This window comes from Budorcas taxicolor, chromosome 22 (genome assembly GCF_023091745.1).
Source record: "Budorcas taxicolor isolate Tak-1 chromosome 22, Takin1.1, whole genome shotgun sequence".
Taxonomy (NCBI): Eukaryota; Metazoa; Chordata; class Mammalia; order Artiodactyla; family Bovidae; genus Budorcas; species Budorcas taxicolor.
The window spans coordinates 42,226,249-42,342,638 of record NC_068931.1 but is presented as its reverse complement, the minus strand read 5'-3'; the positions used below and the strand labels follow the sequence as shown (position 1 = coordinate 42,342,638).

Sequence of the window (116,390 nt, the reverse complement as noted above, 5' to 3'; positions counted from 1 at the left end):
GGACACCGGCCCCCAGGGGCAGTGAAACCCAGCGGACTCAGACACTGACGCCTCCGTGCTTCTTCCAGGTCCCCCAGAGGCTAAAAGAGACCACAATCTGGTAAGTACCTAAAATGAACAGGATTTGTGCTGGTGGCATTTAGTGTTGGGCGGCTCCTCGCGGGAGTAATTCTGTGCTGCTGCGGGACTCTGAGTGACCTGAGTGAACAGGAAACTTTTTCCAGATTGGAGCCTCCTGCTTGGCCAGTGTCCTTGAATGTCGCCTCTCCTGCAGCCCCTTTGTCGCCTGCCTCCCTCCAGCCGGGCCTGCTCCCAGGTCCCCCTTGTCCCCAGTGGGGAGTCCCCCTTGAGCCTCTCCCAAGTACCTGAGTGTCCCTCCCTAACAAAACCCACCACCCAAGGCCACCAGCCCTCTGACTCCTAGAGGCTTGGGGGTTGCCTTTGTGCCTGTGAGCTTGAAGCCCCCGAGGCCCTTGTGGTGCCAGAACCCTGCAGTCTTTCTGGAACTCTCTGGAACCGTGAATTGGTGAGGGCTGAGTCCACAGCCTGCCTGATGACGCAGCCCACAGGGTCCCTCCCACCTCTGTGCGGCACTGGGTGGGCCTGCTCCTGGCAGCCTGTCCCCAGCAGGTGGGCGCCAGGACCCTGGGGGGTGGCGAGGGGCAGTGTGTTGGAGATAGGGAGCAGCCGATATGAAACTGACCCCAACAGGGAAAGCGCTCTGTCTCAGGCACCGGCTGCCAGCACTGCCCTCTCTGAGGTTCCAGGAGATGGAAGCAGTGGGCAGCGGGAGGAAAAAGCAGAGGCGCCCAGGAGCCAGAGTTGAGGCCCTGCCTCTGGAATGGTGGGAGTCCTCCAGCCCAGAGCAGGTGAGCCTGGGAGCAGACGTGGGGGAGCAGGCCTTTGAGGCTCCCCACCTTCGCCTTTGTGAACGCGTCGAGCCCCACGGGGCGATGACCTGCCAGGGTCGGAGCTGGACGTGGGGTAGATGACTGTGGGGAGGGCAGTCCAGCTCTCGCCCTCCACCAGCAACTCCAAACGGGGTTTTGTGACCGCTTGAAAGTGAGGGTTTTGAGCTGGTGGAGATTTGACTTTGAGGACATTTTGACTTAGTTCCTACTGTGACCCATTTTTGTTGAAGGCCTCTTCTGCCGTGAACCCTACTAAGTCAGTACTCTGCAGTGTTTACGTAGGGGACTAACCGACTAGTTTTAGTCCGATCTTACGAAAGTTATTTTCCTTTTAAATTTTTTTCCTAGAAAACCTAAGTGATCAGATTTTAGTCCCTGGAATGTTTTACAGCACTATTATAGCTTGATTTCTGCTGAATCTTTTTGAGGACACATTTTGCTGGTTTAAATTTGACAATATCAGACACAGTTTTAGCCTAACCACGTGACTCTTTCACCTTCGTCAGCTGTGTTTCAGGAGTCAGCGGTGGTGGTTGATTGGCTGCAGACGTCTCCTGGGGGGACTGGTGTCTTCAGATGCTCCATGGCGCAGGCTATCAGCCACTCCTGCACTGGGCGACCGCTCATCCCAGGGTGTTCCAGCAAGAGCGGGTGGGCAAAGGGTGATATGAGGATGGCCTCACAGCGAGCAGTGCCAGGCCTGGAGGGCATTCCCTGTGGCTCAGACAGAACAGACAGTGGAGAGTACGTGCCTGTGCATGTGCAGGTTTGTGTGTGTATAAGTGTGTGGGTGTGTACATGCTCGTGGTGAGGCTGCCACCTGTCTTTGATGGTCCTTCATTTGGAGATTTTTCTGGACTCTTAGTGTGTTTTGGCTTTCAAGTATCTTGAGTAGGTGATTTAGGACAGTGCTGCTCAAACATCGCTGTGCATTCAGTCACCCTGGAGCCCATGAAAATACAGCCAGTGACCCAGCAGGTCTAGGTGAGGCCTGAGGCCAGTGCTCCTACCAGAGCAGGGGGACCCCGTGGCTGTGGGGTCCTGCCTTGCCCAGATTAACACTGTTTCCATAACTTTATCTTAAGCCTCATCAAAAACGACTGTTCCACACTCAGTATTTGCATTTTATTTCCTGAGTTGCAAGTCAGTGCTTTGAGACGCTCTGGGTGTCACGCCCACAGGTGACAGGTGGTCACAGCCTCAGCAGCTGCGATGGCAGTGCAGAGCTGAGCTGCACGTGGGTGAGCCCAGAGCCTGGGGTTCCCAGGGCTGCCCTCCTGCAGGCCCGGTGGGCACAGTGGGTGAGAGCAGAGGGGAAGGATGTCTCCTATTAAAGCAGCTTCTCTGGTGCCTGAATATAGCCCCCAGGTGGCAGCGTCAGCCCTGGTGCGCCTGCTCAGTGGGTGTCCCCACGCTTTTACACGCAAGGCCAAGAGCCAAACCCGGTCAGTTGTAATCCGTTCTGCTCCTCCTGGCTCACCTGCTCGAGCCGTCAGCAGGCCGTGCGTGTTCTCCTGCACTCACCACACTGGGTCCCCTCACCTCCCCCCACCCGTCTCCCCCAAGTGTCACCAGCTCTGACCTGCACACCGCTAGGGACCTATTTACCCTTTTATATCAGGGTCATCAGCCCAGTTGCTACTTGAGATGCTAAGGCAGCGCTAAGTTGCTTTCGTCTTGTCCGACTCTTTGCGACCATCCCCTACCAGGCTCCCCTGTGCGTGGAATTCTCTAGGCAAGGATGCTGGGGTGGGCTGCCATTCCCTCCTCTAGAGCATCCTCCCAGCCCAGGGATCAAACCCGTCTCTTAATGTCTCCTGCATTGGCAGGCGGGCTCTTCACCATCAGTGCCATCTGGGCCCTTAAGGCAGGGCACACCAGACTGAAAATAAACAGAAAAGGAGAGGAAAGCCAGTAAAGACAGCTTTTGAGGTCACTGCTTTAGGCAAAAAGTCTCAGGGAAAAAAAAAAAAATAGATACCCAATGAAGTGTGGAACAATCTTACATTCAAATACTAATCACGGCTGACCTGAAATTCCACTGTAACAGGGCGTCTGTGTACATGGCTGCCTCCTGGTAACGCCAACTGATGTCAACAGACAACTGGGAGCCACACCTCTGCTTGGGGCCTCTGTCCCCAGGGGGGTGGACCGTGTGTGCTGTTGGCGCCGCGCCACCGGCCGAGCTAAGGTTTCATCCAGAGAACGCGCAGGCCCTTCCACACTGCCGCCCCTGGTGTGAAGCCCCCAGCATCGAGTTAACCTTGCAGCAGTAGAGGACACACTTTTTTATCCCCACGTGAGAAGCAATGGAGTTTGGGGTGGGCCCTCCTTTGGAATGCTGCCAATACCCCCTCCACCCTGCAACCCCCAGAGGGCAGCCCTTGCTTTCTCCAGTTGCAGCCGGGATGTGCAGCGCTGCCTGCAGCTGTGAGGCCTGGGACACTCGGCTCAGAAGAGCACCACGCTTGTCCGTTCCCCCCGCGCCCAGCTGTTCCGATCTTGTCAGAGGTTGGGGCCCAGGTTGTCGGTTGGTGCCAGCTCATCCCCTCTCAGACTAAGGGGATTGCAGTGTCGGCAGCTACACCTTAGGGCTTTGAGCCTCGGTCTTGACTCGGGCCCCAGATGGAGAGAGGTTTGTGCACAGCCCTGGCCTGAATTAACTACAGCTTCAGCTCTCCCAGAAATGAATCTTAAACCAGTCAATCAGGAAGCGCCTGACAACGCCCGACATCTAAAGGCAGGTACACACCTCATTTCATTGTGCTCAGCAAAATTTTTTTTTTTCTTTAACAAATTGAAGGTTTGTAGCAACCTTGAGTCAAGCAAGTCTATCCAATAGCAACTTTTAAAAATTAAGGCATGTACGTTTTTATGCAAAATGCTATTGCACACTTAACAGACTACAGTGTAATGTAAACCTAACTTTTATAAGCACTGGGAAACCAAAGCCTTCCTGTGACATGTTTCATTGCAATATTCTCCTTACTGGGGTGGCCTGGAACCAAACCTACCACGTCTCCAGGTCTGCTGGGATGACCTCACAATAACCCACCCAGCTTTAGCCCAAGGTGACTTCCTGTTCCTGCTCCTTGGAACTCCTTTTAGCTGCGAGAGTACGTGCTGCCTGATTCAAGTCACTTTTATTCAAATCAACTTTTAATGTTTTTCTAGGCCCCAATTCTTGATGAACAGTTGTAGCATCAGACGGGCCCAGAGGAGCCCCCGATGATCCAGTGAGCAGCACACTGCCAGGCGCAGGTACTCACTGGGCCCCACAGCTTTGTTATCCTGAGCCATCAGACTCTATCTGAACATCTCTTCTTCCGGTCTGGGTCCTGTAAATCGGCTGTGTCAGACTAGGTCGAACTGAGAAACAGGACTGGGTCCAGATTCGACTGGGTCTGAGTTGTGAGCCAGCCACATCTGTGGTTAAACCAGGTCTGACTTCCGCTCAGCTGGGTCCTTGAGGCCTCACGTGAGTAAAGGTCTGAGGATGAACAAGCAGGTAATGGTACCAAAGGTGATCCCGAATCAGCGTCTGTAGAAGAAAGCTTTTAACCTAGAGGAGTTTCTGTCTCCTCCTCCACAGCGTCCATTGACCAGGAAGACACCCCCGGACACAACTTGTCCCAGGGCCTGCAGAGGGAAGCCGGGGGAAACTGGAGAAGCCGGTAGAGGGCGAGAATCCTGCCAAAGCCAGCTCTGCTAGCGTCCGCCATGGTGCCCGGTGGCGAGGGAGGGTAAATGTTCTGTTGTCACCTGCTTTCCAGATCCAGACCAGCAGGCAGAGTCCTTGTGAGAACTGAGTGGTAACTGTGATATGTGTGCTTTCAGGCACCCACTGGTTGTTGACCTTTTCTCTCTTGGGGACAGATGTTACCTTCTTACTGGTCTCATTTTGTGTCCTGAGAACTAGGCTTAGTTGCCATCAGGTTGGAGATGAGGCAAAACTGAGGGCCGCACCCCATTTGCTGCTAGCGTCCTACTGACTCACCAGCTCTCAGGGGAATCATCTAAAGAGCTCCTCCTTTGGGCCCTTTAGGGGTGGCTCTGGATTTTGGGGGCATCTGTTGCACCCTCTTTGGGGACACCCCTTGCATTCATGGGGTTGTTCACTGTCAGGAATACTGACCAAACCTGGACAAGATATGTGAAAGTTTTTTTTTTCTAGGTAGCTCTATGGTCACAAGTTGGCCAAATTAGAAGCTGATATTCAGAGCCTAATATGAACTTTCTTTAAGCCTTCTCTCCGAAGCTGGAATGAAACTGTATACCCACAGAGAAAGAAAAGCATTCTGAAGCCTTTAGAATGTTTTAGGAAGTCCTTCTGCAAAGACACACAGCTCTAAACCTAGGACATGGGACCTTTTGACTTTCATCTTGACTGACCTCGCTGATATGAAGAAGCAAAAGGAAGATGATGAGGTCGGGAGGGTGGGCAGCACGTTGGTACCATGACTCATCTCTTGGAAGAATTTAACAACAGCACTTGTCTCACAAACCGTCTTTCCAAGAACAGTAATGCGGCTCTAGAAACAAAACAAACCTCCACCTGTGCTTTTTCTCCAGTCCAGAAACCTCCCTGTTCACCCCAGAAGGCTTCAGTTCAGTTCAGTTACTCAGTCGTGTCCGACTCTTTGAGACCCCATGAATCGCAGCACACCAGGCTTCCCTGTCCATCACCAACTCCCAGAGTTCACTCAGACTCACATCCATTGAGTCCGTGATGCCATCCAGCCATCTCATCCTCTGTCATCCCCTTCTCCTCCTGCCCCCAATCCCTCCCAGCATCAGAGTCTTTTCCAATGAGTCAACTCTTCGCATGAGGTGGCCAAAGTACTGGAGTTCCAGCTTTAGCATCATTCCTTCCAAAGAACACCCAGGACTGATCTCCTTTAGAATGGACTGGTTGGATCTCTTTGCAGTCCAAGGGACTCTCAAGAGTCTGCTCCAACACCACAGTTCAAAAGCATCAATTTTTCGGCACTCAGCTTTCTTCACAGTCCAACTCTTGCATCCATACAAGACCACACTGGAAAAACCATAGCCTTGACTAGGCGGACCTTTGTTGGCAAAGTAATGTCTCTGCCTTTCAATATGCTATCTAGGTTGGTCATAACTTTTCTTCTAAGAAGTAAGCGTCTTTTAATTTCATGGCTGCAGTTGCCATCTGCAGTGATTTTGGAGCCCAAAAAAATAAAGTCTGACACTGTTTCCACTGTTTCCCCATCTATTTCCCATGAAGTGATGGGACCAGATGCCATGATCTTAGTTTTCTGAATGTTGAGCTTTAAGCCAACTTTTTCGCTCTCCTCTTTCACTTTCATCAAGAGGCTTTTTAGTTCCTCTTCACTTTCTGCCATAAAGGTGGTGTCATCTGAATATCTGAGGTTATTGATATTTCTCCTGGCAATCTTGATTCCAGCTTGTGCTTCTCCCAGCCCAGCGTTTCTCATGATGTACTCTGCATAGAAGTTAAATAAGCAGGGTGACAATATACAGCCTTGATGTACTCCTTTTCCTATTTGGAACCAGTCTGTTGTTCCATGTCCAGTTCTAACTGTTGTTTCCTGACCTGCATACAGATTTCTCAAGAGGCAGGTCAGGTGGTCTGGTATTCCCATCTCTTTGAGAATTTTCCACAGTTTATTGTGACCCACACAGTCAAAGGCTTTGGCATAGTCAATAAAGCAGAAATAGATGTTTTTCTGGAACTCTCTTGCTTTTTTGATGATCCAGCAGATGTTGGCAATTTGATCTCTGGTTCCTCTGCCTTTTCTAAATCCAGCTTGAACATCAGGGAGTTCACGGTTCATGTATTGCTGAAGCCTGGCTTGGAGAATTTTAAGCATTACCTTACTAGCGTGTGAGATGAGTGCAATTGTATGGCAGTTTGAGCATTCTTTGGCATTGCCTTTCTTTGGGATTGGAATGAAAACTGACCTTTTCCAGTCCTGTGGCCACTACTGAGTTTTCCAAATTTGCTGGCATATTGAGTGCAGCACTTTCACAGCATCATCTTTCAGGATTTGAAATAGCTCAACTGGAATTCCATCACCTCCACTAGCTTTGTTCGTAGTGATGCTTTCTAAGGCCCACTTGACTTCACATTCCAGGATGTCTGGCTCTAGGTGAGTGATCATACCATCGTGATTATCTTGGTTGTGAAGATCTTTTTTGTACAGTTCTTCTGTGTATTCTTGCCACCTCTTCTTAATATCTTCTGCTTCTGTTAGGTCCATACCATTTCTGTCCTTTATTGAGCCCATCTTTGCATGAAATGTTCCCTTGGTATCTCTAATTTTCTTGAAGAGATCTTTAGTCTTTCCCATTCTGTTGTTTTCCTCGATTTCTTTGGATTGATCGCTGAGGAAGGCTTTCTTATCTCTCCTTGCTATTCTTTGGAACTCTGCATTCAGATGCTTATATCTTTCCTTTTCTCCTTTGCTTTTCGCTTCTCTTCTTTTCACAGCTATTTGTAAGGCCTCCCCAGACAGCCATTTTGCTTTTTTGCATTTCTTTTCCATGGGGATGGTCTTGATCCCTGTCTCCTGTACAATGTCATGAACCTAGTCCATAGTTCATCAGGCACTCTATCTATCAGATCTAGGCCCTTAAATCTATTTCTCACTTCCACTGTATAATCATAAGGGATTTGTTTAGGTCATACCTGAATGGTCTAGTGGTTTTCCCTGCTTTCTTCAATTTAAGTCTAAATTTGGTAATAAGGAGCTCATGATCTGAGCCACAGTCAGCTCCCGGTCTTGTTTTTGTTGATTGTATAGAGTGTCTCCATCTTTGGCTGCAAAGAATATAATCAATCTGATTTCGGTGTTGACCATCTGGTGATGTCCATGTGTAGAGTCTTCTCCTGTGTTGTTGGAAGAGAGTTTTTGCTATGACCAGTGCGTTCTCTTGGCAAAATTCTATTAGCCTTTGCCCTGCTTCATTCCATATCCCTAGGCCAAATTTGCCTGTTACTCCAGGTGTTTCTTGACTTCCTACTTTGCATTCCAGTCCCCTATAATGAAAAGGACATCTTTTGGGGGTGTTAGTTCTAAAAGGCCTTGTAGGTCTTCATAGAACCGTTCAATATCAGCTGCTTCAGTGTTACTGGTTGGGGCATAGACTTGGATTACTGTGATATTGAATAGTTTGCCTTGGAAATGAACAGAGATCATTCTGTTGTTTTTGAGATTGCATCCAAGTACTGCATTTCAGACTCTTGTTGACCATGATGGCTACTCCATTTCTTCTAAGGGATTCCTGTCCGCAGTAGTAGATATAATGGTCCTCTGAGTTAAATTCACCCATTCCAGTCCATTTTAGTTTGCTGATTCCTAGAATGTCGACGTTCACTCTTGCCATCTCCTGTTTGACCACTTCCGATTTGCCTTGATTCATGGACCTGACATTCCAGGTTCCTATGCAGTATTACTCTTTACAGCATCAGACCTTGCTTCTATCACCAATCACATCCACAACTGGGTATTGTTTTTGCTTTGGCTCCATCCCTTTATTCTTTCTGGAGTTATTTCTCCACTGATCTCCAGTAGCATATTGGGCACCTACTGACCTGGGGAGTTCCTCTTTCAGTATCCTATCATTTTGCCTTTTCATACTGTTCAGAAGGCTTGCAGACATCAAAAAGACAGGGATTTGGGGAGCGGAAGTCCTTGCCCGGTGGGACTTGCATTCTTTCTCTGTGCCTCTGGGCTGTAAGTGCTCTCCCTGCTTTCTCTAAGCAGTTCTCATCAGAGGAGAGGATTCTGAAGACTAGGGCTGTGTTACATTCTACTGTATAGCAGTGATTCAGTTATATATTCATCTTTTAAATATTCTTTTCCACTGTGGTTTACCACATTGAATACAGGTCCCTGTGTTGTACACAGGACCTTGTTTATCCATCCTGTATGTAATATTTGCACCTGCTAATCCCAGCCTCCCAGTTGCTCCCTCCCCCTTGGAAACCACGTCTGTTCTCTGTTTCATAGATAAATTCATTTGTGTCATATTTTAGATTATAAGCGGTAACATATTTGTCTTTTTCTTACTATAATAATCTCTAATTGCATCCACGTTGCTGCAAATGGCATTATTTTGTGTTTTAATGGGCTTCTCTCATAGCTCGGTAAAGAATCTGCCTCCAACGCGGGAGACCCCGGTTCGAGATCTGCTGGAGAAGGGATTGGTCTACCCACTCCAGTATTCTTGAGCTTTCCTTGTGGCTCAGGTGGTAAAGAATCCACCTGCAATGCGGGAGACCTGGGTTTGATCCCTGAGTTGGGAAGATCCCCTGAAGAAGGGAAAGGTTACCCACTCCAGTATTCTGGCCTGGAGAATTCCATGGACTCTATAGTCCATGGGGTGAGTCCATGGGGTTGCAAAGAGTTGGACACGACTGAGCGACTTCCACTTTTCATGGCTGAATAATCTTCTATTGTATATGTGTACCACATCTTTATCCATTCTTCTTGATGGGCATTTGGCTTGTCACCATGTCTTGGCTATTGTAAATAGTGCTGCTATGAACATAGAGGTGTATGTATCTTTTTGAATCATAGTTTTGTCTGGATATATGCCAAGAGTGGACTGCTAGATCGTATGGTAATTATATTTTTAGTTTTTTAAGGAACCACCATACTGTTTTCCACCGTGCCTGGACCAGTTTATATTCCTACCAACAGTGTAGGAGGGTTCCCTTCTCTCCACACCTTCTCCAGCATTTTTAGACTTGTTAATGATGGCCATTCTGACTGCTGTGAGGTCGTACCTCATTGTAGTTTTGATTTCCGTTTCTCTAATAGTTAGCAATGATGAGCTATCTCCTCATGTGCCTAGGGGCCATCTGTGTTTCTTCTTTGGAGGTGTTTTTTAGATCTCCTACCCATTGTTGGATAGGATTGTGTTTTTTTGTTGAGTTGTATGAGCTGATTATACACTTTTGGAAGTTGTGTTGACAATATCATTTGCAAATATTTTCTCCCATTTTGCAGGTTGTGTTTTCATTTTGTTTATTGGTTTCCTTTGCTGTGCAGAAGCTTATAAATTTGGTTAAGTCCCATTTGTCTATTTTTGTTTTTATTTCTATTCCCTTGGAAGACTGACCTAAGAAAACATTGGTATGATTTATGTCACAGAATGTTTTCTCTCTGTTCTCTTCTAGAAATGCTACAGTGTGTTTAAAATCATGGCTAAAATTTTAAAACAGACACTACAAGGTATCTCCTTATGTCTATCTTTATGTATGTCTACCTCCAAATGGTATTGCCAGAGTTAATTTGTAAAGAGCTCTATTTAATTAGGTTATACAGACAGGTGTGACATAAATCATATATTCTCAGAAATATGGAAACTAACCTTAATGTTTTTCAGGTTCATATGATCTAGGATAATATTCAGTAAATAAAAGCTAGTTTAAGTCTGTTGGTTTAAGTAAAACAGGCATGTCATTGAAGTTATTGACATAAAATATAATATTTTTATTCTACCTAGGTTTACTAAAAAATAAGCTGTTATCTGTTACAGAATTTGTCAGCAAGAAAGATAACTTAAGATGATTAGCTGTTTAACATCTTGTGAGATTTTCATGACTGAACATAGTTGTTGAGAAAAGTGAATTAAATAGAGGTAAGATAAACGTTTATAAATCAACTTTCCAAACAACAGCTTTATACTTTACCAGTATGTCTACTTAAAAATAGTTTTCAAAATCTTTTTGGTAACTTGAAACCTTAAACTTATACTGAGAGAAGTTAAGTGATGGACATTCATTAGATATCACTGAATATCTAGATCATTTCCAAATAAAATAAAAATTCTGACACATTAATTACTGAACAAATTTTTATCCACTTTTGGTTTTAAAGATATTTGGGTCTCTCTGTAAACAAGTTTTGTGCCCCATTGGAAAATTTAACAAGGATAAATGTGCTTCTAGAAATTATAAAATTATTATTTGCCAGTCCACAGAATGCTAGTGCTAAGGTAGTGTTCACCAAGAATTAAGGATTCTAAGGGTTAAGAACTCTAATCACTAAGTAGTGATAGTAACTACTCAGTATGAAAAGTAGATAAGGAAAGTAAAATGACAGTCCCAGGATAAGAAAGAGGAGGAAATCTGGGACAGAGCCTGGATGGACAGCACAAGATGCAGAATGTCTGTCGAAAAGGAAGTGTGTATGCGGTCAAGCAGGCTAAGATTGAAATGGATTAAAGCTTTTCTAAAAAATTAGTTTTATCATTAAAATACACTGGTGCAAAATTAAGAATTTGATTTTTCCCTCAGTTAAAAGGATAAAAAGTTCTCTTCGATTATTGTTCTGCTCTTTATATTATAAAGAAAGAGTTTGTGTTTACCTTTCAAGTAATCTGTGTGGACAGCAAAAATTTTCTGTTACAAGAACTGACTCTGTTTCACGTTATTTTTATCAGGTCTTCACTTAACAAAACCCAGTCTTCTAAACATTAAGAGCACTGACTTTTAAGGTAAACTTCTGTATTTCCCTTTAATATCTGCTACTGTCACCTTGCTTAAATAGATAATTAAGTATCACTGTATCAATGATCTGTGATCCTACTGAATTAAATGTTCAATCCTTTTGACATTTTCTCATCAAATTACTAAATAGAGGGACTTCCCTGGTGATCCAGTGGTTAAGACTTCATGCTTCCACTCCAAGGGGCGCAGGTTCCATCCCTGGTTGGGGAACTAAGATCCCTCATGCTGCAGCCAAGAAATTTAAAAACAAAGAAAAAAAACTACTGAGTCTTTTTACCTCAAAGTAAACTTGGGCTGGATGGCATCACTGACTCAATGGACGTGAATCTGAGTGAACTCCTGGAGTTGGTGATGGACAGGGAGGCCTGGCATGCTGCGATTCATGGGGTCGCAAAGAGTCGGACACGACTGAGCGACTGAACTGAACTGAAACTCACGTTTTCCAGGAGCCCTCTAGGAAATCAAAAGATTTGCCTCTCATCTTGTAAATGAGATGTTAAATACTTGGGAAGAATTGTCAAATAAGAAATGATAATGATAAACCTTAGATTATATTTGTAGGGACATATATTCCTAATATGTATTCCAGAAATTGTCTGAAGTTTCTAGAAATGTATCAATACTTTAGGATAATCACTGGACAGTGAGAGTATTGCATGCCACAGAAATAACTGCATTTCCTTATCAAATGAAACCTCATCTGCTCTTTAATCACGGGCATTTTTAAGTCTTTTGTCCTTTACAGACAGTTACTGTTTTACACATATGCTTTTGGAAAGAGCAGATTTATGGAAAGCATCCTACAAAACGCTCTTGACCACTAACACCACTGCCAAGTTACAAGGTGTGGAACCTCAGCTGTGTATTTCACAACTGAAGAAGGCCCCACCAGACATCTGGTCCTGTGCAAATGCTGGAGATCACAAATCAAACCAACCAGGAAGAGAAGTGGCTGACATCATGGTAAGATGCCCCCTCCCAAGAGGACTGAGAACATTTCTCTCCACTCCTCCTTCCCTCTCTGATGCTCCTTTTCTCAACTGCTACCCCAGGAAGGCCTCTCTGGGTCTTCTACTCACCTTCTGTGAACCTTCCTCCAGCCTGGAAAGGGAATGCTATTGTCTCAGGCTATCATACAACAGGGTCTGACATGCATCTGAAGATCCTGTAGTTCTGTCCATCACAAACTCTGCCCTGATGCCCAGAGCGACAGTTGCTCTGGAGCAAACTCAGCTTTCTCTCGATCATATCAAGACCCTGGGTCTATTTCTCCACCTCTGGTTGGCAACTCCCAAGCTGAGGGAATACTGCATCTAGGTGCTGGGTGGAGAAAGGGGCACCAGCACAAAACCACCCATGCAGCCTGCAGATCCTGGCATTTCCCCTCCTGAGCCTCAGACTAAGCCCCAGTTAGCAGAAGGCATTCGTGATTCAAAAATCCCTTCCCTTGGCAGCTCTCCACTGCCCTGGCTAGAAGGTGCAAGAGGCTGTGGTCAGGGACCGCTCCTAAACTCTTCCAGACACTGCAGATGCTGCTGATAAAGCAAGAGCTGCCCAACAAAACCCCGACTGGCCAGAGTTGTTCTTGACTCCAGAAAACTGTGCGATTACCTTTAGCTGAGCACTGAGGTGTCCGCTCTGGCCAACACTGCTTGCTGCGTCTGGATAACAGCCCTGGGGAAGCGGAAACTCGGCTCCCTGAAGTCACTGAACAAGCTGCTGGGCTGCAGAAAGCAGTGTCTTCAGCAGGCTCTTTCCTGACTTACATGACTTTGGTGTAGGTCTCAGGGCCCCAGACATTCACTGGTGATGATCCTGCTGGGGAAGCCTTAATGTGTGTTTGTAGCACTCACCAGCAAGCAGACCAAGATCTCCCTAAGACTGGAGCAACAACAGAAAAGGAGCGGAAAGAACCACCAACTTAAAGACTGTGAACCAAGGTCAGGACCTGTGAATGCCACAAATTTAGCAAAATCTGTGCGAGTTCCAGTGTGGCAGCTGAGAGGAGCTCCAGTGCCTTAAATCTCAATCAGGATTCTCAGGCTGAGAGTCTGATTAAAAGGTAAGTTAGCAGGCCCAAAACTGAGTCACCTAAAGGAAGCCCGGCTCTCACCAAACTTGAGACCATCAGTGTCGGCTCCCCCAGAACCCGAGCCTGAAACCATCAGCCTGGAATCACGTGACCTGCACCAAAGAGGTGACCCACTGGACAGACAGACCCCTGCCATCACCTACAAGACAGTAACCTGGCCAAACCCACCTTCCTGCCCAATTGGGCCAGCTGACCAGGCATCACTCACACAAGCCACTGCAGATCCAGTCCAGACAGCTGCTCAGCACCAGCGGGGGTGGGGAGGGACACAAAGTGAGTTAGCACAAAACATCCTGCTCACAAGCAGACCTTGAAGGCACGTCAGACCACCTTCAGTGCACTCATGTATTTCAAAGGAAGAACCGGCACAGAAAACAAGAAGCTTTTTTTCTCCCTCAAATGGCTGTTGAATTTATTTGCTTAATCAATAATGGTCCTGGCAAAAATTAGTTTACCAACGCTGAGACAATTGTAATGAAATACTGATTTTAAAAATTCATGACACCGTGATAGAAATTAAGAGTTTACACAAACAAAAAAGAAACCTTCAGTATTGCCAGCAAATATAAAATAAATGTAACATGACCGACAGGACAGCAAGAAGGCTTTTATACATTTATATTTGACACCTGACCATATTTTCAGTCACCATAATATCTTCTCTCCAGGTTTAAAAAAATAGTATGCTGATTTCTATAACAAAGCTTTTTTTTCGTACAAAAATCAAATAATGGCCAACAAGTCACAACAGTGCAATAGGTAGAGAATAAAAAACCGCAGTTAACCAGGTGCTGAAATAAATACTAACCAGGAGAAGAGGATGCGCCCTCAGGGGGTGTTTCCATCACCGGGACATGTGGGTTTGTCTTCACAGTCCAGAGCCGCTCGGAGCCACTTACTTGGACCCAGCGGCACTGGACCCCGGTGCCTGTAAGCCGGACGCCACGGGTAACCAAGGTCGTGGGGGGAGGGGGTGGTCAGGACCACGGCTGACTCCCGAGGAAGTCCGATTCCTACCTAGTACTCAGCCTGGCCCACCGGGCGTCCAGCAGCAGTTCACCGAGCCTGTGTAGACACCGACTGCAATCCTGTGTGAGCGCGCGGCTACCCATCGATATGGCTTATGCAGGCAAAGACACGCTTACATTCGGGCCCGAGCAAGCCAACTACGGCGCTCTGTCCTAATGGAAGGTCGAAGAAACATGCTGTGTGGACGCCCTGGTCCTCCCATGACCGAGGCCACCGGGGTGACTCGGGCGGGGCTGAGAGGGGTGGGGGGGCCGGCCGGTCAGGAAGGAGGCCCCCAGGACCCGCACCGCGGAGGTGTGAAGGCACGGGCGAGTGGCGGCAGCGAGATCCTGGGGACGTGGCGGGCAGGGCGGCCCCGTGTGGCTCCCCCATGAACGAGAGAAAAATCCTGATTCTGCCGTAATAAAAAAGCAAAGAAAGACGATTTTTGGTTTAAAAAGAAGCCACTCAAGGGTTAAAATAGTTATTTAAGTTAACAAAGGAAATGACTCTTCCAAGAAGCCGACCGTCTGGGACACGTCTGGGACACCGGTGTGCCGACCAGCCGTCTCTGGAGGCCCGCGCGCCCTGGCCGGCTCTCAGATGGGCGTCTCCTTTCGCTCCCTGCCGGGCGACGGCCGCGCCTGCTCCTTGGTGGGCGGGGGCGGCTCTCGGGCACCGGGCTCGGGCTCGGCCAGCGGTTCGGGGCGCGCGCGTTGCAACTGGAGCAGGCGAAGCTGCACCCGCAGCTCGATGATGGCCTCGCGTTCCTCGTGAATGGCCTGGTTCAGGTGGTTGTTCTTGATCTGCAGGGACAGACGCAGCGGCCGGTCAAGGAGGAGTCGCGACCCCAAAAACAGGCTGAGCCACTGCCCACGGCCAGCAGGCCTGCCTCCCTCTGGGCAGGGCCCCTCCCCATCTCTGGACCCAGGGGGCTCCCTCCTTCCCGGGGGTGTTTTCCTGCTCAGCACTAACATGATCTGTAAACTGTGGGGCAGAGCGAGCTGCTGCCCGGGGCCTGTCTCCCGGCCCCCCAAATGGCTCTGAGGCCAGCAACCCCGGGTGGGGCGTCCCGGGTGGGATTCTCTGTTGTGTTGGAGCCCCTGCCGGAAGGAGCGACAGCAGCCCAGGGCCACAGGCCCCGTGTGAGGCGAGGAGCGAGTCCGATAAGCACGACGTGGACCCCAGCGCTCCCGAGGGCAGCGGCCCCGCGCATGCGCACCTCCAGCTCCTCGTTCTGCCGCTGCAGGTCCTGCAGGATGAGCTGCAGTTCGTCCTCGTCCTCGCTCTCACTCTCACTGTCCGACGAGTACTCCTCGGTCTCACTGCGGCCGTGCTGCTGGCGGCTGTGCGGGGACAGGACAGGGCGCGGAGCGTGTGACCCACCCGCACAGACAGGCTGGTGGTCTGCTTCCAGGCTGCCCAGCTTTCTAGCGGGTCCACTCGGGACAAGGCCCACCTCAGAGGTAATACAGAAGGTATGGAAGGGGGCGCTCTGCCTGGCCCCGTCACAGGAAGGGCTGAGGCTGGACTGTCCTGCTCTCCCCAGAGTCCAAGTTGAGCCCTGACCCCTGCCCTCACCTCTGGATCTCGGCGATCTCCGCCCGGAGGCGCTCGATCTCTTCCTTCTCCGAGGCAATCTGTCGGCGCAAGAACTGCTCCATGGCTAGGAGCTCCTCCTGCTCAGTCAGGATCTCATTCTCCTAAAGCAGTGACACTGGTGAGCACCTCTGAAAGTCTAAGAAAGGTCGCTCTTCTGGGGTCTCCTCTGTCACCCTGAACTGTTTACGCCCATACACACAACACTGGGGCTTCTCTGGTAGTAAAGAATCTGCCTGCAATGCAGGAGACCCGGGTTGCATCCCTAGAGAAGGAAATGGCAACCCACTCCAGTATTCTTGCCTGGGAAATCCCACGGACAGAGGAGCCTGGCAGGCTACAGTCCATGGGATTGTAAGAGTTGGGAGTTGGACAGGACTGAGCAACTAACACTTCACACTTCATACACACACGTTAACACACACGTTATAGGAAAGCTTGTAATGCACACCCCTAAAATACCCAGTTTCCCTAATTTCATGAAAAGCTTTGAGCAAAGGTAGACTAACTTGCTTGGGAGGAATGACTAGATTTTCCTCAAGACATAAAACGGTACTTAGGGATTCTTGTTATGCAAAGGATCCACAAGAAGCCAGCCAGCCAGCAGGCACACAGCAGGGTACTAGGGACTGTTTCTACCCCCGCCTTTCTGAACACTTTCTCACAAAGAGTCTGTCTGAGGGCCACAGGGGCCTTCAACAGTGTCACCAGGCAAGAAAGGCCCCGGCGACGTGCCTTGTCAGTATCATTGAAAGCAGAGCTGGTGATGGAAAAGTGTTCCCAGAAGAAATCTTTCCTCCTCAACACAAGCCACTGTCCTCCTCATCCCATGTCCCCAGGGATAATTTAACAGAATATGCATTTCTAAAACTGACATCTGTCCAGGATCTAGCTAGCCCCTCCAAACCAAAGAAAAGAACCACAGCAGACAGAATTTGGGAGAGAACAGAGATGGAAAGCTATAGAAATGAGCTGGAAGCAGCCAAGGCCTACATTTCTTTCCAAACTAACAGGTGGCGGGAGGATAAGAACCTGTGATCAAACGTGAAAGGCGCTGTGGTCAAGTTCACTTTAAAGTCCAATGGCCCAGTCTCCAGTGTGCATAAGAAACCTCTCTCAGAGCTGTGCTCCTCACAGTCCCCAGCGTTTCTAAACACAGATGTTCATCCTTTTTATGAAAGCTAATGTTCCAAGAAACACCAGGATGAAAACTCTGAAATAAAGATGCATCTGGGACCTCACTCTCTTCAGGGGAGGAGAGTTACACATCCCTGGCAGGCATGACAGAAAAGGAAGTAACAGAAAAGGACTGAAACGTGTAGGACTTTAGTTATCTCTGGGATACAAGGATGGTTCAACACAAATCAATGAATGTGATACAGCACACTAACAACATGAAGGATAAAAATCGTATCTCAAAAGATTCAAAGAAGCACTTGAAACAATTCAACATTCTTTCACAATAAAAACTCAACAAAGTGACTATAGAAGGAATACCTTGACATGATACAGCTGATATGACAGGCCTACTACAGATAACCTGGTACCCCAGTGAAAGGCTGCAAGTACTTCTTCTAAGATCAGAGAGAGGACAAGAGGCCCAGTCTCACCACTTCTGGTTATGCAGTACCGAAGTACCAGCCGGAGTAACGGAGCAGGAACAAAGGTGTCCAAATTGTAAAGAAGTAAAATTGTCTGTTTACAGACAACATGATCTTATACACAGAAAACCATAGAGTCCATCAAATAACTGTTAGAAGTAATACATTTAGGAAAGTTGCAGGATACAAAATCAACATACAAAAATCAGTTGCATTTCTATACACTACTATCCAAAAAAGAAATTAAGAAAACAACTCCATTAAACAGAGGTAAAATATCTATATACTGAAAACTATAAAATACTGATGAAAGAAACTGAAGACACTAAAGATAAAATGAAAGGTAACTCATGTTCATAGATTAGAAGAAATAATATTGTTAAAATTTCCATAGTACCAAAGTGATCTACACATTCACTGGAATCTCTATCAAAATTCCAGTGGGGTTTTGAGGTTTCCCACAGAAACAGAAAAAATAATCCTAAAATTCATTCAGAACCATAAAAGACTGTAAGAACCAAAGCAAACATCTCTTTTTTTTTTCAGCCAAAGCAATCTTAAACAAAAGAACAAAGTTGGAGGCATCACCCCACAACCGAAACAGTCCAGTACTGGCATAAAAACATACATATAGACCAATGGAGCAGAACAGAGTCCAGAAATAAATCCACACATTCACAGTCAACTGATCTTTGACAAGGACGCTAATAAACAATGGAAAAAGAACAGTCTCTTTAATACATGATGTTGAGAAACTGGTTTTCCACAGGCAAAAAAGTGAAACTGAACTCTTACCTTCTCTCACTACACACACATCAGTCACCTCAAAATGGACTAAAGACTTAAATATAAGACCTGAAATCATAAAATTAATACAAGAAAACACAGGGAGAGTTTCTTAACACTGGTCTGAGCAAGAATTTTAGATGTGACCTAAAAAGCACAGATATACAGCAGACAAAGGGGACTGCATCAAACTAAAAAGCTTCCACACAGCAAAGAAAATGGAGTGAAGAGACAGCCTACGGAAGGAGAGAAAATACTGCAAACCTTACATCAGATGAGGGGTCAGTATATACAAGAAGAAGTCGGACAACTCTATAGCAAGAAAACAACCCAATTAAAAAACGGGCAAAGAACTTATATTGACATTTCTCAAAAGAAGACATTGAAATGGCCAACAGATCACTGTCACTCATCATCAGGGAAACGCAAATGAAAACCACCATGAAATATCACCTCACACCTGTCAGAATGGCTTTTATCAAAAACACAAGAGGTAACAAGTGTTGGTGAGAATGTGGAGAAAAGGAACCCTTGTGCACTGTTAGTGGGAATGTAAATTGGTACAGCGACTGTGGAAGACAACACGGAGGTTCCTCAACAATACAAAGCAGAGCTATCACAGTTCTAGCAACCCAGCTTCTGAATGTGTAACTGTAAACAGGACACTGAAGAGAGATGTTCACTGCAGCATCATTCACATCAGTCAATATCTGAAAACAGCCCGATGACTGACGGATGAATGGGTAACAATGTGACATGCACATACTCATAATACATAAGTATACACATGCCCACATAAATATACAAACACAGAAAACATAAACACACACATATATGTAACGAATATATTCTGACATAAGAAGGAGATCCTGGCATTTAATAGCACAGATGAACCTGGCAGACATGATGATAAGTGAAATAAGCCAGACAGAAAAAGACAAATACCATATGATTTCACTGATTATTTGTGGAATCAAAGAAAAAGTTGAACTCACAGCAGCGGAGAATACAACACTGGTTACCAGGCCTTGGAGGGTGAGTAAAATAGGGAGGTACTGGTAAAAAAAAAATACAGCTGCATTTGTGTTGAAGGCCTGTCTATAGAGGTAATGCTGATGACGACACTGTACTAAATGGTGGATTATGCCACGAGAGCATCTTTCAGGTGCTCTCATCACAGAAGGTAACTGAGAGGGTAACTGACTGTAGCAATCATTTCACTGGGTGGAGGTGCATCAAATCATGTTTATACCTTAAATATATATTTTTTTCTTTTTTTTTTAATATCTTGCAAAATACAGGAGTTACACTTACCTGAGCAAGAAGAATATTTATGACTTCCTCATTTTCATTCATTTCTTCTTTGGAAACATCCTCTTTTGAAAGACTGGCTATTTCTTGTGCAATCTTGGTTTCACATTCCTATCCAACAAGAGAAATGAAAGCACTGATCAGCCCACTGTAACACATTCGACAAACTCACACTGTCCTCGTTCCTGAAATTTCCTCCCCAGCTTCTAGAACTGAAAAACTAAGAGTGACACAGCCAGCAGAACCTCCAGACGGGGGCATCTGCTAACTGGGCCTTGACAGTAATGTGTGGATCTCACGCTGTGGATGCACTGGAGGAAAATGTTCAGTTTTAGCAAACGTGCTCAGCATTTCTGGAACTCTCCCATATAAACTGTCTTCCGTGATCCTTCCTTTTTGGAGGGGGTCTACTTTAAGCCTACAGTTAGTTGGTCTTGCCAATAGTACACAGTCAAGTAGCCACTGTCTATCACAACACTGAATGTCTCCAACACCACAAAGTACCCTTGGACTCCTCTGCCACCTGTTGCCCCTGGAAACCACTAACCTGCTTTCCATTGCTCTGGTCTCACCTTCTTTTATGTTTCATATAATCTGAATTAATCAGTAGGCAGTCTTTTTCCTGCCACGTTAAATTTCACAACTCATCTATATTGTATCAGTAGTTTGCTGAGTAATATGCAAGGATATGAATGTACCCCAGTCTGTTTATCCGTTCACCACCTGGTGAACATTTCAGTCCTTTCTACTTTTGAGCTACTAATCAGACCTATAAAAACCATTAAGTATCTGCTCTGTGAGGGAACATGCCTTCTTCTGTTAGATAAACACTTAGGAGTGGGATTGCTGGGCCAGATGATAATCTGATGCTTAACTCTGAAACTGCCAAACTGTTTTCCAAAATGACTGAAACAGTCAAGATCAGTAAAGCAGAGCTCCAGCTGCTCTACGTTCCTGTCAACACTTGGTATTTTTAATACGAGTCATTCTGGCTGGTGTGCAGTGGTTTCTCACTGTGGCTGATCTGTACCTCCTCAATGACAAACGATCTTCACATATGCTTCTTTATCATCCATATATATGCTTTGGTAAAGATCTTCAGTAAAGTGCTGTTCAAACTTTTGCCTTTTTAAAATTGAATTTTTATTGTAATAATCATACACTCTGGAGGGGGATATTAATAATGACGGAGGCTAAGCATATGGGGTAAAGGAGTATGAATTCTCTGTACCTTTCCCTCAGTTTGGCTGTCAACCTAAAACTACCCTAAAAAAATACAACTTAAAAAATTGGTTTGTCTTATTAAGTCTGAAGAGCTTTTAATATATTCTAGTTCAAGAACTTTATCAAGTATCTGTTTTTTGCAAATATGTCACAGCCTCTGCCTGCATGTTCATCTTTTTAACAGTGTCATTTGAAGAATATGTTTTGATAAAAGTTTACTAAATTTTTCTTTTATAGTTCATGAATTTTTGTATTCTATTTAAGAAATCACTCAAACAGCTCATACAACTCGATAACAAAAATTTTTTAAAAACCCAATCAAAAAATGGGCAAAAGACCCAAATAGACATTTCTCCAAAGAAGACATACAGATGGCCAACAAGCAAATGAAAAGATGAAATCATCATTGCTAATTATTACAGAAATGCAAGTCAAAACTAAAATGAGGTATCACCTCACACTGGTTAGCATGGCCATCATTAAAAAGTCTACAAATAATAAATGCTGGAGAGGGTGTGGAGAAAAGGGAAACTTCTTACACTGTTGGTAGGAATTTAAGTTGGTACAGCCACTATGGAAAACAGTGCAGAGTTTCCTCAAAATACCAAAAAACAGAGTTGTCATACAATCCAGTAAGCCCACTCCTGGGCCTATATCCAGATAAAACTATAATTCAAAAAGATACGTGCACCCCTCATGTTCACAGCACACTATTCACAATAGCCAAGACATGCAAACAACCTAAATGTCCACTGACAGATGACTAAAATAGATATATATACATATATCTATATATAAACACATACAATGGAACACTATTCAGCCATTTAAAAGCAGTAATGCCATTTGCACCAACATAGATGCAACTAGAACTGATCATACTAAGCAAAGTCAGTCCCCTTATATGTGGGATCTAAAATGACTCAAACTTATTTATGAAACAGCAAAAGACTCACAGACACAGAGAACAGACCTGTGGTTGCCAAGGGAATGGGAGCACGGGGGAGGAATAGACAGGGAGGCTGGGGTTAGCAGATGCCAACTACTATACACACAATGGATGAACAACAAGGCCCTACTGCACAGCACAGGGAACTCTATCCAATATCCTGTGAAAAACCATAATGTAGAAGAATACGAAGAAGAATGTGTATCTGCGTGTGCATGGCTGATTCACTTTGCTGTAATTAAAACAACACTGTAAATCAACTATACTTCAATTAAAAAAAAATTACCGCCTAAGCCAGTCAGTAAGATCTTCTCTGTTTATTAAGTCAGTCTACGATTCATTAGCACTTATTTCTATATATGTTGCATGGAAAGAGGGGAAAAAAAGCTCTCTTTTTTGGCATGCTGCTGCTAAGTCGCTTCAGTCGTGTCTGACTCTGTGCAACCCCATCGACGGCAGCTCACCAGGCTCCCCCATCCCTGAGATTCTCCAGGCAAGAACACTGGAGTGGGTTGCCATTTCCTTCTCCAATGCATGAAAGTGAAAAGTGAAAGTGAAGTCGCTCAATCGTGTCCGACTCTTAACGACCCCATAGACGGCAGTCCACCAGGCTCCCCAGTCCCTGAGATTCTCCAGGCAAGAACACTGGAGTGGGTTGCCATTTCCTTCTCCAATGCATGAAAGTGAAAAGTGAAAGTGAAGTCGCTCAGTAGTATCCGACTCGCAGCGACTCCATGGACTGTAGCCTACCAGGCTCCTCCGTCCATGGGATCTTCCAGGAGTACTGGAGCGGGGTGCCAGTGCCGTCTCCGCATGTAGATATCCAATTGTTACAGCACCATTTGTTGAAAAGAAAAAACTTCCCTAGTCAACTGTCTTAGCATCTTTGTTGAAAATTACCTGCCCACACATGTGTTGGTCTGTTTCTGGACTTTCTATTCTGCATGCCCATTCTTATCGAATACTGACTTATTGATCACTGTAGCTTTACAGAAAATCTTCATCAGGTGATGTGAGTCTTCCAATGTAGTCCTTTTTCAAAACGGTTAGGTCATTTATATTTCCTCATAGTTTTTTTTTTTCACAGAGATTTTAGAAAAGCTTATTAATTTCTACCAAAATCACCTGTTTAAATTTTGATTGGAGTTGAATCCACAGATCAACTTGGGAAAATCTAACATCTTAACAATATTGTGATATAAACATATTTCTAATTTATTTATGTCTTCTTTTTTTAGGTGCACTATCCCATAGTTCACTATCCCCAAAGAGCGTGGGCGGCTGTGACGGCGTACAAGCGCAAGAGAGAGGAGCTACCCCATACTGAGGTCAGGGGCAGAAGCCGGGAGGATCCCATGCCCGAGGGGCGGCAGCCAAGAAGAGCAACCCCACGTCCAAGGTCAGGGGCAGCAGCCGGGAGGACCCCATGCCCGAGGAGCGGCGGCCAGGAGGAGCTACCCCATGCCTGAGGCCAGTGGCAGTGGCTGGGAGGAGCAACCCCACGTCCAAGGAGCAGTGGCTGCGCGGGCACAGGAGGGCCTAGAGGAGCTATTCCACGTTCACAGTCAGGAGGGGTGGTGGTGAGGAGATACCCCTAGCCCAAGGTAAGGAGCAGTGGCTGTGCTTTGCTGGAGCAGCCATGAAGAGATACCCCATGTCCAAGGTAAGAGAAACCCAAGTAAGACGGTAGGTGTTGAAGAGGGCATCAGAGGGCAGACACACTGAAACGATAATCACAGAAAACTAGTCAATCTAATCACACTAGGACCACAGCCTTGTCTAACTCAATGAAACTAAGCCATGCCCATGGGGCCACCCAAGATGGGCGGTTCATGGTGGAGAGGTCTGACAGAATGTGGTCCACTGGAGAAGGGAATGGCAAACCACTTCAGTATTCTTGCCTTGAGAACCCCATGAACAGTATGAAAAGGCAAAATGATAGGATACTGAAAGAGGAACTCCCCAGGTCTGTAGGTGGAGAAATAACTCCAGAAAGAATGAAGGGATGGAGCCAAAGCAAAAACAATACCCAGTTGTGGATGTGACTGGTGATAGAATCAAGGTCTGATGCTGTAAAGAGCAATACTGCATAGGAACCTGGAATGTCAGGTCCATGAATCAAGGCAAATCAGAAGTGGTCAAACAGGAGATGGCAGGAGTGAATGTCGACATTCTAGGAATCAGCAAACTAAAATGGACTGGAATGGGTGAATTTAACTCAGATGACCACTGTATCTACTACTGCGGACAGGAATCCCTCAGAAAAAATGGAGTAGCCATCATGGTCAACAAGAGTCTGAAATGCAGTACTTGGATGCAATCTCAAAAACGACAGAATGATCTCTGTTCATTTCCAAGGCAAACCATTCAATATCACAGTAATCCAAGTCTATGCCCCAACCAGTAACACTGAAGCAGCTGATGTTGAACAGTTCTATGAAGACCTACAAGACCTTTTAGAACTAACACCCCAAAAGATGTCCTTTTCATTATAGGGGACTGGAATGCAAAGTAGGAAGTCAAGAAACACCTGGAGTAACAGGCAAATTTGGCCTTGGAATGCGGAATGAAGCAGGGCAAAGGCTAATAGAGTTTTGCCAAGAAAATGCACTGGCCATAGCAAACACCCTCTTCCAACAACACAAGAGAAGACTCTACACATGGACATCAACAGACGGTCAACAGATTGAAATATATTGATTATATATACTGATTGATGATATTCTTTGATTATATTAATTGATCAGATTGATTATATTCTTTGCAGCCAAAGATGGAGAAGCTCTATACAATCAACAAAAACAAGACCAGGAGCTGACTGTGGCTCAGATCATGAGCTCCTTATTGCCAAATTCAGACTTAAATTGAAGACAGCAGGGAAAACCACTAGACCATTCAGGTATGACCTAAATCAAGTCCCTTATGATTATACAGTAGAAGTGAGAAATAGATTTAAGGGCCTAGATCTGATAGATAGAGTGCCTGATGAACTATGGACTAGGTTCATGACATTGTACAGGAGACAGGGATCAAGACCATCCCCATGGAAAAGAAATGCAAAAAAGCAAAATGGCTGTCTGGGGAGACCTTACAAATAGCTGTGAAAAGAAGAGAGGCAAAAAGCAAAAGAGAAAAGGAAAGATATAAGCATCTGAATGCAGAGTTCCAAAGAACAGCAAGGAGAAATAAGAAAGCCTTCCTCAGCGATCAATGCAAAGAAATCGAGGAAAACAACAGAATGGGAAAGACTAGAGATCTCTTCAAGAAAATTAGAGATACCAAGGGAACATTTCATGCAAAGATGGGCTCGATAAAGGACAGAAATGGTATGGACCTAACAGAAGCAGAAGATATTAAGAAGAGGTGGTAAGAACACACAGAAGAACTGTACAAAAAAGATCTTTACAACCAAGATAATCACGATGGTGTGATCACTCACCTAGAGCCAGACTAGAGATCTCTTCAAGAAAATCAGAGATACCAAGGGAACATTTCATGCAAAGATGGGCTCAATAAAGGACAGAAATGGTATGGACCTAACAGAAGCAGAAGATATTAAGAAGAGGTGGTAAGAACACACAGAAGAACTGTACAAAAAAGATCTTCACAACCAAGATAATCACGATGGTGTGATCACTCACCTAGAGCCACACATCCTGGAATGTGAAGTCAAGTGGGCCTTAGAAAGCATCACTACGAACAAAGCTAGTGGAGGTGATGGAATTCCAGTTGAGCTATTTCAAATCCTGAGAGATGATGCTGTGAAAGTGCTGCACTCAATATGCCAGCAAATTTGGAAAGCTCAGCAGTGGCCACAGGACTGGAAAAGGTCAGTTTTCATTCCAATCCCAAAGAAAGGCAATGCCAAAGAATGCTCAAACTACCGCACAATTGCACTCATCTCACATGCTAGTAAGGTAATGCTTAAAATTCTCCAAGCCAGGCTTCAGCAATATGTGAACTATGAACTCCCTGATGTTCAAGCTGGATTTAGAAAAGGCAGAGGAACCAGAGATCAAATTGCCAACATCTGCTGGATCATCAAAAAAGCAAGAGAGTTCCAGAAAAATATCTATTTCTGCTTTATTGACTATGCCAAAGCCTTTGACTGTGTGGATCACACAGTCAAAATTCTGAAAGAGATGGGAATACGAGACCACCTAACCTGCCTCTTGAGAAACCTCTATGCAGGTCAGGAAGCAACAGTTAGAACTGGCCATGGAACAACAGACTGGTTCCAAATAGGAAAAGGAGTACGTCAAGGCTGTATATTGTCACCCTGCTTATTTTACTTATATGCAGAGTACATCATGAGAAACGCTGGGCTGGAAGAAGCACAAGCTGGAATCAAGACTGCCGGGAGAAATATCAATAACCTCAGATATGCAGATGACACCACCCTTATGGCAGAAAGTGAAGAGGAACTAAAAAGCCTCTTGATGAGAGTGAAAGAGGAGAGTGAAAATGTTGGCTTAAAGCTCAACATTCAGAAAACTAAGATCATGGCATCTGGTCCCATCACTTCATGGGAAATAGATGGGGAAACAGTGTCAGACTTTATTTTTTTGGGCTCCAAAATCACTGCAGATGGTGACTGCAGCCATGAAATTAAAAGATGCTTACTCCTTGGAAGAAAAGTTATGACCAACCTAGATAGCATGTTGAAAAGCAGAGACATTACTTTGCCAACAAAGGTCCATCTAGTCAAGGCTATGGTTTTCCCAGTGGTCATGTATGGATGTGAGAGTTGGACTGTGAAGAAGGCTGAGCGCCAAAGAATTGATGCGTTTGAACTATGGTGTTGGAGGGGAGACTTGAGAGTCCCTTGGACTGCAAAGAGATCCAACCAGTCCATTCTAAAGGAGATCAGCCCTGGGTGTTCTTTGGAAGGAATGATGCTAAAGCTGAAACTCCAGTACTTTGGCCACCTCATGCGAAGAGTTGACTCACTGAAAAGACTCTGATGCTGGGAGGGATTGGGGGCAAGAGCAGAGGGGGACGACAGAGGATAAGATGGCTGGATGGCATCACTGACTCAATGCATGTGAGTCTGAGTGAACTCCAGGAGTTGGTGATGGACAGGGAGGCCTGGCGTGCTGCGATTCATGGGGTCGCAAAGAGTTGGACACGACTGAGTGACTGAACTGAACTGATCCCATAGTTCATTGCAAACATACAGGAATACAACAGACATGTATATCTGATCTTGTATGTTACAGCATTGCTAAACTCACATATTCAATTTTGTACAGATTCCTTAAGATTTTATACAGAGACGATCCCATGATCTGTGTATAAAGACCAATTTCTCTCCAATGCGTATGCCTTTTTTTTTTTCCTTGTTTTGCCGCACTGGCTAAAACACCTCTAGTACAATGTTGAACAGGAGCAGTAAAAGCAGAAATCCTTGCCTGTATACCCAATCAATTCCAGAAGAAAACATTCAGACTTTTACCATGAAGTACAATGTAAATCACAGATTTTTTTCTGTAAATGCTGTTTATCAGGCTGAAAAGATAAGAGTTTTTATCAAGAAATAAATATCAAATTCCGCTACATACTTTTTCTGCATCTTTTGTTATGATCTTATCATTTTTCTTATTTTTAGTCTGTTAATAGAATGAATCTTTAAAAGTCATTTATTCCTCAAAGTTGAAATCAACTTGACAGAACCTTTGGAGCATTCTGTGAATTAATAAGCAGACATGAAGACAGCTTCAAGAAACTAGCAAAGCAGAGGTAAGCCATCCCATTCTGTCTTGGCTCTGGTTTGTTATGTCACAGTTCCTTTATCCAAGAGAGATGCAGAAGCGAGAGAAAGGAAGCCACACCCACCTGGGTCAAGACCCTGTGTTAAAGGCTGATGGGTGACACCACACAGTGGACAATGACCACACAAGGCCTGGTTGGTCTGTCACTAAAACCTGATTCCAGGCCAAGTCATGAAGGCAGTAATTAAAAACAGGCATTGTAAGCAAAAGATAGATAATCTGGTAGGCAGAGGAAAAGGAGAAAGAAAAATGCACAGAGGGCATCTGCAGGTCCTGGAGCGCAGGGCAGACACCTTGTCGCTGCCTCCTCTCTGACAAAGCCACCGCCACGCCCATGCAGCCCGCCAGCCCTCGAGCCAGAGCACTGCACTGTCCGGTCTCTCAGCAGAAGCACAGTTGTGACCACCACGCACCACGAGGTCCATCAGACAGATGCCAACTTGTGTCCCTCGAAGTGCTCTTGGACCGTGGCATAGAATCTGCACATGGGTGTAGAAGGGGCCAAAGATGTGGGACCTCAACCTCAGACTGGCCAGGACACTCACTGAGTCCCAGCGCCAAGCAACACACTGAGCCAGAGGGAGACCAACAGTCTGGCTTGCAAACCCCAAGCTCATCGAGCAGAACGTGTCACCTGCCTGTTTCCAGGAAAAGAAAACCCCTCCTGACCTTTGATACCTCCATGTGTAAGGCCTCCAGTTCCCCTGCAGCCTTTGAAATATATCACCACTGGACTGCTTCTCACCCTGGAAACCTGTTTACAGGTCCAACCAAGCCAGAAAACAACAAAACTGACATCTTTTAGTCAAACAGTGTAATTAAAAAACTCAACTTCCTAAATTAAAAGAAACACTTCCCTGATACCAAGCTGAAGGATCAATAGTCCAGAACTGGAAACATGTGAACAAATCTCCCATCAGGGAACTTCCCTTCAAAAGGGATTTGATGACATACTTAAAAAAAATAACTTAGAATAGTATGTAAAAGATTTTAATGCATTCTTTTTACACTTCATCATAAACATGATATACCAAAATAATAAATTTACTCACTTGTCTTTTAGCTTCTCTCAGTTTTCTCTTGAGGGCTGTCAGAATTCTTTGTACTTCCCATAATCTCTCCTCTTTCGATAAATCCTTTATCCCGCCCTGTAGATCTCGGTGTAAACAATTCAAAAGAAACTCCTAGAAAGTAATACACCACAGACTGAATAGGATTTCACGTCTTATCATCTTAAAGCCACATGCCATTTCTAAAGATGCAAAATCGACTACTTTTCAGTTGTCATTAAAGAAATGACATAATGGCACAGATTGTGTTTTCAAGGCTATGACTGAAAAATCCTCCGTAGTTTTTCTGCCTGAGCACTAGGTTCTAATCCATCAGCACACATTGGTTCCCAGCAGTCAATTCACATCCCTTCCCCCAATAATATCAACTACTAAGAAACAGGAACTTGGAAAGGACAGGGAAGAAAAGCAAGCAGGGATCTGATGTGTTACATGAGAACAAAAGATGCAATAATAATCAAATGTAAGTAAATGTCTTAGTCTTGAGTTTCTTACTGGGCTTGCCAAGCACACACAACTGACCAGCGCTATTTCAGGAAAGCACAGGATCTGGGGTTAAATCCTGGTTGTAAAACTTGGTAATAAACCAGGTGATACAGAGTAAGTTATTTAGCTCTGCCAACTTTCATTATTCTCATCTGTAAAATAAGGCCAATAAATGCAGCCTTGTTCAGATAAGGCAACATTTTTGGACTGCTTAAAACATACCTGGCACCTTGCTGAACATTTTTAACACATTATTTCATTTAAGGTCATCTTCTGATCAAACCTAGGAGAGGACTTACTTTTAAATGCAATCCCCAAGCCTTAAGGAGGTTAAGCAATGTGCCTTATTTGGTCACTCAGGAGCAAAGCAAGAATTTCAAGCCAGGTCTTTTGATTTCCAAACCTGTGCTCTGTGTACCATGATACCCTGACTTAATAAGCATGAATCAGCATCACATGGGAAGTTCTGGCCTTGGTGTGCCATGAAGAACGTGCCCGAAAGCTACACACACACAGAAGTGCTCAAGGGACAGGGACTCATGGGCCGTCAGCACCCGTCTCCCGCAGGGTCAGCGCGAGGGCAGCTCGGGGGCCGGAGGGCGGCAGGCACACACCTGTCTCCGGATCTCCTCCTTGATGCTCTCCTGCGTCTCGGGCAGTGTGGGCATCGTGGCCATGTTAGACCATCGCAGGGGCTTCGTCACTTGCTTCAGTGTCACATTTCCAAAGAGCTCTTGCACGTGTGTGAAAAATACATAGAGAACACGATTGCTAATCTAAAAAAAAAAGGATTTACAAGAAAAATATTAATATCATTTCATTTCATTTGTGTCTATTGCCTAAGTACCTCCTTTAATCCTCAGGAGTCACAAGACATGCTTTGCTACTTAATGGCCAATTTAAAGAAGAGAATGAGAAAGTACGGATTAAGTGGCAGACTCAGCACTATGAGGGACTGGGGGAAAAGCCAAGAAAGGGATGCAGAGGCTGATTATCATTGATTTATTCTGTTTTAGCACTAGAGCCGGAGAAGGCAATGGCAACCCACTCCAGTACTCTTGCCTGGAAAATCCCACGGACAGAAGAGAATGGAAGGCTGCAGTCTATGGAGTCGCTCAGGGTTGGACACGACTGAAGCGACTTAGCAGCAGCAGCAGCACTAGAGCATTAACTGATTTTTTAAATCCTACGTTCTTTATTTTCCAGTTACTATGAGGCATTCTAACACACGCAACTGGATCAACTGAGGAACAGGCGAGCCTGTGGCTACAGAGCTGGGCTGAGCATGGGAACCCCAACTCCAGGGACAAACACCTTCCAGGAAACTCCAAAGCTCAGATGCTAAGACACCAGGATGTTAGGTGGCTAAATAGCTAGTAAAAGAAACTGTTTCCTACCTAACTTACTCTGACAACACACCTGCATCTTCTGTGACACCACCATCCCTATTATAGAAATACTAAGTAATAATGTAACATTTACCAAATTCTGAAACTTAACTAACAGGAAATTTAAGGAACATCTTGTTTCCAAGCTATAAGCAATGAGCAATGAAGGAATCTTCAATGAAAGAAAAAACACTGTTATACGTAACAGTGTGCTGTAACAATGACCAACAAGTGACCTCGTATATCCACCAAGAGGGCTTAAAACAAAAACTATAACCCCTCATTATTCTGCCTTCTATTTCTGGCCAGAGTGAAATATCAGTAACTCCAATAAAGGAACTCACCACACATTCTATGCCAGCTCCAAGTGAGCAGCAGGAAACAAAGACCAGGAATTTATGTTACAAAGAATCACCACCCACCTCCTTGAAATGCCTGCCCAGGTTAAGATTCTTTAAAATACTTTATATAAGCTTCATGACTGAAACCTTCAGGTTAAGTTCCTGACCAAATGAATAATGTTAGGCCCCCCTGGGCCTGAGTCTGTATGTCTGTGTGACATGACTGAGCAGTAATGCTATTTGATGGAGTAACTGAAATCTTTAAAACTCTGCAGATGAACTGGGACTGCAGGTACCCAGGCTCCTCCTCCACTAAGGACAGGTCACTGTCATCAGGAGCTGCTTATAGACCTACACCCAAACCTGAACAATACTCAGATTTCACAGGCACAGCTAAAAGGTCAACATGCTTACCACCTTTCACATCAACACCATCCACACTGTGAAAGAAAACAGCAACACTCAGGCCAGGCCCTTGCCCACTGTCCCTGGTCCACTGCTTGGTGTATGACTCGGCACAGGAAGCGCCCTCGCCCCAACCCCAAGGGCCCACATGTGTGCCAGGAAGGCCGTGTACCTGGACAGTGGGGCTGAGCACTATGGAAATGTTCTGGATGTTCATTTTTGTTTCCAGTTCCTTGGCAATAACATGGTCCATGTGCACGATGAGCCAAGAGATGAGAAGGCGGCTGCACTCGGGCAGCTCTTCCAGCAGGCGCTGGAACTCCTGCACCTTCTCGGCCTCCGAGCTCCGGCCACACGCCTCCTCGAAGCGAGGCAGGAGCTCCTTGGTCAGCAGGTTCTCAGGCAGGTCCCGCAGGTACTGCTTTAGCAAACTGGCCACCGTGTTTGGTTCATACTCTTCCAAGTTTGGAGACTCCTCTCTGTCGTAGGCTGCTTTCAGCTCATCCACCTTGGATTTAATTCCTGAGAACATTCAAATTCAGAACAAATAAAAGTGTCAAGGAAAAAAAAATCAAATACACAGCTTTCTTCCCCAGCATGCCCACCATCACCCCTGGGGGAGATGGGAAAAGAGCCAACCTGGCATGTTAACTGTTTGTCTGCATATTGTTCACACAATTCCTCCGTAAATAAGAGAGAAGGCTACACTCTGAGGACGAATTTACCCAAACGCTAAATGATAATGGAAAAACAATATTCAGAACAAATATCACAGCAAACACAGAAACATTAAGCAAATATGCCAATCGATTAAGGGAAAATATGTTTTTAAAGATTACGTAGGCAAAAGTTAAACTATAATTCGAGCATAAGCCTTCCTCTATATGAGTGGCCAACTGCTTTTTCTAACCAGTCACAAAACTGACAATATAAAATACAACTCAGTACACACAAGCACGCTGCAAAAAGGTGTGGGTGAGTACTTTTTTATAAATAAAAATTGTATCAAATGGAAAAGGTGAGCTCAGCATCTAAACAAAGTGTCTGAAAATTATTCCCCAATAAATACCTAATTTCTAATAATACCTAATATCTAATTTCTACATTTAAATTCTTTACATGTTTTCTTAATCTAAAACAGGGCTAGAACCAAAAAAAAAGTGAAATCTGGGTTACTAAAATCAAATTGTTTTGCTTTTCTTACTGGTCAGAAAGAAATACACATAAATGTTTTTAAGACACTAAGTATGTAAGTCTTGACTCCAATCTGCACTTAAGACAGAGTTCAGTGACACTGAGTGCTCACTCATGAGAGCACAAAGTAGCTTCAGCTGTCTTCAATACTTAAAACTTCAGGCCAAGGTGTGACGCTACACACAACAGAATGCCACTCAGCTACAAACAAGAACGAAATCCTGCCACTGGCAACAGCATGGCTCAACCTGGAGGGTGTTAAGCTACATGAAATAAGTCAGAGAAAGACAAGTACTTCCTTTCTGGAATCTAAACAAACAAAGCAGCGAAAGTAACAAAAAAGAAACAGACTCAGACATAGAGAACAAGTCAGTGGTCACCAGAGGGGAGAGGAAGCCTGAGGGCTAAGTTAGAGGTGGGGAACTAAAAGGCACAAACTCAATGTGCAAAGTAAACACACTCCACAGTACAGCACAGGGAACACGGCCAGTGTTTCACAACAACTATGAATGGAGTATAATCTTTAAAAGTAGCGAACCACTGTTGTATCTCTGAAACTTAAAGAATATTGTACATCAACTATACTTCAATTAAAAAAAACTTTAGGCCAGTTATTAAAAACAAGCCATGAATTGAGGCTGACATTGTAATGGTAAACATTACAAAACCTTTTAATGGCATCACAGTAAATCAGTAACTTAATCCAGCACTGACAAAAACCCCCCCAGTAATTCCAAATAGGAAAATAATAATATGGATTTTATTTTGCTATAATCTTCATTTTGAGGTGGAAAAGTTAGAAAATAATTCCTATTTTCTTACTTTTCTGAATAAAATATGGTGAGTGATAACTTTAATTGAAATTCCTGATGACCTCCTCTCTCATGAATACCTTGTAGATGTGTAATTTTGCCCCAGCAGTGCCTGCCCAGAAAATGGCACAAGTGAAGAATTAGAATATATGTTTAGTCTGTTACTCAGCAATTGTTACCAAAATGCTTTCCTTTTAAAAACTGAACACTTCAAAGTCTCAAGTACAGAAAGAGCAGATGACAAGAGATTCGTTCTAAAACTAGAACTTGGACATGAATAAGTGTGAATCAAAGTTGTCCACGAAAAAGCAATACTACTAGCATTCGAAAAGAAAAGTCACAGGCACGGTTCTGCAGTCCCGAATGCTGAGTGCAGTGTTCTGCCAGAGCCTCCCAGATAAACACAGAACTGATCAAAGCGGGTGCTTGCTCTCCAAGGAGCCAAGGACCAGGGGTGCAGCTCAGTGCCGAACAGGGCAGACATCCCACACCTCCAGTGGCAAAAGAATACAAACATAGAAAATCAGGACAAAGTCCAGAGAGCCCTCTGAACACGCTGTAGGAACCTTCAGAGAAGCTTTCACCTAAAATGAAATTTCCTCATGCCTATCAGAATCACGAGCGAGAAGCAGCTACGTTAGTCTTGTGTAGATCTTTAAAAATCCATCATTAATTTTTCTTAAAAGGCAAGTTTTACATTCAGTTAAATATGTTTATTTTATGTAACTAAGAAGTTATAAGTTAAAATTCAGTGCCTAATTCATTTTCTTATTTTCTATAAAATAGCAGCATATTAGCCAAAACACTCTTAAACGACATGTTATCTGTGGGCTACATAACAGTCTCCCCAGTTATCAAACATGCCTGCTCTTTCTTAACAAAGAAAGGGCATTTCAAATTACCTTCAAGAAATGTGCATGAACCAATTAAATGGAAAAGCTAAATCTAGTCTCTTTATTCTAAATGTGTATGATCTAACTCATCATGAATATGCATGAGCAACAATGCATGTCACAGCCTCAGTCACGGGGAGGTGAGAAGCGACAGCACGGGTGTCGCACAGGTAGGACTTGCATCCTGCACCAACACCAAAGCCACACCGCTTTGTAAGAACAGAGTCTCAATTTTGGACCACACGTGTCTAGTTCAACTTTAGACACCCAATAGGAATCACACTCCTGCCAAGTACGAGATGTTAGTTTTCACACACACGGAATGTAGGAAAATGGAACCTAGACTTCACTAACATTACGTCAGAGCCACAGCTGACCTAGAGGAATCCACCCCTGGGGTCTAAACACTTAGCAAGAACAGCCCATCCCTCAGCTGGACTGAGGAAAAACTCACACGACAGCGTCAGTCACGGTGTCTCGTGGCCAAGACACATCCTGGACGCAGACGCCAGATGCCCGTCCTCCCCGCTGACCTCCTCCCAGCACCCAGGCTCTCGGGGGCACGCAGGTGAAGGGTGCTGGCCACACACGCCAGGCACTGCACAATCAACCCACTGTGAGCCCTCCTAATGGGGGTGTGGGGATCGAGTAAAAAGGCAGCATGCGCGCACACACACACACACACACACACGGACACAGTGTGGAGCCTTTGTTCAACTGGAAGGACCAAGGACATGAATGAGGCTTAGGACCCAGGTCACAATCTTGCTCCCAAGTATTCTGCTCCTTCCTGTGAAACACAGAGGCAAGCCGACCGGTAGCAAGCAGCGCGGCCCTCACCTGACACCCTGTAGATGCCCTCGCACTTCATGCCGTGCTTCTCCACGTAGTCCACGCACTCCCGGAAGACCGCGGGCAGCCGCACGCCGTCGTACATCATGGTCCTCTCCACCGCGTCGGCCAGCGGGACCCCGAAGATGGGCCTGAGGCTCGGGACATCCAGCTGAGGCACCTCTGTCTCCTGAATCGGCTTCTTCTTCTTCTTCTTCTCCTTCCACTGTTTAACCACGTCGGCTGCTGTCAAGTCTTTCGACTTCTTCTCTTTATGCTTCTCCTCTTTGTGCTTTTCCTCTTTATGTTTTTCCTCTTTGGGTTTCTCTTTTATTTTAAAATCCTTCTCTTTCTTTTTAGAAAAGCTGGGCTTCTTGAAGACATGGATCCCCTTGGACCTCTTCATTTTGGAAGGACTTTCGGCTTCTTCCCCCGAACTATCTTCCTGAAAGGCAGCATAGCCTTCAGCTGCCAAAGAAACGCAGGAAGCGTGAGTCACAGTCTGCTGAATGTCACACTGTCCGTTTTTTATGTTTAAAACAGGACCAAAGAAGAGTCACCTGGCCTTGGCGACCTAGCTTTCCACCTGTGGCCCAGCCCTCCTGTTTTCCCAGCCACTCATCTCGGCTGAACGGTGTTGCTATGACATCCCTCAACCACAAGAGGGCAACGTGACCAGAGCTAGTTACCCTTGCAACAGGTTTTATTTTATACATATGTGCAAGAGGAACTTTTACAAACCAAATTACTGTAAATAATCATTTATTATTTCAAATCATTTGGAAAGAATCCCACCATCACACACAACATTCCTGCACAGTCGGAAGAACATCCTCTAACCTACACTTCTCTTAGCTTAGGTTTTTCTATTTGGTGCCTGGAATCTGAAGCCATCTCCAGTCACAATTGGAGATGCAGGACTGTGCAGGTGCTCTTTTCCTCCCCACCGCATCTGGCTCCCGGGTCTCTGGCTGGTAAGTTCCTTCTGGGGCAGCAGCAGGGATGGAGCTTCCTCTGGGGAGGACCAACCAGGAAACCCCTAAGCCCCTGAATCAGAAGCCTGGGTTTCACACTGACAGCTACTCAATATCAGAGCTGCCCTAGTTTGGCTTCCTTGTTTTTTGGGTTTTTTTAAAACATCTAAAACTCTCCTGTTCTTTTCTTTACCCTAATATCTTACAAGCTAAAATAGAAATTAATAATACAGATTCTATAATAGAGATTCTATAATAGAGATTAAAGGTACTGCATAAATTTCCCTCTAGTTAAAATACCACGAACTCCACACCAACCAGAATGGCAAAAGAACATGATACTGGGGTGGCCAAAAAGTTCATTTGAGTTTTTCTGTAACATTGTACAGGAAAACCTGAACTTTTCGGCCAACCCAATAATAGAAAGCTATCATCCTCCCTACAGAACAGGAATCCCATATGGGCGTGTCGTGGCATCTGCTTAAGAAAACAAATACACTATCTTTTACCATGTGCCCCAACTGGCCTACACAACCTCACCAAGACAGTGAGACTCCATAAGCACAAAATTTCAACAATTATTTTTCATACATTATTTTAAAAAACCAACTTAAGAAACCTCCACCAGAAAACTTTACCACTTCTGGAAGTTCAGTATTTTTACTTGCGACAATAAGACCCTAAAATACAAAAACTGAGACCCTGAAAAGAAAATATAAAGCAGGAGTCCCTGGATATAGGATGGCAGGCACACGTGGCTAGAGCAGATATTTATCTAGAATAAAGCCACAGCACAGAGGAAACGGCACTTACTCCTTTTTTCCTTTTTCTTGAACTTTCCTTTCTTCTTCCCATGGTCCTTCTCATCGTCAGACACTACATCGGGAGGCTCGTGGAGGCTGTCGTGGGGGGGTGAGGGCTCGCCCGTGCGGTACAGCCCGGGAAACTTGGTGGGGCTGATCTCCTCGGAGCTGGGGGTGCGGGTAAGCCCGCCGCCATGCTCCACCCTGCGGTGCTCACTGGGGCTGCTGGTGGGGGGCAGGAAGCACTCGGTCATGCTGCCTCCCTGATGACAGCGAGCAGGGCTTCTCGGTCACCTATCCATCACACCTGCGGGAGACAGAGCATCACGATCACCTGGTGGCCACCAGCGCCCAGGGGCAGCAGACAGACACACAGCTCAGCAAACCCCCCTCAAGAACCGTCACTGGTTTTGTCATCTTGACTTGCATTCGTGCCTCACACATGCACGTCAGTTCTCAAAAAGCTGAAAGCACTGGATCTTCAAGTGTGAGGAAAATTAACCAAAGGAAAGGACATAGGACATCAAGGCAGGACAGAGTTTCTCCTAAAAAGAGCGCACCTCTGTAAGAGGTTTCATTTTGATTGCTATCCAACAGAAACCTTAATTTTTCTTAAGTTATGACCAAACAACCATGAATAACAAGACTCTTTATATAACTGCACATGAATAGTTCAGTGTCATTAGTAAAATTTACAAAACAGTGACAGATGTACGGACTCACACAGGTTCAGACCATTAGCTGCAGTTACATACTGCAGTAGACAATCCACGTGTTGATACAGCTAACAAGGGAGAACCTCACTTGCTCATTCCTAAACTATACACAAAACAGTTTTGCTAGAATGGACATCACAAAGGACAAATGTGGATAAATAACAAGGTTCTACTGTGCAGCACAGGAACTGTACTCAATATCATGTGATAAACCAGAACGGAAAGTATGAAAAAGAATATATATGCGTGTGTCTATGTGTATAACTGAACCACGGTGCTGCACAGCAATAATTAACACAACTTTGTAATCCAGCTATATTTCAATAATAAAAATTTTTAAAGAAGTAATAAAAAGGTACAAATGCAAGAAAAGCTCAAGATCTGTTCACATTTTTCTTCTTCATTACACAACGGTACCCAGTTCAAGTACCACGCTCAAAAGTGAATTGTGTTAGTTCTTACTCCTCTTTCACGTTTTTATAATATTCATCTGAAAAACTACCAGAATCGCTTGTTTCTCTTTGCACTGATTTAAGGCACAAAGCGAAGAGGAACTAAAAAGTCTCTTGATGAAAGTGAAAAAGGAGAGTGAAAAAGTTGGCTTAAAGCTCAACATTCAGAAAATGAAGATCATGGCATCTGGTCCCATCACTTCATGGGAAATAGATGGGGAAACAGTGTTGGACTTTATTTTTTGGGCTCCAAAATCACTGTATATGGTGATTGCAGCCATGAAATTAAAAGACGGTTACTCCTTGGAAGAAAAGTTATGACCAACCTAGATAGCATATTCAAAAGCAGAGACATTACTTTGCCCACAAAGGTTCGTCTAGTCAAGGCTATGGTTTTCCCAGTAGTCATGTATGGATGTGACAGTTGGACTGTGAAGAAAGCTGAGTGCTGAAGAATTGATGCTTTTGAACTGTGGTGTTGGAGAAGACTCTTGAGAGTCCCTTGGACCGCAAGGAGATCCAACAAGTCCATTCTAAAGGAGATCAGTCCCGGGTGTTCTTTGGAAGGAATGATGCTAAAGCTGAAACTCCAGTACTTTGGCCATCTCACGCGAAGAGTTGACTCATTGGAAAAGACTGATGCTGGGAGGGATTGGGGGCAGGAGGAGAAGGGGACGACAGAGGATGAGATGGCTTGATGGCATCACCGACTCAATGGATGTGAGTTTGAGTGAACGCCGGGAGTTGGTGATGGACAGGGAGGCCTGGCATGCTGCAATTCATGGGGTCGCAAAGAGTCGGACACGACTGAGCGACTGAACTGAACTGAAGGTGATTTTGAAATTTTAAAAACACACAAACACAAGTGGTAACTGATAAATCTGACCATAAACAAAGTCAAAAGACAAGCAAATGTGAAAAAAAAAGTGTAAAGTATGAGAGCGAACTTTTCTAAAAAGCAGAGTTCTCACAAATCAATGAAAATTTCAACATAGCAAGAATGTGAAGCAGTTCACAGGAAAATGACTAATATCCACATGAAAATAACATTCAAGCACAATTGCAATTTTTAAGAACATAAGACGGTAAGTTAGAATTTTTATAACATCAGACTAGCAAAGAACAAAAAAGGTCTATGATATACCAAGTGCTGGTAAGGGTGTGAATATCCACTAAGGGAGAATATCCACCAACAGCTGAAGTATAAACCAGCACAGTCTTTTCTGAAAAGCAACTTGGCAAAATCTATCAAAATTTTAAATGTGCTCTCTTTGATCTAAGAATTCCTCTTTTTAGGAACTTATCCTTCAGACATCCCTTTATAAGCATTCAAAGATGTGCACATGAAAATAATCATATTAGCACTGTGAAAGCAAAGACAGCAAAATCTAAATTGCTATCAACAAAAGACACGTTAAATTAGGCTTGATCCAAATAACGGAATGTAAAGTCACACACAAGCCATCTCTGACACAGTAAACCATTGTTAAGTCTCCGAAGCTGTAAAAGAGGAGGGAGAGAAAGATTTCCTTTTATTTTGAGCCTTACCATGCCGTCTATCACTTTACTGCTATTATCACGTTTTTCTAATGAACAGGCCATGTTTTTTTAGTCTCATAAAAATGTTTCTGATGATATTTAATAGTCTGAGGAAAGCAATTCACAGCACAGTATCGACTTTTAAATATACAAGCACACAGAAAATGTGAGAACAAGGGGACCTTAGGAACAATTATCTCTGAATTAAAAAAGTTATAAGTGATCTTTTCACTTGTTTACGTTTCATCAGTTTTCTACCAGGACAGTATACACTACTACTTGCCTGAGCAGGAAAAACATTAAATGAGAAATTTCATCAAAGGAACTGTGAGCCTCGCTGTCACTCCAATTCTCTGGTTTTACTTCATGGGTCCTGACAGCTGGGTTTTTTTTTAAAATACACTCTTTTCTTAACTGAAGGAATGAGAGTTTAAAGGGAGCTAAGATGCCACCAGCCTATCGGTTATGTATCACAGGTGGGGAAACTGAGGTCTGAAGAGCGGAGAGCGAAACCCCGGGAGCAGGCAGGAGCAGCTCGCCCTGGCCCGGGCCGCACGCCTCCCTGCGCTGTCTCCTCCGCGCTGGGACCCGCCTTCCTCCCAGGAGTCCTGCTCGGCCCGCTCATACCTGTCTTTCCGCATAAGGCCCGCAGATGGGCACAAGGAATCTTTCTGGAGTGACGGCAACAGTCTAGATTTGGATTGTGGTGACGGTTACAAACTGTAAATTGACATTTTAAGTGGGTGAAATCTTATGGTATGCAAATTACACCTAAATAAAGCTGTTAAAAAAAGGATCAAGTACCAGCACCCCTTTCTCCAGGAATCCCCGCTCATGCCTCACACGGCCCAGGCTAAGCCGTGCCCGCCTCCCGAGCTACAGAATCAAGGAGCACACCTGGGCGCCACACTGGGCCTTAAGGACCTGTGCATGGGGCCACCTTGCCCAGTAATTAGCAAGCCCAACCTCATGCGAAGAGTCGACTCACTGGAAAAGACTCTGATGCTGGGAGGGATTGGGGGCAGGAGGAGAAGGGGACGACAGAGGATGAGGTGGCTGGATGGCATCACTGACTCGATGGACGTGAGTCTGAGTGAACTCTGGGAGCTGGTGATAGACAGGGAGGCCTGGCGTGCTGCGATTCATGGGGTCGCAGAGTCGGACACAACTGAGCTGAACTGAACATTTAACACAGCACAGGCTGCACAGGAAGTAGCCGGACGTTTCCTTAACCAATTAAACCGACTAACAAGTCTCTTCCGTGTTCTCAACATGCTGTGTCCTGCTGATGACACAAAGATGAGGAGAAATGACCTGGCCCTCAGCCTCAACTTTCAATTACAGAAACAAAGAAAGGAAACACATTTTATTTGAGTTCTGTGGCTTCAGGAACTTTGACATCACCTGACACGTCCTGTGAGAAAAGTGTTTTTCCAGGTTTACAAACTGTAGAACTAAGGCTCAGAGAAGTGAAGTCACTTATCCTACTCCACACAGCAAGAGGTAAAACTGGGACGGAAACACACGTTCTTTCTGCTGAAGTGCCCTCTGTGTACACGTGTACACACACACGAGAGCACACTTATGCCAGGAGGAGCAGCATATTAATGACACAAGCAGAAACGTGGGGCTTGTTATGAGAACAGCAAGAAGACGGGTCTGATGGGAGCAGATTCATGAAGAAGCAACAGAAAAGACATGGAAAGACAAGATGGTTCTGAACTGAAAGCCAGCTGGTGCGACCTGAGGAGGTCACCACCAAGTTCAAGTCCAGAAGCGACAACGCTGGGGCTGAGAGGCATGAGGGCAGGACCACGAATCACAGAACGCAGGTGGGTCTGGACCGCCCCTTACTCTGTACTCCTGCTAATTACTGGGCAAGATGGCTCCATACACAGGTCCTGCACACTGGACTGACCAGGAAGAGTCCTGTTCCTGACACACTGAAGCGATGATTTTGCGAAAACCACTCCAGAGGAACAGCTGCTGCCCTGACTCAGCCACGCATGGCTGGGAGGAGCGGCCGCTGGCGCACAGGATGGAGCGAGGCCGGAACGGAGGTGCAGGGACAATCCTGAGCTCAGGGAGCCACAGCACCCCTCAGCGTCCAGAGTAAGTGGGCAGAGAGACAGGCCTCGAAGGGCCCACAGGCACTTCAGCATAAACAGCCAAAGGTGAGAGGGGAAAAAGAAATTCCTACTTCTGAGGCAAAGGGAGAAGTGATGTAAACTTGTCAACATTTAAGAAAGATGTCAGCACAGCTAAGAAAAAGACCTCACACTGACAGGCAAAGAAGGCAGACAGGACGGGGCCTCGAGATACGAGGACCAACACTGATCCCGGAAGGCGCTTTCTGCCTCTGCATCGCAGACTTGCAGCAAAAGATGCTAGAAACCCAGCGATGACAAAAGCCAGCCCTCTCAGCTGAAGGACCAGAAGGGGGCGGTCCTTCCAGACAGAAGCCTGGAACAGAGTCTACTCTGCGGTCTCCTCCAGCACAGAGACGTAACCATGACAGTATGGCGCTGGAGCAAGGGTGGACAGGTTAGTGAACAAAACAGAAACTCCGCAGAGGCACACATATACACAGTCAACTACCTGTCAACAAAGGCTCCAAAGGAATTCATGGACAAGGTAAGTCTTCAGCAAGGGGTGCAGAGTAACCACGGGGGCAAGAGAGAAGGTCAGCCCTCCATTGCATCACCACGAAGTGTGTATGACAAACTACAGACACAAAACTTCACTGCTAACAACTTAAAACTTCTAAATAGAACACATTTGTGAGCCCTTGGAGGAAGAATTTCCCAGACAGGACCAGAAAGCAATTAACTACTGAATTAAAAGTCCACAAACTAGACTTTTTATCAAAAGCAAAAACTTTCACTCATCAAAAGATAGTAAGAAGAAAATTAAGAGTCAAGGCCAAGACGTGGAGAATACACTTACAGTGTGTGTGTGTGTATGTGTGTCTCACAAAAGACTTAAACCCAGGATATATACAGAACTTCTACAGTTCAGCAATAACCCAAAACAATACTGGGCAAAATCAAGCAAACAATTTAGAAAAGAAAATCTATGACTGGTCAATAAGCCCATGAAAATACCTCCACATCACTAAACATCAAAGAAATGGAAATTCAAACCACAATGAGCTATCAACAGACACCATCCAGAATGCCTGAAGTGCAAACAGAACTATAATTCCTAATGCTGGTGAGGATGTGTGGCACTAGAAATTTAATGCACTGTTGGTGGGAATGTAACATTTAACCGCTTTGGAAAAGTATTACTATTTGGCAGTATCTAGTTAAACTTTTACCATATGACCCAGCAATTCCACTCCTGAGTATCTACCCCAGAGAAATGGAAACATATTCACACATACTCACATGATCAGAGTAACCGTATTCATAACAGATAAAAAACAGAAACACATTGCCATTAACAAGCCTGGATAAACAAGCAGAAATATATTCACACAATGGAATACTAGCTTTTTTTGAAATGAACAAACTAGTCATCCATACAACAAAACAGATGAACTTCAAGACAGCACTGCAGACACCTGAGATTACATAGTGTATGACTATTCATATGCAGCTCTGGAAGAGGTAAGCTCATCTCCATCACAAGAATCTACAACTGTGGTCCTGGGGTTTGGGGAAGAGGCAGGGACAGAGTACAGAGCAGCTAGAGAGAACCCTCCAGGCTGATGGCTGTGTTCCATGTCCTGACAGGCATGAGGGCTACACACACACACACATTTGCTGACACACACGATCGTGTTAGTCTCGGGTGTACTAGTGCTCTAATATTTACGTCCATTTTGAAATGAGGACCAGTGGTGAGCCTAGTAACCACCTGTCCCCACACAAAGTTATTTCAACATTATTCCACATTCCTTACACTGCACGTTACATTTCGAGGCTTTTCTTTTAATAACCTGCACCTCCTGATCCCCTTCATCTATTTAACCCTCCACCTCCTTCCCTTCTGGCAACCACACATTTGCTCTCTGTATCTATGAGTCTATTTTCATTCTGTCTTATTTTTCAGATTCTACACATAAGTGAGATCATATGGTATCTGTTTTTCTCTGTCTGGCTTATCTTACTTAGCAAAATGCCCTCTAGATCTATCTACCCATGGGGTCACACACACAAAAAAACAAACCATTAAACTGTGCCTATCACTGAATTATAAATTACACCTCAATAAAATCTCACAGATTAGGAAAAAAAAAACACAGATGCTATGCAGAGATGATCATGAGCCATTAAAAATATGAACTCTCCTCAAATGTTGCAACTCTCACCCTAATGGTTGACATCCCCTCCCAGCCCCCTACACCCAAAATCACTGCAATAGGAATTTCTATTTCCAGTCTTTCCCAAATGAAAGCCTTTGGCTATCTGGAAAAAATCTCTCTCCAGAAATAATTTAAGGGAAAATATGTGACTTCTGTAATAACTAACAAAAACTATTAAAAGTATTTCCATACATCTAGAAATTTACTTTAGAATCCCCCCAAATTATACCTTTGAAATTAAATATTTCATGTAAAAAGAATAGTTATGACAGTTTTAACTGGGGTAAAGCCAAAAATAAGTTTCACAAAATCAGACTCAAACTTAATAAAGACTTAAAAAGCTTCGCTCCTCTAAAGAACCAGGATATACACTGTTCAAACAGTCTCCGCTGCTCACGTACCAGTGTTAACCAGCACACGTAAGAGGAACCACTCACCCACGCCAAAGGACAAAGCAGTATCAGCAGGAAAGACCGACTGCTAAACTGAAGTCTCCTGAAATGAGGTTTTGAAAATAACTCCCATGATTCATTAAACTTGATAATATCTACACAGACAAGGGCCTCTTCCAAAAAACTAACAGCTTGCTTAACTAGTTCACAAGTTACACAAGTCCAGTATTTATAAATGGATTTTTATTAAATACAGCCTAAAAGTCACTGGAAGCAGCTTTTCCTTGTTTTTACGGTTTTTAAAAACAATCTGTAAATTAAAAGTCTCTAACCTAAATCTCTACAAGGGAATCCAGATACTGGCTCGTTAGAACACACTGAGCGCCGACCCCCATTAACCTACTGTCTGGGGGATGGCCAACTCCATAAGCACATGCGCAAGCAAAACACATTCTTGTTCTTCAAATTTTCTCAGAATTAAAGAGCATCCAGATTACGAGCGGCCACTAAGCACCCAGCACCATACATGCAGAGACCCACCAGAGCACCCCATGAGGTCTCAGGGCGCAAGGGACAGAGAGATGATTCTGAAGGACTCCTAGCGGGCAGGAACAGGACAAGCAAACTACAAAAGATCACAACTGATTTGCCAATAGGACACTGGAAATTTACAGACAATAAACAAACATATTCAAAATTCTGATAAGAAAACCAGTTTCAACAACCACCCAAGCGTACAGGTAGAATAAAGATACTCCAGACACACAGCGGCAAGGACTGTATTCCCTGTACACTTGCCCTAGAGACTTGGCAGCCTGAGATGCGACCCAATGGGCAGCAAGGAGCCCAGGAAGAGCAGGCCGGTGGCCAGCTGGCAACACAGTCCCTGTGACCCAGGGGAAGAAGGGCTCCAAGACATCTGCCTGTGCAGAAAAGAAGAACAAGACTGGAGCTTTGGGAACAAATCCATCATAAGAACAGAGTAAAAAACAAATAACAGTAAGAGACGACCACTAACTTTAAGAAAAAAGGCAGATGGGAAAATGAAACCGTAGTCCTCTGCCTGGCTCAGGATTACACAATGCTTCTGTAATAATCACAATGAAAACGATGGATGCTGACTGATGGAACCAAACACTGCGCAGGGCATGACTATGCTGGAGGGCTGGGGGCAGCGAACCCGGGGGAGGGTCTCAGAGACCCAAATCCTCATCCACCTAACGCCTAGGTAACAGAGGACATTCAGAACTGCCATCTTCAAAAACAGCAGTTTAAGGGTATTAACTTAGGTAAAGGAAATAAACACCAAAAGAAATAGGTGAAAGGAAAGCTTCAGCTATAAAACTCGGGGGCGGGGGGCGGGGGCAAGGTGGGGACCAGCATTTTGCCTGCGGTCCCCAAGGCCACCCCAGGGTCAGCGATTCACTAGGAGGACTCAAATCAGTAAGCACACAATCACACTCAGGCTAAGATTTACTACAGAGAAAGGATACAGAGCAAAAAAAGCAAAGGACAAGGGGCTGAGTCCAGAGGAACCAGGCGTATGCCAAGGGCCCCCTGGCAGGGGAGACACAGGGACACATATGAAGCACCAGGGGTTTCTGGCTGCTCCTCCGTCAGCCCAAGGTCCCCGAGGAGCCCGGTCATAGCAGCTTTCTCTATGGAGCGGGTATTGAAGTCCCAGACTCCCAGAAAGAAGGCAGGCACTCTGGGTCAATCAGGCTATTCTACAATCCGCTGAGGCCCAGTAACCACACTTCTCACTTACACAAAATTTTATTGGCCATAAGGAACTCTACTCATCAAAGGATTTCTCTTAAGACATGAATATTACTGTTCAAGAAAAAAAACAAAACCAAGTTTACAAGCTGAGATGAGGCAAATAATCCTTCAGACCAAGCAGATAAGGCTTAGGGAGTTTCCTATTGTCCACAGCGAAGTCCCTGCCATGCTAAGACGCGCGAGGTTCACAGGCTGTGCCCGTGCCGCACAGCAGTATCCAGAGGTACAGAACCACGCACACCCCCACAGACCAACTGTCAGCCCTCTGGATTGTTATGTAATTGGTCCTTTCCAAACTTCCAACTTTTGTTCAGGTCTGTGAGGACAGATGAGCCTGGTGGGGTCACAAACAATCGGGCACGACTGAGTGACTAAACAACAAGTACTTTAATAGACATTTTACTCGAGTTACTGTTTCTTTTCTGTAGTTGTCTTATATATCATCAAACTTAACCTTTATTTTAATTTCTCCCCAACCCCCAGAGGCTTAGCCAAAAAACTTTTAATTAGTGTCCCATATGCCATAGAGAAATTCACTGAGACACAGTGATTTATGTTTTCCACTCAGCTTCTCAACATTCTCAGTGTCGCTGATTAAAATATGCCTAAGAGGGCTTCCCTGGTAGTCCAGTGTCCAAAGCAGGGGACACGGGTTTGATCCCTGACCTGGAAGACTTAACATGCTGCAGAGCAACTAAGCCTGTGTGCCGTAACTCCTGAGCCTGGGCTCTAGAGCCCGGGAGCCACGGTCTGTGCTCCACAACAGGAGAAGCCACCGCAATGAGAAGTGCAGGCACCACTGGCAGGCAGCCCCCATTTGCTGCAACTACATAAAGTCCATGAACAGCAACGAAGACCAGCACAGCCAAAAGTAAATGAGTAATTAATAAAAATCTCTACGATATATGTTATCAAAATCAGTTTAAAAGATGTGAAATTCCAAAGTTCATGATAATGAATACGAACGTGCGAATGTCTTTTTAAGGTTGACAATAACTATTACATGACTGTTAACAAGAAAACAGAAAAATTCACATTTTAGGAAACTGATATAACGCAATACGAAATCAACCTCTGGATGCAACACAAATCTGCAAAGCACAGACTGTGCCCATTATTTAGGTGAACATAAAAACTCTGATGTTCAGAACTCCAGGTGTCAGGAAATGAGCAGCCAGAACATACAGTATCTAGCAGCCAGAAATAATTCCACCTCTGCCTGGGCTGAAAGGCCGGGGAGGACACAGTTCAGCTCTGCACACAGCTGTCCAAATCAAAGGGCATGTATGTATAAGTATGGAGAGAAAAGTCCACTGCCTTTACACAAAATCCAAAGTGCTATATCATCAGCAGTCACAAACACCGAGGACCAAAAAGAAAATTTTCTTATAAAAAAAACCCCTGTGACCTAAGTGGGAAGGAAATCCAAAAAAGAGGGGGTATGTGTATACGTACAGCCAATTCCCTTCGCTGTACAGCAGAAACGCAACACTGTGAAGGAACTAGACTCCAATAAAAATTAAATTTTAAAAAACATAATAAATATCATTTGGAACTTAACAGTAAAACAGCACATTTTTAAAGTAACAGTATATCCTTTGGCTGGAAGACAGGTGGTATCTTTCCTGCCATATCTCATAATCACATGATCTAATCTCAAATAAATCTTAAATCAGAACTTAGCTTGGAAACAGGGGAGCCCAATAAGCCTCATTTAATGATTTTTAAAATGCACACCATCGATTACAATAGAAAGTGGGTAAAAGCATCTAGTCCATTGTTGCCCGACAGTGCGCAGAGGGATCCAGGGCACTACGAGCAAACTCCACGGGTCTGGGGTAGCTCAAACTGAGGGCAGCACAGTGCTACTCGACACCTGTCAGACACTGCACAGCTACCAGAAAAGATGGTGGCTTTCAACACTCAACTGCACATTCCCTTCAACAGCATACCTTCATAAAGCAGAGTTTTCTAAGGGTTTTTAAAAAATCAACAGAGAACAAGAAATAAGGGTTGTGATGTTCAGCCTGATTGCAAAGTATCATAAGCGGCACAGTGCTCAAGGGACACACACAGACCACTAATTTTAGTTATTTAAGATAAAAATTATTTTCTCTTTCAGCTTATGTGTATTATTTTTTTTCAAATGGCTAAGTTGCCTGTCATGTGGGCCTTAGGAAGTATCACTAGGATCAAAGCTAGTGGAGATGATGCAATCCCACTTGAGCTATTTCAAATCCTAAAAGGCAATGCTGTTAAAGTGCTGCACTCAATATGCCAGCAAATTTGGAAAACTCAGCAGTGGCCACAGGACTGGAAAAGGTCAATTTTCATTCCACTCCCAAAGAAAGGCAATGCCAAAGATATGTTCAAATTACCACACAATTGCACTCATCTCACACACTAGCAAAGTAATGCTCAAAATTCTCCAGGCCAGTCTTCAACAATACATGAACCGTGATCTTCTAGATGTTCAACCTGAATTAGAAAAGGCAAAGGTCCGTCTAGTCAAAGCTATGGTTTCCCTGTAGTTATGTATGGATGTGAGAGTTGGATTATAAAGAAAGCTGAGTGCCGAAGAATTGATGCTTTTAAACTGTGGTATTGGAGAAGACTCTTCAGAGTCCCGTGAACTACAAGGAGATCAAACCAGTCAATCCTAAAAGAAATCAACCCTGAATATTTACTGCAAGGACTGCTGCTGAAGTTGAAGCTCCAATACTTTGGCCACCTGATGCAAAGAAATGACTCAATGGAAAAGATGCTGATGCTGGGAAAGTTGGAAGGCAGGAGGAAAAGGGGATGACAGAGGATGAGATGTTTGGATGGCATCACTGACTTGATGGACCTAAGTTTGGGCAAGCTCCGGAGTTGGTAATGGACGGGGAAGCCTGGTGTGCTGCAGGCAATGGGGTCTCAAAGAGTTGGACATGACTGAGCAACTGAACTGAACTGAAAGTTGCTAAGACATAAATACGTATTTAGTTGTGTGAGCCTAACAATATAATTTAACATACTATTAAACATTTCCATTAGGCTGACACCAGGTCAAATACATAAGTTATGTATGAGGCTGAAATATCAAGTCATAAAAGAAATGAAAGATGCTTGGAATCAAGACAAAAGGACTCAGAAGTCAACTAGAAGATGCTCCCACTGGCCAAAGAACCAATAAAATTAATAACTGCCATGAACTAAAGTATCAAGTATATTTAAATTCATGAGTTCATGAGGACATTTAAAAATAAAATTCACTGATCACTTTGGAGGATATGAGAACTAGAGAACCTTGTAATTGTTTGGAATAACTGGCAAGTAAAGGAGGGGGAGCATTTATTCTGAACCTCCTATACAAAGTATAGTTCAGCCAAGTTTCCTTTTATCAAAATCTTCCATGTAATAAACAAAGAAATAAAAGACTATCACCACTTAATAAGCAATTTAAAAATAGATACTGGCAATGATCAATGGCTGTTAATATCACAGACAAAAAAGACACCAGCCCGGAAAAACTGAACTGATAAAACCTTATTCTGATTAAGTCTCAAAATATACAGACATACAATGTATTTTATTTAGCTGATACTAAAGAAAAGGAGAGGGGAAGGAGGAAGAGTAGGAGAATGAACATAAAAATTAAGAGACTTAGACTGCGAGAAGGGGACGACAGAGGATGAGATGGCTGGACCGCACCACCGACTCAACGGACATGACGCTGAGTGAACTCCGGGAGGTGGTGAAGGACAGGGAGGCCTGGCGTGCTGTCGCAGAGTCAGACACGACTGAGCAACTAAACTGAACTGAAGGCCGAGAATGAGAAGACTAGGAGAAAATATTTGTAGAAGACATACCTGATACAGGACCATTATCCAAAATACACACAGAACTCTTAAAACTGAGCAATAAGAAAACAAACAATTTAAAAATGGGTAAAAGACCAGAACAGAAACATCACCAAAAAAGATACAAATGACAAATAACCACGTGAAAAGATGTTCCATATCATATAGCATTGGGGAATTACAAATTAAAACAGCAATAAACATGACAAAAATAAATCTAGATTTTTAAAAATTTTTCCTGTGTGTGATGATGAATGCTAACTAGATTTACTGTGGTGATCATTTCATAATATATACAAATACCAAATCTGGCTCTCAATTTGCAGTGCTTTTGATTTAATTTAGCCTCCAACTGATTATGATCATGCTTCATTTTATCAAGGTATACTCTGAAAGCAACTCCAAACAAGTTCCCCTAGTATTTTTGTTGTTCAGCTAGTATTTTTGTTTTTAATTACTTTTAAGGCAAAAGCTTCACATTTAAATATCTATACAACCCTTTAAGGTGATCAGTTTGATGGACTTCATTCAAACTGATCAACTGCAAAGAAACAGACCTAGCGCCTGGTGTACAGTAAAATAAAAGCCTCATTCCACGATTTACACTAGGATTGTTTAGAACAGAGGGCATACATGTTTATACATTCTTTGCTCATATGTGTATAAAACACCTCTGGAGGAATATACCAGAAAAGATTAAGTTGTGATCTCTTCAGCGTTATCCTTAATGGCTCACTCAGGCCACCAGTCCTCAGTAAAGAAATCGGGAGAGACCCTGATGGGGAGAGAGAATGTGGCACAGCTGCGGGTCTAAGTACCATCACCCTTCATAGACAGGGTTTCCTTATCTGTCAATATTGACACCGACCTGCCACAGCACTGCCAAGATTAAACAAAGCAGTATTCGTGGTCTACAGCAGGTACTCAGTAAGCAGCAACAATAATAACTACATAAAAGCAACAATATTAAATTCCTGGACAAAACTTGAGATTTTATAAACTATATCCTCCACCCATAAAAGTGAGAAAAGGAAGAATTTCACTATTTTTTCTTTCCTTGACTCCCATTTTTAATAACGTTCAGAAAATCATAAGTGCACTGTTAAAAAAAAATCATAAACAAATATAAGAAGCCAAGAAGAAACCTGGAGAAAAAGTACTGGCACTCGACATGACAATTACTTTGCAAACTAATAAACAAAAACAAAAAGCGGTTGAGGATTTGAATCTGAAGCAAATAGTTTTAAAATGCAAAAACGGAATTTAAAGATTGTTTTTCACCCACCGATTTTCTAAAGAGGAACAGGTCTGATGCCCAACACTGGAGGGTGTGGTGAGACAGTCACATGGTGCTGGAAGAAGTGTAAACAGGCTCATTCAGAAGGCAATTCAGCAGCATCCACCAAAAATTAACACTCCCACCTAGCAAATCCACTGTTAAACCCTGTCCCCCAAATAGACAAAAGTAAGCAAAGCACCGTTTTTGATGGCCAAAAAACCTTTATTATGTTGCATCTCTACAAGCACCTCAAATTCTTTAGGAAAAAAGCACAGAACAGAGAAAAATACTAACCCAACTATATGCTGTCTACAAAAGACTCAGGTGAACTATAACAACAGAGGCAGCCTAATAATGAATGGAGTGCTAAATAAACAGATGGAGGGAAGTTGGTAAAATGATAGCCTGAGTGCTCAGTTGCTAAATTGTATCCAACTCTTTGCAACTCTATAGACTGTAGCTCTCAAGGCTCCTCCGTCCACGGGATGTCCCAGGAAAGAACACTGAAGTGGGTTGCCATCTCCTTCTCCAAAAATGATAGCTTAAGGAACTCCGAAAGTTCACCCTCAGAAGAGCCAACTAAAACCAGGTAGAATCCACGTTAACCCCGGAAACTAACCAGAAGCTTGCAGCAATTTAGGGAGCATTTATTCAGGAAAAACAGTTGAATCTTAGTGAGAACGTAGGATTCTGTGATATTTAACTCACTCTGATCCTATCCTAGGCTTCCCAGATCAGTGGCAGCCTTGAAAATAACAGCCCACATTCCCAGCACTGGCACAGCTGAACAAACCTCATTCACAAACAAACTGAAATTATTATTCCAGGCTCTCTGGAAGACCTACCTGCAGAAGCAGCCTGCCTTATCTCACCTAAATGCAATTACCTCAGAACTTCCCCCATGCCCAGGGCTACGCCTGCTAGGGGGCAGCCAGAGAGAGGTGTTAGCAGTGCTGCCCCCTGAAGCAACAGGCAACAGCTGGAGTGAACACTCCCTCCAAACCATGAGAAGAAAGGCTGAGCAGGGAGATGTTCTGGGGAACAACGACCTTGAACTGCTGCAACAAATTCCTGGAAATCAGGAGAAACGTGGATGCCCAGCGCCAGGCACATGCTCAGGACACAGAATTCCTGGCTGATCCTGTTTCCTTGCAGCAGTGTGACTGTGTCATCCCACTGCCTTCTGGCTCCCGTGGTTTCTGATGAGAAGTCAGCTGAGGATGACACTGGGGATCCCTTGTATGTGACGAGCCACTTCTCTCACTACTTTCAAGATTCTCTCCTTGTCTTTAAACCAGTCGATTAAGAAGTGTCTTAGGTGGATCTCATTGAGCTCATCGCACCCGAGAAAGCCCTCCCCACTCACCTCTGGATGATCTTGACGTCTGCACAGACAGAAACAAAGGCTAAGACCAAAGCTGTCAAGTGGCTGAGTGCTGAAGCTACACCCAAGAGATACACAGCTGTTCTGGTAGCTTATTGGTCTGCTAATGACTGGACACTAGCAGCCAAGAGAATAAAACAGGAATAAATGTAACCAAGGAGGTGAAAGACTCATACACTGTAACTACAAAACACTGCCGAGAGAAATTAGAGTAGACCTAAACAAACTCCTTTTTAATGCGATAATTCAGTACTGTTAAGATGACAGAAATGGAAATCTGAGCCTCAGTATGGAATTGCAATGGGCCTCGAATACCCACACAAAAATAATGAAGAAACAAAGGGGGAAGACTCACACTTCATAATTTCAAAAGCAATTACATAACTAGAGTAACCAAAACAATGTGGCACTGGCATCGGGATAAGCATACAGACCCGCAGAATCGATCTGAAGAGTCCAGAATGAACCCAAACATCTACGGTCAACTGATTTTCAACAAATGCGTCCATTTTTACTCCATGCGGGAGAAATGGTCTCTTCAACAGACAGGGACGGGATAATTAGATTTCCACATACAAAAAACAGGCCCTATCTCAGACCATATACAAACATTCACTCAAAATGAACCAACGCCTACATATAAGAACTGAAACTATAAAACTCCTAGAGGAAAACACAGTGTAAATCTTCACACCTGTGGATTTGGCAATGGATTCACAGATATGATGCCAAAATCACAAGCAACAAAAGAAAACACTGATAAATTCTACTTCATCAAAATTTAAAACTTCTGCAGATCAGAGGGCATTATCAAGAAAGTAAAAAAGACTACCCAGAGAATGGAAGAAAGGATTTGCAGGTCACATATACTGATAAGGGGCTTCCCAGATGGCTCAGCTCCTGGAATGCCGGAGGCACAGGAGATGTGGGTTCGATCACTGGGTTAGGAGGATTCCCTATAAGAGGAAATGGCAACCCACTCCAGGATTCTTGCCTGGAAAATTCCAGACAGGAGTTTGGTGGGCTATGGTCCACCGGGTCGCAAAACAGTAGTAAACAACTGAGCATATACTGATAAGGGTCTACCATCCAGAATATACAAAGGAACTCTCACAACTCAACAACAAGAAGACAACCCAAAGCGAAGCTAGGAAAAGGACCTGAATAAAGATTTCTCCAAAGAAAATATACAAATGGCCAATAAGCACATGAAAAGAAGTTCAACATCATCAGCCACCAGCGAAATAAATGCAAATCAAACCCACAATAAGTTACCAATTCACATTTACCAGGATAGCTCACATTTTCAAAAACCAGAAAATAACAAGTGTTGGTGAGGATATGGAGAAATGAGAATCTTTACACTGGAGAGTGAAGTGGTGCAGCTGCTTTGGGAAACAGTTTAGAAGTTCCTCAAACTGTTCCAACATAAAAGTCACTACATGATCTGGCCCATTCTACTCTTAGGTATGTACCCAGGAACAATGAAAACATGTATCTGCAAAAAACGCTGCAAACGATTATTCACATCAGCACTATTCAAAATGGCCGTAACGCAGCAAGAACATAAACGTTCAACAACTTATGAATAAACAAAATGTGGAATATTCCAGCCAGTGGAATATTCTCAGCGATGAAGAGGAATGGAGTCCCGACACCTGCTACAAAATGGACAGGTCTTGAAAACATGATGCTGAGTAAAACCTGGCCACAGATGATCACATATATGATTCCATGCAAGCGAAATGCCCGAAACAGGCAAACCCACAGGGCAGAAGCAGATTAGCGGTTGCTAGTGAGTGGGAGCAGGAAGAATGGTGAGTGGCTGATAATGAAGAAGAGCAGAAATGAAAGATTCTAAAATTGATTGTAGGAGTGACTGCACCCCATACACACTAAAAACACTTTAAATTGAATTGTACACTTTAGAAGGATCAATTTTATGTGATATGGATATCTCAAGAAAAGTAACATAAGGAAAAATCCAGCAATTTCACGCTCCTCTTTCACCCTCATCAAGAGGCTCTTTAGTTCCTCTTTGCTTTCTGCCATTAAAGTGGAATCATCTGCATATCTGAGGTTGTTGATATTTCTCCCAGCAATCTTGATTCCAGCTTGTGATGCATCCAGCCTGACATTTCACATGATGTACTCTACATGTAAGTTAAATAAGCAGGATGACAATATACGGTCTTATGTACTCCTTTCCCAATTTTAAACCAGTCAGTTGTTCCATGTAAGGTTCTAATTATTGCTTCTTGACCTGCATACAGATTTCTTAGGAGACAGGTAAGGTGGTCTGGCATTTCCATCTCTCTTTAAGAATTTTCCAGTTTCTTGTGATCTATACAATCAAAGGCTTTCATGTAGTTGAGGAAGCAGATGTTTTTCTGGAATTCCCTTGCTTTCTCTACGATCCAACGAATGTTGGCAATGTGATCCTCTGCCTTTTCTAAACCTAGCTTGTATATCTATAAGTTCTCCATTCATGTACTGCTGAAGTCTACCTAGCTTGAAGGATTTTGAGCACAACCTTACTAGCATGTGAAATGAGCACACTTTTATAGTAGTTTGAACACTCTTTGCCACTGCCCTTCTTTGGGACTGGAATGAAAAGTTAAGATCATGGCATCTGGTCCCATCATTTCATAGCAAATAGAAAGGGAAAAAGTGGAAGCAGTGACAGATTTTATTTTCCTGGGCTCCCAAATCACTGCAGATGGTGACTGCAGCCATGAAATTAAAAGACGTTTGCTCCTTGGAAGAAGAGCTATGGCAAACCTAGACAGAGTATTAAAAAGAAAATACATACTTTGCCGACAAATGTCCATATAGACAAAGCCATAGTTTTTCCATTAGTCATGTACGAATGTGAGTGTTAAACCACAAAGAAGGCTGAGTGCTGAAGAAGTGATGCTTTCGAACTGTGATGCTGGAGAAGACTCTTGAGAGTCCCTTGGACAGCAAGGAGATCAAACTACTCAATCCTAAAGGAAATCAACCCTGACTATTCATTGGAAGAACTGACACTGAAGCTCCAATACTTTAGCCACCTGAAGAGAAGAGCCAATTCATTCAAAAAGACCCTGATGCTCAGAAAGATTGAAGGCAAAAGAAGAGGGCAGCAGAGGAAGAGATAGTTAGCATCACTGACTCAACAGATACGAATTTGAGCAAATTCTGGGAAATAGTGAAGGACAGGGAAGCGTGGCATGTTGCAGTCCATGGGGTCACGAAGTCAGACACGACTCAGCGACTGAACAACAAGGAAAAAGCAGGCTCAGGTCTTTAAAAGCTCCTTCCTATCCCTTTATTAACCTCTGGTAACACTTTTTCCTATTCTTCTCTTAACAGCTGAAAATTTGTTTATTCTTGAAATAACCTACATTGGCTTTCTCCACTCTGACTTTCCATTTACACCTCTCAATTCAATCGAACAGCTCCCTCCCCAGATGATAGCACTAAGTAGGATGCTATGAAAGTGCTCTCAGTTATCAAACTCAACAAACTCCCAACAACCCAGTTTTCCTCAAGTTCTCAAAGGCAACATATAGCTTCCTTTATTTTTTATTTTTTTTCTGGAGAGGCAGTTGTCAAGTACAGCTTCCTTCTGAAATGATCCCATTTGGGCTTTTAAACCATTTTCTCAACATTTCTAAACACACGGGAATTTCCCATTTCAGTTCTTCTTCAATTTGGCTTCAAATGCAACTATTCTCCATGCGGAAACTCTTCCTATGCCGTGTTACCTAATGAAAAGCTTCAGGTACCACCTATGATAGATCCTGATGACTCTATCAAGACCTCTCCCGTGTGCTCCAAACCCACACACCTGACCCTGTAGCATTTCTACCTGCATGTTCTATAGGTAACTCCTACTCAATGTATCCAAAAGCCAAAGTACTGTTCCTCCACAGATCTGCGGATCTTCCTGAATTCCCTGTCTCAGTGCACTTTCCTGTTGTCTACTCAATCACCCAAGTTAAAATCCAGTTATCTTGTCCTACTATTTCTCTCTCACTTCCCAAATCCAATTCTCACTGAATCCTGTTAATTCTACCTTGTTAATATTTGTGCTATTAACTTACTCCTCTGCATCTCCACCGGAGAAGGCGATGGCACCCCACTCCAGTACTCTTGCCTGGAAAATCCCATGGACGGAGAAGCCTGGTAGGCCGTAGTCCATGGGATCGCTACAAGTCATACAAGACTGAGCCACTTCACTTTCACTTTTCACTTTCATGCTTTGGAGCAGGAAATGGCAACCCACTCCAGCATCCTTGCCTGGAGAATCCCAGGGACGGGGGAGCCTGGTGGGCTGCCATCTATGGGGTCGCACAGAGTTGGACACGACTGAAACGACTCAGCAGGAGCTGCATCTCCACTGACCCTACCTTAGTTTAGGCCCTTATCTGTCACCTCAAATATTACAAAAACTACTCACCGTCCTCCTACATCCTGCCTTGTCCTCCCTCCATCCCTTCTGACATCTGTATGAGACCAGAGTGACTGTCCTAAAATGAAAACCTTATGACTCTTGCCTGGTTAAAATCCATATGCTCTATTATTACCAAGAGAAAAAGCCCTCGAGAACCCTTAGGATGGCATGGGGACCGATCTGTGCAGCCTCACCTTCTGCTACTGATCCCATAAGCCCAATGCTACAGCTGCAGAGAATGACTTTCCACCCTCACAGTCCTCTGCTTCAACTTTCCCTTGGCCTTAACCTCTTCTCCTGCAATTTTTGCCTCCTTCATGACAAAGCCTTCTTCAAGTTTAAGGACATCAAGTCTAAAACACCTAATACAAGGCCTGACACACAGGGAAGAGTTACAATGTAACTCTGTAACTGTAGTCCCTATGAGAGAGGCTTAGGCCTCTTTATCCTGTCTCAGTGACTCCTGTCTGCTTCAAGATAAAGCTGAAATTACTTCACCTGTCTACAAAACTTCCTAATTTGGCCTCTGCCTACCTCCTGGGTTTCACAGCTTGCCACCACCCTCCACCCTTGTGGGCCATACCTGCAGATCCCACACTAACTCTGTAAGTTTGGACTCCTGGCTTTTCTCAAACAGATCCTCCTACCGAAATGCCCATCCTGTCTGAGCCTCTCTCCTCACTGTTCTCAGCCCTTCCCATAGTTTTCCCTACCACTGCCCCCTTCCACACTCTCCTCCCTGCCCCTTTAAAACTAACCACTACCTCCCTTGTATACCCACCGTGCCCCTGGCCTTCCTCCAGTCAAAGCAATCTCAAAAACACAGTCTTCATGGAAGTTCAAGTAAGAGATAGTCTTAGCATCCTGAAGGCAGGGGCACTACCTTATCCATCTGTAAGTCTTCACAGTACCTGCTACACAGAAATTAAACTAAATGACCTGCACTTTTACTTATTTCCTCTACATATACTAACAAAAGCTTCTATTGGAGATTTTCTTCCAAAAAGAAAGAACATACTTTTGGGTTACATTTTGGGCCCAATCTCTCTTTGTAAAGGAAACACCATAATTAAAGTTATTATGCACTTTCTGATATCACTTCTATTTTTCTAAATCAAGGGAGAAATGGTCCCTAGAAGACCTAAAAGGAGCAATACTATTTTAACGAGATAATAAATTATCTCTCGCAGCTTCGAGATACTGTTTAAAAAATTACTTCCCATCGGCTCCTGTTTAGCTAGCCCACCTCGCTTCCTTTTATGGGTCACTCTGAAAAGTGGAAGCCCCTCTGCTAACTAACTTCCTTCCTGCCGGCACCATCTGCCGAAACAGCTGACAGCAATTAACTCGTCCTCAGAAGACACTCAGAAAGGAGTTACCAAGTGGCCAAGCTAATTCGGAAGGCGGAAAATGGATTACCTTTCTCATTTCCAGACAAGACTCCGTGACCAGCGGCTTCCGGAGAACGTGAGCGCTTCTCCGCCGAGCACCTGCACCGCCACCGGGGCCGCAGGGCGGAGACCCGCCCGCTCCAGGCGCACAACCCGCGGTGACCGGCTCCTGACCCGGCGCGTCCACGTGAACGCGGCGTCCGAACCACAGCACTTTCACCCGCACCGTCAAAACCGCTCGGGTTAACACTTGATCACCTTCGAGCACTCAACCAGGCCTTAGGAGAAGATCCTCTGCTTGCTCAGCGGGGAGGCTCTGGAGTCACGACTCCCAAACCCGAAGGGCGTGAGGAACTAAGGGAGGCTCGGGTGCGGGGTATGCGGGCAAACCTGTTTCACTCTCACAACGTTTAAAACAAGAAACAAAACCCGAAAGCCACCCCACAGTTGACCTCCACAAGAGCCTGTGGGCACAAGCGCACCTGACGAGGAGTTCTGATAAGAATTCCCAGCTCGGACTTGTCGGCGCCCCTGGAGCACCCCCGCGTCCACCAGCCTCCCTCCGCGCCGGGCGCGCACCGGAGACCCTCCAGCATCCCGGCCGCGGTTACGTAAAACCCCGAGTCCCTCTCCGCCATCCGAGGCCCGCGCCCCGGGGAAGGGCCCGGCTTCCACCCTCCTCGCCCGGACCCAAGAGCCCCGGCCGGCGAGCAGAGGAATGGGCTGCGCGGGCCGGCGCCGCCGACCAGCGCCCGGCCCCGCCGCCCCGGCAGCCACGCCCCCGCCTCGCCGCCCGGCCGCGAGAGCCCGGCCCGCTGCCTGACAGACGCCGCGGGGAGGCGCGCGGACGGCTGCAGGCACCGGGCCCCGACGCGACCGCCGCCCGCCACTGACCTGCGCCGCCGCCGCCGCGCGACCGCCAGCGCCGCAGCCGCCACCTCCTTGCTCTCACGCCGCTGCCGCCGCGGCCGCTTCCTGCGCTGCGCCCCCGGCCGGCCTCGGTCGCCCCATTCCCACCCCGCCCCAGCCTCCGCCTGTTTACAATGATTGGGACAGAACCGGGCGAGCCGGCCCACCGCGCATGCGCACTCCCTCCACCCGCCGCAGCCAGCTTCCCGGCTCCTCCTCCCAGCGCAGACGGCCGGGGCCGTGAGGGCAAGGGCCCCGTGACCCCCCGCACGGGGCACGCTGGGAATAGTAGTCTTCGGAAACCTAGCGCCCAGTCCTTAGGCGGCCCTCCGCGGGAGGCGCACTACAACATCCAGGAAGCATCACGCCTGCCGGGCCCAGGGGCCCGCGGGGGAGACCCGGGAGCGCGCGAGAGAACGCGTCGCGCCAGAGCTCCGCCGGCGCCTGCGCAGTTCTCGGTGGTCTGGGACCGGGTGGTCGCGTACCTCTCCAGCGCGGGCTCCGGGAGGACTGCTGCGGGCAGAGTCGGCCGAACACCGGAAAAGGGCAGGAGTTGTCCTGTCCACGCTCCGCATAGCCTGTTCCCTAGCTCCCGAGGCGCAGACCGTCTTCACCGCGGGTTTCAGTCCCAACCAGTTAAACCGGCCCGGAGGCCAGCCCAGCAGCCGCGGGGTGGGGCTCATCCCGGGCTGGGTGGGGAGTCTGGCTTGGGGTGGGGACTTTTGCTGGGGATTTGGACAAAGGAAGCGCCCCGGGCTTCTAAAGAGGAACCTGCTAGAATTTCGTGTCGGCCTTGGCCTCAGCGTTCCTTAAACGGGGGTAGACGAGAGCCTCTCTAGATCCTTGCAGCTTGTACCGAGGAGCTCTTGAGTCAGAGCTGCCCTTCGCACGGCAGGCGTGCACACAGAACTGGATCTGAAGGAAGACGGAAATAACTGCATTTCCTCCAGAAACCCTTCGCAAAGGCTTCAAGAATTGTCCTGCAAATGTTCTTGTCTTATAAAGTTTGGCAGTTGACTTGGGGGATGTCTCCTGTCCATCGAATTCCCCAGGGAAGAATGCTGGAGTGGGTTGTCAATTCCTTTCTCCAGGGGATCTTCCCGACCCGGGGATCCAACCCCGGTCTCCCGCATTGCAGGCAGATTCTTTACCATGTGAGCCACCGGGGAAGCCCCAAGATGGGGATAGATGGCCCTTCCCTATCACCTCCATTCCTGCCTGTGCACCTCTTCCTACAACTTCACTACATATTTAGACTGACCTCTGTGATCCACCGTATCCTGTTCCAAATCAGCCCGCCTCAAGTCTGACGGTAGATCCCTCCCTTGTACCCTGCATTTCCCACTCGAAAGTTCAGCCCCCTTGGCTTGACGCCCAGGAAGGACCCACAACTGGCCCACAACAGACCAAGATGGTCTGCGGTAGCCATTGTATTCTGACTTTTTGAAAAGCTTTCTTACTGCCCTTCTGGCAACAGAACGGTGTCCTCTGTCCACTGGGATGGGCATTTTATCTTTCCAATTACAGTACTCTGCCTCTGGCAACATTGATTGGGCCAAGGGATGGGCACTGACCATATTGGCTATTGAATCCTTGTTGGAAGTTGCTACATGGACACACAAAAGGGAGGAAAGGTAGCATCTTATTGATGGTTATGTTATTCACAAAGAATATGACCTTTCTCAATTTCACTGGTAGTCCAGTGGCTAAGAACCTGCCTGCTAATGCAAGGGACACAGTTTCATTCCCTGGTTGGGAAAGATCCCACATGCCTCGGGGCAACCCCATGCACCAGAACTACACCTGTATGCCTAGAGCCTGTGCTTTGCAGCAACAAGAGAAGCCAATGCAATGAGAAGCCTGTGAACCTCAGGGAAGACTAGTCTCCACTTGCTGCAACTAGAGGAAGCACACACATAGCAACGAAGACCCAGCACAGCCATAAGTAAATAGTTTTAAAAAGAGGCATTTTTGCAGCAGCAATGAAAGGCTAAAAAAAGTGGGGGGTTGGGGAACAGGGGGAGAGGAACCAGGAGCTGGCCCTAGGCAGACTGGCTTCAGCTTCAGAAGCCATGGTTTGTATAGCTCATTTGAAGTGCTTTGAGTATGTGAAGCTAGCTAAGTGAGCCAGTGCAATTACTGTGTGGTTATGGAACATATTTGTTGGTTGCCTCTTGAGAGTCATTCCTCCCATTTAAGCCATGCAGCGTAATCATCCCCTTTGGTAGCTGAGCCTTTCAGAGGTGGTAACCCAAACAGAACCTGATGAGACTCAATGGGACGTGGATTGGGGCTTCTAGTAAACTGCAGCCTCCTTGCTCTTCTGGAAGGGTGTACATTTGTGAAGTCTGGACAGGTGGCAGCTGTTTTGCTCCTACAAAAAGAAAATCTGGAGGGAAAAGGTTTAGGTGAAGAGGCAACAGTTGGGCCTGAAAATGAGGTAAGTACTGTCAAATGAGCCCTGTTGCACCATTAGAGCTGCACTGTCAAACCTCACCCCTTTGACCGGTCTTGTAGACAGTCCTATAGACTGTTTAGAATTTCCTGTGTTGATTCAACAAGTTTACATTGGGGAGTTTTCTGTAACTCAAAATTCTAAAAGTCCTAACTGATTCTGTTGGATTTGTTTTACATGATGTTAAAAGGCCCTGACTAATACAGGTTCCTACTTGAAGAGAAACTGTAGAATAGACTTTCAGCTATGGTTATATGTTACGGTCAACAATTCCTCTGCACACAAAGCAAGTATAACTTGGACAAAATTGTCAAACACAACCATTTCAGGGCATTGGAAATCAAACACAGTCAATTTGAGAATCAGCTATTCTTGAAAAACTGCTAAAGATTCTAGTAGGAAGAGTAGATACCTGTAACCTTGCCCAAGGCTGCCCTGTTGGCCCAGAACTGAAATTTTACTTGTGTAGGTGGGGCTAGCCAAGAAAACTAACAGCTTTGCTCCCAGAGGGGATGGACTCAATTTGCTGTGGGAGGTCAAAACCCATGGCTTTGATGGCTGAAGGGAATATATAATAGTGCATCTGCTATGGAAGACAGCACGGTGGTTCCTCAAAATACTAAACATAGAACTACCACTTGATCCAGCAATTGCACTTCTGAGTACATACCCCAAAGAAATGAAACTAGAGAGAGATTTGTAAATCCATATTTGAGGTATTATTTGCAATAGCCGAAAGGTAGAGGGCTTCCTTGGTGGCTCAGAGGGTAAAGCGTCTGCCTGCAATGTGGGAGACCCGGATTCAATCCCTGGGTCAGGAAGATTTCCTGGAGAAGGAAATGGCAACCCACTCCAGTACTCTTGAAAGTACTGTAGTACTCTTCCAGTACTCCTGGAAAATCCCATGGACGGAGAAGCCTAGTAGGCAACAGTCCATGGGATTGCAAAGAGTTGGACACGACTGAGTGACTTCACTCAAAGGTGGAAGCAACTCAGGTGTCCATTAATGGATGAATGGGTAAACAAAATGTGCTACATACATAAAGTGAAACACTATATAGCCTTTAAAAGGAAAGAAATGCTTAACAAATGTAAAACAAAAATCATGAGAGCTGAAAGGAGAAATTGACCGTTCATTTGCAGTTGAAGATTTAATCTTAGCCATTGATTGGACAAGATAAAATCAACAAGGGTATAGAAAATCTGACTTACACCATCAAACATCAACCAACTTGTAATACTTGACAACTACAGAAAACCATCCAACAGTGTCAGAATACACATTCTTTTCAAGTGCAAATGACACTCCAGAATAGACCATATGGTAGTCACAAAACACGTGTCAACAAATTGAAAAGAATTAAGAACATACAGAATATGTTCTCCTTCTACAAGGAGAAATTAAATTAGAAAGCCACAGAAAAGAAATCCGAGAAATCTCCAAATAGTTAGAAATTAATATATTTCTAAATAAGATATGGGCCAAAGAAGAAATCACAGGGAAAATTAGAAAATACCTAATTTTAATTTAGTTAGAAAATATCTAATTAATTGAATTAAAAGAAAAACATCAAATCTAAGGGAATCAGATTTAATTGCCTCTATCAGTGTGTTTGGGCTTCCCTGGCGGCTTAGCAGTAAAGACTCTGCCTGCAGTGCTAGAGTCCCAGGAGACATGGGGCTCCATCCCTGGGTCGGGAAGATCCTCTGGAGGAGGGCATGGCAATCCCACTCCAGTATTCTTGTTTGGAGAATCCCATGGACAGAGGCGTTTGGAGAGCTACAGTCCATAGGGTCACAAAGAGTTGGATACAACTGAAGTGACATGGCACACTAAAGTGTGCTTAGAAGGAAATTAATAGTCTTTTAAAAACTTAAATTACCAGTTTATATTCCCACTAAGCTCCACCTCAAGACAATAGCAAAAAAGGAATGAATCAAGCCTAAATTATAGAGAAGCAAGGAAATAGTGAAGATCAGAATAGAAATCGAATTAAAAAAATAAGAACATAGAGAAAAGGACCCAAATGCCGATTCTTTGAAAGATCAAACTGATAAACCATTAGCTACACTGATGGAAAAAAGGATAATACAAATTATAGAAATGAAAAGGATTATAAAGAAGTATTATGAGCATCATAATTCCAATAATTTTTAAGGTAGATGAAAATGAAGGCATTCCTACCGAGAACTAATTACCAAAATTTAAAAAAAAATTGAAAATCTGAACAACTATATATTGAGGTAAAAAAAATCGAATCACTAAATACAAATATTGCCACAAAGAAAAAAAAAAAAGTATTAGTCATTCAGCCGTGTCTGCCTCTTTGTGACCCCATGGACTATAGCCTTCCAGGCTCCTCTGTCCAGGGCATTTCCCAGACAAGAATAATGGAGTGGGTTGCCATGCCCTTCTCCTGTGGATCTTCCCAACCCAGGGATGTTCTAACCCACGTCTCCTACATCCCAGGCGGGTTCTTTACTGCTGAGCTACCAGGGAAGCCTACCACAAAGAAAAGCCCAGGTCCAAATGTCTTCACAGATGAATTCTATCAATATTTTAAGGGGGGAGGAACCCTCAACCTAATAATCAGTTCAGTTCAGTTCAGTCGCTCAGTCATGTCCAAATCTTTGCGACCCCATGAGATGCAGCATGCCAGGCCTCTCTCTCCAACACCAACTCCCGGAGCCTACCCAAACTCATGTCCATTGAGTCGGTGATGCCATCCAAACATCTCATCCTAATAATAACTTTCTAGAAAACAGAGAAATAAGGAATATTTCCCAGTTTATTTTAGGAGGCCAAATCACCCCGGTACCAAAACCAAGAGCATCATAAAAAAATACAGAAGTACAGATGGAAATCCTTCATAAATTATACATCTTAAAGGGATTGATTTTATGGTATGTGAACTACATCTTAATAATGCCATTATATTTTTTTAAGATATGAGTGTTCAGTGAAATATCCTAAAGATAAACCCTACCTTTCAATGAACAGAGTGAAAGAATTCAGCACCTGTTGCCTATATCCTCAGGAGTGGTACTAGGGTCTTGATTCCTAAACAGTTCACTGGGTCATAGCATTGTTACATGATTGAAATGTTCTGCTTGTATATTTTTGAAATGTATGGTAAAGCAGATACATTACTTTGCCAACAAAGGTCCGTCTAGTCAAAGCTGTGGTTTTTCCAGTAGTCATGTATGGATGTGAGAGGTGGACTATAAAGAAAGCTGAGCACCGAAGAATTGATGCTTTTGAACTGTGGTGTTGGAGAAGACTCTTGAGAGTCCCTTGGACTGCAAGGAGATCCAACCAGTCCATCCTAAAGGAGATCAGTCCTGGGTGTTCTTTGGAAGGACTGATGTTAAAGCTGAAACTCCAATACTTTAGCCACTTGATGCAAAGAAGTGACTGATTGGAAAAGACCCTGATACTGGGAAAGATTAAAGGAGGGAGGAGAAGGGCATGATAGAGAATGAGATGGCTGGATGGCATCACCAACTCAATGGACATGAGTCTGAGTAAACTTTGGAAGTTGGTGATGGACAGTGAAGCCTGGCGGTGCTGCAGTCCATGGGGTTGCAAAGAGTTGGACACGACTGAGCAACTGAACTGAACTGAATAAAATAAGCATCAGAACTGTATGAGTTCATTTTTGCTCTTTGCAGCAATCTGCCCCACAACTTAATGGCTTTAAAGTTTTCTGCTCTTCTTGTGACTGTAGTCAGCGTTAAGTGGAGGTGGGCTCGCTTGGAGCAGCTACAATGGTGAGCCTCTCTTACGGACTCTCAGCTTCCCAGTGAGGCTGCATTCTCAATGCACGAGCACTTTTCAAATATTTGCATGTCATCTACTAATGAGATACTGGCCAAACCAAGTCACACACCAAGTCCCAGACTCAAGGGATGGAAAATAGACTCCACCTCCAGATGGGAGGCAATGGAAAGAATTTGTGCCATTTATTTGCAAACTATGACAAGAACTCTTGAATCTCCTTGGCTTCTAAGGAATGATTTTATATCCTCCAAGAATCTGTGATAAGTCACTGTGATTGATACCTTTGCTAAACCAGCTGTATCTCAGGTTTGGCTAACACTGTGGAAGTAAGTACAGGAGCAAAAATTAAGCATGTTCACCATTCTACTTCTGATGACTGGTAGAGTGCCTGGCACATAATAGATGCTTAATAAATTTTTCTGCAATGAGGCTGTTAAACTCTTTTTGGTGGCAAGTGATAGAAATCCAATTCAGATTTGCTTAAACAAAAAAGGAGAATTTATTCACACACATAAGCAAGAAGTCCAAGATACTGACTCTCTGCACTGCTGGCTTTAGGGCTTTAAACGCATCTTGAGGACTGTCCCTTACCATCTTTTGGTTCTCCTTTGTGTTGGATTCATTTTCTGACAGCCTCTCTCCATGTGATAGCAGACACACCACTAAGCTAATATTCTTGGATAGTGTCTATCCTATAACTGTATACAGCTTCTGTGTATGGATAATTGATACAAGTGAAAATGAAATTTTAGAAAATGTCACAGAAGGTTATCACATACTTTTAGATGCTGGGATTTCTCTAAGAGTCAATGCAATCATTTGGGTCTGACCCAGTATTTATATGACTGAGTTTGGCTGCTGCTGCTAAGTCGCTTCAGTCGTGTCCGACTCTGTGCGACCCCATAGATGGCAGTCCACCAGGCTCCTCCATCCCTGGGATTCTCCAGGCAAGAACACTGGAGTGGGTTGCCATTTCCTTCTCCAATGCATGAAAGTGAAAAGTGAAAGTGAAGTCGCTCAGTCGTGCCAGACTCTAGCGACCCCGTGGACTGCAGCCCACCAGGCTCCTCCATCCATGGGATTACTGAGTCTAGCCCAGGGCTAATCTCAAGTGTGCCATGTAATGAGCCAGGACTGCCTTGCCTTTATTGTACCTTCTATTTTCTGAAGAATTGGTGATTGCTTTTTTGCTTTTGATTGATTATTTAGTTTTCAATGTACTTACAGGTAATTTCCTCTGAGTTGTGTGTTCTGTGTATGTAAACACCCAGATGTCTGTTGCTTCAGGAACTTGTGAGCTGCTCGTCTCCGTGACTTGCTCTCTGTAGGCCTCTGCCGTCCTCTTCAGGCATTCCTTCACCAGCATCCTGGGCTTTCCCTTTGTCTTGCTATGTTGGATCCTTCAGTAGTTTCTAGGGCTGCTATGACAAAGCACCACAGACTGGGTGGCATGAACAGCAGCACATTAGTTTCACACGGTCGTGAAGGCTAGAGGTCAGACATCAGGGTGTGTGCAGGGCGGTTCTCCTGAGATGTGCAGACAGCTGTCTCCTCCCCGTGTCCTCGATTGTCCCTCTGTACGTGTCTGTCCCCTCCTCTAATCAGGACACCAATCATGCTGGATTAGGTCCCACCCATGTGACCTCATTTTCCTTTGATTACCTCCTTAGAGGCCCTACTTCCAGATACAAACATATTCTGAGCTTCTGGGGGTTAGGAGGTCAACATGTGAATCCAGCCCACAACAAACCCTTCTTTCCTGGTCTTACTCTTTCTTAGTTTTCTTTCCTTTCCACAGAGCACATCTTCCAGTAGCCTTTAGAGAATGGATGTGTGGAGATTCACTTTTTGGAGACCTTGCGTATCTTAAAGTTATCTTTTTTTCTGTGCTGACAATTAATTGACTTGGTTGGACCAGGTCTAACCTCAGATATTGACAAGTTAGCTGCTGTCTTCCCACCGTCTAGTGTTACTATGAAAAAAGCCAATGCTGTTTTGATTTCTGATCCTTGTTAAAAAAAAAAAAAAAACTTCAACTTCCCCCTTCTCTAAGGAAAAAATATTTTAAAATTCTCTATTTTGTTCCTGTTTTTATAAACTGAGCTAGGATTAGCTTTATTCTTTGTGTGGGTGAGGTGCCTAATGGGCCCTTTCAAACTGAGGACTTGTGCACTTCCGTTGTTGGCATTTTCTGTATTTATTTCATGATTTTCCTCCTGCACTGTTCTATTCTTTATTTTTGTAACTCCTCTCATTTATATCGAGTCTTCATACTTCTCCTCTGCTTTTAGAGTCTTACTTTCTATTTGTTTTCTCTTTGTCTTTATACTTAAATCCTGGGAAACCTCTCCAACTATGTTTTCAACCTGTTTATTGAACTTTTCATTTCTGGTTTCATACTTTTAATTTCCAAGGGCTCTTTTTTTTGTTTTGCCTTTTTTGTTATTCTTTTTCTCTTAATTATTTATTTGGTATCCTATTCTATTCTTGGGCTTCCCCAGTGGCTCAGAGGTTAAAGCGTCTGCCTCCAATGCGGGAAACCCAGGTTTGATCCCTGGGTCGGGAAGATCCCCTGGAGAAGGAAATGGCAACCTACTCCAGTATTCTTGCCTGGAGATGCAATAACCTGTCTGATCATCCAGAGACTAGTGAAAGTGTGTATATTCCTTGCATAATCTATGGCTGTTCTTCAGGTTGTGATTTTTTTTTTAGTTTTGTGGCTGTTGTTTGTGTTTGTTTTGGTCTCTGACTTTCATATGAGATATTTTTCTCAAATGCTTGGTGATTCTTAGCTGTCCAACTACATTTCAAAGTGTAGAAGTAAGGTACAATGAGATATCACCTCACACCAGTCAGAATGGCCATCATCAAAAAATCTACAAACACTGCTGGAGATGGTGTGTAGAAGAGGACCCTCTTATACTGTTGGTGGGAATCAAACTGATACAACTACTATGGAGAACAGCCTGGAGGTTCCTCAAAAAACTAAAAATAGAGTTGCCAGAGACCCAGACATCCCACTCCTGGACATATATCTAGACAAAATTATAATTAAAAAAGATCCATGCTCCCTTACGTTCACAGAAGCGTTATTCACAGAAGCCCAGACATGAAAACAATCTAAATGCCCGTCAACAGAGGGATGGATAAAGAAGATGTGGTGCACACACAATGGAATATGATTCAGCCAGAAAAAGCACAGAGTGATGCCACTTGCAGCAGCACGCATGCGATTAGAGGCTATCATGCGAAGTGAAGTGAAGCACGAAGAAAAAGCCAAACACAACACGATGTTACACGTGGAGTCCAAACTACGACACCAGCCGACGAACCTGCAACAAAACCAAGACTCACAGACAGAGAACAGATGTGTGGTTGCCAAGGAGGAAGAGGGTAAGGGAGGGAAGGTTTGGGAGTTTGGGATTAGCAGATGCAAACCAGTATATATAGGATAGATAAACAACAAGGTCGTGCTGTATGGCACAGGGAACTGTATTCAATATCCTGCCACAACCCATAATGGAAAAGAAGATGCAAAAGACTATAATATATAAAACTGAATCACTTTTCTGTGCAGAGGAAATTAATACAACATTATAAATCAACAGTACTTTGATAAATTTAAAATATATGTATGTATGTGTATATATATATATATTCAAAAAAAGAACTCCCAGCAAGTTTTCTACAGTCCCCTAAGCAACCTCCTCTCAGTTCCAAGACCATGGCATACGTATGACCTCCATGTGACTGGCTGGGGTGACCTTTCCCCACAGACTATAAATTAGTGACTAATTATACTGTTGTCCATGACTCTAACTCATCCATAAGGATACTCAAAATACTGTCTCAAACTGCAGAATCCTGTTACACAAGGAGCAGGCATAATGAGATGATTTAATGGGGCACAGTTTTTTTTTTAATTTAATAAAACGGAGTTTGAATGTTGTCCGGTTTCTGGGGTGGGGGATGGGGGGTGGCGGTGCCACATGTCTCTCTCGGAGCTACCCAACCCTGCTGCCTTTCTGTCGTGCAGAGACACCATCTCAGCAAAGGGGTGTGGCTACTCCTCTTCCCCCCAAAACCTTTATTTAGAAAAACAAATGAAGCACTGGATTTGGCCCCTGGGCCATGCTTTGCTGACCTCTGCTCTGTGAACTAGTGTATCACAATTAGATCATTTGCATAAACACTCTTGATGCCAACTGCTTTACAAGGTTGTTTTGGCACTTGCATAAAATAGTAGGCATCTCGCAGCTCAGTGGGCCCAAAAGTTAGAGACTCTGGCCAGAGCACGGATCTGTCGCCACCTGCTTACAGGTGGCCTTGGGCAAGTTGCTGAGCCTCTCCTTGCCCTGAGCTCTGGCTGACTGGACAGCGCCTGGGATAGCTGACACTGCACAAGGTAGCTTCATGACGCATTAGACTTTCTGGTTCACTGACCCATCTGGGGTTCTGGCTCTTGTTCCAGACACACAGATATGCCATTTGTGACTCAACCAAACACCTTCACTTTAGCTCCTAGTTCTTTGGAAGCTCTGAGTAGCTTGCTTTTTAGGTTGCGGTATCCCCCTTCTCCTCTTCCTCACACACCTTTTTCTATTCTTCCCCCTCCTCCTGCCTTCAGTGGCCAGCAGAGCTTCCCAAACAGGAGGAGAGGGCTCAGGCTTAATCATAAATGCAGCATCTCAATCCTGTTGGATTCAGGGATGCTGATGGAAGTGTGCCTTTAAGGACAGAAAATCGAGTTTTCAAGTAAAGGAATTCCATTTTTTCACTGAGGTTGCAACAGAAAAGAAAAGAGCCTTAACCAAAACAAAGCTTTGAAGTTTGCCATCAAAACGACTTTCTTCTTATGGCTGTTGAAAAGCTTTTAGAGCTACATAGGCTTTTAAAAGTAAGGTGGGTTACCATTTCCCTGGGAAGTTAATGTGTGGGTCTAATTATGACAAAGAAGCATCAGTTGAAGCCATGGCTATAGAGTCTGAATGAAATGGCCAGGAGTCTTTCTGCTAAATAAAGAATGAGAAATGTCCCTCTAGTGAATATTTAAGAGTTCCTTTGTTAAATATTTTACTTTTTAGGTTTCTAGAAGCTGAAGCAGTAGCTAAAAAACTCTTATCCTCTTGGTGGAACTATAAATGGAGCAGTCTTCTGAGAGAGAAATTGAGAACATCTAACAAAATGTAAAGTGTACATAAACTGTGATCTGGAAACTTATTCCAAGGTTGTAAGATGCCAAGTGTGGCATGCATATGTATTACTGTTTTTAATAATGAAACACTGGAAAAACTAAAGACCCATCAACAGTGGATTGATTAATTCAATTATGATATTCATTTCAGTAGAATATCATGTATTTTTTTAAAGTCTGTCTATCTTTATGTTTTGGCATGAAAGATGTCCATAAAATTCAACAAACAGCAAACTTAGTTATCGGGACGAAATATGTATGACAACAACCTGTCAATGTGATGTCTGTTAGGTATGATTCTCTAGAATAGGATATTCTGATTAGTCTGATTAGACTGACTATAGTGGCCTGATTAGTCAAGCTCTAGAAAGAGTATGAATAAAAAACATTAAGGAACAAGTAGTCATTACGCTATTGACACTTATCTAATTATAACATATATTTGACTCTCCAACCTAAAGCAGCATTTCTAAAGAATTTGTTTATTGGTAAACAAAAATAAAGTAAAATTATGGAAAACTTTTGAAAAATATTAGATGTTAAAAACATGTACTTTTGAAAGCCTAGCAGGGAAATACTGGAAATCATGGTTTAGTAAGCTAATATTTAAAATCTCTAATATCAAGCATACAAACAATTAAGGTTGCTCTCAAGAAGCAGATCTATAAATCAGGATATACAATGTCCATATAAATTTTTAAAATTCATTTTATGCTGTTTTAATATTTATTATTTTCCAAAAGTTGCTTAACATGTATTTTCTTCCTTGTCCCTTGGTGGGGAAATTGTATCATGAAAACAATATTTCACTTGTCTAAACAAACAACAGAATGGGAAAGACTAGAGATCTCTTCAGGAAAATTAGAGATACCAAGGGAACATTTCATGCAAAGATGGGCTCGATAAAGGACAGAAATGGTATGGACCTAACAGAAGCAGAAGATATTAAGAAGAGGTGGCAAGAATACACAGAAGAACTGTACAAAAAAGATCTTCAGGACCCAGATAATCATGATGATGTGATCACTAATCTAGAGCCAGACATCTTGGAATGTGAAGTCAAGTGGGCCTTAGAAAGCATCACTATGAACAAAGCTAGTGGAGGTGATGGAATTCCAGTTGAGCTGTTTCAAATCCTGAAAGATGATGCTGTGAAAGTGTTGCACTCAATATGCCAGCAAATTTGGAAAACTCAGTAGTGGCCACAGGACTGGAAAAGGTCAGTTTTCATTCCAATCCCAAAGAAAGGCAATGCCAAAGAATGCTCAAACTACTGCACAACTGCACTCATCTCACATGCTAGTAAAGTAATGCTCAAAATTCTCCAAGCCAGACTTCAGCAATATGTGAACCGTGAACTCCCTGATGTTCAAGCTGGTTTTAGAAAAGGCAGAGGAACCAGAGATCAAATTGCCAACATCTGCTGGATCATCAAAAAAGCAAGAGAGTTCCAGAAAAACATCTATTTCTGCTTTATTGACTATGCCAAAGCCTTTGACTGTGTGGATCACAGTAAACTGTGGAAAATTCTGAAAGAGATGGGAATACCAGACCACCTGACCTGCCTCTTGAGAAATCTGTATGCAGGTCAGGAAGCAACAGTTAGAACTGGACATGGAACAACAGACTGGTTCCAAATAGGAAAAGGAGTACGTCAAGGCTGTATATTGACACCCTGCTTATTTAACTTATATGCAGAGTACATCATGAGAAATGCTGGACTGGAAGAAACACAAGCTGGAATCAAGATTGCCGGGAGAAATATCAATAACCTCAGATATGCAGATGACACCACCCTTATGGCAGAAAGTGAAGAGGAGCTAAAAAGCCTCTTGATGAAAGTGAAAGTGGAGAGTGAAAAAGTTGGCTTAAAGCTCAACATTCAGAAAACGAAGATCATGGCATCTGGTCCCATCACTTCATGGGAAATAGATGGGGAAACAGGGGAAACAGTGTCAGACTTTATTTTTTTGGGCTCCAAAATCACTGGAGATAGCAACTGCAGCCATGAAATTAAAAGACGCTTGCTCCTTGGAAGAAAAGTTATGACCAACCTAGATAGTATATTCAAAAGCAGAGACATTACTTTGCCAACTAAGGTCCATTTGGTCAAGGCTATGGTTTTTCCTTTGGTCATGTATGGATGTGAGAGTTGGACTGTGAAGAAGGCTGAGTGCCGAAGAATTGATGCTTTTGAACTGTGGTATTGGAGAAGACTCTTGAGTCCCTTGGACTGCAAGGAGATCCAACCAGTCCATTCTGAAGGAGATCAACCCTGAGATTTCTTTGGAAGGAATAATACTAAAGCTGAAGCTCCAGTACTTCGGACACCTCATGCAAAGAGTTGACTCATTGGAAAAGACTCTGATGCTGGGAGGGATTGGGGGCAGGAGGAGAAGGGGACGACCGAGGATGAGATGGCTGGATGGCATCACGGACTTGATGGACTTGAGTCTGAGTGAACTCCGGGTGTTGGTGATGGACAGGGAGGCCTGGCGTGCTGCGATTCATGGGGTCTCAAAGAGTCGGACACGACTGAGCAACTGAACTGAATTGAAACATGTTTTGAAATAGCAGAATTCTCAGTTACTATATTTATCTTATTATTCAATAAAACGTTGTGACCTACAGAGGGAAGAAGCTGTGGCCTGTTGACCTCAGAGCGTCCAGTACATTAGGTTTAGAATGATCTATTCTGTCAGAGAAACTTATCAATGTAAAATTGACTACCAGCAAGTTTCTGCTGCCATCCTGTAATCAATGACAACTCTTCACAAGGGGTAGTTTCATGAATAATAGTTATCCAGAGAGTAAATATGAACAATTAAGGATCCCCCGAAATATCAGAAAATAAACAGCAAAAAGGAAAGTGCCAAAATAAACAGAAAAATGTATTTTGGAGCAACAGTGGTAAGTCAAGCTATCTTGACATTAATTTTAAATGATTTTCAATTAAAAATGCCATATACAAACTACCCATTGAATAAGAAAGCAAAATAAAGATATTTGCACACATAGAAGAATTTTATAAAGTGTACCTTCCACATATTACTTTTTAGGAGGTTCTGGAGGATACACTTCAGTGAGATGAGTGGAAGCCAAGAAAGAAGACATGAGAATCGGCTATGCCCCAATACAAGAAAAAAAGTTTAAAGTTTGAGGAAAAAAACAAAAGCAATAAAAAATTAAACATATACTCCCCTCCCCACAAAAAGTTAGAAGATGTAAGATACAGGAAACAGAAGCTAGCTCAGAAGTCTATTAAGAAGAAGAAAGATTTCTTTTTTTTTTTTTTTTGGTATGTTTCTTTTTTTTTACAAGAGAATAGAAAAGCACTTAGATAAACAAATAGGACCTAATCAAACTTATAAGCTTTTGTACAGCAAAGGAAAACAAAATGAAAAGACAATGTATGGACTGGGAAAAATATTTGCAAATGATGCAACCGAAAAGGGCTTAATTTCCAAAATATACACATTCAACAACAAAAAAACAAACAACCCAATTGAAAAATGGGCAGAAGACCTACATAGACTTTGTCCAAAAACATAAAAATGACCAACAGGTACATGAAAAGATGATCATCATTGCTAATTATTAGAGAAATGCAAATCAAAACTACAATGAGGTAACACCTCACACCAGTTAGAATCTTTCAAAAGTGTACAAATGACAAATAATGGAGAGAGTGTAGAGAAAAGGGAACCCTCTTACACTGTTGGTGGGAATGTAAATCAGTACACCCACTGTGAAGAACAGCATGGAGGTTCCTCAGAAAACTAAAAATAGAATTACCATATGATCCTGCAATCCCACTCCTAGGCATATACCTGGAAAAAACCATAATTCAATGATACACGCACCACTATGTTCAGAGCAGCGCTATTCACAATAGCCGAGACATGGAGACAACCTAAGTGTCACTCGACAGGTGAATGGATAAAGATGTGCTCTCTCTATATATAGTTATACATATATATAGAGAGACACACATGTACACAATGGACTATTACTCAGCCACAGAAAAGACCGAAATAATGCCGTTTGCAGCAACATGGATGGACCTAGAGATTATCATACTAAGGGAAGTAAATCAGAAAGAATGTCAACTACCATATGATATCACTATACGTGGAATCTATAATACGACACAAATCGGCATACCTACAGAACAAAAACAGAGAGAACAAACTTGGGGTTGCCAAGGGGGAAGAGGGGAGGGAAGTTTTGGGAATTTGGCATTAGCAGATGCAAACTATTATATATAGGGTGGATAAACAACAAGGGCCTATTGTACTGCACAGGGAACTATATTCAATATCCTGTGATAAACCATAATGGAAATAAATGTGAAAAACCATGTATATGTATGTACAACTGAATCATTTTGCTGTATACCTGAAACTAACAACACTGTAAATCAACTGTTGTTCAGTCACTAAGTCATGTCCGACTCTTTGTGACCCCATGAACTGTAGCACACCAGGCTTCACCATCTCCTGGAGTTTGCTCAAACTCATTTTCATTGAGTGGGTGATGCCATCCAACCATCTCATCCTCTGTCATCTCCTTCTCCTTTTGCCCTCAATCTTTCCCAGCATCAGAGTCTTTTCCAATGAGTCAGCTCTGCACATCAGATGGCCAAAGTATTGGAGCTTCAGCTTCAGCATCAGACCTTCCAATGAATATTCAGGGTTGATTTCCTTTAGGATTGAGTGGTTTGATCTCTGTGCTGTCCAAAGGACACTCAAGAGTCTTCTCCAGCACCACAGTTCAAAAGCACCAATTCTTTGGCCTTTTTTGTGGTCTAGCTCTCACATCCATACATGACTACTTGGAAAACCATACCTTTGCCTATATAGACCTTTGCTGGCATTTAGCCGTAGGCAGAATTAAATTGTACTAGATGGGGAGGACTTTGACATAGGGCCTGCTATACAGTAACAGCATCTTCGTTGCTTGTCTCCCATGGCCTCAAAGTATTGGAGCTTCAGCTTCAGCATCAGTCCTTCCAATGAATATTCAGGACTGATCTCCTTCAGAATGGACTGGTTGGATCTCCTTGCAGTCCAAGGGACGCTCAAGAGTCTTCTCCAGCACCACAGTTTAAATCAAGACCAACTATACTTCCATAAGATAAAATTTTTAAAAATAGGCCAAAGTGGCTGTCTTAAATTTTTGAAGTTTTTGGTTAGAAAAGATCAGTTGGTTTATTTTTATGATTTTTCTGTTTAGTTTCAAATTATTTGTTATTTTTCTTTCAAAAATCATATATTGTAAATAGAAGACTGTTTTCCTCCATAAATGAAAAACCAAGTTGGATTTTTAAAAACTGTTTCCTCTTTTAACACTGATTTTTGAAGAATTAGAGATAGTTTGATTTGCTGCATAAGAAAATTGTGGTCAGATAAATATGTCATAGATCTAGGGGAAAATGTTCATATATTTTCTTTGGAGAAATGTACACTTAAGGCCTTTGCCCTTTTTTAACCAGGCTTTTCATTTTTGTTATTAAGTTTTAGGAGTCCTCTATAGGTTCTGGAGGGCTTCCATTCAGTGGGTTTGCTGTTTTGTTGTTATTCAGCCGCCAAGTAGTGTCTGAGGCTTCGTGACCCCATGGACTGCAGCATGCCAGGCTTTCCTGTCCATCACCATCCGGAGTTTGCCTAAGTTCATGTCCATTGCATTAGTGATGCCATCCAACCATCTCATCCTCTGTCGCCCTGTACAAAACAGCAAACCCACTGAATGGGAGAGAATATTTGCAAATCACACATCTGATAAGGGATTCATTTCCAGAAGGTAAATGACACAAAAGGAAGGATAAAAGCCTGAGAAGGACTTAACAGTCCTCTCAAAAAGCCCTCTTAGAAGCTGGTACAGAGCCAGCTCAGCTAGTCTGTGCACCACCTAAGCATTTGGTAGCTCTCAAACTTGTTTTAAGGCTGAAATTTTTAAAAAGCAGATACTGTGCTGTTTTTTAAAATTGAAATAGAAACAGTGGCCATTCTATCTTCTAACCGAGTAAATCTTTTGAACTCTCAGTTGGGAAGCACTGCCTGCTACAACGAATCTGATTTTTGATGTCTTTGCTTTGACATCATCCAGGACTCACTGGGTGCCCTCCTCAGAGTGGGAGACCCTCTAGAATTTTCAGGCTTCCCTTGTTCCCCTATCAGTTCCTCCCTTTCAGACTCCGTGAGCTGAGCCATTCACAGGAGTCCTCTGTCACCTCCACATGGGTGAGAACTTGGAAATACAATTTTAGAATTTAAAGATGACATCAGTGGCTCAGAGGTAAAGAACCCAACTGCCAATGTGGGAGACATGGGTTCGATCCCTGGTCCGGGAAGATCCCAAATGCCACAGAGCAACAAAGCCCATGTGTCACCACTACTGAGCCTGTGCTCCATGACAAGAGAAGCCCCTGGAATGAGAAGCCGGTGCACCACAATTAGAGAAAAGCCTGTGCAACCACAGAGACCCAACATGGCCAAAAATAGATAAATAAAATTATTTTTAAAATGACATCAGCATATTTGCCAAAAGAACTACACTCTGTGAAATCTCCTTTCTAACCTGAGGAAGATTCAGACCTTGAGTCTGGTCTCTGGTGCAGGGGTCTCCCTGATAGCTCAGCAGTTGTTAGAACAAGTGGAGTCTGAGGCTGGGGAGCAGCACGGCCCTGGAGAAGTTCCATGCGGGAGCCAGGACCTCAGATGAACATTGGCCCTGCCCTGAGCCTCACACTCGACCACTGCATGTCCGATTAATAACCATACACGAGCTAACTAGAAAGGAGATTCTGTGCTGTTCTTATGAAAAACAAAGCACCAGGTAGCATTATACGTGTGGCTGTTTGAAAGTTCTGTGAGAGTAAAGCCCAGCTGTGATCTTGGGACAATTAATTATAAGACATGATTTCAAAGGCTGTAATTCTATTTCAAGAATTCTGCTGATCGCCAGCATTTGAAAAACACTCTCCACCATGCCCGTTTCACAAAGATCACTGTGACATGTTTTGCTTTGGGAATTTCTTTCTCACCAACACTTATAAAAGCATTGAACTGGGTGAAACTGCTACTCTAGACATTTGAAGTTTGTTTTTGATTCAGAAAAGAGAAAGAGAAATGAAAGGGAAAGGAGGGCCATTTAACATCATTAAAAACATCTTTGAAGGTGTGATAGGCTCCTGCTGCTGCTGCTAAGTCACTTCAGTCGTGTCCGACTCTGTGCGACCCCATAGCTGGCAGCCCATCAGGCTCCCCCATCCCTGGGATTCTCCAGGCAAGAATACTGGAGTGGGTTGCCATTTCCTTCTCCAAAGCGTCAAAGTGAAAAGTGTAAGTGAAGTCGCTCAGTCATTTCTGACTCAGCGATCCCATGGACTGCAGCCTACCAGGCTCCTCTGTCCATGGGGTTTTCCAGGCAAGAGTACTGGAGTGGGGTGCCATTGCCTTCTCTGTGTGATAGGCTAGTGCCATGAAAACCTAGAATGAAATGGAGGGCCACAACCTTCCTCACCTTCCTCTGCAGAGATGTAGAAGCCAAATCTGTATTAGGGGACCCCCGCACCCCCAAGACACAGCCTGGTTATAGGATGCTCCTGTTGGACAGATCAGTACACATCCAGTCCAGGCAGGAGGCCCCGCCAGTCTCCCGGTCACATCACCTGCCTCCTAATTCTAAATCGTTAACAGAACTTCCCTGGTGGCGCAGTGGTTCCGAATCCGCCTGCCAGTGCAGGAGACATGGCTTCTAACTCTGATCTCAGAGGATCCCACATGCTGCAGAACAACAAAGCCCGTGTGCCGCCACAGCTGCTGACCCTGTGCTCTAGAGCCTGGGAGCTGTAGCTGCTGAGCCCACCGGCCGCCACTGCTGAAGCCTGCGCTTGTGCTCCGCAGAAGAAGCCACCGCCAGGAGAAGCTTGCAAGCCACAATGAGAGAGCAGCCCGGGCTCGCCAAAACTGGAGCAAAGCCCACACAGCGAGGAAGACCCAGCACAACCATAAACGAATAAATACATTTCAAAAGGCATCGAAAAAAAGATCAACAGCTGCAAAAAACAACAGCAGAAAGAACACAACAGGCACCTCCTAATTTTCAAAGTATGGTTGTTAAAAAGAGTGAGATGGCTCCATACATGCTGACGTGGAATACCCTCAGTGCGAGAAAGTCACAGAGAAAGTCAATGCGAGCTTTGACTCAGAAGTCCATTTTTAAAAGAAGGAGGGGTGACCTTGGCTTGTCTCCAGGGATATTGGCCAGCCTGGGGCAGAGGACCCCTGGACTGACCTGAGCGCCCTGGCAGGTTCATGGAGGGGAGAATTCCCCCTGACTGTCTGGTAAGGAAGGTATGGGGCTGGGGCAGGACTTGGGGCCCTGGGAGGGCTTTTGGTGGAAGCCTGGGCTCTAGGGGCAGGGTACCCCTTCACATGGTGGGGATGGGGGATCTCAGGAGGCCTGAAGGAGGAGCAGATGTCGTAAGTCAAGGTCATTAGACCCTGCCTCAGGCAGGAAGAGTGCTTTCTGAGGGTCTTCCCCCGACCTGCTGCTGAAAAATGTACAAAGCAACCTGGAAAAACCAACCAAGGTCGAGGCTTGTGAGCCCAGAACTTGTACCTGTGACACTGGGTCCGGGGAGGTCGGCCAACAGTAGGGCAGCCCTGTGGTCTCCAGCCAAGTCCATCCTCTGAAGGCCGACTGGGGTTCCCCTACCGTGGTGCTCAAGACAGTTCACTTCTTGGCAGCAAAAAGCACAAAACAGCCTGGAACAACCATCTCCAGTGAACGCCTGTCTCCTGCCCACCTCTGCAGATTGGGCCGAAGTCAGCCATCACCTCATCAGAAACTCGAGGCCTGCCTGGAGCTGCGGTGTTGGCTGCACCTGGGAAGCGTTCAGGCTGGCGGTGGAGGGAAGCGCCAGGTGCGCTCATCCGCGGCTCAGGGGGCGCCTTGCCCCTGTGGGGAGCACCGAGGCACAGCGGGGTCTGTCCCTTGAGCGCAGTTTCTGAGGGCTGAGCCACCCCTCTGAACACAGCCGACTAGACAGCATACAAGCAAGCAGCCCTCAGGTCAAGGCTGAGTCAGTAGCCCAGGTTCCAGGCAGTCTGTGGACTGCAGATCTCTGGAAAATGGCCTCTCACTCCCCGTCGAAGCAGAGGCCAAACAAGAAGCTTAGGGTTTGGCAACCAATTCTGTCTGCTAGTGTGGTTTCTGGAAAGGAGCAAGCAGACGCGGGGGTGACTGTCCGCAGCTTGGCTGTGAGGAGAACAGAGGATCTGGACGAGGAGCAGCATGGCTGTGGGCTTGCGGAGGGGACCCTGCAGAGCTTCCCCACAGGAGACTGTCGACAGCTGTGGCTTGATGGTCATGTGTGTGACCTGGCTGCCAGTCTGTCCTGGCAGCCCCAAGACTGCAGCCAGTGGGTCACCTCTCCTGACAGTCACTGTGTGCTGAGGGTGAGGCAGCCTGTCACAGTCAGGGAGTGCAGGCTTGGTTTCACTCAGCACCTCAGATGGTGAGGAGGGTGGAAGAGGGGACTGTGTCACCTGAGAGAAGGTCAGATGAGGGGCTGCCTTAGACTCGGAGCCTAATCCAAGAGAGGGATTCAGGAGGACAGGGGGTGAGGTACTCAACCCTCCCCTACTTTCTGAGGGTGTACGGGTATACTCTTCCTGGGAGATGACAAAACATTTCACCTCCTCAGCAGAGTCACAGACAAGGTGACCTAGACGTCTGGGCAATTTCCAGGTGGAGCACACTCAGCCCAAGGTCTCCATCGAGCCCGTGGCTGTTGGCACCATGACCAGTGTTTCTTCCTCCTAGCAAGCTTTCTTTTTTAACGTGTGTGTGTGTGTGTGTGTGTGTGTGTGTGTGTGTGTGTGTGTGTGTGACTTCCCAGGTGGCACCAGCGGTAAAGAACCTGCCTGCCGATGCAGGAGCCTTAAAAGACGCTGGTTTGATTCCTGGGTTGGGAAGATCCCTTGGAGGAAGGCACGCCAGCCCATTCCAGTCTTCGTGCCTAGAGAATCCCGTGGACAGAAGAGCCTAGTGGGCTACAGTCTATAGTGCTGCACAGAGTCACGACCAAAGCAACTTAGCCTATATCCATCCATACGTACAAGTACATATATACACAGATGGTGGTGGTTTAGTTGCTAAGTCGTTCCGACTCTTGCAACCCTACAGACTGTAGCCTGCCAGGCTCCTCTGTCTATGAGATCCTTCAGGCAAGAATACTGGAGTGGGTTGCCATTTCCTTCTCCAGTGGATCTTCTTGACCCAGGGATCAAACCCGGGTTTCCTGAGTTTCAGGCAGATTCTTTACTGACTGAGCTATGAGGGAAGCCCCTACACACAGGTGTGTATATACATATATATAAGCACACAAGCAGTTCAATGTTAACTACCTGCTAGTGTAGCTCATACAAAAGGGTTAAAATTGTCAGTGAAGATAAGCAACAAGGTCCTCCTGTATAGCACAAGGAACTATACTTAATGTCCTGTGATAAACCATCATGGAAAAGAATATAAAATATATCTATATCTATATATATACATATGTGTGTATATCTGAATCATTTTGCTATACAGTAGAAATTAATACAACATTGTAAATCAACTATACTTCAATACAATTTTTAAAAAATTGTCAGTGAGGAAAACCCAAAACGTGTCCCATCGTATGAAGGCTCTTCCCTGGCAGGAAATGGGGATAAAGCTGATTTCATCTGATTTCTCCTCTCTTTTGCAAACACAAGTGTAATTGTAAAACAGTATTATAATTCAAAGACCCATTATTGGGCCATTCCCCCCTCCCCCAACTCCAGCTGACACTGGGACCCGGCAATACTACATAAGAAAATCTTTCTCTTTTCCATAACTTCAGTATGCCATTTATAGTAGGAAGTCATAGAGAACAAGAACACAGTGTTAAAACTTATAGAAGAAAAGCACACAGTGAAAAGAGCCACACTGCAATCAGCAAAGACACAGACAGAGCAGAAAAGGTACCGAGCAAAGCACACACTTGGTGATGGGGTTCCACAGCCACAGGGTTCTTAGATCTGACCTGCGTTAGGCACATCACCTCCACCTTCAAAACACTCTGACCTTCTCAGGTCCCTCCCTAGACATATTTAACATTTAGAAGCTATTTTCAACAACCGCACTAAAATTTTTCTTAACAAGTTTTGTGTTTGGAAGATTTTTTTGTTTCACCCTTGGCTAAATGTAGGCCAAGCTTGACAACTGTATTTTTTATTTCAACTGAAAGTAATTGTATAAAATCCCTGTTTGCTCTGTTACTGCCTTAACAATCTCAATCTTCCTTAAATACCTATTCATCTAATAACATGGCCCCGCCTGTTTCATTTCTCTTTAATCTCTGCCTTTCATTAAGTCGCTAAAGACGCGCAGCTGTGCTTTTTAATCCATGGTGACCGCCCATTTGGAAATAGATGATTTCTCCTAGCTCTTTGTTCCTCTACCCTCTCACCCCAGGAAGATAGTCAGGTTTGGTTCCACTAAGAACACACACCTGTACTGGGAATTCCCTGACAGTCCAGGATGCCGTGCTTTCACTGTCAGAGCCCGGGTTCAGTCCCTGGTAGGGGAACTAAGATCCTGCAAGCTGCACAGGAAACTAAATAAACAAATAATATACAATAGGAATTTAAAGTCAGCTATTCAAAAGAAAAATACTCACCTGTATCAATCCCGCCAGGTGATCATGTTAGGTTAGGTGAAAGCCCGACACCTCCGTAAAGCAAGGTTTCTACTCAGCGGACTCTCATTAACATCAGGTTTACTAAAGTCATTCAAGAAGCAATGCCTATTGGCCAGTCATAACAAATAAAAGTCAGACATAGGCAAACACAGACAAATGCACAAACCTGAAGGCTGGGACTGTGACCTGGGATGCGGGACTCTAACCAGACCCTCTGAGAACCTATCATGTTGTCTCTCCAGGGTGGGACTCTAACCTGCAAGCCCGATGAGGTTATTAGACAATTTAGGCAGAGATACATTTTAACACGGATACTCACCCCCAAAGACACCCGAGGCTGATCCAGGAGCTGTTCTTTTCAAAAGCAAAGTAGCTCTGAGAAACCTGGAGCACCATGATGGGGAAGCAGGGACCATCCAGGCAAATTCGGTCTGAGTTGGCTGGTCAGGATCAGTGGTGAGGGCCCATGCCCACTGGGGGCTACAGTGACTTGGGCAGGTGGTCACAAGACTTGACTCCCTTTGTGGTTGCCAAAATTGTTCCTGGGCAACAGCTTGCTGCCTGGGACACACTGAAGCCAATGTTATGGCACCAGCTTTTGAGAAAAGAAAGAACTTTATTGTGGGGTCAGCCAGCAAGGAGACAGATTCGAGAGCCTTCTGTCTCCATGCTGGTCCACCTGGCAGTAAACCTTTCTCTTCTCGAGGCTGGTGTCACAGTAGTAACTCCTGTGCAGCCAGGCAGTGAGTCCTTCCTCTGTTAACAGTACGGCAACATTTGAATAAAAAAATTAAAAATATCACATAAGAAGTATGAACTTAGAAAGTAAATACTGAGCTTGCACGTTATAACTTTGTGAAATAAATGCAGACTACACAATACCTCCTTGTGAATAAAACGGGACATTTCAAACGTATTCCAGGGACTTTGCTGGTGGTCCAATGGCTGGGACTCCATACTCCCAGTGCACGGGGCCTGGGTTTGATCCCTGGTCAGGGAACTATATCCCGCATGCCACAACGAAGACTGAAGACCCCACACAGCCAAATACATAAAATAAACAAATATTGAAACTATTTTTAAAAACCATTGGCTCAGACAGTAAAGAATCTGCCTGCAATGCAGGAGACTCAAGTTCAATGCCTGGGTCAGGAAGATCCCCTGGAGAAGGAAATGGTAACCCACTCCAGTATTCTTGCCTGGGAAATCCTGAGGACAGAGGAGCCTGGTGGGCTCCATGGGGTCACAAAGGGTCAGACAAGACTGAGTGACTAACACTCTCACTTTCAATGTAACTATCACCCAGCCAACAGTTCTCCATACATGGCCAATCCCATTTCACTTTCATCCCCCACCTGGCAAGTCTCAGCTACGGGACCGGTTCATCAGTAACTGCTCATGTGATTGTTTTAAGGAACAGCTGATATAACAGAAAGCACTCGATTCAGAAGGTAGAAAGCAAAGTCAGGAAGATTCAACACGATGCTTACCTCCCTTCAGTCAAGACCCACCCCCAGAGGCAACGACTATAACTCGTTTCTAACTAATTTTAAATTCTTTTAAACGGAGGACCTCTTCCATGAAAAGGAGATTTCACCTAAGAAACCAACATAGGAATCAGTAGACTGAACTTGGTATATTTCATCAGCGGCGCCCATGGTGAGAATGTCAGGTTGGACTATACTTATAGATGAGTCAATATTTGTGACTCGACTCCACTGATCCTGGAATCACCTGAAGACAGACGCTAATCAAAACTAAACTAATTAAAGCGCACACTGTGCACCTCTGCCTCAGCAGCACGATAACTGTAAAAACAAGAAGGGCCTCAGCACTTGTTTCCTGGAGTCCCAGCGAGTGAGGGAACAGAGGTACAGCTGGTGGCAAAGGAGGGCTCAGAATCCAGTTCTCCCACGTCCAGCGCTCTGTCCACCGAGTGTCCTACGTTCTTCCCACAGGCCCGTCCATGCTGGAACACACTTGGTCCATGTGACAGGCATCGCCATGACCTGTAATTGAGGGCAGATGCTGCAGGCTCTGAAATTTGCCATTGGAGAGGAATCCTAAGCATCTGCTATTGAACGTTTGATGGAACAGCCAACGGTGTGTTTCATGTGCCAGAGCTGGCCACAGACAACTCTTCCCAGGACTCAAGACATTCTCCAACAGAACCCATCTGATGAAACATCACCAAGCCCCACCCCCACCCGCCCAGCACCCTGTAGATTCTGCTTCTGTCCCTGGGCTCACAGCAGGTAGGTCACCTTAAGCTCACAACACTTCTGTGTGGCACTGAAAAGATCGTAGTTTTCTCTGCATCCAACAGTTCACAGATTCCTCCTCCTTCCGGGCGGGTGCTTGTAACCCTGGTTTTACATAAAAGAGTATGAGATTCAGACTCGCTTTGTGACCTGCCCAGGACATCCAGGCAATGCTGCGGCTTAAACCACAGCCTGAGGCCCCACCCAGCTCACCATCTTCACATCTTGTCTGGCTCACAGATGAAGCTGGGCACGTGTCCTGATTTAAGGTGAAAATATAAAACTTGTCCATGGTTTTGGAAGCCTGTGTGTACAGTATGTGTTTATCTTGGCACCAGTTCTAATTTGCTGATTCGGGAAAGGGCATGTCCAGCAGGAGGCAAGCAGGACATGTGCAGGATTATATGTAGTTGAGCTTCTGGAGCACAAGATGGGAGCCAAGCAGGAGTGACAGCAGAGCCTAGGGAGGTGGGCAGGAGCCACTCTCGGAGGTGGACTATACACCATTAGGAGCTTGGCTGTTAATCCTCTAGGGAGTAGCCAAAAAGTAACTGTAGATTTAAAGCCAGAAGTGTGGAGATTTTGCACTTTGCAAAGGTCATGTGGTGACTATAAGGAGGATGGGTTGAAGGTGCCAGGACCAGAGGCAGAAAGAGCAGCCTGTGGCTACACCTGGGCCAAGTGAGAGCTGCGGGGGAGTGGGGGGCGGGGGGTGGAGGGGGCCAGGATGGGACATGAGACCCTGTGGCCAACTAGGGGAGCCCGTGGGAAATGCTGACTTATTTGCACCCTAATGATATTGGGCTTCTAAGGTGGCACTAGTGGTAAAGAACACGCCTGCCAATGCAGGAGACTAAGAGACATGGGTTTGATCCTTGGGTTGGGAAGATCCCCTGGAGGAGGAAATGGCAACCCACTCCAGTATTCTTGCTTGGAGAATCCCATGGACAGAGGAGCCTGATGGGCTACAGTCCAGGGGGCCGTAAAGACTCAGACACAGCTGAAGTGACTTAGCACGCACACACGCTATTGTTATTAGGCAGAATAATATGTGCCACTATTCCCTGGTTTCACTTTTTTATTGGAAAAATTTTAAGATATAATGAACGCACAGCCAAACGACAGGTATTCAGTGTTCAGCCAAGTCGGTTCTGACAGCTGCGTGAGCCATGTAGGCAGAAGGATGGTGGCTGGCCAGTGACTTCAGGTGCAAACACGAGGGGGAGTGAGCACCTTTTTCCTTCCCTTTCTCGTGCTGTGTCCCAAAGACATGCGGGAGAGGACAAAGTCAGCACCACAGCCTTGGAGGTTTTTCCCTCCAATCTGGATGACCCTAGAGAGATTGCAGAGGGCTGGAGGGCAGGAACAAACGTGGATGTGCACCGGAGCCGGGGGCGACAGGAGCTTGGTGTTTAGTGATGCTGGCAGTCCCACAAATGCAGGGGTCAGGACGGCACTCGGCCCAGGTCACCACCAGGCCTATCCTCAGCACAGGCAGCACTTGATACCAAAAGACGCGGCTTCCGTTTCAGCTTGTCTTGATGACAGATTTGTTCTTTTAAAAATGTCACAAAACAAGTAGAACTGGAAGTTATGCTTATGTTTCTCTGTGGCTCATTTCATGTTCTTTTGATAGTTCCAATATGTTTCTGCTCTTGAAAAACTGGTTTTGGCCTGAGACAGTGAGAACTATAGCTAAATGTCTTGGGAGGGCCAGGGGAGGGTGAGGGTAGTGGCCAGGACTGGGACTGGACGGACTCTGGGGGGGACAACTTCACCCAACTGGGGTGGTGGGTTTCGTGGCAGATGGTTTCCAGTAGGTGGGCAGTAAACTGGACTTGGCTGTGATGATGACTGTTCAGAAGTCTGGGTGCCTGTCAAGGAAATTCTATAAAGCCTTAGCCATATTTATGAGAATTCCCACAATATATTGTCAAGTTAAAAAAAAAAAAAGACTACATTTCATTGGCCCAGTTCTGTAAGAAAAAGTACACAGGTACATGTGGGTAGAGAAAAAACACTAGAACATTGGGTTACTTGGGATTTGGGGCTTTAACGAACAGACTCACTGAAATTTCTCAAGAAAAATGGCTTGTTGCAAGAAAAGTCCCGCACAAGGATACAGGAAAAGCAGAAAACATGAGGCTGAGATCATTCTGGGTTCAGGCAGGCCTGAGCCCGTGCCATGGGGGGCTTCGCTCTGTCTTGTGACTGGCCAGCCTGTGACACCTCTTTCTGTTCCTCCTCGATTCCTGCGTGCACAGGACCTGCCGGGCTGCACTGGTCCTCCTGGCGTCACTCTTTCAGCTAGGCCCCACTGCGAGCAGCTCCTGGACCTCACACGGGGAGAGAACAGCTGGGGTCCACATCGTGGGGTCCGCCTCACCGTCAGATCGCGGCTGGGAGGCAGGCTGCTTTAGGTGGGACACCTCTGCTTCCTGGTCCAGCCGGCATGGGACCTGGGTCCCAGGGTTACCTGACCGGCAGAGCAACCCCAGGTGTGCTCAGATCATGCACACACACGTTGACCTAATCATGGATGATGGGAGAGGATGCAGTTCTGCATGATGCCGTGGCGCCCCCTAGAGGGCGGTCGTCACCCGCAGGCTTCAGACCGGCAGGTGAACGCCCCTCACGCACCGCTTGTCCTGCAGTGTGGAGCAAGGCTAGCTTCCCGCTGCTGTCTTGCTCTGTGCTCAGTGTGGATTGGAAGCATCCGGAAGAGCCCGAGACCCGTCTGTCCCCATTTCTCAGGAGAAACATCTGAATTCGAGAAATAATTTAATCATTCCCCACCCCCCAATCGCCCCTCTCCGCCAATCCATTCTGTGAATCCATTACTATCAGGAAAATCAAGCAGTAAATAGTTTTCTCCTTTGCCCTACGTTCAGTGGACGTTTCCTTTTCTTTTTATCTAGAAATCAAAGAGAGAAAAAGAATGGGAGAGTCTTGTTCACAAAGACATGGCTGTTAGGAGACCTGAGTGCCCGAGGATGGGCCGCAAAAGCCCACACCTCTGGGCGGTGGGAAGGCCGGGGCCTTGCTGTTTGAATACCGTCTCCAGAGTCGCCGAACACCTGTACCTCCTGAACATCACTCAAGATTCCTGATCAGTGAGTATGTGTTCTTCAAAGGGGTCAGGTCCCCTTCTGGAGCTTGGAGAGGAGCCTGCCTGGCGCCCTGCCACAGCCCAGGGATTCCTTGAGTCTGTGCTCTGGGCCCTTGTAGAAGGAGCTCTTTGTGTCTGTACTCATGTCAGAAGGTCCCTGGGAGGAAACCTGGTAGGTCAACTCAGAGGATGCATAAAAGGAGGGTTTTAAACACTCTGGGAGACAAGGTTTGTTTTAATAAACTAGCAATCACCTTGGAACAATGACACGGCTCTGCTTCCTCCTCCCCCCAGGGTGCTGCTGCTGCTGCTGCTGCTGCTAAGTCACTTCAGTCGTGTCTGACTCTGTATGACCCCATAGACAGCAGCCCACCAGGCTCCCCCGTCCCTGGGATTCTCCAGGCAAGAACACTGGAGTGGGTTGCCATTTCCTGCTCCAATGCATGAAAGTGAAAAGTGAAAGTGAAGTTGCTCAGTCGTATCTGACTCTTAGCGACCCCATGGACTGCAGCCTATCAGGCTCCTCCATCCATGGGATTTTCCAGGCAAGGGTACTGGAGCTGCCAAAGTTGCTGGGTGCTTTAGGAAACAGGCATGGACAAGGACACTCCAGCTCAAAAATGTCACGGAGGCCCCGGTGCTGGGCTGGAGGGAAGGGGATGTGGTACAGCCATGTCCCACAGCCGGTCAGTCGATGGAGCAGCAGAGGCGAGCCCTAGGTCAGTGTGCTTTACTTGATCAAAGTACATTCTTCTTAAAGATCATTCTCGTGGGGTTTTAAAATCAAGGTTTGGAGTTTCTTGCTGAGGTTTTTGTTTATTCTGATTAGTTTAAGGAAGTTGAGATGTGGCTGTTTAAATGAGTACTGGGCCTGACTTTATATTCTTAAAGTCCTTTATAAGGATAATGAAGTAAATCCCAGGTAAGAGAAAACACAGACCATAGGACTATCTGTCTTAAAATCTTTTTGCTCAAATCTTAGATCCTGTTTGGAACTACTTATTAGAATTTAAGAAATGAATATATGTCACTGGTCTGTCAGAAATGTGACTAGATCAACAGTTTGGGGGATTTTCAGTTACTATCAAGACTCCCACTGACAAAGAATTTTGTCTTTGTCATATGTTGTTTATGAGAGATCAGGTAGCTAGTCATTGAGAGGGACTCAGTTTTTGCTGGGCGACAGAATAGATTTTTTAAGGAAAAATATTTTATAGGAAAATTCTGTCGGTGTCTTTTTGAAAATTTTTGTTTTAGGTAGGTATTTCTGAAGAGGCAACACATGCTCATGGGTCAGAGTTCAGGGAATAAAAGGGCGTGTCCCTTCCCATCCTGTCCTTCAGCCTCATGTTCGCCCGCTCAGCGGCAGTCAAGGTTTTCATCCTGCGAATCCTTCCAGGTATTTTATGTGTACAAGCGAATGTGAGCATTGTAGAATACCATACGTTTTAGGGTTCCTCAGTTGGCAGCCCCGTGGAGCAGCTACAGAAGCAAACAGAAAATATTCCCAGCAACCCAGGTCTCCTGGGAACGGACCTGAGCTTGTTTATCCGAAAGGATAATGTGAGTGGGAATGGGACTAGATGTAACCACTGGAATCAAACGCGTCGGAATGCTCCTTTAGGCAAAACCTACCACAAACACCTGTGGTATGCCTGCCGCCTCAATGACTGGCCGCCCCGCTTGTCTGTCCAACTAATACACATGCTGAGGGACCCTAAGAATAAAGACACTCAGAAATGCCACCACTTCCTGACAGCAAGATCTGTACCCCAGAACAGTACAGACATCCATTCCACAAGTATTTGCTTTATTCCCCAAATGCCCATAGGCATAAGTTTCAAAAGTTTAATTATCAATACTCCAATTTATTTTCTTAAAAAATCCCCCAAACCTGAGGAACCTACTAGCAGTACCTGGAAGAAAATCTCAGCAACAAGCCAGGGTGAAAAGCCACTTAAACAAGTGCAAAGCCAAAAATGTTACAAAAACTATAGAACATGACCCCAAACGCTGTCCAAAGGCAGGGAATACAGGATCTGACTTGGCCGATGGAAGGAATACTCAACACAGGTGTTTGTACTCAACATGGAGAGTGTAGAAATATTAGTAAGTATTTCCTGAGTTCCCTGTGGCCCAAGTATAGGCTCTAAGTAAGTTCTTAAATGTTTTGGCGGCCAAGAGTTAGCCACCTGGTTGTGGTGGGTGTTTAGTTGCTAAGTCATGTCCAACTCTTTGTGACTTCATGGACTATAGCTCGCCAGGCTCCTCTGTCCATGGGATTTCTCAGGCAGGAATACTAGAGTGGGTTGCCATTTCCTTCTCCAGGGGATCTTCCTGACCCAGGGATTGAACCCAGGTCTCCTGCATTGCAGGCAGGTTTTTTACCATCTAAGCCACCAGGAAAGCCCCAGAGTTAGCACCTACTAAATTATAAAATTAAAGATTATAACAAATTATTATTGCATTATCCTCTTGTGAATTATGAATAAGCTTAAAATAACAGATGTAGCAGTGGAGGAGTAAGTCCTTGTTGATTAATGTTTAGAATATCCTTTATTGAAACTCAAAGCACATTTTTTTTTATCCTCAGAAAATGTATCGTGCTTGAGAGTCAAACTGGCTTTCAGACAAGTTCTTTTCGTTCTTTGGCTAAAGTACTATTTCTTGACTGATTTACTAAATTATATTAGTAAGAATTTTTACCATGTTAGGCAAATAAAGGAGAAGGAAATGGCAACCCACTCCAGTATTCTTGCCCGGGGAGTCCCATGGACAGAGGAGCCTGGTTGGCTGCTGTCCATAGAGTCGCACAGAGTCAGACACGACTGAAGCAACTTAGCTTGCATGGATGCATTGGAGAAGGAAATGGCAACCCACTCCAGTATTCTTGCCTGGAGAATCCTGGAGACGGAGGAGCCTGGTGGGCTGCTGTCTATGGGGTCACACAGAGTCGGACACGACTGAAGTGACTTAGCAGGCAAATAAAAAATATTAATTGCCAGACCTCAAATGAAAAACTGCAGGTGTGAAAACATTTTAATGCAGATTTTCTGTTGTTTGATGGTGAGATGAAAAGGCATGAGGTGAGCCTGGCGGGGTGAGTGGGATCAGACTGGGGGCCTGAGAGGCCTGCTGAGGAGCCGGGTCTTTATCTGAGTCCATTGCAGAGCCACCGTTTTAAGCGGACATCTGATAGGATCTGCTGAGTTCATTCATCCATAACCCAGTCAGGGCCAGCCTCCAGGGTGCAGGGTACTGTGTTTAAGGCAACCACAGAGCAGAAGAACAAGGCCCCTTCTTCATGGGCTCTGAATGCTGGATGAGAAGAGATGAGTAACAAGAGACTGACTGGTAGATACTTTCGGGGGTGCTGTCACTGCCTATTAAAACAATGGAACTGGAGGGGGGTCATGGGGAGGGGTTGCTGCTTTAGAAACAGAGGTAAAGAGGCCTTAGCTGAGGTCTGAGTCAGAACAAGGAACCAAAACCTGCACAAACAGCAGAAGTGGCTGAGGAAACAACTGCAAAACCCAAGGGTAGAGTGAAGCTGCTGTGCTGGGGGCCGAGCCAGCAGGGGTGGACAAAGGAGAGGGGTAATTTGAATGACGAGGTTGCTGAGGCCACAGGCTGGGGAGCTAGGGAGTTATGGCCATAGACCCAGGGGCGCCTAGTGTCTCCTTTCCTTACTTCTTTAAATCAAGTCTGACCCTGAGTTCTGTGGCAACCAACGTCAGCCCGAGAGGCTGTCACCTGCCCTGTGTCTCACAGAGCCCTGGGGCCAGTGTGGGGCCCCTGAACAATGAGAGCTGAAACCTCCAGAAAGAGGCATCTGCAGGCTCAGGAGCCTGCCCCTCTGCGTGAGCTGCCAGCCCTCTCAGAGCTCCAGCCTCATCCAGGGCCTGCAGAGGCCCCAAGGTTGGCGAGGCCCAGACCCCTCTGCAGCCTGCTCTGCGCTCTCTTCCCTCCCCACAGCAGCATCCCCAGGGGCAGGTGAGGCTTCTGGGAAACAAAAGCAGGAAGTCTGCCTGCCTGATTCCTCCTGGGCACCTCAACCCTCTGGGACACAGGAACACTGAGGCCTGGCTCTCCTCCTGGAACTGGAGCTAGGATTAGGTGCTGATGATCACAGTCTCAGAGGCTTGCCGTGGCTTCAGTGTGAAGCACTGAGCTTCAGGGGCAGGAACCATCAAGACACTGCAGGGGTGACCATGTCTGAATGGGGGGTGGGGTGGGGGAGGGAGGCTACTTTCAGGCAGAGGGGCATCTCTGCACTCTCCAGCTTCCTCCATCAGTCCCAGCAGCACCAGGAGGACTGGAGACCCTTCTTTCCTCATCTCTGCTCTTCAAGCTCTCATTTCAGAAGCCAGATGGCAGGGTTGTAGCTGCCTCTATCTTGCCAGCACAACTTCAAAATAAAAAGATGTGAATTTATTTTTTGGAGGTTAGGAAAAACCTCTAAGAACTCAACAGCCACAACTCCTAACCAGCAGCTGCAGGCTTGTCTGTGGGCACTGTGGCCTGGAGCTGATGGGTCTTCAATAGCAGCCTGCTGCCTGGGGTCCGCCCCACCAAATTCTCAAATTCAGAGGTTCCCCCTCCTGACTCCAACCCTCCCTACGTCAGCTCCTCACAACTGCCGGCCCTGGACACCATCAGCGAAAGAACAGCTTTCTGGATCAAATAAATAACCTTTCCTGAAATTGATTCTACCCCTCAGGTCCGTCACCCCTGATGTCAAGCAGGCGGGCAAGGACAGCCTGTCCCCTGGGCCTTTCCTCTCCACTAGGCTGTCACAACGCAGAGTCTGGGAACAGCCCTGACCTCACTGCACGAGAAGCCTAGGGCACTCAGCGCCAGCAGCCCTGCCTGTTGAGTCAGGGTGGGGCCGATAAGTAGGCCTCTTACCCACGGCACTCTCAGTGCTCCTGCTGACCAACCGACCAACCCTTGGAAGTTCACATGAGGCTGTGTGGCTTCACAAGGCCCGCAGGGCAAGGAGAATGTATGTATCTCATTCCAAGTTTTCCCCATGTTGGAGTAAAGCCCATGAAAAAGCAGAGAGCAAACTTCTGAAAGAGCCTTTGTTTCAACAGATCTGTAGGGATGTCCAGAGAGAGGGTGACATGTCTCAGCTGACCCCTTAAACAATAACTGCACCAGACAGAAATGGCAAACTTATTCTGGTTTGCCACGTCGACATTAACAAAGAACACTGCACACTCATTTCAATTTTTTATTAAAATACTTTTTTGTTCATAGGGACAACCAAAGGAAAAAATACATAATTTTATATGTCATAGATCATGTAAAATACAATAAACATAAACTCTTGGGAAAGAATAGACTTTAAAAATCTTCAATGAAGATTTCATTAAAAACAAACTTTAAATATGTGGCTTTTTACATTTACCTCATTTTCCAGAAGTCTTGGTTTCTTTTCTCTATTGTGATGCTGTTCTATTAGTAAAGTTATTCAAATATCCAAACATTTTATCAATTTTGCTTTCTAAAACATTAGAAATCATATTTCTAAACGAATGGCTCTCTTATAGCATCTATGTATCTTACTGCACTTGGATTATCATTTGATTTGGTGCTACTGTTGTGAGCACAGTCTTAGTAATAATTAGATATTACTGGGGGGCTCAGAAAAGCACAGACATGTCTTACTAAAAGACTGAAACTTTTATATATGACTTTTAGAACACCTACTGGTTTAAGATTTAATTTTTTTGGATCAGTTATAAAAAAGGTAACAAAATGACTTTTGATTTTTTTTTAAACCAGAGCTTCAATGTAGAAGTGAATTGTGCTTAGAATGATAATAGATGGTATAAATCATAGAAGAGCTATCAGTTTCCCAAATGCTATACTTTTAATTTGGAAAACTATTGTTCAAAACCTGAAATACATTACAGAATTGGAAACGGAATTGTTTAGGTGAATCCTTTCTTTTCACTCCTTCGTAAGTCAAAAGGTTAAGTAAATTTGAATGTAAAACTTACCATTATATTTAGGGATAATTTCTATTGGGAGAAATAGTGATAAGAAAAATCAGTTAAAACACAACATGGTTCAAGAAATTATTCTTCCAATAAGTGATATTATATTTTAGAGTTTAATAATGAACACCAAAAAAGGAAGATAAATGCAATTAAAAGAAAAGCTTGCTGACATATTTATGGAAAATTAAGCATGTTGTCAATAAACACAAAAGCATTCCTCTATTCCTAAGTATAAATGACTCTGAAAAACAGTAAAGTGGAAATGAAGCAGCTGGCTGCAGATTTCTTTAAAATTTTCTCTCAAGTTCAATAAAACCTTTGGTTTTATAGTTATTAGTGAAGAAAGGGAGCTAATGTTTGTTTTCAAGGCACTTGTAAACAGAGGCATTCTAGGTAAAAGTAAAAAGACATCCCAATGTTTTCTCATCTGAAAAATACATCCATGAGCTAAATTTCAACTTTTTAAAAGGCTAAAGTACCTTGAGTGTTCATTAGAGTTATCTGAAAGAGAGAAAAGGTATCAAGTCTTTATATTTTATGAAAGTTAATCATAACATCACATATGATCTTATAACTACTGTTCAGATAATGAATACGAAAAGCATTATCTATTTTTATATACTAAAATATTTAGATATACAAAGAGGTATTCCTAGAAAGTTATTTATAATTCAAATATATACTATTTGAGAAATTAATAATTTTGTAAAGCTAAGAGTCTCTGAACATAAACATGTACGTTTCAGTTTCACCCTTGAAGATCAAGATTTTATTACCAAGAAGGGCACATACTATTTAAGCTTATCTTCACTGACACAATGTTCTGTAGTGTATTTAGAGTTAATGTCGTCTTGAACAGAATTATCTGGGGGTTGGGGTGGGGGCAGGCAGCAGTTCATAATCTTAACCTCCTAGTGTGTGATTGCCTATGTTTAGGGAGAACACTTGATTCAGATACAAACCTAAAGGAAAGGTTACAAAATAACAAAATAATGAATGTAAATAGTTTTAAGTTTGTTTCTATTAGAATCCAGGCATTTTCAACCCTCCTCCTTCATACCTGGATTCTCTGCTCTGTCCCCTCCGACCACCCGTCCACTGGAGGACGCGGCACTAAGCCTGAGCGGGCTCATTTCCCCGTCCAGCAAGCACAGGGCTGCCATCTCCATACAAGGGGCGCTGTGTCCCTGGAGTCCAGGTGGCAGTGGTTTCCCATTCCTGGAGCTCTTTACACTGGTACCTTAAGTCAGAAAAGCTCTCCCTTCTTGCTTACCAAGCCGTCCTCTTCACAAAGCCTCAGGTGTGCCAGGCAATTCTTGTAAAGATGCTCCTTATGACCCACACCAGCACTCTGGGCCTGGGTTAGAGGAGGAGAGACTCTCCCTACAGCTTTGTCATATGTGGAGTGCAGAACTGAGTCAGAACCAGAGAGTTCTACATTGTAAAATACAGTAAGCGTTTACCTTCAAAAACCAATGTAAAGGGGTTTCAAATTAAACTTTTATGGTGATCTTTCGGTGAGATCTCAGAATGATCTATATGACTATCTACTCTACGCACAGAATGGGTAAATAATACCAGGCACAGTGGAAAACGGCAAACAACTCTAAAAATTCAGCGTCCTAGGAGTAGTACAATGAAGAAATCATAACTCATTAACATGCTCTAAACCTTTGACACAAGAGGCTTCTGGAATGTGGCAGAAAACGACAAGAGGCTTTGTGTTAGAAGCTTCTCCTTTCGGCAGGCATTCTCTGTGCACTTGCTCCTCAGATGACCAAGGCTGTAGGTGTTTTGAAGAAAGGGCTCCTGCCAGCAGCAGGCAGGAAGAGCAGTTAGAATTGGAAGTCAGAACAACCCTCGATTTGTCAGACTTTAAAAGTAACTCGGTCCAAACTCTTTACATTTTCTCAATCTGCTGCATTTGGATGCAACCAGGAGACATCACTGAATAGCTTTCCATATCACACCTCTGACGAAACTGCTTCTGTCTGTACAACTTCTCCTTCCTTAAAACATGCAGTTCATACATTTGACAGTTTTGCTACCATAGTCGATGCACTCTGGGCCGATGCACTCGCAGCAGGCATTGTGGAACCAGCGATACTTGGAAGCGCCCATGGACTCACAGGATATTTTACACTGATGTATGGACATGCAGTCATCAAAGTAAACCACGGTACACATGTGTTCTGAAAAACCAAAGATTAAGTAAGGTTTCAGAGCAATGCATAGGAAAAGGAGGAAATGCTCTAATACCTAGCCGAACACTGCTAACAAGTTATTTATCTAAGCTCTCTTGCTGTGAGCCTGCCCAGGATGGTGGGTGAGGTGCAGGGAAAAGAACACATCTGTAGTCACATTGAGGAGGGAGTCTCCTGCTCCAGCTCAGACACAGAGGGCTTCCCTCACCGCTGCCTCAAATTTCACTTTGACCTGGAAGGAGACCATTGGGCACCTCCGATAAGGAGAGGATCCTCCAGCTAAAACAAGTTTGGGAAATACTGTTCCAAATTTATACTGACAATTTACAATAATATAAACTTAAGAAATTCAAAGGATGCACTGTGGTTAGCAATGTGGCACAACTCAGCACTGGTTGTTAGAAATTACCCTGGTTGGTGTCTCTAGTAATTAGCTTCGTGCTTATTATTAGTTCATGAATTTGAATAATCTTTGAGAAAAACTTATGAATTATTTAACATCTAGCATGTTGATTATCTGTATTTCAATAATGGGAAAGTGGTAGTAAGACATATTCGTACATTTCTGAAGTTTCCCAAGACCCAGAATTTGTCTTATAAAGCACTTTAAACTGAGGGGAATTACGGATTCTTACTCTTTATTATCAAAAACTGATCTGCTTTTACTGTTGAGGGCTGAAGTTTACACTACTTCAGATAGGTAGGCTTGTAATGGAGGGCACAACAAGAAAGGGAAACAAAAAAGCATAAACTATACTGCTTGTGCATAACGCATCTCAGATTATAAGAAATAACTGTAATACTCAAACCTGTCTTATCCTTCCACAGTGGACCTGTGTGGAGAGTTGTATTTGGAAACATCACAGATTTTATGAAAGTTACATCCCTCTTACATTCCAAAGTTCAGGTGTGACTGCTCACTAAGACATGTTCCTAAACACGCTTCTCCAAGTCTTACATGTCACTCTTTCATTCAGTTTCCTGGCTGACCAACAACACTCACTTGCAGACCACTGGCTGGGCTCAGGCTACACCTGGAAATCAGGTGCCTGTAATACCAGCTGGCTCATTACAAAACTGAGCTGATGGCCTGGCATCATTCATGACATCAATGCTATTACAGAAACCTGGGCTCCTAGGACGCTCCAGATGTTACCTGATGATGAACAGCTCTGCATAAGGTAAGCAACTGTTGCTGTCTCATGAAAATAACAACGAAAACCTAATGCAAATAAAATTAGAACCAGGTTATCTATTTTTCAGTGTAGGCTTTATCATCGAGAGTCTGAAAGAGTTGTGAGAACAACTCCTTGTTTACTCAGGGATGGGTTATTAAAGTCCAGAACTTACTTAAGACTGTACACACTCAAAACCAAAAAGCTGCTCTAAAAGATGTTAAAACAGGCTTCACAGACCACACAGAAAGCAAGAGGGGCAAGAGAGAAAAAGTCGACTTTGGCAGTTACCTTTGTCACTAGAATATGGAGCGTGAACGTTGTTACTGGGAACAGACACATTTTGGTGGTGGGGTTGGTTCACGGTTTCTAAAAATGAAACCAGGTTCTCGTGATGTGAGAGCTCTTCTGCAACAGGGAAGGAGACGATGTTCCAGTTCAGCTGGGTGTCTCCTTCTGTGAGCGCTCGGAAGAGGGAAGGGATGGGCTCGTGAAGCTCCTCCACTGTGCTCTTCGAAGTTGGTGGCGTGTCGCTATAGTTTCGAGGGTTACACATACCTGGCGGAGGGGGTGGGGGTGGGGGGGTTGTGTGTGTGGGGAGATGGGAAGGAAGGCAAAGGGAATAAAATTTCTTTTTTTCACTGATTGAAATGTCATGAGATATTATTAGGTAGTGCCTTGAAACCCAAGCTGCAAAATAGTAAAGTCAGGTGCCTTCTAATATTGTACACAGACACTTTCCTAGCTTTTTGGCTAAGAGGGCCTAGAGGCAATGACACCCTAGTAACATTGAGTACACCAAGGGCCCAGATCTTGTTTTCTAAATACCTATACTTGGCTAAGAGGAACAAAGCTCCTTGGGGAAAAGAGTGACTCCAGAGGTGGGTTAGGGAATGTCCAAAATGACCCTGGCACACCTTTCTGTGCCAGAAAGTAAGGGAGTGATTAATGAATGATGGGACATGCCAAAAGACATGGGAGGCAACCTGAAAAGGCTCCCATTGGCCAAACTGACAATTTTAACATTAAAATAAATACTGACAATAATGGATTACCACTCTATGCCAAACTGACAATTTTAACATTAATGGATTACCACTCTATGAATAAAATAGCGATTTATGAGTCCTTATATTATAAATAAATGAATTTAAAAATGGAGGAGAAGGGAAGGTTCTTCCTTTTAGTCTTCTAGTCTATAGGAAACATAGAGGACAGAGCAACAAGTTAAATAACCACAAGAAGCTCTCAGTCAGATCCAGAAGGTGGCATATTTTCCACCACAACTCTCTAGTGCCTTCATCAAGTCAATGGAATTTTAAAAGGTGATGAGGGGAGGTGGAACTTTTTTAGAATAAAAGAAACTAAAGAAACCTAACAATCAAATATACTAAGTGGACTCTGATAGATCTTGCTTTGACTGAAACAGCAATAAACAACACTTAGGCAACTAGGGCAATCTGAACAGGACTGGGTGTTAGACGTGAAGAAGTACTGTTAAACATGTTAGCTGCGGCACTGATATTATGTTATGTAAGGAAACTCACTCTTTCTTCAGATGAATAACTAAAGCAGTTTGGAGGTACAGTAAAACTATGTATTTACTTTCTAACAGTCCAAACAAACAAGGCAGGGACAGACACACAGACAGATGATGGGCGGAGCAGGCATGGCTGATGGCACTGGGGACCATTAAACAGCAGTTCACTGTGCTCTCTATTTCTGTGTATATTTGGAAAAGCAAAAACAAAACAAACACACACATACCCAAAACAAAGCCTGTGGGTAGAGATCCAGGATCTAAACACCACAGCATCTGAGGAGTATGTTGAACAGCAAAGATGAAATAAGCTATGGCAGTTCCTCTTAAGAGAAAATCAGAAAAAAGGAACAGATGCTCTTACACAAGGCTGCTGGAGGAGAAAGCTTGCTGGACAAAGTGCATGGTTCAAGTCCACAGTAGGAGAAGGGACCCCTCTAATCTGGGTCCCCTCAGAAGTCTGGGCCCGACTTAGAAGGGAGGTGCAGCCATAGGTCTGAAAAGAACACCAAGGGAGCCCAACTTGGAGGAGAGCTGCCTACAAGGAGGAGAGCACTGCTGCACAGAAAGATCTGGAATATCTAAACTCTATGCTAGAAACAGCAGCTGAAGTTAAAATGAGAGATGAAGGTATGTAATGAATTAACTCAAAGTTGAAAACCGGTCATTAAATCCTTAAAGGTAAATAATATTTTGGAGGGGGAAACTAGCTAAGAAGCTCACCAGTTACTTCTAAAATTGTAGAGATATGAACATGTATAATTAATCTTTCTCAGTGGAAGAACTCTTCCTAGAAAAAGCCAAATGGCACTATTGTGTGATGGTTAAAAGATACACACACTCTCTCATATACTCTTTCTCTCTCTCTCTCTCTTAACACACACACACACACACACACACACACACACACACAACCTCTTTCTCTCACACACACACTCTCTCACATACACACATTCTCTCACTCAAACAGTATTTTAGTTAATGATACAAGTACATTCGTGTATTTGGCCTCCATGTTTATGATGAATGCTTTTACATGTTTATCAGGGGTTAATACCACTGTCTCTTTTTTGCTTTCATTATACATACTAAATTAACTTATATTTAATGCTCTAAAGCAATTCAAACTTCTTTTATTTCAGTTAACATCACACACACACACAAAACTACACCCATCAAGGGCAGAGAATAAACTGTCCATTTTGGGAGGACAATGCAGTAAGAATTCATTTATTTGACAGTCACAAAACATTGGCATGTGTTCTGTGTGCCAGACACTGTTCCAGGTACTATCTTAGATTCCGAGATATAGGGGCAGGAAAAGGCAAATTGGCTGTGGCTGTCTCAGAACTCAGTACAGCGTAAAAGAGAAGAAGACACTGAAACATTAACTCCTCTTTGGGAGAGTGCAAGAGCTGAATGTCACCGCAACAGTCTCCCTCAGGCCCATGCCACCGTGGAACTCCGGGAAGATTCAGCAGCAGCAGACCTATTCTATCTATAAAACAAGAGCATGCCCCCTTACAAGGACAATCAGAAGAGGGCTCTTGGAAATTAAAATGAAAGCTAATGGAATTCCCTGACAGTTCAGTGGTTAGGACTCTCCACTTCCACTGCAGGGGCCACAGGTTTGATCCCTGATCGGGGAAGTAAGATCCTGCATGCCGCACAGTGCAGCCAAAAGAAAAACCAACAAACAACTCTGCTCTCTGCCAAGACTGACCCACCCCAACCCCTGGCCCCCAGGCACCTATTTCTGACCTCTCTCATTTAAAATAATAAATAAAATTTAAAATTAAAATAAAATTTGCATGACTTAAAAAATATGTACAAACAGTACAAAAATTAAAAATAAAGGGTAAAAAAAGAATCTTCTGCTTGTTCCTCTACTCTTATTTCACAAGAATTTCTTCCCACACCTTTTCTATAAAAATACAAACACATATATATGTAAATACTATTCGAAACAAGCAAATGCAATGATGTTCTATATACCTACAATATCTTATACACACCCTAGTCTATGTACACAAAATACATTTATACTATTTAAGGTCTCTTAAAGTCAAGGATTCTATGATAGGAAATATTAACAAACTTAACATCAACTTACCAACACAGTCACAGCACTCATCCCAGAGGGTCCCAAGACACAGCATGCACTCCTTACAGCAGGAGCAGTTTCCTTCTCCAGGGCGGCACTGGCAGAGCTCCTAGAAACGAAGCAGACGTTCAGACTTAAAATTCCAAATAACTACATTTAAAACCGCTACTTTTTTGCAGCAAAAAAGCACTCCATAACAACTGCATTTATAGTAATTTACTCTTGGCACATTATTTTTTTAAATTTAACATAATTAACTATTTGTAGGAACATAAGATATTTATACTTGGAATTAGATTCAAGTACTACTTAGATCTCAGGAGATTCAGATTTTCTTTTGGACACATTCAATGAATGCATTTTGGATCCTTTTATTTTATTTTGAAACAAAATAAAGAGATTTTACTTCATAACCTATAACTTCATCACCCATATTAACACAACACACTCACCACAAGAACAGAATCCACTTTCCAGCTATTAGATTCACTGTCAAATGCATGGCCAGTTGACTTGTAGTGGGAGCTGTGGCTCCTCAATATGTAAAGTGTAAATAACAGCATCTTTTAACAGCTATTTTCATTAAGCTAAACGTGCCTGGCATGGCTGACTGTTTACAAAATGGGCAACAATCCTTCCCCTCCCCATGTCACCCTCTTTGCAGCTCTTCTGATCAAGAGACAAGGGTCTATTTCCAGACCTCTTGAATGGAAGTCATCTTGAAATTTGCTCTAATCAACAGAATTTGGTGGAAGTGATTTAGTGTCAGTTCTGAGTGTGGGCCTGAAGAGACCTGGGGTGTTTCCACTCCTCTTAGAATTTTGCCCAGCTGCCATGTGAAGCCCCAGAGAGAGCCACATGGACAAGTCAATCCCTCTGAAGCCACCCCGGCTCAGCCATCCTCCAATCAACCAGCAGCTGACAAGAGCCACAAGAATAAGCCCAGAAAACCCACTCGGCTGATAAAGGCCCAAGCTGCTGATCCACAGAAAGAAAAGCAAAATAAATGGTTATTGTTTCAAGTCACAAAGCTTTGGGATGGTTTGTTACTGCATGAAACTAATTAATGCGGCTTGCTTTGTACATGAAGCTTCAGGTAATTCCTTTAGCCTCTCCTCTATCCCTCCTCTGGCCACCAGAGCCACTGCTAACAAACCCAACCTAAAGGAAACTCTATGGAAACACATGGCTTACTTGGCTTTCTCCAGTTGGTGACATTATATATATATATTATTATATATTATATATATATAAACATAGTACAATATTCATCCCAATTAATCTTACTATGTTTCTAGACCATTAGAGTCAATCCATCATTCTTATATGACATAATTTTTTGCAAAATGATATCTCCAGTTTTAGTGAGAGGTAACTGACATACATCACTCACTGTAATTAACACTGACATACATTAAACTTTCACATTTAAGGTGTACAGCATGATGGTTTGATTTACATTGTGAAATGATCCCTGCAGTAGGTTTAGCTAACATCCATCATCTCATATAGATAAAATGAAAAAAAAAAAAAGATTTCTCCTTATGATGAAAACTCTCAGGATCTACTCTCTTAACAGCTTTCCTATATGTCACATAGCAGCAGTAACTACAGTCACCATGTGGGACATTACAGCCCTAAGACTTACTTATAACTGCAAGTTGGTACCTTTTGATCTTCCTCCAATTTCCCCTCCCAGTGATCCCACTTCTGGCAACCACAAATATGACCTCCTTTTCTATGAGTTTGTTGGGGCTTTTTGCACTTATTTCACTTAGCACAATGCCTTTAAGGTCCATCCATGTTGTTGCAAATGGTAGGATTTCCTCATTTTTTATGGCCGAATAATATTCCACATCCCTGTGTGTGTGTGTGCATATATATGTATACAAATATATGCAAATACACACACACACCATAACTTCTTTATCCATTTATTCATCAGTGGAAACTGAGGTTTCCCTATCTTGGCAGTTGTATGTAATGCTGCTATGAACATAGGGGTGCAGATACCTCTCAGAGTTGGGTTTTTGCTTCCTTCAAATATATCCCCAGATGTGGAATTGCTAGATCATGTGATGTGTGATGGTTCTATTTTTAATTTTTTGAGGAACCTTCAAAATGTTCTTAACATTGGCTGTATCAATTAATATTCCCATCAACAGTGCACAAAGTTCCCTTTTCTTCTGAAATTCTTCACCCCTTTCACAGCCTGTCCATGTTCCAGTACCAGCTTCAGAAAGATTACCTTCTACATCACTTTCACTTCAAAGCCGCCACCTTAACTAGAGAGCTGGTTGTGCTGAGATGTGGGATTTCTGTGTGGACTGGCTATTTACTAGTTCACTAAATGCCCCGTGACCAACCCTGAGCACCACTCTGTAGGCTGAATGTAGGATCCCAACCAAACTGGATGCCCATAGAGCTGGAAAGAAAGCCTGACCTATTGCCTCCACTTTTGTTCTACCACTGCCTCCCCCAGAATTCCTAAGTGGGTTTTATGTAACATTAACAGGCACTGTGCTAAGAGTTTTATAAACATTATGTTAAAGCTCATAAAGCCCTTACCAAGTTATTATTTATCTCTATTTTTTATATGTTATGAATTTATACATCATTCAATTAGTAAGTGGCTGAGATATGACCCCGGTTCTGGATCGCTATTCCTGCTTTTAAAACATAAAGCTTATTAATATAAATAACAACATAAAGCTTCTCATTAATTTAGCATTTCAATAATTATAGTTATTACTTTCTTAGAACAAGCCCATAATTAAACTCAGCTAACCCTTCAGGTTGTTTAATCGAAGGCACTATTATATCTTTCACTCTCAGTACTCGAATACAATGACAAGTGCTACTGCCCAAGTTTAATCATTGTTTGTAAAGGTAAAATAAGTATCATTGGCATGAGCTGCAAAACCAGTGAGCTGGGATTTAATACCTAATTCTGTTTTTGCTTCAGCCAGTTAATGATCACATCACTGCCTCCCTGGTCTGCAAGTCTCAGGGAAAGTGTGGGTGCTGCTCCTGGTCCAGATGAAAGGCTGGAGGGGGCGGGTCAGCAACCCAACCCAACTGGGCTCCAGTGTCCTTCTTCTGCCTCAGGGCTGCTCCAGCCCCAAGGCCTCCGCGAGCCAGAGCCAGGGGGGCATTCATCTCCACCTCTGCAAAGTACCACGCTAGGTGTTCTTAAAGCATGGTGGTCATACCGTTCAACACATTTACAGTGGAAAAAACTGAAACCTTATACTAAATAGAAAACAGAAATTTATATGTTTGAGCTAGCCTACATTGACCAGCGTGAGTATTTAGAGATAATTTGGTAATCTGCTTCAAAAGCCTCTATGAAATGAAAACATGGCAGGATGAAAAGTTGTGGGAAGAGTCTAATCATTTAAAATGTATTTTTACTATGTTAGTATCAGTGAAAATCTTGAATATTAAAAAGAATTTCAATTTTTTTCATGCCAAAAGACAGATTTCATATGACTATTCAATCTTTAGTGGAAAATCTTATTCTCTGTATGACTAAGGTGCTGGCGAGATCTTAATCCTCTATGCAAAATAAACTGGGGGGCATTATTCATCTAAGACTAAGCCAAGACTTACAGTTTCATTTTATAAACTATTTATGAAAGAGTTTTATTTTATAAACTCTTTATGAAAGAGTTCATTTTATAAACTTCCATACTTCCAGGTCAGAGATGGAAACTGGTCACTTGAGGGAAATTTGTATTTATATTCTGATGTAAATTCGCTGGTAGATATCTCCACTCTTTAACTGTTGCCAAAATCTGAGAGATTTGTTAGCACCATTGTTAAAACAGGGAAATATCATCACTGGAAACAGCATTAGAGTCTAGTGGACAGCAAATGACTTGGACCCTGTAGGGTCTGGATTCAAGTCCTGGCCCGCAAATGGCAGCATGTCACACTAAGTCTCAGTTTCTCAGATGCTTTGTGATCCGGCAGTCCCACTCCTAAGTATTTACACAAGAGAAATGAAAACATACATCCACACAAAGACCTATACATGAAAGTAAATAACTTCATTCATCATCACCCCAAACTAGAAACAATCCATGTCCATCAGCGAGTGAACAGATGAAGAAATTCACACAACAGAACATCACTCAGCAAGACCAAGAAAGGACTCCCTGACACACACAGCGGCATGGTCAATCTCAGAAGCACTCTACTAACTGAAAGAAGCCAGTAGCTACAAAAGGGAACACACTGTGCGATCCTGTTAGCAGACATTCTGGGAAAGGTGAAATTACAGGAACAAAAATCAACCAGTGGTGGGAAGGTACTGAGGATGGGGAGGAGGTTAGTCTTGACTCCCTGGGCACGAAGGGACTTTTAAGGGTGATGAAAATCCTCCCTACCTCAACTGCTGTAGTGGTTACATGAGCAGATGAGACCAATCTTACCCCCAAAAAGCTTTGGGAGACTAAGGAATACCTCATCTCATTTTTGAAGGACCAGTATAGTACACTGAGGCCCATAAATTTATTATTTTAACAAATCTGACCTGAAAAGTATAAAGCATTATATAACATAAACTGGTATTAAAAAAAGTAACGCAAAAGATAGTTCTGAAAATACATTTCTCTATTTTAATTTCAAACTAAATTTCGCTAACATGTATTTTTTAAAAAACAAAGAAACATAAAGCAATGCTGGTGAAAAATGCAGAATGTGAAAGTTGTATTAATATACAATAACCTTTATTCTATATTAAAGGGTTAAAAATCACCTAAACATAGAATAAAAAGGACTGTATCAAACATTAAGAGTAGTCAGTATTTAGATTCTAAACAGGACTATAAATTGCTTCCTTTCCTTTTTCTTCTTCTATGTGTTTTTTGGCGTCCCTTTGAGAACACAATATTTTTATCAAGGCAAATTTAAATTTAGGTAGTAGGACTTCTTAAGATACAGTTTAATTGTGTACAGTACAAAAAAAAAGACACTCAAAAACATAAGCTGAGGTCCTTAAATATTAAACTAAACAAACCGTAACTATTTATAATATCATGACCTAAAACCCCCAGGAATGTCAGAACAAAGGTAATTATGAAAATGAACACTGTGGGAACATCAGTAACCAACAAGGAATCAAACTGTACCTGTGATGACACAATTTTCACAACCCTTACTTAGGTCAAATGAGTGTTTAAAAACCAAATATAAACAACACATCTTCAAATAATTAACCTTTATTTGAAAGAATAAACATAATTATAATTATGTTAGTTACAACAAATCTGTTTTGACATACGAATACTCTTTAAGGAGGACATCAGACAGACTTTCAAACTTGGGACAGCAATATCTAACTCAAATCTTATCAACATGTCTAAATTCTAATTGGCAAACTTTTGTCTTGAAAATAATATAAACTTAAGTGAAATACTACTAACATTACAAAAACAGAATTTATCCTTTTGGTTAAATAGATCAACATACAAGTTCATGTATATACATGAACTACCAAAATATATTAAATTACACCCATTTTTTATATAACCTCATAACAAAACTTTAATTCTACTTCAAAAGTACCCCAAAGCATTTCTTTAAAATCATCCAGATGAGGTGAAGTGGGAGGAGGTAGAGAAGAGACCAGACTGGCCATATGCTGACCACTGCTGCTGGAGCTGAGTGATGGGTGAATGGGGAGTTATTTTACTATTCTCCCTATGAACATTACATTTAAAAACTTCCAAGTGTCCCGATAAAATCCTCATCTTTGGGGTGGTTTTTTTTTTTTTTTGGCCCCACCATGCAGCATGTAGGAAAGCACGAAGTCTTAACCACTGGACTGCCAGGGAAGTCCCCTGCACCTTTGCTTTGAAGGGAAACAATGACTTATTCTTCCCTTAAATTACATTAGGTATGACTTATTACTTCTGGATATTAATTTCAAAGATTTTCAGGAGGCGTTCCCTGAAGCAAAACAGGACAAAAATAAGTCAGAGTCACAACCTTTAAAGACAGGGAAGTAGGAAAAAAAGGGAAAACATAGTAATGTTCATAAAAGGAAAGAAGAAACACTGCATACTTTACAGCAAATGTTACTAGTGTAGTAACCAAGCCAAATAACTGCAGCAAAAACATGGAATTTAATTAGCACTGATTAAGGCACAAGGGAGAGGAAGTTAATTTTTTAGTTTACTGTGATTAAGAAAACCCTGAAGTTACCTGAACTATTTACAATTTTAACTTGAAATACATTTTAAAAAGCTAGAATTATTAGTGAGAAACTACTTTGAAATTTCAACTTGTTTCAGATAATCTAAGATTTATTGAGTAGTTAAATAACTTTGTAGAATAAAAAAAACCAGACTGTTGATTTAGTTCGTAAAAGTGCAAAATAAATATTCAGACAACAGGCAAAGTGCTAAAAGAATGCATCAGTGATCTCTGAACCCAAGTTTGAATAGCTTCATGAAATATAATGTTTATATCATCCTAAATATGACCATAAATATTAGCTAAAAATATAAGTCAATAAGGGGTTTTTCAGTTCTTAATACAAAAAGGGTCTGGAGATTTCAGCAGCAGAAGTGTAATATTGATCCAAATTTTAAGTATTCTTTTCAAAAAGGCAGAAGAAAAAAACAGGAAAGATTTTGTTAAAAGCAAAATCTTATATTACCATTTTTCCCCTAAAAGAGGACAGCTCAACCACTCGTTATATGAGCAAAGGAATATACCAAGATGACAATATTGCTTTCCTGATGTTAAAATTAGCTTTCTTTCCTGTCAGCACAAGATAAATACTTACACAGGGACCACCCTTCTACACAGCAACTTGTAGGAGGGGTAGGAATGACTGTGTTGGTGAAACACATTTACACAACTCTGAGCTTCCAGAAAATGTTTTATATTTAGTTGTTTCATGAGTTGCCGAGGGCTCAAACATAAACAAATGTTCTAACTTATCCTCACAGTACATCATTTCAACACGACAGATGTTGTTCAAACCAAACCAAAAGAACAAAAAGCAAAGCTAAATGCCCTCTTAGGAGGAAGTTTCTTCTACAGCATGGCCTTCCTTAAAGTTCTTATCTCCCATCTCTGTTTCTGTGCATGTTTTTCTGCAAGTTTAAGGAGAAAAGCTATCATTGCCATCTAAAATGTCAATGTGCCTTGATCTATGTTGAGTGGAAACGTGGAATTTTAATAACTCAGTATGTGTGATGGCAAACAAAGCCCCAGCAATTCCTCACCTTCTCAGGGCCGTCAACCACCCTAAGAACCTCCTGAACACTAGGGACTCTTCTCTTAGAAAACTGTACATATGCAAATTTGAATATAATTCTGGGGATCCCTTATAAGAGAAGCATTTACGAGGCCCAAAGATCCCAGCTGATAATTCTTAACACGTGAAAGGTCAATAACCAATCTATTCCTCAAGTGAAGAGAACAGGACTAGAAGAGGGCATAAAGTTCAAGTTTCTACCTGACCAGTCAGGCTATCCTCCACACAAGGGCAAAAATGACAAGAACCAGGTATCTACCAATCAACTACCACCCCAAACAGCACAAACATCAACCATTCAAAACAAACCAAAAACTTCACTTCAGGAAAATGATCATCCTCAGAGCAGATCCAGCATCGAGGACTTCTCTGACCCTCAAGTGATACCCTCCAGTCTATGTATGCCAGCCCTGCCACAAACAGTCTGGCCAATCAGACTTTTACGCTTCATTCTTAACTATAAAAGACATCAAAGGAATATTGTACATTTGAGGAAAGCCTCATGCATGAAATAAACATACACTGAAAGAAAAAAATTATCTTGGAAGAAAAAGAAACCTAGGTAACAGAATGGGGTCGAGGGGGAGGGGAGAGACATATCTCCATCTCCATCAATAAAACTTCTAGTAATTCTCAGAGATATCTGAGAAAATGGCATATTCGATACAAGTAAAAGTGTTAATATGAAAAATTACCAAGCAGAAAATAAGTTATTGCTAAAATTTTAAAATTCAATAGAAAAGGTTTTAAGAAAATCCTCAATAAAAAGACTCTCATTTTAACCTTACACACTCTGCCACTACACACTACCAAGGGCTATCTCCACTATTCCAGAAAAGGAGTAGATGATTCCTGGCTCTGAAGGAACAGGAATCAGAAATGCTCACATGTATGAAACCGTGGTGTGTGTTTTTTATTTTTTAAAGAGTCCTATGTTCTTCCAATGAGTTTACCAGAATCATCATTTAATAGGAGAAGCTGCACCTGATTTTCCAGTTTTTACACATTTTTTTTAACCTACTTTTGGAAGCATTTTGTATTACAGATTTTTTAAATTAAATAGCAAAACAAAAACTTTAAGAGTATTTATCGACAGTAACCAAAAGCTTTCTTCTTTAAATACTGCCTTACCAAACAAGGTCTTTAAATAAAATCCAATTTTTAATTAGCTGAATAATGGAAATCATAGTCTTGGAGAGTCAAAAATAATTTCAGATTTAAGTAGAGTTCCATCTCAACATGAATATAGCAATTATTATGAGACTATTTCTAATAGTGAATAGTGAAGCTACATTGAAACAATGTGGGAAGTGGCACAGATTCCCCTATGACCACAGCATAAAGCTGGACTTCACGAGAAGACTACAAAATTTTCAGCCACCATTAAGCCAGTGTGTCAAATCAAAACTTCCAGGTATAAAGCTACATGATATTAAAGAATTATTTTTAATTTTTAAATTGCTGATAGCTATGTTCAAGTTCTTATCTTTCAGAGATAGACATTAGAATTTGATAAAATAAAGTCAGGGGTCTGCTTGACACTAACAGAGATGGGGACCCTAACAGTGCTAGGGAACAGAGATGAGGCAAGGGAAGCCCTGGGTTAATGACTGCTGTAACTGCTGATGGTTACTGTTGTTCATTATATTCTTCTCTCTTCTATTTAAAAACATCCAGAGTTTAAAAAAAGAAAAAATGAACAACCAACCAACCAGCCTCTCTAGTTAAAAGTTTTGGTTTAAAATGCAAAGGGAGGGTATGTGGAGTATGAGATGGTGGTAACCACACTCACAGAAAGGCCAGGCTTCCCATAATGTTAACTATTAATGAGCACCAAAACATCACAAATCAGCACAGAATACCTCTCATCTACAAAACTCATGATCACTTCTAGTACATATGCACAAGTGCTCTCATATCAGGAGTACAGGCAAGTTGGCTGAGTCATACTTCATACAGAATTCAAATATACGTAGTTTCAGCAGTGCACTGAATTTCTTAGCCAACAGCTAGAACAGAGGCTAATTAATACAGGCACAAGACTGCTGATGGTCTAACAGGATGGGAAAAGGGAGAACAGCTATATAAGAGGTGAAGTTCACCACTAATTAACAAAACTTTATGGACAGTAATAATCAGTATGCATATGGAAAGACCATAGCCTTCGTGTTCAGACACAGGCCACGTTCCACAGCCACTTTTTAGCTCTGTGAACTAAGCCAATCGCTCAACCCTACTTTTCTCTTCAGAAAGGCTTGCCTTGATGGCCGAGAGAGATCACTGTCAAGTATCTTGAAAGCAGATTCTCCCAACACTTGCGACCTTGAGAAACCCTGGCCCCAAACCACCCAGCTCAGCTGCTCCTAGGTTCCCAACCCTTAGGAACTGTGTAAATAATAAATGTTTACTGCATTAAGCTACTCTGTTTGGGGTAACTTGTTACACAGAACAGACAATTAGTACATTATATTTAGAGAACAGTCTGTCTATGATTTGACTAGCTAAATTTTTTTTTTCTAAATATAGTAAGTGAGCCTCTTTGCTATGTAAACTCGATTGTACAACAGAACCCTTTAATTCACCTGAACAGACAGCTCATCACCTTGTAACGGCCTGTTTACAAAGCTGGATATTATTTCCTGTACTGAACTCCTTGAGTCTGAGTTTGTTTGTGAAGTATGGGGGCAAAACCCCAGACTAGTGTTACGGTTCTTACCCTGTATTACATAGACACTCTCTGTGTATTTGCATTCTGTATTTGCTATATAATAAATTTTAATATTAGTAAAAAGAGTATTCTTAGTCCTACCTGAATGAGGCATTTGCTCACATCACTGGCACAGAGTGCTTTGTTACAACTCAGTGACATAGGGACCCATGTCAGGAACACCAGAATGGGGAGAGTAAGCATAACAACAGAGAGTGACTTCATGATTCTTCAAAGACAATCAGTAACTCCCAGGAAGCTAAACAAACAAAAAAACAAAAAATTTTAATTCAAAGGCAAGTACTAAGGTAAAAGCAAATACGAAAATGAAAAACAAGTAAGTAAACTAAGACTCGTTGTTTGTGTTAGGACTTCTGAGTGATCATTTATAAAGATTATTCTCAACAAAAGATTACTTACACACTCAAAAAAGTTACAATTTTATATAGTAACATCTTGTTAGCCATCTTCAAATGTATAGAATTCTGAAATTCCTCAGACTATCCAGAAATGGTGACTGTGAAAGTTAAAGCAAATAAGTAGTTTCAATATTACACCATTACTATTCAGCTTTAGTTTCAGGCCTACTATTCAACTTTAAGCCAGTCAAAAAACCCAAAAAACTATTAATATTGCATTATAAATTTTTAAAAACATTTAATGATATTTTAATTCCCAATTAAAATAAAATTTAAAAATGCAAACTATTCCAGTGGTTACTTATTACTACCTCATTTTGTCTCTTAACATAATTAGCTAGAATGAAGCAGCTCAACGGAAGGAGTGGGCAGTTGCTCCTGACATACTTTAGCGATTAACAAAGGGAAGAGTAAATTATTGGCTGCATTAAGAACTCTGATTTATCAAAATGTGACGGTATTCTTTTACTTCCTTACCTTAACTACCACAGATTCTTCAAAATTACTGAAAAAGATGTTACAGTCCAAAACGAGAAAAAGACTAGCACAAATTCTGACGGTGGTAAAAACAACCAACACGGTCATTAAATTTTCAAAAAGGAGAAAATAAAACTTTCTAGGGTTTAAAACACACACTCAAAATGGAATCAATGAAATAAATAGGTGAGGTGAGACGGATAAAAGGTATATTTATGGGCCTTTCAGATCGCTGTAAACCTTTATCCTAAGTGTGAGGAAGAACAATAAAGCAAAGCCACAGAAGGTGGAGAGAGAACCGGGGCTCTGTGCCCGGGCGGCTCGGTTTTGGATGAGAAAGCCCGGGGACGGAGCCAAAGCGGGGCCCCTCCAGGACCGTCGGACCCGCCGCCCGCTGCACTGAACCCGGAGCGGCCGACCCGTACTCGTGGCGGCCCAAGAAGGCGTCGGAAAATGGAAGCTTCCTGAACTAGTTATCAGCCCCAACCACTGAACAGTGGTATTTCCCCGGCTCACGGCTGTCCCCGCGCCCCTCCCCGAGCTGCCCCTAGCGGGCGCCCAGGTGAACGAGGCGCCGAGAGGCAGGTAGCCGGCTCCTCAGCTGGGAGCGGCTGCCTCCGGGGCCCCGGGAACAAAGCGCCGCAGCCCGGCTGGCGGCGCTGACAGTGGCCCCGGAGGCCCGCGAGGAGCGACGCCTCGCGCCTGGCCCGTCTTGTCCCCCGCAGGCCGCCCAGGCCGCGCGGGCCCCGTCTCCTCCCGCCGCGCCGGCCCAGCCGCGGCCTCCAGACCCCGAGCAGCGCCCCCGCCCGCCCCCCGCCGCTCACCGTGCGCAGCGAGCTCGCCGGGCCCCAAGTTCCCCACGGGTCGGCCGAGCGGGCGCGCTGCGGGCTGTGGAGGGAGGCAGGCCGCGCCTCCACGCCGTCCTCCGCGCGGCGCCCGCAAACCGCCGCACCGAAAGAGGCAGAGACCGGCCAGTCTCCGCCTCACCCCCGCACCCCGCTTCCCTCCGCCCCCTCGGCTCCCGCCTGGGCAGCCGCCAGCTCCCGCCAGGACGCGTCTCTCACTCCCCGCCGCGCTCCTGTCAGTGCGCGGCCCGGCTCCGCCCCCGACTAGGCCCCGCCCCCCCGCGGGCCCAGCGTGCCTGGGGTCCCGCCCCGCTAGCGCTCCGCCCACCAGAGGCCACACCCCCGACCGGGTACACTCGCCGGGCCCACGCGCTCTGTCCTTTCTCCCTCTTCCCTGTCAGCATCTCCGGCCCCTGCTCGGCAGCTTCTTGTTCCCACGGACCCTGCTATCCGGCTCTTCTTGCTCCAGGCTCGACTTGCCCTGGTCCCGGAGCTGGGACATGATGTCCACGAGCTCCTCGAGTCCTCACGGCCATCCTGGGAGGGAGCTGGTCTCCGCCTGGTTATGGGGATGCCCAACTGATCGAGGCAACTCGCCGGTACCCAGTGCAGCTGACACCTGAGCCCAAGGTTGACGTCAGAGGGAGGACTTATAAAAAAAGCAGGTTTCTGGGGTCTGCCCTCACCTCCTGAATAAGTGTCTCCAACAGTAGAGCCTTCAGTGCACTGGATGCTGCGCCCTTGGAGGGCCGCTGGCCCTGTGCTCAGCGCTGGAAGAGCGCAGGGGGCCCCGTGGTGCTGGTCCAGAGGGTGGTTGGCCAGGGAAGATTGAAACCGTTTGGTGCCGTTCCGGGGCTCCAAAGGGCTCCGGTACACAATCTACCTCTCTTCACAGAAGGCATTCAACAAAGAGGCAAAGTGATGAATAAGAAGTGTTTTGTTAGACTAGGACGCTTGTAAGGCTTACAAAAGAGTGGGCAAAGGGGTGTCACATCCCTAGGCCACAGTTTTATAATCAAAGGAAAAATGGGGAGAGGGAGAACTTCGTCTTTCTTGAGTAGACATCATGCTTCCATCATCAGTTCCTCCCTCAGGTCTGGCAGGGGAGTTTTGTCAAGCTACGTCCACAAATTACTTTTTTATGTGTGCAGAGAGCATGTCCGAGGGGTCATTAACTTACTGAGCTCATTGGGCAGGATGTGGGGCTCATTCCACCAGTGTTTTATTGCTTGGGGGTCACATCCCATGCTTTTGTTGCATGGTTTTGTGTTTAAGCAAACCTGCTTTCTTGAGTAACCATTAAATTACATGGGTCTCCCATATTTTTCTATTTACAATCCCCTAGTGGGATAGACTGGAGACAGCAATGACAACCCATTCCAATGCTCTTGCCTGGAAAATCCCATGGACGGAGGAGCCTGGTAGGCTGCAGTCCATGGGGCCGCTAGGAGTCGGACACAACTGAGCTACTTCACTTTCACTTTCATGCATTGGAGAAGGAAATGGCAACCCACTCTGGTGTTCTTGTCTGGAGAATCCCAGGGATGGCGGAGCCTGGTGGGCTGCCGTCTGTGGGGTCGCACAGAGTCGGACACGACTGAAGCAACTTAGCAGCAGCAGCAGTGGGATAGACTACACCAAAGCTTTTGACTGTGTGGATCACAAGAAACTGTGGAAAATTCTTCAACAGATGAGAAAACCAGACCACCTTACTTGCCTCCTGAGAAATCTGTATGTGGTTCAAGAAGCAACAGTTAGTACTGGACATAGAACAACAGACTGGTTCCAAATTGGGAAAGGAGTACATCAAAGTTGTATATTGTCACCCTGCTTATTTAACTTATATGCAGAGTACATCATGAGAAAAGCAGGACTGGATGAAGCACAAGCTTTAATCAAGATTGCTGGGAGAAATATTAATAACCTCAGATATGCAGATAACACCACCCTTATGGCAGAAAGCGATGAACTAAAGAGCCTCTTAATGAAAGTTTAAGAGAAGAGTGAAAATGTTGGCTTAAAACACAACATTCAGAAAACCAAGATAATGACGTCTGGTCCCATCACTTCATGGCTAATAGATGGGGAAACAATGGGAACAGTGACAGACTTTATTTTCTTGGGCTCCAAAATCACTGCAGATGGTGACTGTAGCCATGAAAAATTAAAAGACGCTTGCTCCTGGGAAGAAAAGTTATGACCCACTTAGCATATTAAAAAGCAGAGACATTACTTTGCCAACAAAGGTCCATCTAGTCAAAGCTATGGTTTTTGCAGTAGTCATGTATGGATGTGAGAGTTGGTCTATAAAGAAAGCTAAGTGCTGAAGAATTGATACTTTTGAACTGTGGTGTTGGAAAACTCTTGAGAGTCCCTTGGACTGCAAGGAGATCCAACCAGTCCATCCTAAAGGAAATCAACCCTGAATATGCATTGGAAGGACTGATGCTGAAGCAGAAACTCCAATACTCTGGCCACCTGACTTGAAGAATTGACCGAGTGGAAAAGACCCTGATGCTGGGAAAGATTGAAGGTGGGAGGAGAAGGGGATGACAGAAAATGAGATGGTTGGATGGCATCACTGATTCAATGAACCTGAGTTTGAGTAAGCTCTGGGAGTTGGTGATGGATAGGGAAGCCTGGCGTGCTGCAGTCCATGGGGTTGCAAAGAGTCAGAGACAACTGAACAACTGAACTGAGTGGGATTAACTGGGCTTCCCTGGTGCTCAGATGGTAAAGAATGTGCCTGCAATGTAGGAGATCTGGGTTCAATCCATGGGTTGGGAAGATCCCCTGGAGGCGGGCATGGCAACCCACTCCAGTATTCTTGCCTGGAGAATCCCTATGGACAGAGGAGCCTGGCGGGGTACAGTCCATGGGGTCACAAAAAGTCAGACACAACTGAGCAACTAAACACAGTAGGATTAACTATTTAATCACCTACTCTGTCCCTATCAGACTGGCTAATGGGGTGGATTACATTATTGATATTAGTCCATTTTTATACAGTAAGTAAATAAGTATATATTTCAAAAACCATTTCTGAAAACTTTCTGAAAGCAATAATTAAGTGTACACAAATTTAAGGATCTTATTCTTGGCATTACTTACTGGTTAAATGATTATGATACTCCAGTGCAAAGGGCTAAACCAGCTATGAAAAAATAGTATTATAGATTAGAGGTTTACAAACTTTGTATTCTCAGGACTCTTTTATACTCTTGAAAATTATTGAGTGCTCCAAAGTTATTCTGCTTATGTGTGCTACATCTTTCAAAACTTTGAAAATTAAAACCAAGAAATTTCAGAAATATTCATTATTCCACATATTATGCACTCTCTAAAAAAAATTTAATGTGAGAGGAGAATGTAAAGGCAAGTAAGGTATTAGAATTAAAGTAAGGATGGTTTTGACCCCAGGAACTACCTGTCTTGGGGACTCCAAGTCTTGGAATTCCCAGGATCCCCAGCTCACACTTGGAGAACTAGCACTGCAGATGAATACCATTGCCCCAGAAAGATATTAACGACATGTCAACATTTTACAGCCGTGCATGTATTTAAAATGACTAATATTTAAAACTGTATACAATTATTTTAAAAGCCCTGGAAAGAGAACTGTGGTATAAGGAGTGGTGGTCTCTTGGTGAGATTATGAACAATTTGTGTTGTTTTTTTTCTTTGTGCTTGTCTGCATTTTCTCATATCTTTGCTTGCA

General features: G+C 44.0%; 2 protein-coding genes across 4 annotated transcripts; both read right to left on the bottom strand.

Annotated features, from left to right (window-relative positions):
* Positions 1-13,903: 13,903 nt before the first annotated feature.
* Positions 13,904-59,888, bottom strand: RALBP1 (ralA binding protein 1). 3 transcript variants are annotated; one of them, XM_052660273.1, is made up of 10 exons: positions 59,872-59,888; positions 36,964-37,260; positions 35,186-35,644; positions 31,619-31,968; positions 29,927-30,088; positions 28,809-28,940; positions 19,816-19,923; positions 16,097-16,218; positions 15,738-15,861; positions 13,904-15,321 (listed from the first exon to the last, which is right to left on the bottom strand). In XM_052660273.1, the coding sequence occupies exons 2-10, from the start codon at positions 37,205-37,207 to the stop codon at positions 15,115-15,117; spliced, it is 1,908 nt and encodes a 635-aa protein (XP_052516233.1). In that variant the 5' UTR covers positions 37,208-37,260; positions 59,872-59,888; the 3' UTR covers positions 13,904-15,114. The 3 variants fall into 3 exon arrangements, with proteins under 3 accessions (XP_052516233.1, XP_052516232.1, XP_052516231.1); XM_052660272.1 differs by lacking the exon at positions 59,872-59,888 and adding an exon at positions 59,372-59,460; XM_052660271.1 differs by lacking the exon at positions 59,872-59,888 and adding an exon at positions 58,506-58,805.
* A 34,829-nt stretch (positions 59,889-94,717) lies between these two features.
* TWSG1 (twisted gastrulation BMP signaling modulator 1) lies at positions 94,718-112,747 on the bottom strand. The gene is made up of 5 exons (XM_052660506.1): positions 112,652-112,747; positions 111,034-111,190; positions 100,961-101,060; positions 97,599-97,865; positions 94,718-96,120 (listed from the first exon to the last, which is right to left on the bottom strand). The coding sequence occupies exons 2-5, from the start codon at positions 111,154-111,156 to the stop codon at positions 95,939-95,941; spliced, it is 672 nt and encodes a 223-aa protein (XP_052516466.1). The 5' UTR covers positions 111,157-111,190; positions 112,652-112,747; the 3' UTR covers positions 94,718-95,938.
* Between the last annotated feature and the right edge of the window lie 3,643 nt (positions 112,748-116,390).

What these genes read in the sequence shown, in the direction of transcription:
- TWSG1 (XM_052660506.1), bottom strand. Translation starts at nt 111,156, where the DNA reads ATGAAGTCACTCTCTGTTGTTATGCTTACTCTCCCCATTCTGGTGTTC. An exon ending in TGAGCAAATGCCTCATTCAG is followed by an intron (nt 101,061 to 111,033) that starts GTAGGACTAAGA and finishes CTTCGTTTCTAG; the next exon opens with GAGCTCTGCCAGTGCCGCCC. An exon ending in TCCATATTCTAGTGACAAAG is followed by an intron (nt 96,121 to 97,598) that starts GTAACTGCCAAA and finishes TTGGTTTTTCAG; the next exon opens with AACACATGTGTACCGTGGTT.
- RALBP1 (XM_052660273.1), bottom strand. Translation starts at nt 37,207, where the DNA reads ATGACCGAGTGCTTCCTGCCCCCCACCAGCAGCCCCAGTGAGCACCGC. An exon ending in TGCTCAGCCCCACTGTCCAG is followed by an intron (nt 30,089 to 31,618) that starts GTACACGGCCTT and finishes TTTTTTTTTTAG; the next exon opens with ATTAGCAATCGTGTTCTCTA. An exon ending in AGGAGGAGATCCGGAGACAG is followed by an intron (nt 28,941 to 29,926) that starts GTGTGTGCCTGC and finishes ATTACTTTCTAG; the next exon opens with GAGTTTCTTTTGAATTGTTT.